General features: G+C 39.5%; 1 protein-coding gene across 7 annotated transcripts; it reads left to right on the top strand.

The window, feature by feature from the left end:
* Positions 1–69111: 69111 nt before the first annotated feature.
* On the top strand, positions 69112–139602 carry ACMSD (aminocarboxymuconate semialdehyde decarboxylase). Of its 7 annotated transcripts, none has more exons than XM_066280001.1 (10): positions 69166–69267; positions 89939–89983; positions 99438–99534; positions 102278–102327; positions 103669–103905; positions 109219–109312; positions 112236–112331; positions 114100–114272; positions 135056–135154; positions 138624–139602. In XM_066280001.1, the coding sequence occupies exons 3-10, from the start codon at positions 99450–99452 to the stop codon at positions 138684–138686; spliced, it is 897 nt and encodes a 298-aa protein (XP_066136098.1). In that variant the 5' UTR covers positions 69166–69267; positions 89939–89983; positions 99438–99449; the 3' UTR covers positions 138687–139602. The 7 variants fall into 7 exon arrangements, with proteins under 7 accessions (XP_066136097.1, XP_066136096.1, XP_066136098.1 ...); XM_066279996.1 differs by lacking the exon at positions 69166–69267 and adding an exon at positions 76921–77104; XM_066279997.1 differs by lacking the exon at positions 69166–69267 and adding an exon at positions 78520–78594.
* The last annotated feature ends 4577 nt before the right edge of the window (positions 139603–144179 follow it).

The following is a 144179-nucleotide window of genomic DNA, read 5'->3' as shown; positions in this document are numbered from 1 at the left end:
AATTACACTAAATGTAAATGGATTAAACTCACCAATAAAAAGGCACAGAGAAGCAGAATGGATTAAAAAAATCCAACTGTATGCTGCCTACAAGAAACTCATCTAAGCAACAAGGATAAAAACAAATTCAAAGTGAAAGGCTGGAAAACAATACTCCAAGCAAATAACAACAAAAAAAAGCAGGTGTAGCAATACTCATATCTGATAATGCTGACTACAAGATAGCAAAAGTACTCAGAGACAAAAATGGTCATTTCATAATGATTAAGGGGACGCTGAATCAAGAAGACATAACAATTCTTAATATATATGCACCAAACCAAGGAGCACCAAAATATATAAGACATCTACTTATGGACCTAAAAACAAAAACTGAAAAAATACAATCATACTTGGAGACCTCAATACACTGCTGACAGCTCTAGATTGATAATCCAAACAGAGAATCGATAAAGATATATTGGTCTTAAACAAAACACAAGAGCACCTGGATATGATAGACATCTACAGGACATTTCATCCCAAAGTGACAGAGTATACATTTTCTCCAGTGTACATAGATCATTCTCAAGAATTGACCATATGTTGGGCCACAAAAACAACATCAGCAAATTCAGAAAAATCAAAGTTGTACCAAGCATATTTTCTGATCATAAAGCCTTGAAACTAGAATTCAACTGCAAAAAAAGAGAAAAAAAAAAAAACCACAAAAATGTGGAAACTAAACAACATACTATTAAAAAATGAATGGGTCAAAAAAGAAATAAGCGCAGAGATCAAAAGATATATACAGGCAAATGAAAATGACAATACATATCAGAATCTCTGGGATGCAGCAAAAGCAGTGATAAGAGGGAAGTTCATATCACTTCAGGCATATATGAACAAACAAGAGAGAGCCCAAGTGAACCACTTAACTTCACACCTTAAGGAACTGGAAAAAAAAGAACAAAGACAACCCAAAACAAGCCAAAGAAAGGAGATAATAAAAATCAGAGCAGAAATAAATGAAATAGAGAACAGAAAAACTATAGAAAAAAATTAATAGAACAAGGAGATGGTTCTTTGAAAAGATCAACAAAATTGACAAACCTTTGGCAAGACTTACCAAGGAAAAAAGAGAAAGAACTCATGTAAACAAAATCCAAAATGAAAGAGGAGAAATCACCACAGATATTATAGATATACAAAGAATTATTGTAGAATACTATGAAAAACTTTATGCCACTAAATTCAACAATCTAGAAGAAATGGATAAATTCCTAGAACAATACAACCTTCCTAGACTGAGTCAAAAGAAGCAGAAAGCCTAAAAAGACCAAATAGTAGGGAAAAAATAGAAAAAACTATTAAAAACCTCCCCCAAAATAAAAGTCCAGGCCCAGATGGTTATACTAGCAAATTCTATCAAACATTCAAAGAAGACTTGGTTCCTATTCTACTCAAAGTCTTCCAAAAAATTGAAGAAAAAGGCAATACTTTCAAACATATTTTATGAGGCCAACATAACCCTCATACTGAAACCGGGAAAGGACAGCACAAAAAAAGAAACTACAGACCAATATCCTTAATAAATACAGATGCTAAAATACTAAACAAAATACTAGCAAATCGAATACAACAACATATTAAAAAAATGATACATCATGATCAACTGGGATTCATCCCAGAATCTCAAGGATGGTTCAGCATACGTAAAACGGTTAACGTAATACACCATATCAACAAAACAAAGAACAAAAATCACATGATCTTATCAATAGATGCAGAAAAGGCATTCAATAAAATACAACACAATTTTATGTTTAAGACTCTCAACAAAATGGGTATAGAAGAAAAATATCTCAACATGATAAAGGCCATATATGATAAACCATCAGCTAACATCATATTAAATGGCACAAAACTGAAGGTTTTCCCCCTTAAATCAGGAACAAGACAGGGTTGTCCACTCTCTCCACTCTTATTTAATGTGGTACTAGAGGTTCTAGCCAGAGCAATTGGACAAGACAAAGAAATAAAAGGCATCCATATTGGAAAAGAAGAAGTAAAGGTATCACTTTTTGAAGATGATATGATCCTATACATTGAAAACCCCAAAGAATCTACAAAATGACTACTAGAAACAATAAGCCAATACAGTAAGGTCGCAGGATACAAAATTAACATACAAAAGTCCATAGCCTTTCTATATGCCAACAATGAAACATTTGAGAATGAACTAAAAAAAATAATTCCCTTCACAATTGCAACAACAACAAAAAATACTTAGGAATAAACATAACAAAGAATGTAAAGGACTTATATAATGAAAACTACAAACCATTGTTAAGGGAAATTGAAAAAGATACAATGAGATGGAAGAAAATTTCTTGTTCTTGGATAGGAAGAATAAATATAATCAAGATGGCCATATTACCCAAAGCAATATACAAATTTAATGCAATTCCCATCAACATTCCAATGACATTTTTTAAAGAAATGGAACACAAAATTATCAGATTTATATGGAACTATAAAAACCCTGAATAGCCAAAGCAACCCTAAAGAAAAAGAATGAAGCTGGGGGCATTACAATACCTGACTTCAAACTCTATTATAGGGCCACGACAATCAAAACAGCATGGTATTGGCAGAAAAATAGACACTCAGACCAATGGAACAGAATAGAAAGTCCAGAAATAAAACCACATATATATGGTCAAATAATTTTCAATAAAGGGGCCAAAAACACACAATGGAGAAAAGAAAGCCTCTTCAATAAATGGTGCTGGGAAAACTGGAAAGCCACAGCAAAAGAATGAAACTCGATTACAGTTTGTCCCCTGTACTAAAATTAATTCAAAATGGATCAAAGACCTAAATATAAGACCTAAAACTATAAAGTACATAGAAGAAGACATAGGTTCTAAACTCACGGACCTTGGTTTTAAAGAGCATTTTATGAATTTGACTCCAAAGGCAAGGGAAGTGAAGGCAAAAATAAATGAATGGGACTACATCAGACTAAGTTTTTGCTTAGCAAAAGAAACTGACAACAAAATAAACAGACAGCCAACTAAATGGGAAATGATATTTTCAAACAACAGCTCAGATAAGGGCCTAATATCCAAAATATACAAAGAACTCATAAAACTCAACAACAAACAAACAAACAATCCAATAAAAAATGGGAAGAGGACATGAACAGACACTTCTCTCAGGAAGAAATACAAATGGCCAACAGATATATGAAAAGATGTTCATCTTCATTAGTTATTAGAGAAATGCAAATCAAAACTTCAATGAGATACCACCTCACACCTGTTCGATTAGCTATTATCAACAAGACAGGTAATAGCAAATGTTGGAGAGGCTGTGGAGAAAAAGGAACCCATATTCACTGTTGGTAGGAATGTAAAGTAGTACAACCATTATGGAAGAAAGTATGGTGGTTCCTCAAAAAACTGAAAATAAAACTACCTTACGACCCAGCAATCCCGCTACTGGGTATATACCCCAAAAACTCAGAGACATTGATACATAAAGACACATGCAGCCCCATGTTCATTGCAGCATTGTTCACAGTGGCCAAGACATGGAAAGAACCAAAAAGCCCTTCAAAAGAAGACTGAATAAAGAAGATGTGGCACATATACACTATGGTATACTATTCAGCCATAAGAAACAATGACATCGGATCACTTACAACAAAATGGTGGGATCTTGATAACATTATACGGAGTGAAATAAGTAAATCAGAAAAAAACAAGAACTGCATGATTCCATACATTGGTGGGACATAAAAACGAGACTAAGACACATGGACAAGAGTGTGGTGGTTAAGGGGGGGGGGAGGGAAAGGGGAAGGGGCGGGGGAGGGGCACAAAGAAAACTAGATAGAAGGTGACGGAGGACTATCTGACTTTGGGTGATGGGTATGCAACATAATTGATTGACAAGATAACCTGGACATGTTTTCTTTGAACATGTACCCTGATTTATTGATGTCACCCCAGTAAAATTAATTTTAAAAAATTTCCTCAGAAAAAAATAAAATAAAATAAAATATATGTATTTCATCACAATGGTGGTAGCATTGAACACAAGAGGAAGAATTTCTTATACCTGAATCCAGAAAATTAATCTGAAGTCTATCTAAAAATAGAGATATTTTCATTTTCTCTTACATCCTTTTCCCTATTTTTAATAGCTCACTACTTGTTCATTTGCCTTCCCCAGATGTTATCTGGGAAAGTAAAGTCTTTTTTTAAAGCCTAGCTAGAACTCACAGATATGCAAAAGTGTTGATAACACCAAAGGTGCAACTTACATCAAAATATCACAGAATTCAGAATTTTAAAGCTCTGCTGTTGCCACTTCATCTTCCATTATTAAATGCATAGAAATCACAAGGTGTGTGCCTGTGAGAATTTCATGAATTAACAAACATCCAAAATATAGAACTGATGCAGATGACATTTATAGGCTTTGAGGCAAAGCTAAATTCAGATTTTTAAAAGGTTGGTCAGCTGTTCCATGCAGATGTTTTTTATTGACTGCTATAATCATTTCAGCATAAAAGCATATTCTTGAAGAGATAGAAAATTTGAGGCATAGGATATTTTTAGGAGAGGTAGTTCCCATTGAGCCATATAATGCACATGTGAATTATACTCAGCTGGGTCCACTTCTATAAAAGCAGGGGTTCAAACTGGGTCATAACCTATTCTCAGGCCACAAAATCACCTTGGGTATCAAAACTGCATTTAAAACAATAGAAGAGGGGCAGCAAGATGGCAATGGAGTAGGCAGACATACCAACTTCCACCTCCCAGAACCAAAGTGGATTCAACTTAATTTTAAGAACCATCATCTGTAAAAACCAACTTTGGACTAAACTAACAGGACTCTTTAACCAAGGAAAACCAAAGAAGCCACACTGAGACTCGTAGGAAAAGCAGAAATGCAGAGAGGGCTGCCCAGCTCCCGGGAGCGAACAGCAGTCTGGAAAGACTCACATGGCGTGAACTGAGTTTAGCGAGAGGGGAGGGTCCTTGGTCCCAGGAACGAAGCTCCAGCCTGAAGCTCCAGAGCCTAGAAGAAGCATATGGACAGTATTTAGCTGTGAAACAAGTCAGGATACTGTTTGTGAGAAAGAGACAGATTTCTCAGACCCAGGATTCTTCTTAAAGGGGCCACACAGAAAACCTCTTTCACAACCACTCACCCAGGGTTCTGGGGGATGAGGAAAGCTGAGAGGACTGGAGTAGCAGGAGGAAAGTGTAATCTAGGAGGCACAGGGAGAAACACTTTGAGGGACAGCCACCCTAACCCGTGGACAGAGTCACTCCCCAAATCTGAAGTGACATTTCCCCTGGAACCAGTAATAACAGCAAAAAGAAACAGGACACCAGCCAAACAAGCTCTCCCACAGCACTCAGAGCAGAGTCACTTAGAAGGAGAGAGCCTTCAGGAATACTGTATTTAGTGCTAGGTTCTGAGCTGTAGCGCCTCCACCCACACTGCTGAGGGTTAACCAGAGGGCAGGTGATGGCGGGATGTGGAACCGCAATCCCATCAGAGGGGGCAGAAGCCAGGCCAGCCACAACTGAGGCCTGATGTGAGCTCAGTTTTGCCTATTGGGGGCAGAGGGGACACACAAAAGCGGTCCAGCCCAGGGGTGGGCCGGGCGAGCAAGAGCAGTCCTGCCTGCAATCCCACCTGCAGGGGAAAGACAAAAGCCTGCAACCTGCAGAGATCTGTGGCTATGCGCAGGCATGCAGACCCACCTGGCCCACAGAGCCGGGGCTTGCTCCCAACGTGCGAGCACAGCTCTGCCTGTGGGGGCGGGGCAAAAACCCAGAAACAGGCAGAGACTTGTGGCTGAGCATAGGTGCTCACCACTGCCCATGGTGACGAGGCTGCGGCCTCAGGTACAGTGCACAGCCCAACCTGTGGGGGTGGGGTGAAAGCCAATGTGGGCGAGGCTTATTGACCTGGGCACATGAACACAGCCCTTCCTGTGGAAGAAAGGCAGAAACCACAGCGACAGCCCCAGCAGGCAGGCACCAGCAACGCCCATACCCAAACACCCATGGCAGCGACAGAGGGGGTGGCAAGCCTGCAGACACACCACACCTAGGGAACACAGAGGCCACACCCATTGAACTCCAGTGGCCACACCCTTATTATACACAGACAGACAGAATGGAAAGGCAGAGAAATGCAACCCAAACGAATCAAGAGAAATCCTCAGAAAAGAACTTGAATGAGTCAGATATAATCAAATCACCAGATGCAGTGTTTAAAATAATGATTGTTAGGATGCTCAAAGATATTAGAACAACAATAGATGGTCATAACAAACAACTAAATAAAAAGATAACAACTATAAAAAAGGACATTGAAATAATAAAAAAGAATCAGTCAGAAATGACAAATACAATATCAGAAATGAAGACCATAGTGGAAGGAATTAAAAGCAGGATGGATTAAGCTAAGGATCATATCAGTTGAAGGACAAGATGAACGAAGACATGTAAGCAGAGCAGAAAAAAGAAAAGAGACTCAAAAAGTTTGAGAAAACTCTAAGAGAGCTCTCTGACAACATGAAGAGAAATAACATCAGCATCATATGGGTTCCTGAAGAAGAAGAAGAGAAAGAACAAGGAATAGAGAGTTTGTTCAATCAAAATATAGCTAAAAAATTCCCTAAATTGATGCAGGAAAAAGTCACACAAGTTCAAGAAGCACAGATAATTCCATTAAAGAGAAACCCAAAGAAATCTATACCAAGACACATCATAATTAAAATACCAAAGCTAAGTGGTAAAGAGAAAATATTAAAAGCTGCTAGAGAAAAAAAGGCTATCACCTACAAAGGAGCCCCCATAAGGATGACATCCAAATTCTCAACAGAAACACTTGAAGCCAGAAGTGAATGGCAAGAAATATTCAAAGTAATGTAGAACAAGAGCCTACAACCAAGACTACTTTATCCAACAAGATTATTGTTTAAAATTGAAAGAGAAATAAAAAGCTTCCCAGACAAAAAAAAAAAAAAAAAAAAACTCAAGAAACTCATTACAACCAAACCAATGCTGCAAGAAATGTTAAGGAGCCTGTTGTAAACAGATCATAGGGGGAAAAGAATATAGCAAAAGAGGAATACAGCTTTAAAGAATAAAATGGCAATAAACAACTACATATCAATAATAACCTTAAAAGTAAATGGATTAAATAATCCAATCAAGAGACATAGGGTAGCTGCGTGGATAACAAAACAGGACCCATACATATGCTGTCTACAAGAGACACAACTTAAAACAAAAGATGCACTTAGACTGAAGATAAAAGGATGAAAAAGAATATTTCATACAAATGGATATGAAAAAAAAAGCTGGGGTAGCAATACTTATATCAGACAAAATAGACTTTAAAACAAAGACTATAGTAAGTGATAAAGAAGGTCACTACATAATGATAAAGGGAGAAATCCAACAGGAAGATATAACCATTATAAACATCTATGCACCCAATATAGGAGCATCTAAATATATAAAGCAGATTTTGATAGATATAAACGGCGATATCAACAGCAATAGTATAATTGTAGGGGATTTCCTTTTTATACATTTTTATTAATTTTAATGGGGTGACATCAATAAATCAGGGTACATATGTTCAAAGAAAACATCTCCAGGTTATCTTGTCATTCAATTATGTTGCATACCCATCACCCAAAGTAAAATTGTCCTTTGTCACCTTCTACCTGGTTTTCTTTGTGCCCTTCCCCCTCCTCTTTCCCTCTCCATCCCTCTCCTCCCCAGCCCCAACCGGTAACCACCACACTCTTGTCCATGTCTCTTAGTCTCATTTTTATGTCCCACCAATGTATGGAACCATGCAGTTCTTAGTTTTTTCTGATTTACTTATTTCACTTCATATAATGTAATCAAGATCCAACCATTTTGTTGTAAATGATCTGATGTCATAATTTCTTAAGGCTGAGTAGTATTCCATAGTGTATATGTGCCACATCTTCTTTATCCAGTCATCTGTTGAAGGGCTTTTTGGTTGTTTCTATATCTTGGGCACTGTGAACAATGCTGCAATGAACATGGGGCTACATGTGTCTTTACATATCAATGTCTCTGAGTTTTGGGGGTATATACCCAGTAGAGGGATTGCTGAGTCATAAGGTAGTTTTATTTTCAGTTTTTTGAGCCACCATACTTTCTTCCATAATGGTTGTACTACTCTACATTCCCACCAACAGTGAATATGGGTTCCTTTTTCTCTACAGACTCTCCAACACTTGCTACTACCTGTCTTGTTGATAATAGCTAATCTAACAGGTGTGAGGTAATATCTCATTGTAGTTTTGATTTGCATTTCTCTAATAACTAATGAAGATGAACATCTTATCTTATATCTGTTAGCCATTTGTATTTCTTCCTGAGAGAAGTGTCTGTTCATGTCCTCTTCCCATTTTTTATTGGATTGTTTGTTTGTTTGTTTGTTGTTGAGTTTTATGAGTTCTTTGTATATTTTGGATATTAGGCCCTTATCTGAGCTGTTGTTTGAAAATATCATTTCCCATTTAGTTGGCTGTCTGTTTATTTTGTTGTCAGTTTCTCTTGCTGAGCAAAACTTCTTAGTCTGATGTAGTCACATTCATTTATCTGTGCCTTCATTTCTCTTGCCTTTGGAATCAAATTCATAAAGTGCTCTTTGTAACCAAAGTCCATGAGTTTAGTACCTATGTCTTCTTCTATGTACTTTATAGTTTTAGGTCTTATATTTAGGTCTTTGATCCATTTTGAATTAATTTTAGTACAAGGGGACAAACTGTGATCGAGTTTCATTCTTTTGCATGTGGCTTTCCAGTTTTCCCAGCACCATTTGTTGTAGAGGTTTTCTTTTCTCCATTGTGTGTTGTTGGCCCCTTTATTGAAAATTATTTCACCATATATATGTGGTTTTATTTCTGGACTTTCTATTCCGTTCCATTGGTCTGACTGTCTATCTTTCTGCCAATACCATGCTGTTTTGATTGTCGTGGCTCTATAATATAGTTTGAAGTCAGGTATTGTAATGCCCCCAGCTTCATTCTTTTTCCTTAGGATTGCTTTGGCTATTCAGGATTTTTATAGTTCCATATAAATCTGATAATCTTTTGTTAAATTTTTAAAAAAAATGTCATTGGAATGTTGATGGAAATTGCATAAAATTTGTATATTGCTTTGGGTAATATGACCATTTTGATTATATTTATTCTTCCTATCCAAGAACAAGGAATATTTTTCCATTTCATTGTATCTTTTTCGATTTCCCTTAACAATGCTTTGTAGTTTTTGTTATATAGGTCCTTTACATTCTTTGTTATGTTTATTCCTAGGTATTTTTTTTGTTGTTTTTGCAATCGTGAAGGGGATTTCTTTTTAGTTTGTTTTCTAATGTTTTGTTGTTGGCATATAGAAAGGCTATGGACTTTTGTATATTAATTTTGTATCCTGCAACCTTACTTTATTGGTTTATTGTTTCTAGTATTCTTTTAGTGGAGTCTTTCGGGTTTTCGATGTATAGGATCATATCATCTGCAAAAATGAAACCTTTACTTCTTCTTTTCCAATTTGGATGCCTTTTATTTCTTTATCTTGTCTGATTGCTTGGGCTAGAACTTCTAGCACCATGTTAAATAAGAGTGGAGAGTGGACAACCTTGTCTTGTTCCTGCTTTAAGGGGGAAAGTCCTCAGTTTTATGCAATTTAATATGATGTTAGCTGATTTTGTTGAGTATCTTAAACATAAAGTTGTATTGTATTTTATCAAATGCCTTCTCTGCATCTATTGATAAGATCATGTGGTTTTTGTACTTTGTTTTGTTGATATGGTGTATTACGTTAACCGTTTTACATATGTTGAATCATCCTTGAGATTCTGAGATGAATCTCACTTGATCATGATGTGTTATTTTTTTAATATGTTGTTGAATTCGATTTGCTAGTATTTTGTTTAGTATTTTAGAATCTGTATTTATTAAGGATATTGGTCTGTAATTTTCTTTTTTTGTGCCATCCTTGCCAGGTTTCAGTATGAGGGTTATGTTGGCCTTATAAAATGTGTTTGAAAGTATTGTTTCTTCTTCAATTTTTTGGAAGACTTTGAGTAGAATAGGAACCAAATCTTCTTTGAATGTTTGATAGAATTCACTAGTATAACCATCTCGGTCTGGGCTTTTATTTTATTTATTTATTTTTTTAATCTATTTATTTATTTATTTATTCATTTTTTTAGAGAGGAGAGGGAGAGACAGAGAGAGAGAAGGGGGGGGAGGAGCTGGAAGCATCAACTCCCATATGTGCCTTGACCAGGCAAGCCCAGGGTTTCGAACCGGCGACCTCAGCATTTCCAGGTCGATGCTTTATCCACTGCGCTACCACAGGTCAGGCTGGGCTTTTATTTTTTATTTTGGGGGAGGTTTTTAATAGTTTTTTCTATTTCCTCCCTGCTAATTGGTCTTTTTAGGCTTTTTGCTTCTTCTTGACTCAGTCTAGGAAGGTTGTATTGTTTTAGGAATATATCCATTTCTTCTAGATTGTTGAATTTTGTGGCATATAGTTTTTCATAATATTCTATGATAATTCTTTGTATATCTATGATGTCTGTGGTGATTTCTCCTCTTTCATTTTGGATTTTGTTTATATGAGTCCTTTCTCTTTTTTCCCTCATGAGTCTTGCTGGGTTTGTCAATTTTGTTGATCTTTTCAAAGAACTAGCTCATTGTTTTATTAATTTTTTTTATAGTTTTTCTGTTTTTTATTTTATTTATTTCTGCTCTGATTTTTATTATTTTCTTCGGCTGGTTTTGGGTTGTCTTTGTTCTTCTTTTTCTAGTTCCTTAAGGTGTGAAGTTAAGTGGTTTACTTGGGCTCTCTCTTGTTTATTCATATAGACCTGAAGTGATATGAATTTCCGTCTTATTACTGCTTTTGGTACATCCCAGAGATTCTGATATGTCGTATTGTCATTTTCATTTATCTGTATATATCTTTTGATCTCTGTGCTTATTTCTTCTTTGACCCATGCATTTTTTAATAGTATGTTGTTTAGTTTCCACGTTTTTGTGGGGGTTTTTTCCTCTTTTTTGCAGTTGAATTCTAGTTTCAAAGCTTTATGATCAGAAAATATACTTGGTACAATTTCAATTTTTTTGAATTTACTAATGTTATTTTTGTGGCCCAACATATGGTCAGGTCTTGAGAATGTTTCATGTACACTATAAAAAAATGTATACTCTGTCACTTTGGGATGAAATGTCCTGTAGATATCTATCATATTCAATCACTCTAGTGTTTCGTTTAAGGCCAATATATCTTTATTGTTTTTCTGTTTGGACGAATGATCCAGAGCCGTGAGCAGTGTACTGAGGTCTCCAAGTATGATTGTATTTTTGTCAGTTTTTGTTTTTAAGTCAATAAGTAGATGTCTTATATATTTTGGTGCTCCTTGGTTTGGTACATATATATTTGGTATATATTAAGAATTGTTATGTCTTCTTGATTCAGTGTCCCCTTAATCATTATGAAATGACCATTTTTACCTCTGATTACTTTTGCTGTCTTTTATTCAGCACTATTAGGTATGAGTATTGCTATATCTGCTTTTTTTTTTTTTTTTGGATGTTATTTGCTTGGAGTATTGTTTTCCAGCCTTTCACTTTGAATTTGTTTTTATCCTTGTTGCTTCAATGTGTTTCTTGTAGGCAGCATACAGTTGGATTTTCTTTTTTAATCCATTCTGCTACACTGTGTCTTTTTATTGGTGAGTTTAATCCATTTACATTTAGTGTAATTATTGACACTTGTGGGTTCCCTATTGCTATTTTATAAATTTCTTTCTGTTAGTTTTGTAATTTGTTTGATTCTTCTCTTTTGTTTTTCTATCATTTGTTTTTGTTTGTTTGTAATCCATACTTCTTTCCTCTGTTGCTACTTTTTTTTTTTGTATTTTTCTGAAGCTAGAAACAGAAGAGACAGTCAGACAGACTCCCGCATGTGCCGGACTAGGATCCACCCGGCATGCCAACCAGGGGGCGACGCTCTGTCCACCAGGGGGCGATGCTCTGACCCTCCGGGGCATCACTCTGCCGCAACCAGAGCCACTCTAGCACCTGGGGCAGAGGCCAAGGAGTCATCCCCAGCACCCGGGCCATCTTTGCTCCAATGGAGCCTCGCTGAGGGAGGGGAAGAGAGAGACAGAGAGGAAAGAGAGGGGAGGGGTGGAGAGGCAGATGGGTGCCTCTCCTGTGTGCCCTGGCCGGGAATTGAACCTGGGACCTCTGCACGCCAGGCCAATGCTCTACTACTGAGCCAACCGGCCAGGGCTGTTGTTACATTTTTTTTTTTAAATAATTTTATTTTTTTAATGGGGTGACATCAATAAATCAGGATACATATATTCAAAGATAACAAGTCCAGGGTATCTTGTCGTTCAATTATGATGCATACCCATCACCCAAAGTCAGATTGTCCTCTGTCACCTTCTATCTTGTTTTCTTTGTGCCCCTCCCCCTCCCCCTTTCCCTCCCCCATTCCCCCCTCCCCCCCGTAACCAGCACACTCTTATCAATGTCTCTTAGTTTCACATTTATGTCCCACCTATGTATGGAATAATGCAGTTCCTGGTTTTTTCTGATTTCCTTATTTCACTTCGTATCATGTTATCAAGATCCCACCATTTTGCTGTAAATGTTCCGATGTCATCATTTCTTATGGCTGAGTAGTATTCCATAGTGTATATGTGCCACATCTTCTTTATCCAGTCATCTATTGACGGGCTTTTTGGTTGTTTCCATGTCCTGGCCACTGTGAACAATGCTGCAATAAACATGGGGCTGCATGTGTCTTTACGTATCAATGTTTCTGAGTTTTGGGGGTATATACCCAGTAGAGGGATTGCTGGGTCATAAGGTAGTTCTATTTTCAGTTTTTTGAGGAACCACCATACTTTCTTCCATAATGGTTGTACTACTTTACATTCCCACCAACAGTGTATGAGGGTTCCTTTTTCTCCACAGCCTCTCCAACATTTGCTATTACCTGTCTTGCTAATAATAGCTAATCGAACAGGTGTGAGGTGGTATCTCATGGAAGTTTTGATTTGCATTTCTCTAATAGCTAAAGAAGATGAGCATCTTTTCATATATCTGTTGGCCATTTGTATTTCTTCCTGGGAGAAGTGTCTGTTCATATCCTCTTCCCATTTTTTTATGGGATTGTTTGTTTGTTTGTTGTTGAGTTTTATGAGTTCTTTGTATATTTTGGATATTAGGCCCTTATCTGAGCTGTTGTTTGAAAATATCATTTCCCATTTAGTTGGCTTTCTGTTTATTTTGTTATCAGTTTCTCTTGCTGAGCAAAAACTTCTTAGTCTGATGTAGTCCCATTCATTAATTTTTGCCTTCACTTCTCTTGCCATTGGAGTCAAATTCATAAAATGCTCTTTAAAACCCAGGTCCATGAGTTGAGTACCTATGTCTTCTTCTATGTACTTAATTGTTTCAGGTCTTATGTTTAGATCTTTGATCCATTTTGAGTTAATTTTTGTACAGGGGGAGAGACTGTAGTCCAGTTTCATTCTTTTGCATGTGGCTTTCCAGTTTTCCCAGCACCATTTATTGAAGAGGCTTTCTTTTCTCCATTGTGTGTTGTTGGCCCCTTTATCAAAAATTATTTGACTATATATATGTGGTTTTATTTCTGGACTTTCTATTCTGTTCCATTGGTCTGAGTGTCTATTTTTCTGCCAATACCATGCTGTTTTGATTGTCGTGGCCCTATAATAGAGTTTGAAGTCAGGTATTGTAATGCCCCCACCTTCATTCTTTTTCTTTAGGATTGCTTTGGCTATTCGGGGTTTTTTATAGTTCCATATAAATCTGATGATTTTTTGCTCTATTTCTTTAAAAAACGTCATTGGAAGTTTGATGGGAATTGCATTGAATTTGTATATTGCTTTGGGTAATATAGCCATCTTGATTATATTTATTCTTCCTAGCCAAGAACAAGGTATATTCTTCCATCTCATTATATCTTTTTCAATTTCCCTTAACAATGGTTTATAGTTTTCATTATATAAGTCCTTTACATTCTTTGTTATGTTTATTCCTAAGTATTTTATTTTTTTTGTTGCAATCGTGAAGGGGATTATTCTTTTGAGTTCCTTCTCAGTTGTTTCATTGTTGGCATATAGAAAGGCTATTGACTTCTGAATGTTAATTTTGTATCCTGCGACCTTACTGTATTGGCTTATTGTTTCTAGTAGTCTTTTTGTGGATTCTTTGGGGTTTTCGATGTATAGGATCATATCATCTGCAAAAAGTGATACCTTTACTTCTTCTTTTCCGATATGGATGCCTTTTATTTCTTTGTCTTGTCTGATTGCTGTGGCGAGAACCTCTAGTACCACATTAAATAAGAGTGGAGAGAGTGGACAACCCTGTCTTGTTCCTGATTTAAGGGGGAAAGCCTTCAGTTTAGTGCCATTTAACATGATGTTAGCTGATGGTTTATCATATATGGCCTTTATCATGTTGAGATATTTTCCTTCTATACCCATTTTGTTGAGAGTCTTAAACATAAAATTGTGTTGTATTTTATCGAAAGCCTTTTCTGCGTCTATTGATAAGATCATGTGGTTTTTGTTCTTTGTTTTGTTGATATGGTGTATTACGTTAACCGTTTTACGTATGTTGAACCATTCTTGAGATTCTGGGATGAATCCCACTTGATCATGATGTATTATTTTTTTAATATGTTGTTGTATTCGATTTGCTAGTATTTTGTTTAGTATTTTAGCATCTGTATTCATTAGAGATATTGGTCTGTAGTTTTCTTTTTTTGTGCCATCCTTGCCTGGTTTTGGTATGAGGGTTATGTTGGCCTCATAAAATGTGTTTGGAAGTATTGCTTCTTCTTCAATTTTTTGGAAGACTTTGAGTAGAATAGGAACCAAGTCTTCTTTGAATGTTTGATAAAATTCGCTGGTATAGCCGTCAGGGCCTGGACTTTTATTTTTGGGGAGGTTTTTAATGGTTTTTTCTATTTCTTCTCTACTGATAGGTCTGTTTAAGCTTTCTGCTTCTTCTTGACTCAGTCTAGGAAGGTTGTATTTTTCTAGGAATTTATCCATTTCTTCTAGGTTGTTGAATTTAGTGGTATAAAGTTTTTCATAGTATTCTACAATAATTCTTTGTATATCTACGGTGTCCGTGGTGATTTCTCCTCTTTCATTTTGGATTTTGATTATATGAGTTCTTTCTCTTTTTTCCTTGGTAAGTCTTGCCAAGGGTTTGTCAATTTTGTTGATCTTTTCAAAGAACCAGCTCCTTGTTCTATTAATTTTTTCTATAGTTTTTCTGTTCTCTAATTCATTTATTTCTGCTCTGATTTTTATTATCTCCTTTCTTCGGCTGGTTTTGGGTTGTCTTTGTTCTTCTTTTTCTAGTTCCTTAAGGTGGGAAGTTAAGTGGTTCACTTGGGCTCTCTCTTGTTTGTTCATATATGCCTGAAGTGATATGAACTTCCCTCTTATCACTGCTTTTGCTGCATCCCATAGATTCTGATATGTCGTATTGTCATTTTCATTAGTCTGTATAAATCTTTTGATCTCTGCACTTATTTCTTCTTTGACCCATTCATTTTTTAAAAGTATGTTGTTTAGTTTCCACATTTTTGTGGGATTTTTTTCCTCTTTTTTGCAGTTGAATTCTAGTTTCAAGGCTTTATGATCAGAAAATATGCTTGGTACAACTTCAATTTTTCTGAATTTGGTGATGTTGTTTTTGTGGCCCAACATATGGTCAATTCTTGAGAATGTTTCATGTACACTATAAAAAAATGTATACTCTGTCACTTTGGGATGAAATGTCCTGTAGATGTCTATCATATCCAGGTGTTCTAGTGTTTTGTTTAAGGCCACTATGTCTTTGTTGATTCTCTGTTTGGATGACCGATCTAGAGCCGTCAGCGGTGTATTGAGGTCTCCAAGTATGATTGTATTTTTGTCAGTTTTTGTTTTAAGGTCAATAAGTAACTGTCTTATATATTTTGGTGCTCCTTGGTTTGGTGCATATATATTAAGAATTGTTATGTCTTCTTGATTCAGTGTCCCCTTAGACATTATGAAATGGCCATTTTTATCTCTGAGTACTTTTCCTGTCTTGTAGTCAGCATTATCCGATATGAGTATTGCTACACCTGCTTTTTTTTGGATGTTATTTGCTTGGAGTATTGTTTTCCAGCCTTTCACTTTGAATTTGTTTTTATCCTTGTTACTTAGATAAGTTTCCTGTAGGCAGCATATAGTTGGATTTTCTTTTTTAATCCATTCTGCTACTCTGTGCCTTTTTATTGGTGAGTTTAATCCGTTTACATTTAGTGTAATTATTGATACTTGTGAGTTCCCTATTGCCATTTTATATCTTGCTTTCTGTTAGTTTTGTGTCTTGTTTGATCCTTCTCTTTCGTTTTTCTATCTTTTGTTTTTATTTGGTTGTATTCCATACATCTTTCCTCTGTTGCTATCTTTTTTATCTCATGTGCTTCTGTGGTGGTTTTTTCAATGGTGGTTACCTTTGAGTAATGAAAAGGGTCCCTACCCTGTTCATTGTAGCAAACTATTTTGTGAGTACTTTTGCACTCCATCGTCCTTTGCTACTGTTAATCTCCATCTTCTCCCCCTCTTTCTTTTTGTTGTTGTCACAGTTTAAATTTGGTTTTATTGTGTTCTTCTTGGAGCTTTTACTTGTGGCTCTGTTTTTTTTTTTGTTCTTTGTATCTGATTGGAGAACCCCCTTTAGTAATTCCTGGAGTGCGGGTTTTCTGATGATAAATTCCCTCATCTTTTCTGTATCTGTGAATGTTTTTATTTCTCCTTCATATTTGAAGGATAGCTTTGATGGGTATAGTATTCGTGGCTGAAAGTTTCTCTCTTTCAGGACTTTAAATACTGGGGTCCACTCTCTTCTAGCTTGTAGAGTTTCTGCTGAGAAATCTGATGATAATCTAATGGGCCTTCCTTTATATGTTGTGTTCTTCTTTTCCCTGGCTGACTTGAGAATTTTTTCTTTGCTGTTGGTTTGTGTCAATTTCATTATGATATGCCTTGGAGTAGGTTTGTTGGGGTTAAGAAAACTCGGTGTTCTGTTTGCTTCTTGAATTTGAGGCTTTAGTTCTTTCTACAGGCTTGGGAAGTTCTCATCTATTATTTGTTTGAGTATGTTCTCCATTCCATTTTCTCTCTCTTCTCCCTCTGATATACCTATTATTCTTATATTATTCTTTTTGATGGAGTCAGATAATTCTTGTAGAGCTATCTCATTTTTTTTAATTTGTGAGTCTCTTTCTTCTTCTCTCTGTTGTGCCTCAAGTTGCTTGTCTTCTATTTCACTAATTCTCTCTTCTATCTGACCTGTTCTATTAGCTAAGCTTGTTACTTCGTTTTTCAGCTCGTGAATTGAGTTTTTCATCTCTGTTTGATTTGTTTTTATAGTTTCAATTTCTTTGGACATATATTCTTTGTGTTCATTGAGTTGTTTTCTGAGCTCCCTAAATTGCCTTTCTGTGTTTTCTTGTATATCTCGGAGGATTTTTAGGATTTCTATCTTGAATTCTCTGTCATTTAGCTCCAAGGTTTCCAATATATTAAATTTTTTCTCCATAGATTTTTCCTCATCTAGCTGTGTTACCTCTCTTTCTTTTGTATCCATGATATTCGATTTTCTCTTCCTTAATGGCATCTGAGGGTGGTTTTGTTGATAGTATTAATGAGATTTAATAAAGAATAAAAAGTTAAAAAAAATAAAAAATCAAAAAGAGTTGTTTTTTTAAAAAAAATTAATAATGAAATAAAGAAAAATAAAATAATAATTTTTAAAAAAAGGAAATTATTCCCCCCCTCCTTTTTTCCTCTCCTCTCCCCTTTTTCTTGAGAAAATCTTGTGGTGAACTGTGAATTATAACAAATAATGCCTGTGATGGAGGTCCTGAATTGGGGAAAAGTAATAAAGGGGCAAAAAAAAAAAGAAAAAGAAAAAGGGGGGCGGTATGGACCCACAAAAAGCAAATAAGGAAAAAATTTGGGTCAAGAATAAAATGATTTGCTTTTAGGTGTTGGTTGTCTAAGAGTTATGATGAGAGGAATAAGAGGAGAACAGAAAAATGGGGGGACAAATTAAAAAAATACTATTGTATTTAGTGGAACAAGAACTAGATAAAATGGAGAGCCAGGGATGGGAGCACTGCTAGTGAGTTAAAAAGGTGAAGTAAAAACCCCCAAAATGCCACAAACATAAGTTTGAGTCCCAGATAAGATAATTTGTTTGTTATTGATGTTTGAATGAGAGGAGATGTAAAGGAGAAAGGAAGAAACTAATATAGAGGGAGAAAAGAAAGAGAGAGAGAGAAAAAAAGAGGGAACCAGTAAAAGAAGAAAAAAGAAAGGAGAGAGAGAGAGTTAAGGGTTTTGGAGTGCAACCCTCATAGAGAGAAAGGAAGAGGAGAGAAAAGATAATGGGAGATGTAACACTTATGGGTAGTGTAGTTCGAGGAGAGGAGAGAGTAAGACTGGCAGAGGGTTAATCGGCCAAATTGGAGGAGGAAAAAAAGTATCAAGAATGAAGATAAGAGAAACAAACGAACAAATATAATAAAATGGGATAGGTTATAAAGTCTGCAGATTATTCTTGATTTTGAGAGGTTATCTTCTTGTTTTTTCTTTTCTCTCCCTCTTCCTGGTCGGTGACTCTGTACCCCAGGTTCTGCCCCTTTGGCATGCTCAGGTAGAGGTTTGCAGTTGATAAGTCTCTATGGCAATGTCATGTATTGTGCTTTAGTCTCGTTGGGAGTCAAGGCTCATTAGCATTCATAGGCTCCGACAGTGAGAGAGTCCGTGTTCCTGGAGCCTTTCTCCTAGTCTTTCCTTCCTCAATTAGTAGCCTGATAATCCAGCTATGGGGTTGTTGCTGCCTCTGCCTGGATAGTAAGAGGTTCAGAGAGCTGGCAACTCCCCACTCTATTCCCACTCAGCACAGGGCTCTGGGTAAGGCTCAGTCAGTCAGAGCTGCTAGCATAATCAGGCAGGCTTTCCGCCCACTCAAAGACCTCTGGCTCTGCCACTCTATCCGGTAACACAGGCGGTCACCCACTTCCGGGGTGCTTGGAGGAAACTCTCATTCACTATCTGTGCGCGCAGACCAGGATATCCGGCCAGTAGTCTCACGCTCTGAGTGAAACGCCCAACCACATGGAAATTTGCAGCGCTGGAATTCGCTCTCGCTCCATCCCCGTGCGCGGCTTTTGCAAGGCGCTGGGGCGGCCCGAGATTCCGCTTTGGCCCACACAAAGGCCCTGACTCTGCCCCTCTGTGCGATAACACGGGCGCGCACTGCCAAGGCACTCAGAGGAATCGCTCACTACCTATCTGCGCGCGCACACCAGGATATGAGGCCGGCCGCATTTCCCTGAGTGAAACCCTCACCAGCACCGAAAATTTCCACCGTTGGAATTAGTTCTCGCTCCCTCCCGTGCGCGGCTTTCCCAGGGCGCTGGGGCTGCCCAGAGATTCTGCTTTCGGCCCACAGAAAGGCCTCTGACCCTGCCTCTCTGTGGGGCAACACAGACACCCACTTCTGGGGCTTAGGAAGAGATCTCTCGCCCACTAACTGCGCACCAACCAGGAGAACGGATAAAATGGCTGCCCCGCTTGTCTTTCTTTGTTTGGGTTTGGCGCGAGTGTTAGCTTGTATTGCCCGGCTTGCCACAGGAACAGTTTTTCCTCCGCTAGGATCTCCGTGCCACAGCCTGGTTCGGCCTTTTGTGCGCGGCCTGGATGTATTCACCCCCTTTGCCCGCCTCAGTTTCTATATTCACAGTTACCAGAGAAAGCCGCCCTGTTTAGGTTAGTGAGGAAGGCGGAGCATTTCTTACTCCCTATTTCCTTCAGGATTTGGTTATATATTTAGCCAATTTTTCACTCGACCATACCTTCGGGTGTATTGTGAAGCATCTGGAGGCTCCAAGTATAGGTTTTTCTGTTTCTGGTTGAAGATCTTGTTGAGTTTTGGGGGAGATTTATCGGTATCACTTCCTACTCCGCCATTACTCTGACGTCATCTCGTTGTTACCTTTTTTAAGACATGTGCTTCTGTGGTGGTTTTTTCAGGGGTGGTTACCACTAAGTAATGAAAAGGGTATTTACCATGTTTATTGTAGTATACTATCTTATGAGTGCTTCTGCACTCCATCGTCCTTTGCTACTATTAATCTTTGTTCTCTCCCTTTTTTTTTTTTTTTTTATTGGTACAGTTTAAATTTGGTTTTATTGTGTTCTTGGTGGAGCTTTTACTTGTGGTTTTTTTTTGTTTTGTTCTTTGTATCTGGTTGGAAAACCCCCTTTAGTATTTCCTGGAGTGTGGGTTTTCTGATGATAAATTCCCTCATCTTTTCTGTATCTGTGAATGTTTTTATTTCTCCTTTGTACTTGAAGGATAGCTTTGATGGGTATAGTATTCTTGGCTGAAAGTTCCTTTCTTTTAGAACTTTAATATTGGAGTCCACTCTCTTCTAGATTGTAGAGTTTCTGCTGAGAAATCCGATGATAATCTAATAGGCCTTCCTTTATATGTTGTATTCTTCTTTTCCCTGGCTGCTTTGAAATTTTTTTCTTTGTCATTGGTTTGTGCCAGTTTCATTATGATGTGCCTTGGAGTAGGTTTGTTAGGGTTAAGAAAACTTGTTGTGCCTGACCTATGGTGGCGCAGAGGATAAAGCGTCGGCCTGGAAATGCTGAGGTCACCGGTTCGAAACCCTGGGCTTGCCTGGTCAAGGCACATATGGGAGTTGATGCTTCTAGCTCCTCCCCCCCTTCTCTCTCTCTCTCTCTCTCTCCCCCCCCTCTGTCTCTCTCCCTCTCCTCTCTAAAAATGAATAAATAAAAAAAAAAATAAGTGCTTCATGGTATAAGGCAGGGGTCCCCAAACTTAAAAAAAAAAGAAGAAAACTTGTTGTTTTGTTTGCTTCTTGAATTTGAGGCTTTAGTTTTTTTCACAGGCTTGGGAAGTTCTCATCTATTATTTGTTTGAATATGTTCTCCATTTCATTTTCTCTCTCTTCTCCTTCTGATATACTTGTTATTCTTATGTTAGTCTTTTTGATGGAGTCAGACAATTCTTGTAGGGCTCTCTCATTTTTTTAAATTTTTGAGTCTCTCTCTTCTTTTCTCTATTGTGCCTCAAGTTGCTTGTTTTCTATGTCACTAATCCTACCTTCTATCTGGCCTGCTCTATTAGCTAAGCTTGTTACCTCATTTTTCAGTTCATGAATTGATTTTTTTTATCTCTGTTTGATTTGTTTTTATAGTTTCAATTTCCTTGGTAATATATTCTGTGTGTTCATTGTTTTTTGAGCTCTCTATATTACCTTTCTGTGTTTTCTTGTATATCTCTTAGTATTTTTAGGATTTCTATTTCTATAAATTCTCTGTCATTTAGTTCCAAGATTTCCAATATTTAAAATTTTTTTCTTCATAGATTTTTCCTCATCTATATGTGCTATATCTCTGTCTTTTGTATCCATGATATTCGATTTCTTTTTCCTTAATGGCATCTGAGGGTGGTTTTGTTAATAGCACTAATGAGAATTAATAAAGAATAAAAAGAAAAAATGGAAAATTTACTATTTTTTTTCTCTTTTCTCTTCCTCCTTGAGAGTATACCGTGATAAACTGTGAATTATATTGTGCTAAATGGAACAAAACTACCTATAACGGAGAGCCTGTGTTGGGGAGAAGTGATAAAGGGGCAAAAAAGGAGGTAGGGACCCACAAAATGCAAAAAAGGAAAAAATTTGGATCAAGAATAAAATGATTTGCTTGTAAGTGATGGTCAACTGAGAGATATAATGAGAGGGATAAGAGAGAAACAAGAAAAAGAAAAAATTACTATTGTATTAAGTGGAACAAAAACTAGGTAGAATGGAGAGCCGGGGTTGGGGAAAATGATAATGAGTTAAGAAGCAAAGTAAAAAGCACCTAAAATGCCACAAAGAAAATATTTGAGTCCCAAGTGAAATAATTTGTTTGTGATTGAGAATTGAATGAGAAAAAAGTAAAGGAGAAAAGAAGAAACTAATAGAAAGGGAGAAAAAAGAAAAGAAGAAAAATGAAAAATAGAGAGAGAGAGTTGAGAGTTTTGAAGAGTAACCCTCATAGAGAGAAAGAAAGAAGAAAAGAAAGAAAATGGGAAATGTAACACTTATGGGTAATGTAGTTTAAGAAGAGAAAAGAATAAGATGGGCAGAGAATAAAATGACCAAGGTGGAAGAAAAAATAATAATAATAAAGACAAGAAGATGAAAGAAAGAAAAAAAAGTGGAAAAAGTTATAAAGTCTGTGGATTTTTCTTGATTTTGAGAGGTTATCTTCTTCCTTTTTCTTTCCTCACCCTCTTCCTGGCTGATGGCTCTGTACCTCAGGCTCTGCCCCTATGGCACACTTAGGTAGAGTTTGCAGTTGATGAGTCTCTATTGCGATGTCATATATTAGGCTTCAGTCTCATTGGTAGTTGGAGCTTGTTAGCATTTGCAGGCTCCAACCATGAGTTTTCCCAGAGCCTCTCTCCTAGTCTCTCCTTCCTGAATTAGCAGCCTGATGATCCAGCTATGAGGATGCCGCTGCCGCTGCCTGGAGAGTAAGAGGCTCAAAGAGCTGGCAACTCCCCACTCTATCCCCACTCAGTGCAGGGCTCTGGGTAAGGCTCTGTCAGTCAGAGATGCCAGTGTAATCAGGCAGGGCTGGGAGCCAATTGCTCTCAAGGTGTCTTTTTATGAGCCTCCAGGCATGTCCAGTATGCCTCAGCACTGTGTGGAACCACTCTCCCCAGGCTTTTTTCACTTTGTAACCTGTTTTGGCTGGGAAGAAGATGTCCTAGTTGCTGCCTGCAGAACAGGTGGTCTTAAAAGCTGCCAAGTTCCTCTTTTTATTTATTTATTTATTTTCTTTCTTTTTTTCTTTTTTTTTTGTATTTTTCTGAAGCTGGAAATGGGGAGAGACAGTCAGACAGACTCCCACGTGTGCCCGACCGGGATCCACCTGGCACGCCCACCAAGGGCGACACTCTGCCCACCAGGGGGCGATGCTCTGCCCATCCTCGGCGTCGCTATGTTGCGACCAGAGCCACTCCAGCGCCTGAAGCAGAGGCCACAGAGCCATCCCCAGCGCCCGGGCCATCTTTGCTCCAATGGAGCCTTAGCTGTGGGAGGGGAAGAGAGAGACAGAGAGGAAGGAGAGGGGAGGAGTGTTGAAGCAGATGGGCGCCTCTCCTGTGTGCCCTGGCCGGGAATCGAACCTGGGACTTCTGCATGCCAGGCGACACTCTACCACTGAGCCAGCCAGCCAGGGCCAAGTCCCTCTTTTTAACATATAGCCCTGAGTATGAAAGCTCTGCCAATCAGAGCCACCAGCTTAATCAGGTAGGGGGATGTGTTAACTTCTGTTCAGTTCCCCAGGAATATCTAGTTAAATTTGCCTTAGCATTCTATGGTATTGCTTTCTGTGGGCTTCTTCCTTGTTAAAAAGCCTACAGCCTATCCTGTCTAACTTCTGCAGTATTCTCTGAGGTTTGTTCCATACTAGCAGGGGTCCCCAAACTTTTTACATAGGGGGCCAGTTCACTGTCCCTCAGACCATTGGAGGGCTCCCACATACAGTGCTCCTCTCACTGACCACCAATGAGAGAGTTGTCCCTTCTGGAAGTGCGGCGGGAGCTGGATAAATGGCCTTAGGGGGCCAAATTGCAGCCCGCAGGCCGTAGTTTGGGGACGCCTGCTCCATAGGAATGTGTTTTTCACCGTGTATCAGCTAACAGGAAGTTGCCCTCACCCCTACGTGCATAGTAAGAGGCACTAAAAAATATCATGTCTCTTGTCTTAGATCGCTGAGCTGAGAGAGATCTTGTCAGTTAGAGCCACGTAAGTCAGTTGGGAGGTGAGCAGACTGTGGGTTAAGCTGATTTCAGTGACTGGATCCGCAGATCTGCTCCAAAGACAGACTGCAAGCTGCTTGTGCACCCCTCCCCTTAGCGCTTCCATATTTTTTCTTTCCTGGGATGTTAGCTTAAATGGCTGGGTAAGGCACCCTGCCTGCCTGGAGAAGTCTGGGGGTAGGTGCCGCGGATCAGCGCAGCTTCCAAATAACGGTGCGGAATTAAGGAAACACACTTTGTCAGAACAAAACCAATGGGACCGGGAGGACTCCTCAATCTGCCTGGCAGCATCTGAGTGCCTCACAGCCCCAGTTCACTTTATTATATGGACCTATGCAAATCAAGGACCCTGATACAAAGTTGCAAATCAAAGGCTAAGACAGGAACTCTCCCAAGGCAAAAACAGTATACATTAGTGAATTTTACAAACATCTGAAAACAAAGAGTCAGAGGAAGGGCATGTATATTGCTTCCTGCAACCCAAGGAAGGAAGTGGAGTGGGTGCAAACACTCAGCATCAAAGCCAAATATGGAGATTGAAGGGGGAGAACTTAGCCCCCTGCCAAGCCTTGAATCTATAATGGCTTTTTGCCATTACCGGTCCACAACATATCCCCCTTTTCTTTTTAATTTGTGTGCTGAGATTTGCACTCATCTGATTTTCTAATTTGGAGGCAGACGGAAAAAATACAGAACAAACACAAAATTAGTATAGCCAATGCTAACAGATACCCAAAACAAGTATACTAATATATCACAGTGATTAAAGCCTTTAAGCAAACTCTTTAAGCTAATAATACAACAAGAATCTATAAAAGAGTAATATCCTTAAAGTGTTCACCAAGTCCAAGTTGGCATCAACACCATTTCAAATCTCTGCAAATGCAACCCAACCCCAGTTCAGTCCATCAAAAACTGTCACAGGAGCAGGAGTCCAGGAAAAGTCCACATTCAGGATAAGTCCACATGGCACTGGAATTGCCGTCACACTTCCACACTCTGCAGCTAGCATCAAAGTCCCAATGACCGCTGCTTCTAGCTGGCAATGACCCAGGTAGACTGGAAAAGCCATCTGCAGCACGCATGAAGACGGAGCTTCCGTTTTCTTTAAACTGGAAAGATGAACCCAGGGGTCCTATACTGGAGCTTTACAGCCATGGGGTGGTGAGGAGAACCTTGGGATAGACTAAGCTGGGTGGCAGAGGTAAATTTGTAAGTTGGCAAAAAAGGAAAAAAGGAGCTCTGAATTAGGAGTAGGTCCTAGCCTAAACTATGAGTGGGGCATTGAGGCAGGAGGAATAAAGGAAAGACTATATATTAATCAAAGCAGCAGAAAACAGGACTATCAATACCCACAACAGAGATCTTCGAGGGAAGAATAAAAAACCTGAATATTCAGGCAAGACCTAGTTAAATGGCCCTTGTGTAAATGAGATCAGTCTACCGGCTACTTGGAAGAAATACCCCAGGCTCATTCACAGTGTCGTAGAAGGAGCTGACGGCCCTGGGCACCTTTTAGCCTTCAGTGGCAAATCCCAGTATTCTGGGCAAGGTTAGGTCACAGGTGGCTGGAGCAGGGCTGGAAGAGACTGAGCCCTCCCTTAGAGGAGCGAGGGGGAAGCCTACCTTCCAGTGTCCCTTCTTCCTCACAGCAAAGGCATGTAAGCCTGGCAGGCTTTGGCTCAAATGACCATCCTTTCCACTATTGAAGCAGGGCCCTGATGAAGTTCCAGTTGGAGCGTTGGAGCCTCTGAGGGCGTATGCCAAGAGCTAGTATTTTACCTGATCTCCTTTGGGCTTTTTCGGCCTCTTGGTACCTTAAAAGCCATGCTCAGAAGGTCTCGCTGAGGGGCTTGAGAGTCCCTATCTGCCTATATATCTAGAGCTATTCAGAAAAGAACAAAACAGTGTTATTAGCTGGAATCAAATAAAAATTAAAAAAGGGTAGTAGTTTGCAGGACAAAAATTTGGGCATCTCTTGTACATCAGCATTCAAGATAAACTGTTTGAAGTAAAAAGCGTAACAGGGTAGACCTGCAGGAGCTCCAGGACATGACTCCCCCCCCCCCTTTCTTTTTATATTATTTACAATTGAATCACACTTTACAATATTTTGACTTCTATTGCAAGAAATTCTTGACTTTGTTAACTTTTAACAAAAATAGAGTAAAAGCACCTCCAAACAACATTCCCACACTTATCAAAACACCCCCTTAACATTAATTAACAGGCACTTTAGAGAGTACATATCAAAACTGAAAAATCCCATTGTGATCTTCATTATTCTTCCACAGCAAAAAAATCTTTACACCTTTATTATATAAATCTATGCTGCTTCAAGCCTTTCACTTGCGGCCTGGAGCAGCCTGGCCAAACCAGCAAGTCTTTTGGATCCAAAATGAGCGTGCTCTACTTATTCCAAACAAAATTATATTTATATAGGGAAATGAAATTATTCCTATTTTGTTTTCAATACTACAGCCGGCACTTCCAAAACTATTATCATCATTACTTTTCATGTAAGGACTTAATTCAGGCCTTATAAACAAAAACACTTAGACATTAAACAAAGACTTCACATACAATCACACAAATCAAGAGTGAAACCCGGGGTTTTAGAGATTAAACTATGGCCTGCTTGATCTTAAGTAGGGCTATCTTAATAGGAACGTAAAGACTATACTTTCAGGGATCATTTCTATAGTTTGTTTGTTAATAGGAACGTAATAAGGATATATACTAAACAGAGATCTCTCTCGAAAAATCTCAAGATGGCCGTATGAGATTTCTATTCAGCAATACCCAAATCAGGCCCCCCTTTCGCCCTCTTTTCAAGCAATGGATCAGGAAAATAAAATGATCTAAAACATTAAAAAATTCGATAATAATAATTGAGAAAGGGAAAAGAGCATAGTAACTCTTATGCAATTGCTCTTGTGAAGTGAGTCTCTCATCTAGAATCATGGTGTCTCACCAGTCGTTCAGGGATCCACCGAGGAGCTTCAGCAGACCTAGGAAAAACACACACATATCCTCGGCCCCATAAGAGAACAGGGTCTGGCCCTTGCCAGATTCCTGTGAGTGGGTCCCTCCATCGCACTTCAGGGAAGGCTTTCCTTGCAGGGTTCCAGAGTCTCTCTGCTGCTGAATGACCCTGTACATCAGTATTCAAAAAATTTAAAGTGAAAAGAGCATGACAAAGAAGATTTGCAGGAGTTTGAGGGTATAATTCCCCTTTTTTAATTTTTTCCAATTGGTTTTTAAGTGTTTGATGTGCACGCTCTACAATGCCTTGACCTTAGGGATTGTAAGGAATTCCCGTCCTTAGGTCAAGTCCAAAAGTCTGACAAAATGTAGTAAATGCTTTTCCTACATATGCAGGAGCGTTGTCAGTTTTAATCAGTTTAGAAAGTCCAATAATAGAAAATGCATACAAGCAATGAGCTATAACATGTTTAGCAGCCTCTCCTGTTCTGGCAGAGGCTACTATAAATCCAGAATAAGTATCTACTGTAACGTGGACAAAGGATTGTTTGCCAAATGAAGGTATATGAGTAACATCCATTTGCCAAAGTTGTCCCGGTAGGAGTCCTCGAGGGTTAATTCCAAACGAAGGGACAGATTGTAATATAGGGCACCTTGGACAAGATTTAACAATCTGCCGTGCTGCTTCCCGAGAAAGTTGAAACTGTTTACGCAGGGCTGCAGCGTTCTGGTGATGGATAGTATGAGACTGAATTGCTTGATCTGTCATGGTTGCTCCAATAATTTTCTTTTGGGTAGCTTGATCAACAAGGGCATTCCCTTGCGCTAAAGCTCCAGGGAGCATGGAGTGAGCTTGAATATGTCCTATAAAACATGGAGCTGTATATTGACGTACAAGTCTTTGAAGAAGGAGGAACTGCTGAAATAGTTCCTCATCAGCAGTTGTCCCTAAGATAGCAGTCTCTATAGTGGAAACAACCATAAGTAAATATCTGCTGTCTGTATATAAATTAAAGGAGGAGTATGGCAAATGCTGAAAAGCCATGATAATGGCATGTAATTCTACTCTTTGGGCTGATTTTAAGGTGACTGTTTCAGTATAAAGCTGTCCATTGATTATTAAGCCTGCTATTCCTGAGCTGGATCCGTCAGTAAAGATTGTAGGTGCTTCAGGAATGGGCTCATTAACAATTGTCTTAGGAAATATAAAGGTAGTAATTAATGAAAATTGAACTATTTTATCAGCTGGGTAGTGAGAATCAATTTGGCCTGTAAAATTTGCAAAAGCGATTTGCCATTTTGTGGAAGTTTCCCAGAGCCATTGTTGTTGATCCTTTGAAAAAGGAACAACAACAGTCTGTGGCTCAAAACCTATAAGCTGCAAGAGTCGCCTACGCCCCTTGATAATCAAGGAGGCAACAAGATCAAAATATGGAGATAAAACTTTCTTAGGAGTAACAGCTAAATGAATCCATTCAATAGGACCTGAAGCTTGCCACAATAGTCCTGTTGGAGTGTAACGTGAGGGACATATTAGTAGGGCAATTGATTCCTCAGGATTTATGCGTTTTAGTTGTGCTTGCTGCAAGGCCTTTTCTACAAGCTTTAAAGCTTGTTGTCCCGCAGGTGTAAGTAGCCGAGGAGAAGCTGGTTCAGCTGAGCCTCTAAGAATATCAAAAAGTGGCTTCAGTTCTCCAGCAGTTAATTTCAAGGAAGGTCTAAGCCAATTAATGTCTCCTAACAGTTTCTGGAAATCGTTTAAAGTTTGCAAATGATCTGTCCTGATTTCTATTTTCTGTGGGCGAATTTGTTGTCCCTCAATAATTTGTCCTAAATAAGAAAAAGGTAAAGATTGCTGTACCTTTTTAGGAGCTATATAAAGTCCTGATTTTTTCAGAGAATATTCTAGTTGTTGCAAAATGGTCAACACAGTGTCTTTATCTGGATGAGCAATAAGAATATCATCCATATAATGAATTATGTATGCCTTAGGGTGTTGCCTTCATACTGGAGAGATGGCTTGAGCAACATATTTTTGGCACAAGGTAGGATTATTAGCCATACCTTGAGGCAAAACTCTCCACTGGTATCGCTCCATGGGAGCCTGAAAATTAAGTGAAGGAACACTGAATGCAAAATGCTTGCAATCATGAGGGCTTAAAGGAATAGTAAAAAAGCAATCCTTCAAATCAACAACTATAAGGTGATAGTTCCATGGGATAGCAGTAGGAGAAGGAAGTCCTAGCTGGAGAGGACCCATAATTTCCATAGTCTTATTTATTGCTCTCAAATCTTGTAATAGCCTCCAGTTTCCTGATTTCTTTTTAATGACAAATATAGGCATATTCCATGGACTATTAGATGGTTCAATGTGCCCAAGCTGTAGCTGTTCCTGTACCAATTGAGCAGCTGCCCTAAGTTTCTCCTGAGAAAGGGGCCATTGGACTACCCATACAGGATTATCTGATTTCCAAGTAATTGGGTCTGCACAGTGCATTATTGGGGTAGCAGGAGCTACCAAGGCCCCTATGCAAAATTTTGATATCCTAATCCATGCCTTCTGGTATTGGGTGCCACTTCTATGGGGGTGAGAATTCCTCGCTGTTCTTTCCCTAGACCCTTAGTGGGCAAAAATCCCTGATCAAGCATTTGAGTGCTAACTAGACTATTAGGACTGACAAGCAATGCCCCCATATTTTTCAAAACATCTCTACCCCACAAATTAACTGGCAATCCAGGGAGCACATAAGGCTGAAAAAATCCAGAATGACCTTCTTTATCTTCCCATTGTAAAAAACTAGAACTTTGTTGAGGGGATTTACTCTGCCCTATACCTTGTAATTCTGTGGCTGCTGCATGAGTGGGCCAGGAAGGAGGCCAATGTAGCTTTGCAATAACAGATACATCAGCCCCAGTATCTAAAAGCCCTTTAAATTTACGCCCTTGTATTGTTAGTTCCATTTCAGGGCATTCCTGACCTATTTTTTGAATCCAATAGGCAGTATCAGTGGAACCAAATCTTTGATTCTCTCGGGGTCCCTTTAGTGGGGTTTGGCCTTGTCTTAAAAGAGGTAAAAGGATTAATTGAGCAATTTTCATATCAGGGGAGATAGTGACTATATTCCTCAAAGTGTGAGCCATTACTTTAATTTCCCCTGCATAATCAGAGTCTATCACTCCAGGAAGAACAAAGAATTCCCTCATAGTTAAACTACTTTTGCCTAACAAGATTCCTACTGTGTTACTGGGAAGTGGCCCAAAAATTCCAGTGGGTATGGCTTGAGGTCCCATCTCTGGAGTCAATACGAATTGGGAGGTGGGACTGAGGTCCAGTCCTGTACTGCCTGTTGTTGCCTGGGATAGTTGGGCAATGTTTGGCCTGCTGGAATCTGAATTTGCTGAGGAAACACTGACATTGCCCCTATTGTTTTATGGGGCCGGGGAGGGCCCCATTGTCCATTTCCCTGCCCTGCGGTAGTACATTTAGGCCTCCCCTTATTCTTCCAATGTTTCCCTTGTCTACAAAGTGGGCAGAGGTCCGGAGCCTTAAGGGCTGGCTGTCCTTGAGGGAGAGACCAAGACCAATATCCGGGGAAAGCAGGGCAATTTTTAGCAAAATGCCCCGAACCCCCGCATTGAAAACAGTTTCCATGGGCAAAAGTACTTCCCTGACCTTCCTTCCTTCACTTGTTCTGTCCTTTATCAAAGTTTTGTCCTGGAAATCTTGCCTTATTACCTGTGGTAAAGGCAAGACCTTGCATGTATGAAGGCCCAACATCGGCACATATTCTAATATAATCCTCTATATCTCCCTTCTTGCAGTGAGGCCGAAGTGCAGCCTGACAAGCAGAATTAGCATTTTCATAGGCTAGTTGTTTTATTAAAATCTTTCCCACATTTTTATCCCCTACTATTCTTTCAACTGCTTGAATTAGCCGTGAGACAAAGTCTTGAAATCGCTCGTCTGCACCCTGCCTAATTTTACCAAATTCTTCTGGTTTGGTCCCTGGAATAGGCAGGCATTTCCATGCCTGTGTGGCTAGCTGATTAATTATATCATAAATAGCTGGTCGATACTCTAATTGAGTTGCCGTATGGGCATACTGTCCTTCTCCAGTTAACATATCTACAGTAACAGCAACCTCCTCTTGCTGATTTTTCTCATCCAGCTCTATAGCCTTTTCGTGAAAGTTTGACTTCCACAACAAATAATCACCCCCAGAGAGACAAGCACAAGCAATCGCCTTCCAGTCATTTGGGGGAAGAGCCTTTGCACTAATGGTATCTAATAAACCAAGTGTAAAAGGGGCAGTAGGCCCATACTGAGCACAAGCAAGTTTAAGCTCTTTCAGAGTTTTAAAAGGTACAGGTTCATGTTCATGCACTAGTCTCCCTGTATCGTCCTGTCTTTCCACAATAGGAAAACAGGCAAAGCCATCTATTGTTTCCCCTATATTTCGAGCCTGGTCTATAGATTGTTGGAGAGGAGATTTCCCAGATTTTGAGCTATAGACTATGGAATCGGCCCGATAAGGGAACGGAGGAGCAGAGGGTTGAATGTAGGAAGGAGCTGAGGGCAGCGGAGGCCCCGCGGCTAAGGCAGCCATAGCCACGGATTTTTCATCCCCCCTGTCATCCTCAGACTTCAAGTTATCCTCATATTCACATTCCTCTGTTTCCGGCTTACCCTGATACTCTTCAGACAATGATTTGTCTTCATATGGAAACATTTTTACAAAAAGTTCCCTTATTTTTGACCCTATCTGTCCCATATTCTTTTACTCCCAACTACACTTTCCCCAAAAACTTTCTTTACTCACTGTGCGCACTTCACTTTGGGGAGTTCCGTCACCTTCCTTCAGTTTTAGTTTCCTCATACTCAAGTCGTCTGTTCGGGCGCCACTTGCCGCGGACCAGCGCAGCTTCCAAATAACGGTGCGGAATTAAGGAAACACACTTTGTCAGAACAAAACCAATGGGACCGGGAGGACTCCTCAATCTGCCTGGCAGCATCTGAGTGCCTCACAGCCCCAGTTCGCTTTATTATATGGACCTATGCAAATCAAGGACCCTGATACAAAGTTGCAAATCAAAGGCTAAGACAGGAACTCTCCCAAGGCAAAAACAGTATACATTAGTGAATTTTACAAACATCTGAAAACAAAGAGTCAGAGGAAGGGCATGTATATTGCAACCCAAGGAAGGAAGTGGAGTGGGTGCAAACACTCAGCATCAAAGCCAAATATGGAGATGGAAGGGGGAAAACTTAGCCCCCTGCCAAGCCTCAAATCTATAATGGCTTTTTGCCATTACCAGTCCACAACAGGTAGGGAAGTTCGCTTTCGTGCACTCCCTGGGCACACTGTTGGGGGAGCAGGGACCACACTGAGACTCTGGTCACAGCCCACACAGAGGCCTCTGACCTTGCCCCTCTGTCCTGGAATATGAGTGCCCAGTCCCGGGGTGCTAGGAGGAACCTCTCACACACTATCGCGCTCGCCAACCAGGATATCGGGGCTAATGGCGGCCACTGCTCGCCCACCTTTGCTGGGTCCAGCACGGGCGTTAGCTCACATGGGCAGAGTCTGCGGGCACACTCTTTCCTCAGCTTGGATGTCTGTGCCACAGCTTGGCTCCCTCCATACCCTCAGCCCTCACTCTATCTCAGTTCCAAGTGAAAGCAGCCTTTGCTCAGATTAGTGAGGAAGGCAGACTGTTCCTTTCTCCATCTTACTTCCTACAGGGTTGATTATATATATAGTCAATTTTTCGCTCGATCATACCTTCGTGTTTACTGTGTGGAACTTCCAGATGCTCCAAGGATAGATTTTTCTGTCACTGGTTGAAGAACTTGTTGAAATTTTGGGGAGAAGTATCAGGAGTATCAGGAGCACTCCTCACGGAGCCATTTCTCTGAACAATTGTAGGAAATTTCAATACCCCACTAACATCACTAGATAGATCCTCAAGAAAGAAAATTAACAAAGAAACAGCAGACTTAAAGGACACACTAGATCACCTCGATTTAATAGATATCTTCAGAACCTTTCACCCTAATGCAGCAGAATATACATTCTTTTCAAGTGGTCATGGTACATTCTCTAGGATAGACCACATGTTAGGACACAAAAGTGGTCTCAACAAATTTAAAAAGATTGAAATCATATCAAGCATTTTCTCTGATCACAATGGCATGAAACTAGAAATCAACCACAACAGAAAAACTCAAATATTCTCAAACACATGGAAACTAAATAGCAGATTGTTAAATAACAAATGGATTAACAATGAGATCAAAGAAGAAATTTTTAAAATCCTAGAAACAAATGATAATGAGCATAAAACAACTCAAAATTTATGGGACACAGCAGAAGCAATCCTGAGAGGGAAGTTCATAGCACTACAGGCATACTTTAAGAAACTAGAAAAAGCTCAAATAAACAACTTAACCCTGTATCTAAAAGAACTAGAAAAAGAACAGCAAGTAAAGACAAAGGTAGTAGAAGGAAGGAAATAATAAAGATCAGAGCAGAAATAAATGATATAGAGGCTAAAGAAACAATATAGAGAATCAATGAAACCAAGAGCTGGTTCTTTGAGGGTAAATAAGATCGATGAACCCTTAACTAGACTCACCAAGAAAAAAAGAGGACTCAAATAAATAAAATTAGAAATGAGAGTGGAGAAATAACAACTGACACAACAGAAATACAAAGGAAACTATATGCCAAAAAATTAGACAACGTAGATGAAATGGAAAAATTCCTTGAAACATATAATCTTTTAAAACTCAATCTGGAAGAATCAGAAAACCTAGAGAGATTACAACAAATGAGATTGAAACAGTTATCAAAAAACTCCCAACAAACAAAACCTCAGGGCCAGATGGCTTCACAAGTGAATTCTACCAAATATTCAAATAAGAACTAATTCCTATCCTTCTCAAGCTATTTCAAAAAATTCAAGAGGAAAGAAGACTTTCAAGCTCCTTTTATGAGGCAAGCACAATTCTAATTCCAAAACCAGGCAAAGACAACACGAAGAAAGAAAATTATAAGCCCATATACCTGATGAATTTAGATGCTAAAATCCTCAACAAAATATTAGCAAACCAGATCCAGCCATATATCAAAAAAATCGGCCCTGGCCGGTTGGCTCAGCAGTGGAGCGTCGGTCTGGCGTGTGGGGGCCCTGGGTTCGATTCCCAGCCAGGGCACATAGGAGAGGCGCCCATTTGCTTCTCCACCCCCCCTTCCTCTCTGTCTCTCTCTTCCTGTCCTGCAGCCAAGGCTCCATTGGAGCAGGGATGGCCCGGGCGCTGGGGATGGCCCGGGCGCTGGGGATGGCTCCTTGGCCTCTGCCCCAGGCGCTGGAGTGGCTCTGGTCGTGGCAGATTGACGCCCCGGAGGGACAGAGCATCACCTCCTGGTGGGCAGAGCATCGCCCCTGGTGGGCGTGCCAGGTGGATCCCGGTTGGGCGCATGCGGGAGTCTGTCTGACTGTCTCTCTCCGTTTCCAGCTTCAGAAAAAGTAAAAAAAAAAAAAAAAAAAAAAAAAAAAAATCATACACCATGATCAAGTGGGATTTATTCTGGGGAGGCAAGGCTAATACAATATTTGCAAATCAATCAATGTGATTCATCACATAAACAAAAGGAAGGAGAAAAACCACATGATAATTTCAATAGATGCAGAAAAAGCATTTGATAAAATCCAGCACCCATTCATGATCAAAACTCTCAACAAAGTGGGAATACAGGGAACATACCTCAATATGATAAAGGCCATCTATGACAAACCCACAGCCAACATCATACTCAATGAGCAAAAATTAAATGAAATCCCCTTAAGATCAGGAACAAGGCAGGGTGCCCCCTTTCACCACTCCTATTCAACATAGTTCTGGAAGTCCTAGCCACAGCAATCAGACAAGAAGAAGAAATAAAAGGCACCCAAATTAGAAAAAAAGAAGTAAAACTATCATTATTTGCAGATGATATGATATTGTATATAGAAAACCCCAAAGTGTCAGTCAAAAAACTACTGGACCTGATAAATGAACTCAGCAAGGTGGCAGGATGTAAAATTAATACTCAGAAATCATAGACATTTTTATACACCAACAATGAACTTTCAGAAAGAGAAATTAAGGAAAAAAATCCCCTTCACTATTGCAACCAAAAAAAATAAAGTACCTAGGAGTAAATTTAACCAAGGATATTAAAAACTTGTACTTGAAAAATTAAAAACATTGATAAAAGAAATCAAGGAAGATAAAAACAAGTGGAAGCATATACCGTGCTCATGCTTAGGAAGAATAAACATCATTAAAATGTCTATATTATCCAAAGCAATTTATAAATTCAATGTAATACCAATTAAAATACCAATGACATACTTCAAAGATATAGAACACATATTCCAAAAATCTAATGGAACCAAAAAAGAACACGAATAGCCTCAGCAATCTTGAAAAGAAAGAATAAAGTGAGAGGTATCACACTTCCAGATATCAAGTTATACTACAAGGCCATTGTACTCAAAACAGCTTGATACTGGCAAAAGAATAGGCATATAGATCAATGGAACAGAACAGAGAACCCAGAAATAAACTTACACCTTTATGGACAACTGATATTTGACAAAGCAGGTAAGAGCATACAATGGAGTAAAGACAGCCTCTTCAACAAATGGTGTTGGGAAAATTGGACAGCTACCTGCAAAAAAATGAAACTAGACTACCATCTTACACCATTCACAAAAATAAACTCAAGATGGATAAAAGACTTAAATGTAATTCGTGAAACCATAAGCATCTTAGAAGAAAACATAGGCAGTAAGCTCTCCGACATGTCTCTCAGCAATACATTTGCTGATTTATGTCCACAGGCAAGTGAAATACAAGACAAGATAAACAAATGGGACTATATCAAACTGAAAAGTTTTTACACAGCTAAAGACAATGAGAACAGAATAAAAAGACATACTACACAATGGGAAAACATATTTGATAATATGTCTGATAAGGGGTTAATAACCAAAATTTATAAAGAACTTATAAAACTGAACACCAGGAAGATAAACAATCCAATCAAAAAATGGGCAAAAGAAATGAATAGACACTTCTCCAAAGAGGACATACAGATGGCCAATAGGCATATGAAAAAATACTCAACATCACTAATCATTAGAGAAATGCAAATTAAAACCACAATGAGATATCATCTCACACCAGTCAGAATGGCACTCATCAACAAAACAACACAGAATAAGTGCTGGCGAGGATGTGGAGAAAAGGGAACCCTCCTGCACTGCTGGTGGGAATGCAGACCGGTGCAGCTACTGTGGAAAACAGTATGGAGATTTCTCAAAAAATTAAAAATCGAATTGCCTTTTGACCCAGCTATCCCACTTTTAGGAATATACCCCAAGAACACCATAGCACTGTTTCAAAAGGAGAAATGCACCCCATGTGTATGGCAGCATTGTTCACAATAGCTAAGATCTGGAAACAGCCCAAGTATCCATCAGTGGACGAGGGGATCAAAAAGCAGTGGTACATATATACAATGGAATACTATGGGGCCGTGAAAAAGAAGGAAATCTTACCTTTTGTGACAACATGGATGGACCTGGAAACTATTATGTTAAGTGAAATAAGCCAGACAGAGAAAGAATAATACCAGATGACCTCACTCATTTGAGGAATCCAATGAACAATGTGAATTGAGGAACGGAATTGAAACAGAGGAGGGATCAAAGGGACCAGAGGAAAAGAGGACAGAGGGAAAGGGGATGACAGGATGGGATAAACCTGACAGGAAGGGGGGAGGGCGCTTTAGGTAGGGGGGGCAAGAGAGATGTTGAGGGGAATATGGGGGAGGGGAATGCATTCGGGGCAACACTGGAATCTATGTAAACACAAATTAAAATCCTAATAAAAAAATTATGGAAAAAACAAACAATAGAACATAAGAGAAATATAACATCACAGTTGTGCATTGTATGTTGAAAGAGGCAGTGTTTTTCAGTGTGTGTGTGTGTATGTGTGTGTGTGCATTGGATCACAATACAAAATATGTTTTTTAGGTTGAGTCAATAAAATATATTTGAAAGTCACTAATCTAGATTACTATATGCAGATTTTGCACTCAATATAAACTGAATAAGAGAAGACATTAACGCAACTTAGTGGAAAATAAATTTCAATAAGTTTCATAGACCTTGAAATTATTCACAACCTCTAACCCAGTTATTTCATTCCTGAATATATATCTTGAGAAAATAATCCAAAATCCAGACAAAGATTTTTGTTTTACATAAAAATATTCACTACACTATTATTTATTGTACTGGAAACCCCAAACAGCTTAAATGCTTAATAACATAGGAAAATTAAGTCAATTTTAAATATGAAACTGGTTAAGCATTATATTATTATTAAAAGCATATTTTCAGAAGATTTATAATAATGTGGGTAATGCTTAACATATATCATATATTAAATTTAAAAGGCTTCAAAATTACCTGGATCCTACAATATTAAGAGTTGTGAAAACTTACTAGAATAAAAATGTTAAAATAGTGGTTGAGTTATAGATGATTTTTGTTCTCTGCTTTTTTATATTTTTCAAGTTTTCTACAGTGCCTGTGTGACATATCTATTGTCAGCATGGTGGGGCGGGGGTGTGTGTGTTGTTTTTTAAAAAAGTTCTCTCTCCCCAGGATAGTTAGTGTGTTTTCTTATCAGCTAGGTAACAATGTCACCATTTGCTTTTACAAGGATGCCATGTCAGTTGACTCCACCTGTTGGACTAGTGAGAGTAACATTTCCCTTCTTTTTAATGTATTTCATAACGTAATGACTTTCAAGACTGCACTTCACATTCTTCCTGGGCGATCAACAGCAAAGCAACAGCACCTGGGTCAGGTTTCTTGTCTCCCAAGCAGTATGCCTGTAGGTATTTTCCTTGTCTCAAGACCAGCATTTTAGTTTTCTATCCTGTAAAACAAATGACCTCAAACCTGGTGGCTTAAAACAACACAGTTCTGGAGGTCAGGAATCCAAGATGGGTCTCACTGAGCCAAAATCAAAGTGTTAACTGGCCTGAGATCTTTCTGGATGTTCTAGAGGAGAACCTGTCTCCTTGCCTTTTCCAGTTCTTCGAAGCTGCCTGCATTCATGGCCCCTCCAATGTCTCTTCAAAGCCAGAAGTCTTCAACTCCCTCTCTCTGCTTCTGTTTTCACAGTACCTTCTCCTGTCTATGACTCTCCTGCATGCATCTTAATAAGGATCCTTGTTATTACATTGAGCCCACACAGAGAAGCCAGGGTAATTTTCCATGTCTTTTTCTTTTTTAAAAAAAGTTTTACTTATTGCTTTTTAGAGAGGAAGGGAGAGAGAAACATCAATTTGTTGTTTCACTTATTCATGCCATCATTGATTGATTCTTCTATGTGTCCTGACCGAGGATCAAACCCATAACCTTGACATGTTGGAACGATGCTCTAACCAACTGAGCTACTTGACCTGGTTCAATCCAGGGTTATTCTCTGTCTGAATATTCATAACATAATGGCATCTGCCAAGTCCTTTTAGCCATATAAGCAACATATTCACAGGTTCTGGGGGTTAGGACATGGGCATCTTTGGGGGTGGGGACATCAGTACAGCTTGGATCTGGGAGTTCATTTCGTTTGCCTTACAGGTAGAGTGATCTGAAAATTGCAGTGCCCAATTTGCCCTCTCAAAGGCGTATGAACTCATGATATCCCACTAGAGGGCAACATTCATTAGTAATAATCTGTCACTCAGTCCTTGGCACTGGCTTAAAGTCCACCCAAGAAGAGACGATTTCCAGGTTTACTGTCACTCTTCAAGTCTACAGCACCACGAAATGCAGGCAAGTGCAGAAGCATACCTAAATAGAAGTTAGGGAACCAGCCTTTGCAATCACATTCCTTTCTATCCTAATCCCACAGGCTATTGTTATGTAGAAGGCAAATGAGCCAAAGAAGGGAGCTCATTAGCTCAAAAAATTCACAGGTTAACAACGTAATAAAAACATTCTTAAGGCCTGACCTGTGGTGGCGCAGTGGATAAAGTGTCAACCTGGAAATGCTGAGGTTGCCAGTTCAAAACCCTGGGCTTGCCTGGTCAAGGCACACATGGGAGTTGATGCTTTCTGCTCCTCCCCCCTTCTCTCTCTCTCTCTCTCTCTCTCTCTCTCTCTCTCTCTCTCTCCCTCTCTCTCTCTCTCCTATAATGAATAAATAAAATCTTAAAACAAAAAACCCCATCTTTACATACTCACAAGTTTGCTGTAAAAAAATAATTCAAAGGTTATCCTAACTTGCTTTAGTTTTTATTTTAGAACTTTTTAAGTACCTAAAGTAACTGAAAAATTGGAAACAGTTAAGCAATAATAAAATTTTTATTTTTATGTCACATTCAAAGCTGAATGTGAAACAACTAAGTGTCCATTTTCATTTTTAACACCTCTACTGAATTGTGGATTCAGGGAATTAAAATTCATTTAAATAACTAGATTAAACTTCAAAGCAGTAAGAACATTTGGTTATTAGTTTATCCATCTTCACACCTTCTGTGTTGGTTTTTTTGCTTAAAACTCAATAGTGTTCTAATTTTTAAACAACAATTTCCCTGAAATTAATTCATTTAGAGTCACAGTTGCCTCGGGTTTGGGAGAACCCCTCTGTTCCACACTTTTTTTTATAGCCACCAGCATATTCCCTGCTTTTCTGAAAAGCTGATGGATATATTAAAAAGCCAACATTCACATGCCAGTGAGCTTTGTCTTTTAATTTCTCATTGTGGACAATAAAGAAATTTGATTCCTTTCCTGGTGTATGGCCAGTAGCCATGGCCACCGTCAGAGCCACCTGGCCCATGCAGGTTCACATTTGATTCAGACAGATGATAATGAAACAACGGAGCCAAGAACTGGTGGGTCATTACCTTTAATCCTAGCTTGCATCTGGCAGGCAAATAAAAACACACACTGGGCACCAAAACACACTTATTCAGTGCTCACAAAGCTACTGAATTTTCCAAGTTTCCTAGAATCAAAGGTTTCTAGCTCACTAGCCTTATTCACCTCTGTTCCCCATTGAGGAGCCCTGTGTCACCTCACCCGCAGGTGTTGTGAAGTACCAAAAGCTACAGAATCGATATTAATATTATATTTTAAGAAGCTTAAAGAACATTTTATTAATTTGGGTTAAGGTGTGCAGAGAAATTTTGTGAATAATCTCTGTACTGTGTGATTGGCATAAAACCAGGATGGCCCTTGGCATTATATTGTAAATGCAAAGGGAAGGAAAACATGGATTCTCTAACATTCCACCACACCTGTGGGGAAAGGGGTGAATGCCTAGCCAGGTGCAGGAAGAGAAAAGCCAAAATAAACCTTTTCTTATAGTAATGAGCCATTTGTGGGCATTTGTCCCCGGAAACTACCTCTCCCATATGAATGCATACAGTTAATGTGTGTGACTCTGGACAGAGAGATGGTGGATAAACATTAGAAAATATAGGAATGCCTTTTAATATGTAAAGAGGCATCTTTCCATCATTGTGTTGACTTGTAAATTTTGTTTTCTCCAAAATGATGTATGGCTTGCAAATTGAACATGGCCCTATCATGTTAAAGGACATATGACTATAACCAATAGTGGTAAAGGACACCTAATTGCAATTTTTGCTTCTATACTTCCCGCTTGCAAAACTATAAAAACTAAGTAGAACAAAGGGCCGGCGTGCTCTCCCTCAGATTTCTGTAGGAGTTGTCGCCACTTGGCCAAGCTAGACAATAAAGCTTTGGTGTGTAATCGACGGATTTTGTCCGTGTCTTCAATGTTTTGAGTCCCTCCAGATTAGGCTTAACACCCATCTCCTTCTCTCTTCACAAACTCTGCACAAACTGGCTTCTCTTTCAGCACTCTGCCATCTTGGCTGCCTCTCCTCTCCTCCACGTAGCCTTTCTCTGCTCTCCTACAGCATGGGCTCCTCCTAGAACTTAATCACTCTTCTTTCGGAACAATGTGATCTCTTTTCCTTTTAAAACCTTTTGGCGTGAAAGCCCTCCCCCAGCACATATTAACATAATCATGCTCATCCCAAGCAATCACCTGGGCGACAGGCTTCCACATGGGCAGCGCCATCTTTAACAAAGTGAGCATAATATATTTTACCTGCCTAACACCTGGCTGTCTCTTCCTTTCCTTCAAGTGTCTAGTCCGGCTTCCTCCTGATTTGCTTAATGTCTGCCCATCCCCTCAAAGCTCAGCTTAAATATGGCTTCTTCCCTACACACAACCTTGGGGAACCACACAGGCCAAAGCTAATTTCTTTCTTCTCTGAGTTTCTCTAGAATTGATGAGCTGCCCCAAGTCTTACACTTAGTTACCAATGTGCTAACCAAATGTCTTCATATAGCCTGGTGTTATTTTCCTCATCTTTTACAGCTAAGAGGGCCTTATCTCAGAGAGGTTAGGCCACTGTCCCCAAGTCCCACAGGACACTCAGGCGCAGCGTGGGCACTCCGGCCCCGTCCCTGGACCTTTTTCCAGTGCCTGAGTCACAGCCTCATGCTGCCTCCCGTATCATCAGATTGCTCAGAGCAGGTCTTTCTATTTTATAATGGGATTAACCTTTCACACATTTGAATCTTTCCATCCTAGACACATTATAAACTGCTTGAAGATGAAAATCAGATTTCTTTGTGCAAAATACAGCAAAGGTATATTGAGCTCTTACTCTTGGCCCAGTACCATGACAAGTGCTGAAAATGTAAGATGACAAGACAATCTTTACCTTTAAAGTTCTTAGAATCTCGTGCAGAACAGAGAGTACACCAGCCATTACACCTCAGGGTGAAGTGTCCTAATGCAAGACAATGTAGGGCAGTGGTCCCCAACCCCCGGGCCGCGGACCGGTACCAGTCCGTGGGCCATTTGGTACCGGTCCGCAGAGAAACAATAAATAACTTACATTATTTCCATTTTATTTATATTTAAGTCTGAACGAGGTTTTATTTTTTAAAAATGACCAGATTCCCTCTGTTACATCCGTCTAAAACTCTCTCTTGACGCTTGTCTCGGTCACGTGATACATTTATCCATCCCACCCTAAAGGCCGATCCGTGAAAATATTTTCTGACATTAAACTGGACCGTGGCCCAAAAAAGGTTGGGGACCACTGCTGTAGGGCATGCTCAGACAGCCCAGGGCCAGGAAGGTCTTTCCAAGGGAAGAGTCCTCCAGCAGAGACAGAAAGGCAAGAAAGCAGAAGGAAGGGGATTCATATTTACTCAGCAGGCACTTTGTAGTCATCATGAACAAGATGTCACTCATATATCACCTCACTTAGTGCTCCCAGCAACCACAGCAAAGATGTGAGGAGACAGAGGACACCAGGTAGGTATGATTCACTTCCTGTGTTTCACCATTCGTTATTAATGCCAGCCAACTCCTAAGTGGCACTGCGTATGTGCCGGCACCATTCCAAATACTACACCTGAGTTACTCATTTGATGGTAACAACATTTCAAGATAAGTACTACAGTACCCTTACTTTATAAATCAGAAGAGTAGGAACAGAAAGGTTAAGTAACTTTTCCACAGTCGCACAGTAACTAGATTCAAAACCAGGCATCTTAGTTCCAAAGTCTGTGCTCATAACCACCTCACTATGCAACCTCTACCAGACTATTTTTCATCCCTTGAATATATTTATTGGCAAAAGTAATGCATATTCTTACTAAAGATGCCAACAATTTAAAATTGTGCAAAATGTAAGTCATTTTTTCACACTTCCCCTGATATAATTTCCAGTGTTTTTGGTGAGTTTTGAAGTTAAATATTACAATGCCCATTTTACATATGGGAAAAGTGAGTCTTAGAAATGTTAACTAACTTGCCTGGGGTCACAAGGTTGGTAGGTGAAATTCTGAAATTCAAAGCTAAATATTTCTAGCTATACCATATGCGTAGGAACTATCAAGCTCACATGGAGAAGAGCCCCAAGCTGATAACGAGCACATGCTCCATAGGCAAAATCAGGATGGGCTGCATATGCCATGCTGATAAAACTGGCCTCTTTTTTTTTTTTTTGGTGATGCACAAAGGGGAGGGGCATGATCCTGTTGAGATTGTCTTGTTGGTGAAGCACAAAGGAGGTAATGGATCCTATCAGCCTTTAGGGAAGGTCACTCTGGTGATAGTGTAGAGACTCGCAAGTCAGAAACCAGAATCCAGAACAAGGCAGTGGTAAGAATAGTAAGGACAGACAAATACTTGTCCTTGGTGGAAGAGAGTGATGAAACTTGATGTCAGTGCAGGGAGGCTCTTCAAAAGGAAAGCTTGGACTGAGATCTGGAATGTGAGGAAGGGCAAGCGTCCCCGTAAGAAGAGGGCTGGAATGTGAGGAAGGGCAAGCATCCCAGTAAGAAGAGATCTGGAATGTGAGGAAGGGGCAAGCATCCCAGTAAGAAGAGATCTGGAATGTGAGGAAGGGGCAAGCATCCCAGTAAGAAGAGGGCTGGGCCATCAGAAGGAAGGTAGCAAGATGCTCACAGAGAGCTAGCTGTTGCTAAGAATGTAAAATCAATAATCTTTTAAGAGGCAATTTGGCAGTTGGTATAAAAATTTTCAATGTGCAAACTCTCCCACCCTCTTATAGGTTTTTAATCATAGAAAATGTACTTGCATGTGGGCACAAAGTAGCATTAACCTGCTAAAGAGAGCACTGTTTGTCATAACAAAACTCTGGAAACAGTGTAAGTGCCCATGAACAAGGGAATGGTCAAATGAAGTCTAAAACATCATCTCTCAGAACACCAGAGAGCAATTAAAAGGAATGAAGTAGACATAGGTAGCTTGGAGATATCTAGAAAGACTTAGTGGTTAAGGAGAAAAAGAAGAATATTGGCCACTCTGTTTGAAAGTCTCCCAGATTCCATCACCCTCAGAGTTTGGTCCCTGAATGAGGGCATTGGCAAACTAGGGTTAATCCTTCCTTGACATAAGACGTGCTGCTTTCAGAAAACTAAAGTGAAAGACTGATTCATGAGCAACATTCTCACTGCTTTCGTGGCTAGTCAGGCTGAGGAAACAGTCCACTGAAGTATACGTTAGGGGCGCCTGCCGTTGTACTGATTTTCTATTAATAAATCTGGGCTTCTGTTGAGGTACCTGGGTAAACTTGATTAACGTTCTCTTTCAAATGATCCCCGAGTGATAGCTTTCTTGCCTGTAATTCAAAATCTAGTGTGGCTCCTTGTCAAATGGTTGCCAGGAGATATGGGAAGAGCCACCTCCCCATCTCCTCTGCCATGGCAACGTGCCGTTATTTCCTAATCCATCTTCCTTCTGCAGGAGCCTAGATTTCTGAGAGTAGCATGCAAGCCTTGATTATTTAGTTAATCTCGCAGAGAGAAAAGAATTCTTCTACCCTCCCTCTGCACAGAGACACCCTTGCCTGGTTGGTAATCTTGCATTGTAGCTGCCATTGTTTTTCATTCCTACAAGGCTTCAGTGAGGTACTTTTGGGAGCAGAAATAAACTCAAGCCTTTAAAATCAAATATCTCACTGAAATAGTGACTCTCAAGATCTTTGTAATATTTTCCTAACCGAAGAGCAGAAAGTGTGTTGAACACAGGGCTGATGGAAGTGGGGCTCACTCGGTGCCTCAGTCTCTCCGTCTGTCATGTAGTGAGTGACGTAGTCCTTTGTAGGCTACTACAAGGGTTACACGAGCGAGTATGTGTAAAGCTCTTGGAACAGTGCTCAATAAATGTTAACTGGTCTATTGTAAGATTTACTCCCATTTGTTTACCAGGAGCTTTAATCAAACTTACAAAAAAAAAAAAAGAGCTAAATATAAACTGTTAGCCAGGACTGTTTGGTGTGTAAGTGACAGTTGAGTTGGCCTATGTAAAAAGGACATTGTAATGGCTCCAAGTTTAGTCTCTTTCAGACAGAGCTGGCTCTGAGGGTTCAAAGAAAGGTGAACCCCCTCCCTGTTACTTGCATTTGTTTCCTTTGTTAGCTTTATTGTCTGACAGGTACTCTTGAAACTCCACACCAACTTCCTTACATCTAGCTGTTCTAGTAGAAAGAGGGTTTCTCTTTCTCAGTGTCCCACAAAGATTTCAGGCTGGGTATCACGGGACTAACATATATACCCATCTCTGAGCCAATCCCTGTGGCCATGGCAATCGGACACACAGATCAGCCAGAACTGGTTCTCAGCTCCACCCCGGAGCTGGTGGAAGAGAGGGGGTGGGTGGAGGGGGTTTGGGGATGTTGGGTCAGCCCAACCCAAACCACAGAGCTGAGGGTGGGGCAAAGGGGTCTCCAAAGGGAAAGCAGAGTGCTATTACTACAGGGGAAAGATACTCTGGTTTCCCTTCAGATCACATAAATCTTTCACCTGTTACTAAAGGGGAAGGGATGCTGGGCAGGCCAAAACAACAGTTACGATGCAACATCACTTATAGTTCATATCTCACAGATGTTAATGACTATATGAACATGTTACAGTTTTTAATCTAGTGAGTTTTAACAAGAGATAAACATCAAAATTATTCACAGTTTATTAAACATTCAGATGTGCAGGCTCCAACTATAAAAATTCTGATCCAGTACAGGGAGTCCTCGGGTTATGACAGTCTCAACATACAGCGTTTCACGTTTACGATGCTCACTCACCTAAAAACTTCCAAAAATTAGGCCCTGGCCGGTTGGCTCGGTGGTAGAGCGTCGGCCTGGCGTGCAGAAGTCCCGGGTTCAATTCCCCGCCAGGGCACACAGGAGAAGCGTCCATCTGCTTCTCCACTCCTCCCCCTCTCCTTCCTCTCTCTCTCTCTCTCTCTCTCTCTCTCTCTTGCTCTCTCGCTCTTCCCCTCCCGCAGCCGAGGCTCCATTGGAGCAAAGATGGTCCGGGCGCTGGGGATGGCTCCTTGGCCTCTGCCCCAGGCGCTAGAGTGGTTCTGGTCGCGGCAGACGACGCCCCAGAGGGGCAGAGCATCGCCCCCTGGTGGGCAGAGCTTCGCCCCTGGTGGGCGTGCCGGGTGGATCCCGGTGGGGCGCATGCGGGAGTCTGTCTGACTGTCTCCCCCGGTTTCCAGCTTCAGAAAAATACCAAAAAAAAAACCAAAAAAAAAAAAAACTTCCAAAAATTGGGACTTGAGTGTTTCGGCTTACACCCTAGCAGTGTACTTACGGACTACCTAGGTGAACTAGTTTGGTTGTACGCGGCAGAAGAATACGCAGTAACGCGGCATGTTTGTGTTTTTATATTTTAGATTATGATTTTGCAACTGTGTTAGGATAGGTAAATGACTTAGGCTAGGGTGTGTTTCGACTTACACCAAAATTCTGGTTGCATCACTATTGTAGGAACGGAATTGTGTTGTAACCCGAGAACCCCCTGTCCTATAGTGAGGATCAGGCATTCCATTTTTTGAAAACTTCCCAGGTAAGTCTAATGTAATGTGTAATGTGATAAATATATAAGTGCTCTTTGTAGTTTTTTTTCCAGTTTGACAAAGGAGGCATGCATGTTACATACACATCTAGAAATTTTAATCCCATGTCCATGAATCTAAAGAAAGATAAAATAACCATAAAGAAAGATGAAAAGAGCTCTTTCCTTGTGCTCTGACCGCATCTTCTAGTGTGATCAACCACAGCCCTATCACACCCATTCATCCACTCATTTATTCATTCACTTATTCCTCTCTTCCTCTTTGCTTGGTGTGAGGGGTACAGTGATCAAAGTCACCCTTCCAGTCCCTACAGGTGAGCCTCAAAGTCAAACGGAAACTCTGTGGCAACCCAGGTCACCTACAGCTCAGGGGCTTCGGCTGCTCAGAGGGCAAAACAGTGAGAGTTTTGCTTCAAGTGGAGGGAGTAGCTTCAGCTGGATACCAGAAAACAAATTACCCTCAACACCTAGCACTGTTTTTTTCTTTTTCTTTTTCTTTTTTTGTATTTTTCTGAAATGAGAAGCAGGGAGGCACAGAGACAGACTCCCACATGCACCCGACCAGGATCTACCAAGCATGCCTACCAGGGGGCAATGCTCTGCCCATCTGGAGCGTGCAACTGGAGCATTCTAGTGCCTGAGGCGGAAGCCATGAAGCCATCCTCAGAGCCCAGGCCAACTTTGCTCCAATGGAGTCTTGGCTGCAAGAAGGGAAGAGAGATAGAGAGAATGGAGAGGGGAAGGGTGGAGAAGAAAATGGGTGTTTCTCCTGTGTGCCCTGGCCAGGAATCGAACCTGGGACTTCCGCACACTGGGCCAACGCTCTACCATGGAGCCAACCAGCCAAGGCACCTAGCACTTTTAAAATGTACCAAAACAGGGAGCCAGCACAATGACTAGGACAGCCACCCTGAAACTCCAAACTTTCACCAGTAAGCAGAATATTAGCATACCAAGGCTACCAAGTTTCAGTTGTAAGTGATACATATCAACTTAAACTTGCTTAAGACAAAAGAGAAGTATATAGGCTCATATTACAAAGAAATCCAGGGACAGATCTTGCTTCTAATGCAGCTAGATTCAGGTGCTCAAAGGGTGTCACCAGGAATCAATCTTTCTGTCTCTCTCTGTTTTTCTCCCAGTCTCCCTCTTAGCTCTGTTTTCTTCAGGGTTGGGCTGCTTCTCAGTCAAGCTCTTTTCCCAAGTGGTAATAAAATGATCATGAATACCTCCAATTTTCTATACTACCAGTCATCATTCTTTGCCATAGCAACTGTGAAAGACCTGACACTGAATTTGGCCCCAGATTTGGGTCACATGTTCATACCTCTAACCAGTCATCTTGGCCACTGTCCAGTCTGGAACCCGGAGGTGAGGATAGCCCCACTGAAACCAAATGAACTGAGAGTGAGGGCCTGGGAAGTAGATGTTGTCACCTCCAGATGTTGTTAGGGAGGAAAGCACGACAAATATCCATCACGCCACGGCTGCAGAGGCACCAGACTGCATCTTAAGGCCTCTCTGACTTCAGTGTTCTAAGCAGCAAATGATATTGTGGGACCAGATCTCTGAGAGTCCTCTAAGATCTAAAACATATTGATGTCTGTGTATATTCAACAAATATTTTTAAATCTCTAGATCTCAGAGAACAAAGCAAAATCCACCACCAGAAGTCAGAAATGGAAACGTTTGTTCTCCAGCAACAGCAGATCAGCACCCTCAGGCGGCTACCCAATCACCCCTCCTGGGGGCTCATCAAGACAGCTTATGAGCAGACCAGCACTCCTCTGACACATGCTTATATTAGCAAAGCTACCAGAGGCATTTTCAACAAAGGCTGTGAGATAGACAAAACTGGACGTGAAAACAAATTCATGCAGGAAAAGGAAGCAGACCTTACAGAATACAAATGTGGCAATATGATTTGACTTTCATAGAGTGTCAGGAGTACTGATTGCATCTTGGTAATAGAAATTAAGAACTAGATTTGCCACAGTTTAAAACTGCTATTTGATATTATACTTCTTAACAAATACAAGAAAGACAAGTGATCAAATGAAGACTGCTTGCTCGCACACGGTAGTGTATAAACCTTGACATGATGTTGACTTTGATAGTGAGGTGTGCCATCCTTGCATCGTTGTCACTGGTTTTGAGGGCTGAGCTAGTGTAGTGGCCAGATGACCACTGACAAATCAAAGCTGAGAAGGAATACGTTTGCAATGGGTAGTTGCACACCAGGATCAGTGAGGGACCGAATTTGGAGTCATAGTCTGTGAAAAATACCAAGTTAGGTCCATCAGGCACCAATTGAATTCTGTTGGCTATTGGCTAAATAGTCATCAATTTCACTGCTTCATTTTCTACAGAAGTCAACAATTGCACTTTAATTGGAACAAACCCCACTCAGACCTGGAAGCCTGGTATGAAACCATTGCTGCCTGACCTGAAGTTAGAGTCTGGGCACAGATAGTGGAAGAGTTGCCTTTATTAAATTTCCAATTTGGTTTTTTCCAAGGGGGTGAGAAAATCAAGGAATGATCAGGACAAGAATATTTAGACAATTAGTTTCTAGTTAAATTGATTATCTGCTCAGTTACCAATGCAATCAACCACATATTATTTACATGTATTTATCTGTGAAATGTTGCCTCCAATCATAAAATAGACCTTTATTATAACCACTTTTCACTGCTCTAACTCTGCTCTGACTTTCTGGGTAAGAGCTCTATTACTTATCTTGCTTTATATAAGTGGTTCTCAAAATGTTTGGTCTCGGGACCTCTTTATACACATAAAAATTGTTGAGGCTCCTAAAGAGCTTTTGTTTATGTGGGTTAGATCAAGACATATTTACCAAGTTAGATATTAAAACTGAGAAGTTTTAAGACTATTTATTAACTCACATTAAAATAATAATAATTCCATTTCATGTTAACATAATATTAACAATATTTTCCAAAAGCAAAATAAAAAGAGAGCGAGAGATGTATGGCAGTGTTTTGAATTTTTCCAATGTCTTTCGTATGTGGCACCGGCGACCGCTGCTGGAGGCGTCTGTGGGACTGTGCACTCCATCTGTTTCGCTGTGTAGTTTTGGTTGAAGGATGTGAAGATTATCTGGGCTCACACGGATACACAGATGGAAAAGGAGACTATTGCAATAGACTTTTCAGATAATTTTGGGTCTTCTTTGATATTACACTAAAACTTTACAAGTGGCAGTTTGTTCAAGTAATTTACTGAGTGAAATCTGAAACCATGTTGAATTTTTTTGTGCTTTGATACATTAAAATTTATTGGTCAGTCTTGCATTTGAAATCATTTTACAATGTCATGCATTCCAATACCTGGAAAATATTAGTTCTCTAAATTATGCAGATTTCCCAAATGTTGACACAATCTATTATACAATGTTTAAAAAGTCACATTCATTAATATCATTACCAATCTCATCAGAGGTCTTTAAGTGGTGGGAAGGTATTGAATTCATAGCAATAGATGCAAGTTTTCCAAAATTCTAATTTTGGAAAGCTTGAAAGCTAGAATTTTATCATTGGCAAAAAAAAAAAAAAAAAAAAAAATATATATATATATATATATATATATATATATATATATATATATATAGTTGGTTTTCTTCTTTGAAGTAACAGATTCATTTTGTTAATTTTCCAGAAACTGTTGTATATCCAAGTCTCAAAAGCCATAGTTTTTTCTGCTAGTTGTTCTTTTTGAGGTAAAAATAGTATTTCATAAAAAAGATGGCTAGTTCAGCTCCCAATTCAAAAAATCACCCAAGTACTTTCCTCAAAATATGCATCCTTCAGTATGCAGAAGTTCTTTATTCAGACACCCCATTTTGCCACACAGAACATCAAAAAGATAATCAAGAATTGATATTTAACAAAATTAATCATTTTTACTGCTTCATCAAAGACATTCTTAAGCCAAATTGGCTTTTTAAAAAACTGCAAGTGTGTAATGGGTTCTGTGCCATTGCCTTGAATCCTGCAAAGAAATCAGAAGTTTTACCCATCATTGTTTTGACACTATCAATGCAAATGTCAACATAGTGAAAAAGGCAAATAATATTTTGGAATGATTATTTAAATAGTTTTAATGTGCACTGTTGTGTGATCTTTCTCCAGTTATTGTCAGCTGTTGGAGAGGCAAGTAGTTGGGGATAGCCAAGGCTGAGGTTGTGCCAGGCAGGTACAAGAGAGACAGAGAGGACCAGGGGAGCCAGTGTGTACTTGGAATCTCAGTTGGGGGCAGGGAAGGGAGGTGAGGACCAAGAAAGCACTGGATACAGAGAAAATGGTCTGGTCAATGGAAGAATGGTTTGGTCCAAGTGGGATGGCTGCCAGTGAGATGTCAGAGGTACTGTAGTTAATTGATTATTTCTCCCCCCCCCCGAAGCTGGAAATGGGGAGGCAGTCAGACAGACTCCCACATGCGCCCAACCGGGATCCACCCAACATGCCCACCAGGGGGCGATGTTCTGCCCCTCTGGGGTGTCGCTCTGTTGCATCCAGAGCCATTCTAGCGCCTGAGGCAGAGGCCACAGAGCCATCCCCAGCGCCCAGGCCATCTTTGCTCCAATGGAGCCTTGGCTGCGGGAGGGGAAGAGAGAGACAGAGAAGGAGAGGGGGAGGGGTGGAGAAGCAGATGGGCACCTCTCCTTTGTGCCCTGGCCGGGAATCAAACCCGGGACTCCTGCACTCCAGGCCAACACTCTATCGCTGAGCCAACCGGCCAGGGCAATTGATGATTTCAAGCCTCAGTTTTGACCCTTTGATATATACGAGTGACTGATAATAATAAGAACAATAATTGGCATTTACTGAGGCACTATGCCATCCGCATTACAAATGTTATATCATTTAATCTTTAAGTTCGTTCTGTGAGAGTAGTACTATCATTATCCACTCGATAATAATAATAATAATAATAATAATAATAATAATAGTAATAATGGTGAGTCTAGGGAGGTTAAATGCTTTACTTAAGATCATTTTTTATTGGAATTGGGTTTCAAGCCCAAGTCTGCAGACCTCAGAACTCATCTATTTTATCACTATCCAATAGTTTCCTATCCCCAGCAAAGTTAAGGTATTTAGAAGTCAGGCTTGGTCAGCCATTGTCTGTATAATGAAAGGACATTTATATTTGGGACGTGATGAGATGTAAGAAAACCCCATGGTGAAAACCTAGATAGGCAGATAAGAGGTAGGCACGTACGGCATTTTCCCCAGAGGTGCTGTTGCTTCCAATTTCTCCTGTAATAGTTGCTTCCATTCAAGTCATAGAAACAGAGTTCTTCTCTGCTGTGTATTCATAGCTTTATTCTGGTCTGTTCCTTAGTCCATGGACATATGACTCAGTGACATGAGCCTAGAAAAAGTGGGACAGACTATCTGCGTATTTCTTTGAAATTGAAAATCTTTTTTCTTTTTAATTAATTTTAATGGGGTGACATTGATAAATCAGGGTACATATGTTCAGAGAAAACATCTCCAGGTTATTTTTGCCATTTGATTATGTTGCATACCCCTCACCCAAAGTCAAATTGTTTTCTGTCACCTTCTAACTGGTTTTCTTTGTGCCCCTCCCCTCCCCCACCCCCTCCCTCTCCTTCCTCCTCCCCCCCCCCCCAGTAACCATCACACTCTTGTCCATGTCTCTGAGTCTCATTTTTATGTCCCACCTATGTATGGAATCATATAGTTCTTAGTTTTTTCTGATTTACTTATTTCACTCAGTATAATGTTATCTTTATTTTCTTTTAAGAAATGGGCAGATGCATTTTCTTCATTTAGAAATAAAACATGCCCACCTCCACCTGTCCCCACACCCCTTTCCCTCTGGCTATCACCAGACTGTTGTCTGTGTCTATGTGTTATATATATATGGGTTCTTTTGCATAATCTTTCACTTTCTATTATCCAGTCCCCCAACCCCCTCTCTTCACAGTCTGTTCTATGTATCCATATCACTATTTCTATTTTGTTTATCAGTATAATTTGTTCATTAGATTCCACATATGAGTGAGCTCATATGGTAGTTGTCTTTCTCTGACAGGCTTATTTCAATTAGCATAATCATCTCCAGGTCCATGCATGCTGTTGCAAAAGGTAAGATTTCCTTCTTTTTTAAGTCTGTGTAGTATTCCACTGTATAAATGTACCACAGCTTTTTATCAACTCATCTAATGATGGGCACTTGTTCATTGCAGCATTATGCAAATTTGTGCTATTTAAAACAAGTAAGTTTGTGGTAATGTATTATAGCAGCAATCATAAACTGATACAGTTGGGCATCATTATTGTCCCACTTAACTGATGTAAATGAATGAAAAGTCTACGTGACTTAAACCTCATATTCTGAAGGACATATAAATGGTGTAACCTCCATGGAGGACTTTAGCATTATCAAAATCACCAATGCATTTACTCCACTTACCCCAATCCTACAGATTTACCTACTTACATGAAATGACACACTGTTTCAAGTTTATTCACAGAAGCACTGTTCATTAGAGCAAAATATTGGAAACAATCCAACTGTTTATTCCTATGCGCATAATGAAATAAATTCCATGGTAGAATACTATGCAGCTATGAAAAAACATAAGGAAGTTCTCCACATACTAATATGAAATTATCTCTAAAATATATTAAGTGAACCAAAACACAGTCCACAAAAGTATATATAGCATGCTATCTTTTATGTATGAAAAGGAAAATATAAAAATATAATCATATTTGCTTATATTTAAATAAAGAAATACTGTGAGAATACACAAAAACTAACAAAAGTGGTTACCTATAGAATGAGGTTAATGGTGACAGGGATGGGAGAAAGATTTTCAATATATCTTTTCATATCTGATTTTTTACTACATGACTGTGCTACCCTGTTTTTCTTTCTTTCTTTCTTTCTTTCTTTCTTTCTTTCTTTCTTTCTTTCTTTCTTTCTTTCTTTCTTTCTTTCTTTCTTTTTATTCAGTGCAAAGAGAGGAGGCAGAGACAGACTCCTGCATGTACCCTGACTGGGATCCACCTGGCAAGCACACTGGGGGACAATGCTCTGTCTATCCAGGGTGTTGCTCCATTGCTTAGCAAACAAACTCTTTTTAGCACCGAGGCAAAGGCCGTGGAGCCATCCTCAGCACCTGGAGCCAACTCACTCCAATCAAACCATGGCTGTAGGAGAGAAAGACAGAGAGAGAGAGAGAGAGAGGCAAGAGGGAGAGGGGAAGAGAAGCAGATGGGAGCTTTTCCTGTGTACCCTGACCAGGAATCAAACCTGGGACATCCATGCTGAGATGACACTCTAGCACTGAACCAACCTGCCAGGGCCACTACTCAATTTTTCTAATTAATTTTAAAATGAGTTGAAGTAATTCACTGGTCTGAGGTAGCACAACAATTAATTATAATAGTAGCAATAAAAGTAAACTGCCATTATGGCATCAGCTACCCTAATTTAGCCCATATTATATGCTGGGCCCTTTCAGGACTTTCTTGTTAACCATCACAATCATGTAAGTTAAAGATCCTTATCCTATTTATAGATGAAGAAACTGAAGCTCAGAAAGGTTGAAACTTGCTTAAATTCACTATGCTTCTAAGCAGAAGAGCTGACCTCCTAGGTTGAATCTCTGACTCCAAAGCCTATGTTCATGAGCATCAAGTAATAGAGCCTAGAAATCATGTCTGCAATGTCTGTGCTTTTAATATCACAACACAGCATATCACATACTAGATGTTGACAGACAGTAGTAAGAGCCACGCTGGCTAAATGAAATAGGATCTTTTTGTTATTGTTGTTGTTGTTGTAATTTTGTATGTGCCCAATTGTTCCATGAGACTTGGGAGAACTTGATTTGGGGAATAGTTTTTTTTTAATTTAGGTGGTCAAACTAGTTTCATTAGTGTTTGTACCATGAAATTAGATTGACAGTTTCTTCCTTTTATTCCCAGGCCAAGATCTTTTTTTTTTTTTTTTTAATAAATTTTTATTAATGGTAATGGGATGACATTAATAAATCAGGGTACATATATTCAAAGAAAACATGTCTAGGTTATTTTGTCATTAAATTATGTTGCGTACCCCCCGCCCAAAGTCAGATTGTCCTCCGCCACCCTCTATCTAGTTCTCTGTGCCCCTCCCCCTCCCCCTAACTCTCTCCCTCCCTCCCTCCCATGTCCTCCCTCCCCCCACCCATGGTAACCACCACACTCTTGTCCATGTCTCTTAGTCTCATTTTTATGTTCCACCAATGTATGGAATCATGTAGTTCTTGTTTTTTTCTGATTTACTTATTTCACTCCTTGTAATGTTATCAAGATCCCACCATTTTGCTGTAAATGATCTGATGTCATCATTTCTTATGGCTGAGTAGTATTCCATAGTGTATATGTGCCACATCTTCTTTATCCAGTCTTCTATTGAAGGGCTTTTTGGTTGTTTCCATGTCTTGGCCACTGTGAACAGTGCTGCAATGAACATGGGGCTACATGTGTCTTCACGTATCAATGTTTCTGAGGTTTTGGGGTATATACCCAGTAGAGGGATTGCTGGGTCATAAGGTAGTTCTATTTTCAGTTTTTTGAGGAACCACCATACTTTCCTCCATAATGGTTGTACTACTTTACAGTCCCACCAACAGTGAATGAGGGTTCCTTTTTCTCCACAGCCTCTCCAACATTTGCTATTACCCGTCTTGTTGATAATAGCTAATCTAACAGGGGTGAGGTGGTATCTCATTGTAGTTTTGATTTGCATTTCTCTAATAACTAATGAAGCTGAGCATCTTTTCATATATCTGTTGGCCATTTGTATCTCTTCCTGGGAGAAGTGTCTGTTCATGTCCTCTTCCCATATTTTTATTGGATTGTTTGTTTGTTTGTTGTTGAGTTTTATGAGTTCTTTGTAAATTTTGGATATTAGGCCCTTATCTGAGCTGTTGTTTGAAAATATCATTTCCCATTTAGTTGGCTGTCTGTTTATTTTGATATCAGTTTCTCTTGCTGAGCAAAAACTTTTAATTCTGATGTAGTCCCATTCATTTATCTTTGCCTTCACTTCTCTTGCCATTGGAGTCAAGTTCATAAAATGTTCTTTAAAACCCAGGTCCATGATTTTAGTACCTATGTCTTCTTCTATGTACTTAATTGATTCAGGTCTTATGTTTAGGTCTTTGATCCATTTTGAATTAATTTTAGTACACGGGGACAGGCTGTAGTCGAGTTTCATTCTTTTGCATGTGGCTTTCCAGTTTTCCCAACACCATTTGTTGAAGAGGCTTTCTTTTCTCCAATGTGTGTTGTTGGCCCCTTTATCAAAGATTATTTGACCATATATATGTGGTTTTATTTCTGGGCTTTCTATTCTGTTCCATTGGTCTGAGTGTCTATTTTTCTGCCAATACCATGCTGTTTTGATTATCGTGGCCCTATAATATAGTTTAAAGTCAGGTATTGTAATGCCCCCAGCTTCATTCTTTTTCCTTAGGATTGTTTTGGCTATTTGGGGTTTTTTTTGTTTGTTTGTTTTTTTCACTTTTCTGAAGCTGGAACCAGGGAGAGACAGTCTGACAGACTCCCGCATGCGCCCGACCGGGATCCACCCGGCATGCCCACCAGGGGCGACGCTCTGCCCACCAGGGGGCGATGCTCTGCCCATCCTGGGCGTCGCCATGTCGCGACCAGAGCCACTCCAGCGCCTGAGGCAGAGGCCACAGAGCCATCCCCAGCGCCCGGGCCATCTTTGCTCCAATGGAGCCTTGGCTGTGGGAGGGGAAGAGAGAGACAGAGAGGAAAGCACAGCGGAGGGGTGGAGAAGCAAATGGGCGCCTCTCCTGTGTGCCCTGGCCGGGAATCGAACCCGGGTCCTCCGCACGCTAGGCCAACGCTCTACCGCTGAGCCAACCGGCCAGGGCCTATTCGGGGTTTTTTATAGTTCCATATAAATCTGATGATTTTTTGTTCCATTTCTTTAAAAAATCTCATAGGGATTTTGATGGGAATTGCATTAAATTTGTATATTGCTTTGGGTAATATGGCCATTTTGATTATATTTATTCTTCCTATCCAAGAACAAGGAATATTTTTCCATCTCATTGTATCTTTTTCGATTTCCCTTAACAATGCTTTGTAATTTTCATTATATAGGTCCTTTACATTCTTTGTTATGTTTATTCCTAGGTATTTTATTTTTTTTGTTGCAATCGTGAAGGGGATTATTTTTTTGAGTTCGTTTTCTAATATTTCATTGTTGGCATATAGAAAGGCTATGGACTTTTGTATGTTAATTTTGTATCCTGCGACCTTACTGTATTGGTTTATTGTTTCTAATAATCTTTTTGTGGAGTTCTTCGGGTTTTCGATGTATAGGATCATATCATCAGCAAAAAGTGATAGCTTTACTTCTTCTTTTCCGATATGGATGCCTTTTATTTCTTTGTCTTGTCTGATTGCTCTGGCCAGAACTTCTAGCACCACGTTGAATAAGAGTGGAGAGAGTGGACAACCCTGTCTTGTTCCTGATTTAAGGTAGAAAGTCCTCAGTTTTATGCCGTTTAATAGGATGTTGGCTGATGGTTTATCATATATGGCCTTTATCATGTTGAGATATTTTCCTTCTATACCCATTTTGTTGAGAGTCTTAAACATAAAATTGTGTTGTATTTTATCAAAAGCCTTTTCTGCGTCTATTGATAAGATCATGTGGTTTTTGTTCTTTGTTTTGTTGATATGGTGTATTACGTTAACCGTTTTGCGTATGTTGAACCATCCTTGAGATTCTGGGATGAATCCCACTTGATCATGATGTATTATTTTTTTAATATGTTGTTATATTCGGTTTGCCAGTATTTTGTTTAGTATTTTAGCATCTGTGTTCATTAGAGATATTGGTCTGTAGTTTTCTTTCTTTGTGCCATCCTTGCCAGGTTTTGGTATGAGGGTTATGTTGGCCTCATAAAATGTGTTTGGAAGTATTGCTTCTTCTTCAATTTTTTGGAAGACTTTGAGTAGAATAGAAACCAAGTCTTCTTTGAATGTTTGATAGAATTCACTAGTATAACCGTCTGGGCCTGGACTTTTATTTTTGGGGAGATTTTTAATAGTTTTTTCTATTTCCTCCCTGCTGATTGGTCTGTTTAGGCTTTCTGCTTCTTCATGACTCAGTCTAGGAAGGTTGTATTGTTCTAGGAATTTATCCATTTCTTCTAGATTGTTGTATTTGGTGGCATATAATTTTTCATAGTATTCTACAATAATTCTTTGTATATCTATGTCTCTCCTCTTTCATTTTGGATTTTATTTATTTGAGTCCTGTGCCTTTTTTCCTTGGTGAGTCTTGCCAAGGGTTTGTCAATTTTGTTGATCTTTTCAAAGAACCAGCTCCTTGTTTTATTGATTTTTTCTATAGTTTTTCTGTTCTCTATTTCATTTATTTCTGCTCTGATTTTTATTATGTCCTTTCTTCGGCTGGTTTTGGGTTGTCTTTGTTCTTTTTCTAGTTCCTTAAGGTGTGAAGTTAAGTGGTTTACTTGGGCTCTCTCTTGTTTGTTCATATAGGCCTGAAGTGATATGAACTTTCCTCTTATTACTGCTTTTGCTGCATCCCAGAGATTCTGATATGTCGTATTTTCATTTTCATTTGTCTGTATATATCTTTTGATCTCTGTGCTTATTTCTTCTTTGACCCATTCATTTTTTAGAAGTATGTTGTTTAGTTTGACATTTTAGTGGGTTTTTCCCCCTCTTTTTTGCAGTTGAATTCTAGTTTCAAGGCTTTATGATCAGAAAATATGCTTGGTACAATTTCAATTTTTCTAAATTTGCTGATATTGTCTTTGTGGCCCAACATATGGTCAATTCTTGAGAATGTTCCATGTACACTAGAGAAAAATGTATACTCTGTCGCTTTGGGATGAAGTGTCCTGTAGATGTCTATCATATCCAGGTGTTCTAGTATTTCGTTTAAGGCCACTATATCTTTATTGATTCTCTGTTTGGATGACCGATCTAGAGCCGTCAGCGGTGTATTGAGGTCTCCAAGTATGATTGTATTTTTGTTAGTTTTTGTTTTAAGGTCAATAAGTAGCTGTCTTATATATTTTGGTGCTCCTTGGTTTGGTGCATATATATTAAGGATTGTTATGTCTTCTTGATTCAACTTCCCCTTAATCATTATGAAATGACCATTTTTGTCTCTGAGTACTTTTTCTGTCTTGTAGTCAGCATTACTAGATATGAGTATTGCTACACCTGATTTTTTGGGGGTGTTGTTTGCTTGGAGTATTGTTTTCCAGCCTTTCACTTTGAATTTGTTTTTATCCTTGTTGCTTAGATGTGTTTCTTGTAGGCAGCATATAGTTGGATTTTCTTTTTTAATCCATTCTGCTACTCTGTGTCTTTTTATTGGTAAGTTTAATCCATTTACATTTAGTGTAATTATTGACACTTGTGGGTTCCCTACTGCCATTTTATAAATTGCTTTCTGTTAGTTTTGTATCTTGTTTGATTCTTCTCTTTTGGTTTTCTATCATTTGTTTTTGTTTGTTTGTGTTCCATACTTCTTTCCTCTGTTGCTACCTTTTTTAAGTCAAGTGTTTTTGTGGTGGTTTTTTTAAGGGTGGTTACCATTAAGTAATGAAAAGTGTACCTACCATATTCATGTAGTACCCTATTTTATAAGTATTTCTGCACTTCATCGTCCTTTGCTACTGTTAATCTCCATCCTCTCCCCCCTTTTTTTCCTTTGTTGTCACAGTTTAAGTTTGGTTTTATTGTGTTCTTGGTGGAGCTGTTACTTGTGGTGTTGTTTTCTTTTGTTCTTTGAATCTGGTTGGAAAACCCCCTTTAGTATTTCCTGGAGTGGGGGCTTTCTGTTGATAAATTCTCTCATCTTTTCTGTATTTGTGAATGTTTTTATATCTCCTTCATACTTGAAGGATAGCTTTGATGGGTATAGTATTCTTGGCTGAAAGTTCCTCTCTTTCAGGGCTTTAAATATTGTGGTCCACTCTCTTCTAGCTTGTAGAGTTTCTGCTGAGAAATCTGATGATAATCTAATAGGCCTTCCTTTATATGTTGTACTCTTCTTTTCCCTGGCTGCCTTGAGAATTTTTTCTTTGTCATTGGTTTGTGTCATCTTTATTATGATGTGCCTTGGAGTGAGTTTGTTGGGGTTAAGAAAACTTGGTGTTCTGTTTCCTTCTTGAATTTGAGACTTTAGTTCTTTCCACAGGCTTGGGAAGTTCTCGTCTATTATTTGTTTGAGTATATTCTCCATTCCATTTTCTTTCTCTTCTCCCTCTGATATACCTATTATTCTTACGTTATTCTTTCTGATGGAGTCAGACAATTCCTGTAGGGCTTTCTCGTTTTTTATTATTTTTGAGTCTCTTTCTTCTTCTCTCTGTTGTGCCTCAAGTTGTTTGTCTTCTATTTCACTAATCCTATCTTCAATCTGGGCTGTTCTGTTAGCTAAGCTTGTTACCTCGTTTTTCAGCTCGTGAATTGAGTTTTTCATTTCTGTTTGATTTGTTTTTATAGTTTCAATTTCCTTGGTAATATATTCTTTGTGTTCATTGAGTTGTTTTCTGATCTCCCTATATTGCCTTTCTGTGTTTTCTTGTATATCTCTGAGTATTTTTAAGATTTCTATTTTAAATTCTCTGTCATTTAGCTCCAAGGCTTCCAATATGTTGTCTTTTCTCCATAGATTTTTCCACATCTATTTGTGTTACCTTTCTTTCTTTTGTATCCATAATATTTGATTTCCTCTTTCTTATTGGCATCTGAGGGTGGTCTTGTTGATAGCACTAATTAGAATTAATAAAGAGTAAAAAGTAAAAAAGAAAAAAAAAAAAAGGTAAAACACCCCACAAAAAAAACCAGTAATAATTTATTATTTCCCCCTTTTTTTCTTTCTTCTCTTTCCCTCCTCTCCCCTCCTCAGGGAAATATTGTGCCTATAATGGAGGGCCTGATTTGGGGTGAAGAGGTCAAGGGGCAAAAAAAGGGAGTAGGGACCTACTAAATGCAAAAAAAAAAAAAAAAAGAAAGAAAATCTTAGACAAGCATAAGATGATTTGCTTGTAAGTGATGGTCAACTAAGAGATATAATGAGAGGGATAAGAGGGAACCAGAAAAAAGGACCAAAAAAAGAATAATAAAGAAGAAAAAAATAAAAATAATAAGTAAAAATCTGTTGTATTAAGTGGAGCGAAGACTAAATACAATGGAGACCTTAGGTTGGGAGGACCCAAAATGCCACAAAAATAAACAAACAAGAAAAAAACAAAAACAAAAGCAAAAAAGAAAAATAAAGCCAAAAAAAGCCTTGAGTCCCAAATTAACTAATTTGTTCGCGATTGAGGATTAAATGGGAGGAAAGTAAAACGAGAAAAGAAAAAATGAATAGAAAGGAAAACATAAGAAAAAGAGAAAAACGAAGGAAGTAATAAAAAAGGAAGAGAAAAAAACAAAATAAAGCAAAACAAAAAAAAAACAAAAGAGGAGAGAGTGAGAGTTAAGTGTTTTGGAGTATAACCTTAAAGGAGGGTGAGGATGAAGAAGAGAAATAAAATGTAACACTCATGGGTAGTGTAGTTCAAGAAAAGGGAAGCATAAGATGGGCAGAGAATAGAAGGACCGAGGTGGAGGAAATAAAGGCAATAAGATAGAAGAAACAAACAACAACAACAAAAAAATTAGTGGAACAAGTTGTAAAGTCTGTGGATTTTTCTTGATTTTGAGAGGTTAACTTCTTCCTTTTTCTTTTCTCTCCCTCTTCCTGGTCGGTGACTCTGTACCCCAGGCTCTGCCCCTGTGTCACACTTAGGTAGGGATTTGCAGTTGATGGGATTCTATGGCAATGTCATATAATTGGCTTTAGTCTTGCTGGTAGTCAAGGCTTGTTGGTGTTTGCAGGGTCCAACGATGAGAGAGTTTGCTTTCCTGGATTCTCTCTCCTAGTCCCCCCTTCCTGAATTAGCAGCCTGGTGATCCAGCTATAAGGCTGCAACTGCTTCTGCCTGGGGAGTAAGAGGCTCAAAGAGCTGGGAAATCCCCACTCTATCCCCACTCAGTGCAAGGCTTTGGGAAAGGCTCTGGCAGTCAGGGCCTCCAGTGTAATCAGGCGGGGGTGGGAGTCAATTGTTGTAAGGTGACTGTTCAGCGCCTAGCACTCAGTTGGACCTCTCAACCCAGGCTTTCCACACTTTGTAGCCTGTTTTGGCTGGGAAGAAGAGGCACTAGTCTCTGCTTGCGACTAGTGTAGTATAGATCTTATTATCTGCCAAGTCCTTCTTGTTAGCGTTTATCCCTGAATATGGAGGCTCTATCAATCAGAAGTTGCCCCCGCCCCTTTAGCGAGAGCAGGCCAAGATCTTTAATCCCCAGCCTCTTGACTTCTCTACCTTCCTGACAGGCCAGATCAGGGTTTGGGGCAAGGACATAAATAAGGGTCTATCTTCTATATTTATGACCATAAGTTGTAAGCCAAGCTAAGACACTGTCAAATAAAATATACTGCTCACAAAAATTAGGGGATATTTTAGAGCTTCATATTCAGTTTGAAATATCCCCTAAATACAAAATTAACATACAGAAGTCAATAGCCTTTCTATATGCCAACAATGAAACATTTGAGAACGAACTCAAAAGAATAATCCCCTTCACGATTGCAACAAAAAATAAAATAAAATACTTAGGGATAAACATAACAAAGAATGTAACGGACTTATATAATGAAAACTACAAACCATTGTTAAGGGAAATCGAAAAAGATATAATGAAATGGAAGAATATACCTTGTTCTTGGTTAGGAAGAATAAATATAATCAAGATGGCCATATTACCCAAAGCAATATACAAATTTAATGCAATTCCCATCAAAATTCCAATGACATTTTTTAAAGAAATGGAGCAAAAAATCATCAGATTTATATGGAACTGTAAAAAACCCCAAATAGCCAAAGCAATCCTAAAGAAAAAGAATGAAGCTGGGTGCATTACAATACCTGACTTCAAACTATATTATAGGGCCACGACAATCAAAACAGCATGGTATTGGCAGAAAAATAGACACTCAGACCAATGTAACAGAATAGAAAGAAAACCCAGAAATAAAACCACATATATATAGTCAAATAATTTTTGATAAAGGGGCCAAAAACACACAATGGAGAAAAAAAAAGCCTCTTCAATAAATGGTGCTGGGAAAACTGGAAAGCCACATGCAAAAGAATGAAATTGGACTACAGTCTATCCCCCTGTACTAAAATGAACTCAAAATGGATCAAAGATCTAAACATAAGACCTGAATCAATTAAGTACATAGAAGAAGACATAGGTACTAAACTCATGGACCTGGGTTTTAAAGAGTATTTTATGAATTTGACTCCAATGGCAAGAGAAATGAAGGCAAAAATTAATGAATGGGACTACATCAGACTAAGAAGCTTTTGCTCAGCAAGAGAAACTGATAACAAAATAAACAGACATCCAACTAAATGGGAAATGATATTTTCAAACAACAGCTCAGATAAGGGCCTAATATCCAAAATATACAAAGAACTCATAAAACTCAACAACAAACAAACAAACAATCCAATAAAAAAAATGGGAAGAGGACATGAACAGACACTTCTCCCAGGAAGAAATACAAATGGCCAACAGATATATGAAAAGATGCTCATCTTCGTTAGTTATTAGAGAAATGCAAATTAAAACTGCAATGAGATACCACCTCACACCTGTTAGATTAGCTATTATTAACAAGACAGGTAATAGCAAATGTTGGAGAGGCTGTGGAGAAAAAGGAACCCTCATCCACTGTTGGTGGGAATGTAAAGTAGTACAACCATTATGGAAGAAAGTATGGTGGTTCCTCAAAAAACTGAAAATACAATTACCTCATGACCCAGCAATCCCTCTACTGGGTATATCCCACAAACTCAGAAACATTGATACGTAAAGACACATGCAGCCCCATGTTCATTGCAGCATTGTTCACAGTGGCCAGGACATGGAAACAACCAAAAAGCCCATCAATAGATGACTGGATAAAGAAGATGTGGTACATATACACTAGCAGGGGTCCCCAAACTTTTTACACAGGGGGCCAGTTCACTGTCCCACAGACCATTGGAGGGCCACCACATACAGTGCTCCTCTCACTGACCAACAATGAAAGAGGTGCCCCTTCCAGAAGTGCAGCAGGGGGCCGGATAAATGGCCTCAGGGGGCCACATGCGGCCCGCGGGCGGGCCATAGTTTGGGGACACCTGGCAGCCATAAGAAATGATGACATTGGATCATTTACAGCAAAATGGTGGGATCTTGATAACATTATATGAAGTGAAATAAGTAAATCAGAAAAAATCAGGAACTGCATTATTCCATACGTAGGTGGGACATAAAAGTAAAACTAAGAGACATTGAAAAGAGTGTGGTGGTTACGGTGGGATGGGGGAGAGGGAGAGGGAAAGGGGAGGGGGAGGGGAGAGCTGTCAGATTTAGCAAGTAAAAATACAGGACACAAAGTTAATTTTGAATTTCAGAGAAATAATGGTTTTTAAGTGTATATACGTGTCATGCAATATTTGGGATATACTTATACTAAAAGTATTATTTGTTGTTTATGAATTCAAATTTAATTAAGCCTCCCTGGACAGGGGTAGTAGGGGCAGGGCCTGAGGGGGAGGACAGAGCAGTATTTTTAAATTTCCCCACGTGATTACTATTTGGAGTTTAAGAGTGAGAATAACTGGTCTTGCCCAACCCATCCTCAACCTCACAAGATAAATTATTATTATTTTCTATCATCAGAGTTCTGAATAAGTCTAGGGTAGAATTCATTCTTTCTTAAACACACTTCAGGTGATGGATTTCTGTTTCTCCTCTCCATAGCACTGTAAGAATGTGCAATGATTGATAACCCTAGCATGCCATTATGAGTGACTAGCACATACTGTAGTCCCCCATTATGAAAATTCCTACTACCTCATTTCTGAATTAGGCATTAATTATGGCAATAGTGAGTGAAGAGGCTTAATTAAAGAGGGAGCTGATCTCTGATTCAAATTATAGCAAAAAAAATATGAATAAAATTTAAGTGTACTAGCTTTTAGGCTGACATTCATAAATCTAATTTAGAATGAGCCAATCATCTTTCCCGAGTCCCAGTAGGCATAGCTCTTTCTACGAGTACAGAACCTTCTTAGGTTACTCTGCTCTGGCAAGTGCTAATGTAATCATGGAAAATCTTGGATTCAATCTTAATTCTTTAGTCCTGCAGTTAATTAAAAATCTATATTTCTACTGGAATCAAATGAGTGTTGCTGTGAGATGATTGACTTAATCATTGCAGCAAATAGGTAAGCTGTATTGTGTCAATCAGTGTGAGATGAAACATTAGATTAACCTATGATAAAGCTGCTTAGAGAAGACAAGCCATTGTGTTTCATGGTCAAAGATGGCATCAGTTATGGTGACTTTTGAAAACACTGACAATTTAACACATCACAAATTCTTTTTAAATATATATTTTTAAACCTTTCTAATTATCAGAGTATAATAACTTCATTATAAAATATTTTGAAAATACAAAGATAAAAATTCATTCAGAAGCTTGCTCCTCTATTAGAAACATAGTGTGCATTTTGGCACATTTTCTTCTTCTTTTTTTTTTTTTTTAATTTTTTTAGTGATAGGAGGGGAGGCAGAGACAGACTTCTAAATTCACCCAGCCAGGATCCACCCAGCAAGCTAACTAGGGGGCAATGCTCTGCCCATCTGGGCTGTTGCTTCATTGCAACCGGAGCCATTTTTTAGCACCTGAGGCAGAGACCACAAAGCCATCCTCAGCACCCAGGGCCAACTCAGTACCTGGGGCCAACTTGCTCTAATTGAGCCTTGGCTGCAGGCAGGGAGGAGAAGAGACAGGGGGAGGAGGAGTGGAGAAGCAGATGGGCGCTTCTCCTGTGTGTCCTGACTGGGAATCGAACCCAGTACATTCACACACTGGGCAGAAGTTCTACCACGGAGCCAACTGGCCAAGGCCTACATTTTATTCTGGACTAAAAAAATTCTTTTGTGTGTTTCAGGTGGTTGTCCATTAAACAATTTTTTTTAAAAATTACTTATTGATTCTAGAGAGAGAAGAAGGGAGGAGAGAGAGAAGCATTAATTTGTTGTTCCACATATTTAGGCGTTCATTGGTTTATTCTTGCATGTGTCTTGTCCAGGGATTGACGCCACAACCTTGGCATATTGGGACAATGCTATAGCCAACCAAGCTACCCGCCCAAGATCATTAAACATTTTTAAAATTTACTACACTGTAATCCTAATGTTGCTGTTCAACTCCTAGCAAACAACTCAAATGTCATTTTAAAGCTATTTCTTTCTTTCAAAATCTTTAACCCTGTCTCAGTAGATGACCTCACTTCCTACCTTAAAAAGACCAGAGATATTGCCTGACCAAAGCATCAAACTATGACACGGAGGATCCAGGTTTGAAACCATGAGGTCACTGGCTTGAGTTTGGGTTCATCGGCTTGAGCATAGGATCATAGACATTACCCCATGGTCGCTGGCTTGAAGCTCAAGGTCGCTGGCTTGAGCCCAAGGTAGTTGGCTTGAGTAAGGGGTCACTTGCTCTGCTATAGCCCCCGGTCAAGGCACATATGAGAAAGCAATCAATGAACAACTAAGGTGCTGCAACAAAGAATTGATGCTTCTCATCTCTCTCCTTTCCTGTCTGTCTGTCCCCATCTGTCCCTCTCTCTGACTCTCTGTCTCTCTAAAAGAAAAAAAAAAAGCCGCAAGATAATAGTAGCTCTTGATGGTTAATTGTCTTTTGTTTCACACATCACAGTCCCCTCCTACCCTTCCATCTTTCCCTTCACCCTTAAAATGAGAGAGGGTCCTCTTGTATAAAACTAACCTTCTAACTGTACTCCCACCTCCATCACTCCCTGCCCACTGAACAACTTTCCACCTGTTTCCTGGTCTCCATTCCTCCTGGGGAGCTAACCCCTCCAGCTATACTCTGGTCTTCATGCCTCCTCGGGTGGTTCACATCCATTGGTAATATACAGGGTGGGGTTATCAATCCCAACTTCTCCTCCCACCAAACCTGATGGCAACAGGGGACCACCTATTATATCTATATAATAATACCTGGAATTCTTAGTTGGGTTTGCAAAATTTCAGATGTATCCTTGTACAAATGTATGAAAAAATGTAAGTTTCTCTACTTTGCTATAATACCTCTCAATTACTAATACAAGTCCTTATGAAGAAGTGGGAAAACCACTTCTCAGGCAAACAAACAGCAGAAATGGCCTCTCACAGTGGTGGGCAGGCAATCCACAATCTGCCCTGAGGGCAAGCACCTGCAACCTTCCATGGACTACACACCTGTGGTGCTGCCACCTGCTCACACACTAATCAGGCAAAGTACAAGCAAGCAAGCCTAACAGCTGTTTTCCCAACACCATACTTTTTTTTTGACATTTTATCTAAATTCTGGTGGCCCTACATGACAATAATAATATGAAAAAGAATGACGAACACTTACATACCACTTACTCTGTTGTAAGCATTGTTTTCTATGCCTCCTATGTCTTAACATGAAAAAAGAGATAAAGGCAACTCTGGGTGTCAGAAAGCCAGAGGCCAGGGGAAAGGGACTCTGCTACCTTTGAAGATGAAGTTGAAATCGTTCACAGCTTGTCAAAGTCATCCCTTCTCACTCATGCCACCAACTTACTCTTCCAGAAGGGGGTGGTCCCTGTTTCCATCTGGTAATGGGTATAGTCAGGAGAGGCTTCACGGAGGAAGTAATGTTTAAGCTAAATGTTCGGTAATGGATAGATGTACACTTGGCAGAAAGAAAGGGAGAAAAAAGATCCTTCCAGTTATTAGAGGTCAAAGAGTCATAAATACAGATAAAAGAGAAATACATTACATTTGGGGAGACGCAAAGCATTCCCTGTGGTTGAGGCACAGGGCTCAGTGAAAACGCAGAGAGAGCAAAGAGGTGGACGAATACAAATGGGCCTTGTTTCCCATGCATGCTTGGACTTAGCAATGAGAACCCATGAAAAGCATAAGCTTGATAAATATGGGAGCATTTTGTGGTTTAGAAAGATTACACTGGCCAAGGGTCCTGGGACTTGATTACAATGGGACAAGAATGGAGTCAGAGACCATTCACCCAAGGCCGAGGGGGGAGAGAGAGAGAGAGAGAGAGAGAGAGAGAGAGAGAGAGAGAGAGAGAAGTTTAACTTGTCGTCTACTGAGAGAAAACACAAGAAGAGGAGTAGATGGGGCCCCTAGGATTGGTCCTTTCAACTGTCAAGCTGCCCATCTTCAAGTGGATCATACAGCCTGGCCAAGGAGAAACACAATCATGGTGGCTACCAGAGAGCAGGTCCCCACGCCATAGTCGTGGATCACAAAAACCAGGCTTCTTATATAATCCCAGAAAGAGGGAGAAGTTTCCTCAAACTGACTAATAGCAGATTTCCTGCCAGTCTTTGGATATGGTAGACGAAGAAATAATTAGATTATGTGTCATGGTCTAATTCATAGCTGATCGTTTTATATCACTCAGGTTAATACTTCAATAACTTGATGAGATCAGTCCTGTTATCATCCCTGTGCTACAGACAGACTACTTAACTTCCCCAAGGCCATCTAGCTAATAAGCAGTAGAGATAGGGTTTACCCTTCATATTTGAGCTGATTCCTAGCTATCAGATCAGGTCCAGGAAGGAGCTGTTCAGATTTAATCTAAACCATTTTTTACTTTTATACAATCCAACTATTGAATAATTTAAGGATATCTTGTCTTTTCCCACAAAGAAATGCCAGTATAAAGCTCATCTGATTTATAATTCATTTTTTATTTTAACTCATGTGGTGATGAACTCTTATACAAGATTCCTTTTTATTGTCACTTTCCCGAGTTCTGTGGTGGGAAACAAAAGTGTTATCTGTTTGCTCACGAGGACCCTGTAAACTCCTGCCCAGTTAGCCAAGAAGTTTGCCTTTGTTTATAAGCAAAAATAAAAGCATTGCTCTCTTCTTGGATGAGGCTGCATATGCAATATTTTAATCTTCCACTTTCCCCCAATACTGCTTGGGAAAGGTGGTCTTTCTCCTCCCTCTGTATGAAAACCCATGCAGTCTCCATTACATTTCAATTTATTTTTAGATAATAAAAATTTGTAAGTCTACTTTAAATTGCAAACCAGTCTCAGTCAAAAAGTAAAGATGGCCAACATAATATATTTAAAATCTCGTCAATCCTCATTGAAAGGTGTTAGATTCCCGGAGAGAATCGCATGAGGCCAAGAGAGGTAAAACAATGGACTTGATTAGCACATCGGGGTGCAGATGAGCTGAAGCCAGAAAAGGTGTCAAGCCCTATAGGAGGGAGTCTGGGATCTTTATAGAGTTGGAAAGTTTTTGCTGATGTGCCTGTTGCTAGGAAACTGGTAAAACTTTTTCTGCCCCTTGGAATTCACGTGACTCAGTCTGCTGTTAGTTGGTTCCAGGAACACCAGAAAAATGTTTACAGCCTTTGAGTCTTTCAACCATGTCCGTTCCTCTTGGATTAGACTGTGGTCACTGTGATCTGCAAAGTCCTAGTGAAAATGGGCATGAAGAGGGGCAAAATGGAGCTGCTTTTGTTCTATCTAAGAGAAGGTAAAGCCTTTCTCTCTCAAGGTGGGCACATAAATCTTTCTTCTCCTTTACCAACTGGCATTTCCCCTTCTCCCTGAGTTTGAGCTGCCTCCCTAGTGGGGTCAAAGCAGAAAGAGAGAGAAGAAATGTTAGGACTAGGAGACAGTTGTAGCTTGAATGACCCTGTGGTAAAATGGCGTAGAGTTCTGTGGGCAGGCTGGAGCTTGAGATGCTGCTCCCTTTCTCTTTCAGAATGTGTGTGACGTGCTCCCTAGTCCTCTGCAGCTCCCTGCGGGTAATTTTAATTTGATTGACCTTTCAGAAATTGAGAGAAATATGTTGAAAGATGTGTCAAATATATATTGTAACAGGTGTGTGTGTATTATATATTTTAAGGCAATTTGGTGAGCCAAATTTAGAATTATTAGGACTATGTTAGTTGAAGCTTTTATTATGATATAGTTAGTGGTCTTCTTTGCCCTAATAATGAATTTGTTTTGCAGTCTTTTATTTGGACTGCCCTGAAGTAGTTATGGTAGTCATAGCCGTCATGACTTACTTTGGGTTAAAATTAGCTTCTTTTGTTTTCTCTTACCCTTTCACTTTCACATTTCCTGTATCCTTATAGTTGAAATGTGTTTCTTATAAACAACATATAGCAGGGTTTTTTTTGTTTGTTTGTTTTTTACAGGGACAGAGAGAGAGTCAGAGTGAGGGATAGACAGGGACAGACAGACAGGAACAGAGAGATGAGAAGCATCAATCATTAGTTTTTCTTTGTGCATTGTGACATCTTAGTTGTTCATTGATTGCTTTCTCATATGTGCCTTGACCGTGGGCCTTCAGCAGACCGAATAACCCCTTGCTTGAGCCAGCGACCTTGGGTCCAAGCTGGCGAGCTTTTTGCTCAAGCCAGATGAACCCGCTCTCAAACTGGCAACCTCGGGGTCTCGAACCTGGGTCTTCCACACCCCAGTCCGACGCTCTATCCACTGCGCCACCGCCTGGTCAGGCGGGTTTGTTTGTTTTTTAATTTCTACCATGTGGTTTTGTGCCATTGGTCTATATTTTTATGTTTTTGTTTTTACTTTATTGACTTCTTTTAAAATTTACATTTTTTCTTATTCCATTTTTCACTTATCTAGATTGGAAGCTACACAACCTCTGTGTATTCTTTTGTAGTTGCTTTGGAAGTTTATTATGACTGTGGACTCAAAGATGTTTACATTCTAATCTCCAGACCTGTGAAAATGCTTTGAAAATATGATTAGGGGCATGCTGGTTGACTCAGTGATAGAGCATCGGTCCAGCATGTGGATGTCCTGGGTTTGATTCCCAGTCAGGACACACAGGAGAAGCGGCCATCTGCTTCTCCACTCCTCTCTCTCCTCCTTCTCTCTCTTTCTCTCCCCTCCCCCCTGCAGCCATGGCTTGATTAGAGCAAGTTAGCCCCGGGTGCTGAGGATGGCTCCATGGCCTCTGCCTCAGGTGCTAAGAAGAGCTCGGTTGCTGAGCAATGGAGCAAAGCCCCAGATGAGGAGAGCATCATACCTAATGGGCTTGCTGGGTGGATCCCAGTGAGGGCACATGCAGGATTCTGTCTCTCTGCCTCTCTTCCTTTCACTGATAAAAAACTATATGTATATGCTTATGATAAGAATCTTGAAATGGGGGAATTATCTTGAGTTATCTGGGTGGATCCATTTTCATTACCTGAGTCCTTATAAGAGAGAGATGGGGAGGTCAGGATCAAAAGAAGATGATAATATGATGACAGAAGCAGAGAGAAGGACTATAATACGCTACACTGCCGCCTTTGAACATGGAGGACAGGGTCTGAGCCAAGCATGTGCACAATCCTTAGAAGCTAGAAAAAGCAAAGAACAGAGTTTTTTCTAGAGCCTTTCTCAGGAATCCAGCCCTACTGATCCACTGTAGACTTCTTACTTCCAGAACTATAAGAAAATAAATTTGTGTCAGTTTAAACCACTAAGTCTATAGTAACTTGTTACAGCAGCATTTGAAAACTAATACAGATTTTGGTACTAGAAAGTGGCCTGCTGCAGTAATGAGTACATAAAAATGCAAAAGTGGCTTTGGAATTGGGCAGTGGGCAGAGGTTGGAAGAACTTTGAGGTACATGATAGAAAAAATCTTAGCTTGCCTGATCAGACTATTGGGAGACAGATGCATGTTAAAGAAACTGTTGATGAGGGCCCAGAAGGAAATGAGGAACATGAAAGGAAGTGAAAAAAAGAGATCTTTGTTATACAGTGTGTCTGTAAAGTCATGGTGCACTTTTGACTGGTCACAGGAAAGCAACAAAAGACAATAGAAATGTGAAGTCTGCACCAAATAAAAGGAAAACTCTCCCGGTTTCATACCTATTCAGTGCAGTTTGCTATGGGCTCACACATAGATTTTTTAGGGCTCCTTAGGTAGCTATCCTGTATAGCCTCTACAGACTCGTCACTGACTGATGGCCTACCAGAACAGGGTTTCTTCACCAAACTACCGGTTTCCTTCAACTGCTTATCCCACCCAGTAATGTTATTCCTATGTGGTGGTGCTTCATTATAAAAGCGCCAATATTTACGTAGCACTGTGGTCACGGATTTGAATTTAGTGAGCCACAGAACACACTGAACTTTCCTCTGTACCATCCACATCTCAACTGGCATGGCCGTGGGCTGCTCCGCTGTATACATGGTGTTACGTCATCATCTGCGCATGCACACATGCTGCCACATCATCCTACAGACACTGGGAGGATTTCCTTTTATTTGGTGCAGATTTCACATTTCTATTGTCTTTTGTTGCTTTCCTGTGACCAGTCAAAAGTGCACCATGACTTTATGGGCACACTGTATAGTGTCAGCAAACTTAGCTCAATACTGTGTCCCCCAGTTGTATGGAAATCAGAACGTGTAAGTGATGAAATATTTAGCTGAGGATATTTAGCTGAGGAGCTGTCCAAGCAAAGTGTTAAAGGTTCATCCCAGTTCCTTCTTGCTGCTTACAGTAAAGTGCAAGAGGAAAAAGATAGCTTGAAATCTCGGTAAGAATAAAAAACAGGACTTGGCGATTTAGGAAATTCTCAGCTTATCCAGATTGCAAAAGATGTTAAAATTATAAGATTCAGTGTCAGGTGAATATTCCTTACAGAGAAAAGCCAAGAGTATGGCTGGACAATCATTGGCTAGTAGTGCCTCAACTTCTTAAAATAGGTGTTATTATTACTGTTTTAAATATTTACTATTATTTAGATTTACTTATATGATTACCAGTTCCTTTGCTCCCCACTCTATCTTACTTTTCAGATCTTATTCCTGGGAGCATTTATCCTTCTTTCTGGAGTGCAGGCAGACCTCATTTTATTGGGCTTCACTCATTGTCCTTCACAGATACTGTTTTTTATACATTGAAGGCAAGACCCTCCACCAGCAAAAAGATTAAGACTCACTGAAAACTCAGATGGTAGTTAGCATGTTTTCGGCAATAATATATATTTGTTTCTTTTTTTTTCTTTTCCCTGAAGTGAGAAGAGAGACAGACTCCCTCATGCTCCCAGCTGAAATCCACCTGGCAAGCCTACTAGGGGGCGATGCTCTGCCCATCTGGAGTATTGCTCTGTTGCAACAGGAGCCATTCTAGCACCTGAGGCCAAGGCCATGGAGCCATCCTCAGCACCCAGGCCAACCTTGCTCCAGTGGAGCCTTGGCTGCAGGAGGGGAAGAGAGAGATAGAGAGAAAAGAGAGGGGAAGGGTGGAGAAGCAGATGGGCACTTCCCCTGTGTGCCCTGGCTGGGAATCAAACCCAGGACATCCATACACTGGGCCGACGCTGTACTGCTGAGCCAACTGGCCAAGGTCCGGCAATAAAATATTTTAAAATTAAGTTATGTACATTGTTTTTTTTTTAGACATAATGCTCTTGCACACTTAATAAACTACAATATAGTGTAAACATAACTTTATATGCACTGGGAAACCAAAATATTTATGTGGCTCACTTTATTTTGATTTTCACTTATTGCTGTGATCTGGAACAGAACTTACAATATCTTCAAAGTATGCCTGTACATTATTAGAAATTCCTTACATGAGGAGGGTCTTCTGGTAGCAAACTCAGTTTTTATTTCATAATATCTTTACTTCTCCCTCATTGTTAAAATAAAATTTTACAAGGTACATAATTCAAGTATAATCTGTGGCACAGTGAGGGGACTCAGTTGGAATAATTTCTTCCAGAAAGAATGTGCATTTTCTTTTTCTGGATATGGGTGGGGAGGAAGTAGTGAAGCATTATAATGTCTCTCAGCCTTTTGACAGTATTTTCTATTGTCCTAAGGCTCTCACCATTGCTGTAAGAAGATAGCTGTCAGTCTAATTACTGAGTTCTGAGGGCATTCTCTTTTTATCTCTAGCGGTTTATCAGATCTAATCTTTATTTTAGGTATTCTGTAGTTTTGTCATAAGGTTTCTAGCCATGGAGTTCTTTTGGTTAGTCTTTCCTGATCTAGGTTTTGAGTCTTGGATCTGTTGGCTCAGTTAATCAGGTCTGAAAAGTTCTCAGCTATAATCTGTTGGAATATCTCTCTCTTCTTTTTTTAGCGCTTCAGTTAGACTCCTTTTAGATTTTCTTATTTTATAGTTTGTACTTTGTGGCACTTTTACATATGCTCAATCTCAACTCTATTCCAGTTTATTAACTTCCTTTCAACCATTGTTTGACACATCCATTGAGTTTCTAATTTAAATTACTATGGCTTCATTTATTAAAGCTCTATTTTGTTTTTTTTTCAAGTTTGACCAGTCATTTGATAATATCTTGGTTAATTTTTAAATTTTTACTTTTAAAAACACTTCATATATAATACATTTATATTCCATATTTAATAACTTCAATGTACATGTCCTTAGAGGTTTAAATCTATTATTTCTCTGGACACTCACTCATGATGGCTTTTTTTCTCATGTACATAGAATTTTTTATTATAAGCCAATATTTTGTTGGCCTTAATCTGTGGCATACAAAGGGTACTTAGCTGAAATGATTTCCTTCAATAGGGATTTGCTTTTTTTTTTTCTGGGTATGGGTGAGGAGGGAGTAGTTGAACATTACCAACCTGGTACCTTAGCTAAAATTTTCAGTAGGTGTCTATGGACAGTACTTCTCAAAGAAAACTATTATTTCTTCTCTTCTTTTTCTTCTATTTTCTCACCATAGTGGAGAAGATTTCCTTACAGACTCCCTTTGTTGACCTGTGGATATTTTTCTAGTCTACTTTTCCAGTAGAGAGTTGACCCCTTCAAGAATTCTAGCTTAATGACGGAGTCTCAGCTTTGAACAAGTGCATGGTATGATCTTTCACTCTCCTGTGGAATATTAACCCTCAAAGCTCTAAGATTCTACATCCATACTGCCTGGGTTCAACTTCTGGCTCTACCACTTCTTGTGTGACCACAGGCGAGCTGCCTAACTTTTCTGTGCTTCAGTTCCTCTTCTACAAAATGAATGTTAGTAATAGTTGTTTAATGAACTGATATGAGTAAAATGTTAGAATAGTGCCTGGCCCTTAGGAAGTGCTCTAAAATTGCTCACTCTGGGGATTAGTATGTGCCTCCATGGCAGTTTAAAACTCACTCATTCAATTTTAGCTCATCAAACTTTTTTTTTTCATTATCTTGAAGATTTCATTTTCTTTCAAGCTAAGCAACATTTAAAAGTATGTTATACTTTATCCAGAATCTAGCTGGATACCTTAGTGGGAAGCCTTTTAAAAACTACTTTGTCCCTGTATTATAGAAACTGAGCTCAAGGGAACATCCCAAAGCAGGTTCAAGGTTTGCCAGGGGCCTGGGTCCTTTGAACGTTTTCAGCTTTCTGGGAATAGGAAAGGTTAAACATGGAACAGTGAAGGGCTGCTTTGTTCCAGGCTCTCTTTAGAGGTAAGAACATGAGCCCCACTTTATACTCCAGTGAAAGCCCTTCTCAAACTGCTCTGACAACCCTCTGTGAAAATGACTTCCTCTGTCTTTCCTCACACTTAGGGCTGTGTACAATTATCTATTTCAGTATGGTTATCATTGTATCTTATTCAACTTTATATTATCTGCACATAGTAGTTCTCAATAAATGTTTGTTAAATGTATGAATCAATGAGTAAAAGAAAAAGACAATGAGAGGTAAAACACATATGAAGAATGGACTCTTAAAAAAAAAGAATGGACTCTTTTGGCCCTGGCTGGTGCTGGTTGGCTCAGCGGTAGAGCGTTGGCCCAGTGTGTGGAAGTCCCCAGTTCGATTCCTGGCCCAGCCACACAGGAGAAGTGCCCATCTGCTTCTCCACCCTTCCCCTCTCCTTTTTCTCTATCTCTCTCTTCCCCTCCTGCAGCCAAGGCTCCATTGGAGCAATAAAATTGGCCTGGGTGCTGAGGATGGCTCCATGACCTCCGCCTCAGGCTCAGGTGCTAGAATGGCTCTGGCCGCAATGGAGCGATGCCCCAGATAGGCAGAGCATCGCCCCCTGGTGGGCATGCTGGGTGGATACGGGTCAGGCACATGCGGGAGTCTGTCGGACTGCCTCCCTGTTTCTAACTTCAGAAAAATCCCCCCAAAAAAGAATGAGCTCTTTCTATCATTTAAAAGTAAAGTTACAACTTCCCCCACAATTTTGCCACATGACAAATTTTCACAATGATAACTATTATGTAAAGGCATTCACCTATCTGAATGAAAGGGAAAAGTGTTGAAATTGGTTGCTTCTGGAGAATGAAACCAAGAGCGAGTCAGAAATCTATTATTTTTATTTAAAGACCCTCTGCACTGCTTGATTTTTAACCAGGTACAACTTCATTTTTTACTATATATATCTTGATAAAAATCGAAATATTTAAAGACAAAGATTAGTCAATTTTGAACATGCTATACTCCAAAGCAGCCCGTAATAATAATACATTTGACTTCATAAGGTTTATTTATTTTATTTTTTATATGTATTTTTATTGATTGGTTTTAAAGAGAGAGAAAACAGAGAAAGACAGAGAAAAACATTGATTTGTTGTTCCACTTATTTATGGATTCACTGGTTGATTCTTGTAAGTGCCTTGACACAGCATCAAACCTGTAACCTTGGGCCTGGCTGGTTGACTCAGTGGTAGAACACTGGCCCAGTGTATGGAAGTCCTGGGTTCAATTCCCAGTTAAGGCACACAGGAGAAGTGACCATCTGCTTCTTCTCTCCCCCCTTCTCTTTCTCTCTCTCCCTCTTCCCCTCTTGCAGCCATGGCTCAAGCACATTGGCTCCAGGCACTGAGGATGGCTCTATGGAGTCTGAGCCTCAGTCCCTAAAAATAGCTCGGTTGTGAGCAAAGCCCCAGATGGGCAGAGCACCAGCCTCAGCAGGGGGTCACTGGGTGGATCCCAGTTGGGGCGCATGCGGGAGTCTATCTCCCCTCCTCTCACTTAAAAAACTGTAACCTTGACATATCTGAACTATGCTATAACCAACTGAGCTACCTGGCTAGAGTCTGACCTCATAAGATTTAATACAGTCCTTTTTTAAAAAAACTTTTGTATCCCACATCCTGACTATCAAAGAATTGTTGACCCAAACCTAAGTTGACAAACAACTTTGAACTTTGGACCAATGGACCTAGACTCAGCTGAGCAGGCCTGCTAACCAGTGCCTAAAAGCAGCCACAAAGGGACAAAGTAAATCAAATAACTCCAGTTTTCATTGAGATCTCTTGATAGCAAAGCTTCTTTCTTTATACACTCTCCTCTGATCCTGTGAAGATGAAAATTGACATCCATTGTCACATTCTACCAAAAGAATGGCCAGATCTGAAAAAGGTAATGGTGATTCATTTGCTGAATTATATTTGGGACTTCTCCAAGGTTTCTCAATGCCTCTATTATAAACCTAGCTCTTCTTTGAATTAGATGTTAAGGTTTTCTGTTTTAGGAGTGTTTTAAAATTATTTGGTAGCTCTGATTTCCTAGTTTTTAAAAATAACATTTATATTAATTTTGAAAGAACATTGATCAAAAAATAAGTGCTTTCTCAAATTCCCTTTCTCCCCTTAACTAAAGCATCCTTTAAAATTTCTGGACAATTTCAGTCAGGCTGTTTAACTTCCATTTAAATCACATATTCAGCTGCTGGGAAGGGAAGATATATGCCAGCTACAGAATTTAAAGTTACAGTTTCAAGTAAGAGACTATTAAAAAGTGGAATGTGATAGGTTTCCAGGACTTCTATAACATATCTCCTTTCCAAAATGATTAAAATAAGGTTTAAAAAGTTTAGAAATGGGATTTTTTTGTAGTCTATTTTAGGATGCTGTCTGAAACCTTTCCTTTTTACTGTTCTTTAAGCTGTAAACCCTTGTTATGAACTACAGAGAAGGGACATCAAAAACAACCTAGTGTAGGTGACATGAAGCTTTTGCACAATGAGTGTCTCTAAAGTCTCTTTTCTGTGTTTCTTAAAAGATGGAAATTTCCTCTTGTCGTTCAGAACTTTTAAATGAATCACGGTAGCTCTGAATAAAATCATTAGGAAGGTGGGAGGTGTAAAAGAAACTTAAAATTGGCTTGAGTTTTATTCAGACTAAGTTTCAGGTTTTACCCAGTCTTAAGCCTTCTCTAGAACTTTCACAACCACTGATAATATTTCATTTTTTTATCCCAAGGGAGGAAAAATGAATTAACCTAAACTCTGCTTAAAATGGTGGTTCATTGTATAAGTAGCTAAGACTATTTTTTTTCTCACAGTTGTCTCCTGGAAAAATGTTAATCTTAAGTGGCTCTTCGTTCATTGATGTTTCAGATAAGATGAGTGGTAGACATTGTGGATTGAAAAATACAAATAATGCTGAATCATCTTTGAAAGGCTGTCCTATTGCAGCCAATGGTAAAATCTAACTCTGTCAAACTCACTCCTCCAAAAGGAGTCTGGAGTGCCTACATGGGAACTTGCAGTTCTTTTTTTTTTTTTTTTTTACTTTTTTAAAAAATTTAATTAATTGTGTTTACATAGATTCTAGGGTCACCCCGAATGCATCCCCCCGCCCACCTATTCTCCTCAACATCTCCCTTGCTCTCCTCCCCACAGCGCCCTCCAATCTTCCCTTCAGGTTTATCCGATCCTATCATCCCCTTTCCCTCTGTCCTCTTTTCCTCTGTTCCCTTTGATCTCTCCTCTGTCTCATTTCCGTTCCTCTGTTCTCACTGTTCCTTGGATTCCTCAAATTAGTGAGGTCATATGATATTTTCTTTCTCTGCCTGGCTTATTTCACTCAACATAATAGTTTCCAGGTCCATCCATGTTGTCGCAAAAGGTAAGATTTCCTTCTTTTCCATGGCCTCATAGTACTCCACAGTATATATGTACCACTGCTTTTTAATCCACTCGTCCACTGACGGACACTTGGGCTGTTTCCATATCTTCGCTATTGTGAACAATGCTGCCATAAACATGGGGTGCATTTCTTTTTTTCAGTCGGTGATATGGTGTTCTTGGGATATATTCCTAAAAGTAGGATGGCTGGGTCAAAAGGCAGATCCATTTTTAATTTTTTGAGGAATCTCCATACTATTTTCCACAGTGGCTGCACCAGTCTGCATTCCCACCAGCAGTGCAGGAGGGTTCCCTTTTCTCCACATCCTCGCCAGCACTTATTCTGTGTTGTTTTGTTGATGAGCGCCATTCTGACTTCTGTGAAGTGATATCTCATTGTGGTTTTAACTTGCATTTCTCTAATGATAAAGTGATGTTGAACATTCTTTTATCTATTGGCTATCTGTGTGTCTTCTTTGGAGAAGTGTCTATTCATTTCTTTTGCCTATTTTTGATTGGATTATTTGTCTTCCTCGTGTTGAGTTTTACAAGTTCTTTATAAATTTTGGTTATTAACCCCTTATCAGACATATTGTCGAATATGTTCTCTCATTGTGTAGTTTGTCTTTTTATTCTGTTCTTATGGTCTTTAGCTGTACAAAAGCTTTTCAGTTTGATATAGTCCCATTTGTTTATCCTGTCTTTTATTTCACTTACTTTGGAGATAAATCAGCAAATATATTGCTGCGAGAGATGTCAGTAAGCTTACTACCTATGTTTTCTTCTAAGATGTTTATGGTTTCACGAGTTACATTTTAAGTCTTTTATCCATTTTAAGTTTATTTTTGTGAATGGTGTAAGTTGGTGGTCTAGTTTCAGTTCTTTGCAGGTAGCTGTCCAATTTTACCAACACCATTTATTAAAAAGACTGTCTTTACTCCATTGTATGTTCTTACCTCCTTTGTCAAATATCAGTTGTCCATAAAGGTATGGGTTTATTACCAGGTTCTCTGTTCTGTTCCATTGATCTATATGCCTGTTCTTATGCCAGTACCAGGCTGTTCTGAGTACAATGGCCTTGTAGTATAACTTGATATCCGGAAGTGTGATACCTCCCACTTTATTCTTCTTTTTCAAGATTGCTGATGCTATTCGTGTTCTTTTTTGGTTCCATTAAATTTTGGAATATGTGTTCTATATCATTGAGGTATGTCATTGGTATTTTCATTGGTATTGCATTGAATTTATAAATTGATTTGGGTAATATAGACATTTTAATGATGTTTATTCTTCCTAACCACAAACATGGTATATGCTTCCACTTGTTTGTATCTTCCTTGATTTCTTTTATTAATCTTTTATAATTTTCTGAGTACAAGTCTTTAACCTCCCTGGTTAAGTTTACTCATAAGTACTTTATTTATTTATTTATTTATTTATAGCAATAGTGAAGGGGATCGTTTACTTAATTTCTCTTTCTGACAGTTCATTTTTGTTGTATAAAAATGCCTCTGATTTCTGAGTATTAATTTTATACCCTGCCACTTTGCTGAATTCATTTATCAGGTTGAGTAGTTTTTTGACTGAGACTTTAGGGTTTTCTATATACAGTATCATATCATGATAATAATGATAGCAAATAATGATAGTTTTACTTCTTCTTTTCCAATTTGGATGCCTTTTATTTCTTCTTTTTGTCTGATTGCTGTAGCTAGGACTTCCAGGACTATGTTGAATAAGAGTGGTGAAAAGGGGCACCCCTGTCTTGTTCTTGATCTTAAGGGGATTGCTTTTAATTTTTGCCCATTGATTAAGATGTTGGCAGTGGGTTTGTCATAGATGGCCTTTATTATGTTGAGGTATGTTTTCTGTATTCCCATTTTGCTGAGAGTTTTGATCATAAATGAGTACTGTATTTTATCAAATGCTTTTTCTGCATCTATTGAATTATCATATGGTTTTTCTCCTTCCTTTTGTTTATGTGATGAATCACATTGATTGATTTATGAATATTGTACCGTTCTTGCCTCCCCAGAATGAATCTCACTTGATCATGATGTATGATTTTTTTCATATATTGCTGGATCCAGTTTGCTAATATTTTATTGAGGATTTTAGCATCTAAGTTCACAGGGATATTGGCCTATAATTTTCTTTCTTTGTGTTGAATTTGCCTGGTCTTGGATTCAAAATTATGCTCACCTCATAAAAGGGGCTTGGAAGTCTTCCTTCCTCTTGAATTTTTTGAAATAGCTTGAGAAGGATAAGAGCTGGTTCTTCTTTGAACATTTGGTAGAATTCTCCTGTGAAGCCATTAGGCCCAGGACTTTTGTGTTTTGGGAGTTTTTTGATAACTATTTCAATCTCATTTGTTGTAATCGGTCTGTTTAGGTTCTTTCAGATTGAATTTTGAAGATTATATGTTTCAAGGAATTTGTCCATTTCACCTAGATTCTCTAATTTTTTGGCATACAGTTCTTCATAGTATTTTTTTACAATCCTTTGTATTTCTGTTGTGTCAGTTGTTATTTCTCCACTCTCATTTCTAATTTTATTTATTTGAGTCCTCTCTCTTTTTTTCTTGGTGAGTCTAGTTAAGGGTTCATCGATCCTGTTTAACCTCAAAGAACCAGCTCTTGATTTCATTGATCCTCTGTATTGTTTCTTTAGCCTCTATGTCATTCATTTCTGCTCTGATCTTCATTATTTCTTTCCTTCTACTACTTCTGGGCTTTACTTGCTGTTCTTTTTCTAGTTCTTTTAGACGCAGGGTTAAGTTGTTTATTTGAGCTTTTTCTAGCTTCTTAAAGTATGCCTGTAGTGCTATGAACTTCCCTTTCAGGACTGCTTTTGCTGTGTCCCATAAATTGAGTTGTTATATGCTCATTATCATTTGTTTCTAGAAATTGTTTTATTTCTTCTTTGATCTCATTGTTAGTCCATTCATTATTTAACAACCTGCAATTTAGTTTCCATGTGTTTGAGAATATTTGAGTTTTTCTGTTGTGGTTGATTTCTAGTTTCATGCCACTGTGATCAGAGAAAATGCTTGATATGATTTCAATCTTCTTAAATTTGTTGAGACCACTTTTGTGTCCTAACATGTGGTCTATCCTAGAGAATGTACCATGACCACTTGAAAAGAATGTATATTCTGCTGCATTAGGGTGAAAGGTTCTGAAGATATCTATTAAATCGAGGTGATCTAGTGTGTCCTTTAAGTCTGCTGTTTCTTTGTTAATTTTCTTTCTTGAGGATCTATCTAGTGATGTTAGTGGGGTATTTAAATCCCCTACTATTATAGTATTGCTGTTGATCTCACCCTTAAATCCATCAAAGTCTGCTTTATATACTTAGGTGCTCCTATATTAGGTGTGTAGATATTTATAATGGTTATATCTTCCTGTTGGATTGCTCTCTTTATCATTATGTAGTGATCTTCTTTATCTCTTACTATAGCCTTTGTTTTAAAGTCCATTTTGTCTGATATAAGTATTGCTACCCCAGCTTCTTTTTTCATTTCCATTTGCATGAAATATTTTTTTTTTCTATTCTTTTACCTTCAGTCTATGTGCATCTTTTGTTTTAAGGTGCGTCTCTTGTAGACAGCATATGTACAGGTCCTGTTTTCTTATCCATGCAGCTACCCTATGTCTTTTGATTGGGTCATTTAATCTATTTACATTTAAAGTTATTATTGACATGTATTTGTTTATTACCATTTTATTCTTTAAAGCTGTATTCCTCTTTTGCTATATTCTTTTCCAACTTTGATCTCTTTACAATAGGCCCCTTAACATTTCCTGCAGCTTTGGTTTGGTTGTAATGAATTCCTTGAGATTTTTTTTGTTTGGTAAGCTTTTTATTTCTCCTTCACTTTTAAATGAGAGCCTTGCTGGATAAAGTAGTCTTGATTGTAGGCTCTTGTTCTGCATTACTTTGAATATTTCTTGCCATTCCCTTCTGGCCTTAAGTGTCTCTTTTGAGAAGTTGGATGTCATCCTTATAAGGGCTTATTTGTAGGTGATAGCCTTTTTTCTCTAGCAGCTTTTAATATTTTCTCTTTATCACTTAGCTTTGGTATTTTAGTTATGATGTGTCTTGGTGTAGGTTTCTTTAGGTTTCTCTTTAATGCAGTTCTCTGTGCTTCTTGAACTTGTGAGACCCTTCCCTGCATCAATTTAGGAAAGTTTTCAGCTATGATTTGATTGAATAAAGTTTCTATCCCTTGTTCTTTCTCTTCTGCTTCAGGAACCCCTATGATGCGGATGTTATTTCTCTTCATGTTGTCACAGAGCTTTCTTAGAGTTTCCTCAGACTTTCTGAGTCTCTTTTCTTTTTTCTGCTCTGTTTCCATGCCTTCATTCATCTTGTCCTTCAACTGATACAATCCTCAGCTTCATCCATCCTGCTTTTAATTCCTTCCATTGTGATCTTCATTTCTGATATTGTGTTTGTCATCTCCGACTGATTATTTTTTAATATTTCAATGTCCTTTTTTATACTTGCTATCTCTTTATTTAGGTGTTTGTAATGACCATCCATTATTGTTCTAAGATCCCTAAGCATCCTAACAAACTTTATTTTAAACTCTGCATCTGGAAGTTTGGTTATTTCCATATCACTCAGTTCATTTCCTGGAGGTTTCTCTTGTGGTTTTATTTGGATTGCACTTCTCTGTCTTCTCATTATGTCTGCGTGTTTGGGTGTGTTGTTTGTAGAACTGGTTCAGTCTAGGTTTGGTATTGTCTGCCTCCAATTTTCAGTTGTGTTATTTCTAGGTCTTCTTGGGTTGGTATCAGCTGTTATTTGCAATCCACTGTTGGTTTTGGCTTTTCTGGTAGAGCCACTTTGAAGTCTTGATTTGTTTGTTTTCTTCTCTGTTTTCTTAACAGGGTAGTAGTCTTGTTTACTGATCTCAGCAGGGGGCTTACTTGAAACTGTATCCAGGAATGTGGTGGGTGTAACCTGAGACTCTGAAGGCTTGATCTGCCAGTTACTCTTTCTGGGGGCAGGGCGCTTTCTCTGCTTCAGTAGGGGGAGGTGTATCTCAGATCTCCATGGAGACCTGAGTTACTGCCCCTCCTCCCCATTTCTTGTTTTCAGCTGTGTCTTGTTGTGCTATTGGAGCTGGAGAGATGTCTGGAGATAGGTCATGTGGAACCACTTTAGTCTTGTATTGTGTGGAAGGATCAACCCCTCCCCCAGCTATGGCCGCCTCCAGTATTGGATGAGTCAGCTTCTCAGGTCATCCCATGCATTCCTCTGCCTGTCACTGTCTGTCTCTCTCTCCCCAGTTTCCTTTTGGAAGACAAGCCAGCCCTTTCAACACACCTAGTTCTCAGGTCCCCAGGCAAGTGGCTGTGAGTGATATTTTCTGCTCTTTTCCTTGGAATGAGAGCCCTTCTGGGCTCTCAGCCTCACCCTTCTTTCATTCCTGTAAGCAGGGGTGACTCACCGCTCCTTGGTGCTCCCTACCAGGCTCAGTGTGGCTTCTTTTTTGCTCCTTGGCTTTTGAGAGCTGTTCTTATAGTCCAGAGTTGATTTTTCATGCTGATTGTTCCTAAATTAACATGTAATCCAGTTTGGTGGTGTGAGCTGGGAGTTTCTGCATCTGCCTACTCCACTGCCATCTTCAGGTCCCCAAAAGACCATTCTTACCTGAAGCCATTTATCCGAGCTCTACACTTCCTGACCAATGAACAGTGGCCCCTGCCCAGCAGCACCGCACCTCATGTCCACCAACTTGCTGCCTTTTCCCCTTGGAACTTGCAGTTCTGAATGCTGTTGTCTTTGTCATGTTTTATTCAAGTGGAAATACTAATGCACAATGTTAGTGATGACGATCCAGAGCAGCCTAAAAAGGTGCCTCCTCTGCTAAGGGAAGAAGATTGTTTACCTAATATCTTGTGCCATAACCCCACATCCCATTACTTGTCTCCTACCCAGAAGTCTGCCTCTGGTTGGAGGAAAAAACTGGTCACCAAGAGCTAATCATTTCAGGGCCCTCTGAATGCAAATATGTAAATGGGTGCCCTGGAGACTAAGCAAGCACACATTCTGTTGTCTCCTTACCCTTCCTCCCATTCCTATCTTCTAACTTTTGCCTTAAAGAGGGGAGGGGCATTTTGTCCTGATATACCAGGCTTCTATCTAGCATCCATACAAGCAAGTAACTAATACACTTGATAATGATGATGATGATGGTGACAGTAGTAGTAATAATAATCATAATACTCTTATACTTCTTGAAAGCAATATTTAATTTGATCCACATAAGATCTTGTACATTGCAGAATTTATAGGATTTATATTATTAACCATGCTGGACAGATAAAGTATCATGTTTTCAGAAATGAGCCTAGAATCTCAGAACTACATGAAGTCATGGTGGCCTCTCCCCAGCGGTACCATCACACCAATGGAGAGAGCTGGCCCAAGAGAACATAACTGTTATAAGGGATCTCACTGCTTCTTTCTGCCCTCCAGTGCCTACCTCAACACCAGCCAACTCCTGAACTCCCCAAACAAAACCACCTAGAGTTTCATCGTGGGGGCATTGAAACCTGGCTTCCAACCTGTACATCAAATGATCAGTTATATGGTAGAGGGGATTTTTTGTTCTTTAATTTTTTATTTATTAATTTTAGCAAGAGAGTAAGGGAAAGAGAGAGAGAGAGGAACATTGATCTGTTCCTGTATGTGCCCTGACAGGGGATCTAACTGGCAACCTCTGCACTTCAAGATGACTCTCTAACCAACCAACCCATCTAGCCAGGGCTATGATAGAGGTTTTAAGCTGAGTGCAGTCAAGCCAATAATGAAATAACTAACAGAAACAGTTCCATGTTTTCATATTAGGAGGAGTGAGATAAATAAGCATACATGAAATCGTGCTGGTATCCTCTTCCCTCTCTCCCAATTTTCAGTCAATGTGGTTAGAGTAAAGTGAGTATTAAAGGGACAGTAGGCAATAACAGATTTTCTCTGGTGTTCTTATAGTTCAATAGTTACAACAGATTTTTCTTTGTCTTCTATTTGTTTCTTAGTGGGTAAAAATATTTCAAAACATCGGTTTCTGATCTTTTGTCACCATTTTTTTCCAAAATTTTCAATCAAAGAATGAAAAGAATAAGCCAGAACCAGTTTTATGTTAGATGATGAAGCCCATTTGGAAGAACTAATATCTATTTTAAAGCCTGCCTTTCTTTATTAAACATTAACAGATACACCTCAATGACCTTGACCTCCTTTATGCAATGAAGAAACAGAAGAGCGGGATCAACATGCCTGGCTTGATGATTAACTAATGATTACAAAAGACTGGGATTTGAGAAAGCTTTGCATTTTTACTTGCTAATAATGATTTTAGTCGGAGTTACAATTAAGATCTGTGAGGGAAAAGAGCAGATTCAGAGGGCACTTGATTAAATCATTTCTAATGAATGAGAACCCATACTCTCTGTTATCACAAATAGGAGGGTGGTGGCTAAGAAACCATGGTGAACCTGACCAGGCAGTGGCACAGCAGATAGAGCATCAGACTAGGATGCAGTGAACCCAGGTTTGAAACCCCAAGGTCGCCAGTTTGAGCATGGGCTCATCCAGCTTGTGCATGGGCTTGCCAGCTTGAGTGCGGGGTTGCTGGCTTGAGCGTGGGATCATACACATGACCCCATGGTCACTGGTTTGAGCCCAAAGGATGCTGGCTTGAAGCCCAAGGTCGCTGGCTTGAGCCCAAGGTCGCTGGCTTGAGCATGGGGTCACTTGCCCTGCTGTGGCCCCCCAGTCAAGGCACATATGAGAAAGCAATCAATGAACAACTAAAAAGACAAAAGATCCACAACGAAGAATTGATGCTTGTCATCTCTCTCCCTTCCTGTCTGTTCCTATCTGTCCCTCTCTGTCTCTGTCAATACAAAAAAAAAGAAAAGAAAAGAAACTATGGTGAAAGTTGTTTCAGGTTGATTGCATGAAATTACTCATAAAAACAATGATGATAATAAGGTTTCAGCCTTTTCCTTCAGCCAGGCTTTATTGACCACCTGTTATGTGCCCAGTAGTAGGGCTTGCAAAGATTCTTCTCATTTTAAGTGGAGTCAAAAAATTCTGGCCTTTAGTAAAAATTTATAAAGAGATGAGAAAAAGTGGGTGTACAGCTGTTCCTATGGAAAAATATATAATACAAGAAGAAGAATAACACAAGAATGAACTGTGTTTTGCATACTCACAAGCATAAACCTACAGTACATAAAGCCCACCCCCGTATATTTACATATTCTTTTATTAGCAATAATAACATTGTACTTGGTCACTTTAAGATTTTAGGAAACAAAGTCCCAGACATAACTTGACTTTTAAATATCCTCTTTGAGGAAATAGATATTTGGTTCCATCACCCAGGAGGTTCATTATTCACCATATGAAAGTGTGAAGTCCCCAAGACATTAAAAATGTCGTTCCAACCTGATTCTTATATACCCAATTCAGAAACATATCTCTTGTATTATCTCCCTTGAATTTTTAAATTTGTTTCTTATTTGTCATGCCCATAGATGCTTATTGGTCCTTATTAGCCAAACATCTTCATACTATAAATGCCTCCTAGTATACACTTTGACCAAAACTACTCCCAAGGTCATAAATTTAAGACCCCAGCCTTGGGGGAAAAGGTAGATCCCAGATTTGGAGCAGAATTAAGTTGACCCAAATAAGTTAGATCTTTGCAAGGGGCCTTGAAGAAACACAAAGTATTTGAATAGTGTGCTTTCCAAGAGTGAGAGAGGACTCCTTCCTCCACAGTACTCTGAAGTGTCTGACCCTAGGGCATGCCTTATTTTACCACCTAAGAATAAATAGGCTGTCCCCACCAAGCCACCCCCCCCGTCATCATTGCCAGCCACCACTACTGTTGCCATCATTGTTACCCCCACTGCCACCAAACTCACTACCACAGCTGTCACCACTACCGGCTCATAACCTCCACCATCGCCACTGTCATCAACACCACCCCTCCCAAAACCACCACCACCACCATCACCATCACCACTGTTGCCCCCACCACATCCATCTCCACCACCGCCCTTCCGACTGTCACCATCATCATCACTGTTAGCCATGATGAAAACCTTCCTATAAACCAGGCCTGGTGCCAATATTTTCTGTGAATTATCTCAGTTCATTCCCATAAAACCCTGTGTCACCACTGCTGCTGTTAGCCTCATTGTACCCGTAGAAACAGTAACTTCGAGAGGTTAAGTTATTCCAATGAAGTTAAGTGTCTTCTAGAAGATAAGATGATTATTTGGAGCTGTAGCTCAAGAACAGAACTTATGCTTAGGTAAAATAAAGCTGTTATAAAATTGACCCAAGTTTTAAGAAGTCTGCTGGGGCTGTCCCTGGTCACAGACACAGAGACACACAAACACCCTTGTGCTGCAAGCCCAGACCTCCCTTCTCAGTCTGGAGGGGAGAGAGGAGCTAGGAGGAGGGATCTGCCAAGACTTGACTTCTTCAAGACAACGCTCTGTCATGACATAAGAACCAACCACTGTTAGCAGGTCTCATCCAACTATAACACATAAGAAGTTGTACTGATCTTTAGCTTTCAGAGTAACTCATCTACCCATCATAGATGACCGGGGCTGCTGAGACGCCCTTCACATTGTTGTTCTGGCTGCCACGCCTTCCCCTCTTACATCACAATTTGAGAGCCATCACTCTGGAGCGTGGAAATACTGGCCGTTGGAACTTCCTCTCCAATCTGACCTCAGACTACCTTTTCAATCTTCCTTCCCTGATACCACCTGACCCAAGTTGTGGGTTCTAACCCACAGAGAATTTGTGCATCACTCGATCACAGCTTATCCCACACACAATCATGGTTTTTCAACTGCTTGGTCACCCCAGCCCCACCCTCTGGAGACTGCACTCCACAGACTGGAGCTGTTCTTCACTCTCGTTTTCTCTGCCCAGTAAGGCTGGTTATGGATGGGGTGCCATGAGAATTTGAGGGATAAATGAATGAAGAGTGAATGAATGAATGAACAAAATGAGATTTAAAAATCTATGGTTACCTGAGTCACATATACATACCTATATTCTTAGAAAGAGACTTTCAAATTTTTTATTCATAACTGCCAAGAAAAAATATATTTTATATTGTGAACCAGTACAAGCATCCATGTATATAATGGAAACAAGAGTTTCATGAAATGAATAATTACACATGGGAGGTATTCTAATAGATTTCATTCCATTCCATTCCATTCTTTTACTATCTTGGCTTAGGTTTTGAAAGAAGCAGACCCTGACATAAAGATTCAAATACAGAATGTGAGGGCGATCTGGCTGCGACATCTGTCACCCCATTGATCGCCAGGGTTGATTCGGCTGGTCTGGCTGGCTAGGCGGGTGTCCCCTTCCTCCCTCACGGCTCCATGTGCGTCCCTCCCGAAGCTGCGTGCTCGGTCGAAGAGAATGACCTTCCCTGATAGAGGAGAGGGACCGTTCTTTGGTCAAGGGCATACGAGTAGCTATGCTCCCCTGCTAGAACCTCCAAACAAGTCTCAAGATTCAAATGCAAGTGGTTTGGAGGTGATCTCAGAAAACAGCGTAGAGTGGAGAAGTGAGACAGGGAAAGCAAGGCAGCCAAAGAGAGCACAGAATGTGTGCCTCACTTCACTCAGACCTTGAACTAGTGTATGCAGAGTATTCTCAGTCATTGGTTGAGGACTGCTGAGGGGAGGTGGGACCCTAATTTCCTGATACTTCTGACCTGCTCCAGGGGCCTGACCAGAGTTGGTTTCAGTGGCAAAAGGCTAGTGTGCACAGAAGTGTTGGAGTGGGAATATGGGAGGAACACCAACACTACCTGCCACACATACTATTTAGTTTGTGTTTTTAGAACATCTGAGTCACTATCCACTAAATTAATTTCATGGATCACAACCCACAGTTTGAAGAGCAATGTTCTCAGATGGTATTTTCTAAAGAGTGGTCCTGACTGTCCATGTACTCTTGGTGGCCTGTGAAATAATTCAGGTGGTACATAAATAAACATTTTTAAACATAAATCCTCATTTTAAAAGTGCAGCCTGCATGAGGATAAAAGGTAAAACTCATTTCTATGATACAGGATTTCTTCCTGAATAAATGCCCTTAAAGAAAGAAAGTAAATTAATTTAAATATAAATATGGAATAAGTGATACAAAAATATGAGAAAAAAATGGAAAGGTGATGCCTGAAAAGATGGAGCTGAGGAGTCTTTGCCCCAGAAATGCCCCTTCGTTGTGGTCCTGTCTGCTTTGCTCTTCCAGTCTAACTGTGCCTCTCCCCCCTGCAGAGATTTGGCTATGGCGGCTGGGTGCAGCTCCAACACCACAGCAAGGTGAGTATCCCCCAAAGTGTAAGCAAGCCTTGGGCCAGGGACATCCTGAGCCCAGACCTTCCTGCTGGCCTCCAGGGAGCTCTCAACACTTCAGCCCTCCTATTGACTTTGTAGCAGGCAGAGGAGCAGCACTGAATATTATTAGAAAGAATGAGGGTAACTTCAAAAGCAGCATTCAGGAAGATAAAATTGGAATTTGAGAAGCCATTAAAAAAACCTTTCCTTTTTTTTTTTTTTTTTTTTTTTTTGCCCTTGAATGAATTGTACCATTTATTGTTCTGCCTTAAGGAAGTGACCTGGCCCTTTCCACAGGTCATTACAGTATATTAAAGCCAATCAAATCAATGGAATAGTTTAGGTTTGAGCACAAGCTAGAGAAATTAAACATTGTACAAAGGGGAGGAGAAGCCACGTTTGGTTGAGTTTGGTAAGAAGAAAAAGTGAGAGCAGGCCTGAGAATGAGCTCGAAGTCTAGGACTGCATAGAGGTCAGGTCTGACTTCATTTTCAGAGGGAATGTATGCCTGCATAGAGTTCAGAGGGAACATTCCGAGGCTTCCAGCTGGAACACAGGGTTATAAGGCAGGCCTGGAAGACTCGTGATCTGGGAAGACACAGTTACCCTGTGCAGGGGTGAAGCAACAGTGTGATAAGGCTAGGACTGCTTCTGCACCAGATGCTGGAGGACAAAGATTTGGGCACTAATATCAGTGAAGGCCTCCTGGAGGAAGTGATGCCCATTCTGAGTCTTGAAGAAGGGGTAAAGGCTTGCCCAAGGAATAAAGGAAACAAGTTTCTAGGAAGAAAAGAGACAGGGAACAAAGCCATGGAAATAGTAAATACTACAGAAGCCCAGAACTACAGAAGCACTTGGCTATGGCTGAGACCAGCAAGTTCAGCTTCACTTGAGAACTTGGAAGAAATACAAATTTGTGGGCCTTAACCTAGACTACCAAAATCAGGAATTCTGAGGATCTGGCTAGCAATCTATGTTTTGACAAGCCTCCATGTGATTCTCACTCAAGTTTGAAAGCCACTGGCTATATTCATTCATTCACTCACTGATTTTTATTAACACCAACTTTATGCCAGCCCCATGAGCCTACCCATGGGAAACATACTGGTGAACAAGGCAGATGTGCTCCCTGCCCTCATTGTACTCACATGGTATGGAGGGACAAACAAACCTGATCACTCTGGAGAATGGAATGAAAAATCATGCCATAATAGAAGATTAATTGGGGCTGGCTGCACGGGCAGCTAGTGAAGACTTGAAAGAAAGGAAGGAAAATGTGGAATAGTTTCCCTAGCTCGGGGAACAGAAGTTGCAAAGCTTACCATATAAGGAAGAACTGTGTTCAGAGAACAGAGAGGAGGGCATTGTGGCTGAGATGTAGTGAAAGGGGGAGGTGATAGGAAATTAGGCTAGTGAGGTAGACAGGAGCCAGATCAGGGAGAGTCATGCTAAGGAGTCTGGTTTTATTTCCAACCCAATGCAGATTCTTTGGAGGGTCGTCATGGCTTAAAAAGACCCCTTAAGCTGCAGAGAATTACTAGAGGCATGCAAGAGTTTGGGGAGCAAAGCAGTGGAAAGAAACTAAGGGAGGTAGGCAGAAGCCTCATCACACGGAGACTTGGAGGTTGGGTTTAAGCCTTTGCATTTGATCCTGAAGGCAGTGGGGAACCATACAGGGTTTTCAACAGCAGGATCTCTGGGGCCACTCAGTCTCACCTTCCTCACAGAGTGTGTACACTAGGTGCCGATTTAGACACTGAGCTGCACTTGTCATAAACAGCGCTGGTTTGAAGCCTGGGAGCTAGTGACCTGAGCTGGCCCCAAGTTTCCCCAAGGAACAGAACAATTTGTGTGGAGCTGATTACTAAGTAACCTTACTAAGGCTACTAGAAAGTTCCAAATGCAGGGATGAGCAGCCTGTGATTTCTTTTTCTTTTCTGGTTTAATTTTTTCCACTCCAAATCCCAGGCTGCAGTCTATGACCTGCAATCCATAATGAGTCATAATAACAAGTCAGTGGGTTAGGTAGGGCAGCTTTAACCTCGATGATGGATTTGAATGGCCTTCATTCTTTCATTTCATTTTGGTTTCATGTCAAGAGATAACATAAACTTAACAGCAAAAAAAAAAAAAAAGGAAAATATTTTCAGTAACATCTACTACCTGCATATTTCCAGCAACATTGGTGTAGTAGTAGTCCAACAGAACAAAACAGTGACACTCTCCTTCCTTCTCTCTCAAAAACACAACAAAGTAAAACAAAACAGAACCAAGTCTATTTTTCTTAATTCCAGTGACCAGGGATGACAGACACTGGAAAACAACATGCAAATGTACATAAATATTCAAATTAGGCCAACAGCAATGTGAAAATCTAGTATTTGGGGATTGAAATTTCTTTTTATTCTTCTACATTCTTTTGGTGAACAAATATTTTCTATCCCTTTGTCTGATTTATCTCAGAGATTCCTGTTCTCTGAAAAGTCTCTCTGAAACATTTTCCTGGTCTACCTTATTTGTTTCTTTTATTAAACTTTAGGGTTTTTTTTAATGCTTTTGGAATGAATGGAGGGGTATTTGTTTCCACGTTAAGGGCTTGTTCGGAATTGAAAATACCATTTGCCTTTGGTTGAATATAAAAGTATAAGTAGCAGCACAGTTTCTACAGCCTCTCTCAGGAGCTACACGGAGCAGGGATAGGATGAGCCCCGATGGCAAGGACGCTGAGCAGTGTTTCACAGGAAGACCAGGACTTAGTGGGGCAGCAGCATCTGCAACACCCACTGAGTGTTTCTCAGGCCTTTGGGACCACACACACACACACACACACACACACATACACACACTCACACACACACACACACTCACACACACACTCACACTCACACACTCACTCACACACTCACACTCACACACACACTCACACTCACACTCACACACTCACACACACTCACACACACACACACTCACACTCACACTCACACACTCACTCACACACTCAAGGGGTCACTGGCTCGGCTGGAGCCCTTCAGTTAAGACAAGTGTGAGAAGCACACAATGAACAACTAAGGTGCTGCAACTATGAATTGCTGCTTCTCATCTCTCTCCCTTCCTGTCTGTCCATTTCTCTCTCTCTCTCTCTAAAATAAAAATATATATACATTTTTAATGATACATGCAGTACTAGACATTTGAAATACCAGCCATATTGGAATGTAGTTGCAGATAGTATTAGAACTAGAGGTTAAGACGCAGAAGTGTCACAGGTTAGGTTCTCTGGGAATCAGGCCCTGAGACAGAGATGAGCATACAGGAGGTTTATCAGCAAATGCTTAGAATGGACAAGGTGGAAGAGAAGAAAAGGAAGCAAGATGGAGCCTAGGGCAAGGTTGAGCTGTGATGTAGTCTTAATAGAGGCCTCAGCTGACCCTAGGAGGATCTTGAAAGCCAGCCTTCAGAGTTCTCTCAAGTTGGGGTGGGGTAAGAGGTACAATGTAGAAGGGCCTCCATGTCAACCACTCATTGGAAGTGAAGAAGGGCTTTGAGGGCAGTGGCTTTCCCCAAGGGAGGCAATCCTCTTATCTCCCCATAAACCCTGATACCCAAGGCTGTCTGATGGCAATATTCCCACAAACTGGGAGAATACTTCCTTCACTTCTGAAGGGAAATCTAGTGACACATCACACCATCTTGAGAAGTACCTTAGATAGCACTTACTCTAATCTCTTATTTTACAGAGTTTGAGGTTCTGGGAGGGTAAGTGATTAACACATAGGAGCCAGGTCCCCTGACCCTGGCAGTATCATGATATCCCCTACACCATGCAATTCTAGCCTAAAATATGTTAGTGGTGTATTTGAAATGGGTTATTTAGGTGATAACAATTGCTTGAGGAATTATTTAATGAAAAAATAGAAACTTGATTTCCTTTTGAGAGATTAGGAGAAAAACAGAATTTGTTTCTGAGTTTAAAAAATTAAAGCAGCTTGCTTTAATTAATTGGTTATTAGTTTGGTTTAAGATGGTTGATATTAAGGTCAACATTAAAAACAGAACCTAAAAGATTCCCCTCAGTTCTCCCTTAGCAGCAAGTGCTGACCTCTGAGGCACATTTATAGCCCAGCAGGGATCCTGGGTTCCTGAATGTAAAGTGAGAGGGATCAGAAATTGATTCTCTGCAATGGCTATCAGGTCTCTAAATTCTGGCTAAAAGAACAATGAAAATTGGGAACCTATTATACAGGCACAGCTGCTCTTTGGTAATTTTCACTCAGAAGGAGTTTTCCTGACAGTTACTGTCAGTAATTTGTCTTTACCAGGGATCCAGCATGAAGGATATGGAAAGAGAATTAAAGTAAGTCTGATTTTTCTGCAACGTAATGAGAGAAATCCCCCTAAAAGATCAAACTCTTTAGGAAATTATAGTAACTAACCTATGCCTACTAGATAAACACCAATTACCAAATATCAGCCTATTAAAGTAGAAGATGGCTTCATAGGCCTTGCCTAGGTAGCTCAGTTGATTAGAGTGTTGTCTGATATGCCAAGGTTGAAGGTTCAATACCCAGTCAAGGTACACACAAGAATCAACCAATGAATTTCATAAATAAGTGTAACAACAAATTGATGTTTACCTCTTTCTCTCTCTCTCTCAAATCAATCAATAAAACATTTTTAAATGGCTTCATAAACCTGGATTCTTGTCCTAGCTCTATAACAACCAAGTGTATGACCTCGGACAAGTCACTCTACCTCATGAACTCATTGGTCATTTCAGAAGTTGAACTAAGTGAGCTATTTCTGCTTTAAATTACTCTGCTTTGCCTTAAATCCAATCTCACTCATGCACTTCCCAGAGAAGCCCGATTTCCTCCTTTATCCATAGTTTCAGCACCTGCCATTAACCACAGTCTGAAAATAAGTAGAAAAGTCGAGAATAAACAATTTGTGAGTTTAAAATTGTGTGACATTCTGTGTAGCATGAAGCCATCTCAAGCAGTTTCAGCCCATTCCACCCCGGACATGACTCATCCCTCAGTCCCGCGTCTCCACGCTCCAGGCTGCGCGTGCCCCTCCCGTTAGTCTCTGAGTAGCCCACTGAGTTATCAGACTGACCATCTCACTGTCGCAGTGCTTGTGTTCAAGTCATCTTGTTTTACTTAATAATAGCCCAAAGCACAAGAACAGTGATGTTAAAAATTTGGATATGCTACAAAGTGCTCCTTTTAAATGAAAAAGTGATAGTTCTCAATTTAATAAGGAAAGAAAAAACAATCAGATGCTGAGGTTGCTGATCTATGATAAGAATGAATCTTCTATCTGTAAAATAGTGGGAGGGGGAAGAAATCGGTGCTAGTTTTGCTGTCACACCTCAAACTGCAAAAGTTATGAACACAGCACATAATAAATGCTTAGTTAAATGAAAAAGGTATTAAATTTATGAGTGGGAGATATAAAACAGAGAGAGACTACATTCACATAACTTTCATTACAGTATCTTATTATAATCATTCTCTTTTATTATGCTATTGTTGTTACTCTCTTGCTGTGTCTAATTTATAAATTAAACTTTATCCTGGGTATGTTTATATGTATAGGAAAAAACACAGTATACATAGGGTTTTGTACAATCCTTCATCTCAGGATCTTGGAGGTCTTGAAATGTATCTCCCATGGATAAGAAGGAATTACAGTGTATAGTAAAATCTGACCATAATTGATTTAGCATTGTGTTAAGTTCTTTACAAGCATTCTGCTTTTGAATCTTCTGAATCATTCAGTGTTCTTAGTTACAAACAACCAAGTTCACTTCAGCTAGTTAAATTAGAAATGCAGCTCACAGACTTCCTAGGAGGGTCAGAGACCAAGCTCAGAGACAGTGCTGACATGCACAGCACCCAGTCACACCCGGTGGGCTGCTCTGGCAGGGCCACGAGGGCTGCCATTCCTGCTCACAGAGCTTATGCTCACACTGATGCTGCAGAGATGGAAGAGCAAAGCATTGCTGTTTCTGCTCCAGACATGTCCGACACCTCAACCACACTCTGACCAAAAGCTAGATTCTGCACAGTCCCTGCTTCCTCAAAGTGCTCATTTCCAGATCAGAGTCACATGGGGGGGCCTCCAACAGAGCCTAAAGCCCGTGCCAGTGCTCTCCCTATAAGGGAGGCTGGAAAAGTGAGCTCTGGATTCTCCCTCAGGGAGGGGGAATCAAAGTGTGAAAATTTCTTCTAGTATATGAATTGTTTCAAGAATGTTGGGTGGCCATAAACATAACAAATATAATGGCCCATATTTTACAAATAGAAAATGTGAGGCTTAAACTCAGAAGGCCCATAATTTAGCCAGTTATACTGCTGGTAAGTAATTTAATGAGATTTAAACCCAGGCCCATCAGAATGCAAAGATCATGCTCTTCAGCTATTATTCTGGGTATTTTATGGTGATTATGCTCCTATTAAGGAGCAAAAAATAAATAAAATCTTTAATTTGCCAAATGAAAATTTGTTTCCCAACTTTTCTTTCACCATCATCAACCCCTCTCCACCCCTTCTTCACCAAATGGAAGGATGTGTTCATATACTGCAGTCAGTATCATTCAGGACTCCCTGTTGCAAACAACAGAAACCAACAATTAATTTAAGCACAAAAGAATTTGTTGCAAACATTGTAAGACCCTCAAGAATCACAAAATGGGCCCTGGCCAGTTGGCTCAGCGGTAGAGCGTCGGCCTGGCGTGCGGGGGACCCGGGTTCGATTCCCGGCTAGGGCACATAGGAGAAGCACCCATTTGCTTCTCCACCCCTCCCTTCCTCTCTGTCTCTCTCTTCCCCTCCCGCAGCCAAGGCTCCATTGGAGCAAAGATGGCCCGGGCGCTGGGGATGGCTCCTTGGCCTCTGCCCCGGGCGCTAGAGTGGCTCTGGTCGCGGCAGAGCATTGTCCCCTGGTGGGCAGAGCGTCGCCCCTGGTGGGCGTGCCAGGTGGATCCCGGTCGGGCGCATGCGGGAGTCTGTCTGACTGTCTCTCTCCGTTTCCAGCTTCAGAAAAAATACAAAAAAAAAAAAAAAAAAAAAAAAGAATCCCAAAATGCTGAACCATACTCACAAAATATGTGAGCAACTGAAGCCACAGCAAGGCTACAGCACAGGAACAGCCTGGCTAAGAGCTGCTGCCACCGCGCTGGACACTGCCACCAGGACTCTTGCCACAGGACGCAGCACATGGCCACTGCTGCAATCTCTGGCAGAGGAAGTTCACTTTTTTGTAACATTTGCTCCTGGTTAAAAACCAAGCACTGTCTGGCCAAGCTAGGGGCAAGGAAAGCAAGTATTTGGGATTTGGGGCTTTATAAGAGGAAGGCTGGGCCCTGCCTCCCGTAAGACTCTCATAGGAGACTCCCCAACCCAGGAAAGGTGTCCAGATTCTGGCAGGGTCAGCAAAAGATAAGCACTGAGCAAATCAGTCCTGATGTCCTGATGCCAGAGACTTGGTTCTGCTTGAGTATAGACACCTATCGTGGTTACACAATTCACTTGCTCACTTGCTCACTGATATTTCCCCCAGTCCCTGAGAAATGAAAACGTAGATCTAAGGTCTTCCTCGTGCAAGCCAGATGTGAACGGGCTGCCATACCAGAAGGTGAAAAGTGGTTGGCTTTCTCCAAGTAGAAATAAAGGAAGGCTTTGTCCATGGGCTAGAAGGATGGAGAAGGAAAGCTATGGCCAGGCCTGCTTGCAACTCATAATCAAGCCAAGGGGAAGAGGAGAGGGACAGAAGACTCCACCAAACAGAGCTCCAGGTCTTTGATTACCATTTACCCACCTGGCCATCATGTAGGATCCAAGGGCAATTTTGAGGTCTGAAAGCACCACTAGAGGTGGTGTGCCCTCAAAGAAGGGGAACACCAGGAGGTAGCCTAGTCTCTAATTAGCCATATGTCATTAATAACTAGTACTTAGAATAACTAACACTTAACATGTGTCAGATACTCAACTAAGTGTTTTATAGGGATTATCCCATTTCATGCTCACAAGATCCCTTGAAGTTAAGTTATATTATTATCCCTATTTTAAAGATGAGCCAATTGGGGCTCAGAGATGTTGATTAGCTTGCTCAAGGCTGTATAGTAAATAGCAAAATGGAGACATGAAAACCTGAGCAGTCTGATTTCAGGGACCTTGATCAGAAATTTTCCTTTTTCTTTAGGGATCACAAATTGGAGGCCTGATTTAGAAGCCACTGCCATGTTTTTGTAGTTATTTACTTTGGCTCCCTGCACTGAGTGTTAAAAGATAGTGTACACAGGCAGGCATGATGCCTGGTGGGAGTCAGCAGATAAGCCCCAAATTTGTACAGACTGCTAGACTGATTCACTTCATTGCCCACCTCCTCCTGCAGGTGTTGCCCACCAGTGGGCCCTGCTCTGTAAAATAAACCATTTATTCTCACTACCCATTTGTTGCTTCTTTAGAAAACAAGAGGGCTGGACTAGATGGTTTATCTCAGAGGTCCTTTTCAATCCTAAAATGTTATGAGCTAGTTTTCCAGAAACTGGGGCCTTCCTCTTGGGGTTTTAGTCAGTGGTTCAGATAGACAAGGTGACCAACCATCTTCAGTCATGAAGCCCCAAAAGGCCATGACCATGACCTTGTTCCTCTCTGTGTCCAAATGCTGATAATCACAGAGCACACTTTTTTCTCTTTCTTTCTTTCTTTCTTTCTTTCTTTCTTTCTTTCTTTCTTTCTTTCTTTTTTTCCTTCCTTCCTTCCTTCCTTCCTTCCTTCCTTCCTTCCTTCCTTCCTTCCTTTCTTTCTTCTTTCCTTCCTTCCTTCCTTCCTTTCTTTTATTATTATTTTTTTTTATTTTTCTGAAGTGAGAAGCAAGGAGGCAGAGAGATAGACTCTCACATGTGCCCGACTGGTATCCACCCAGCATGCCCACTACGAGGAGATGCTCTGCCCAGCTGGGGCATTGCTCCATTACAACTGGAGCCATTCTAGCACCTGAGTCGGAGGCCATGGAGCCATCCTCAGCACCCAGGCCAACTTTGCTCCAATGGAGCATTGGCTGTGGGAGGGGAAGAGAGAGAGAGAGAGAGAGAGAGAGAGAGAGAGAGGAGAGGGGGAAGGGTGGCGAAGCAGATGGGTGCTTCTCCTGTGTAGCCTGGCCGGGAATCAAACCAGAGACATCCACATGCTGGGCCAATGCTCTACCACACTGAGCCAACCAGCCAGAGCCAGAGCACACTTCTACACTTCTTTAACTCCAGGCCAATATAAGGCATGAGGATAAAAAGCTGAGTTCTGTTAAATGAACAGATTTCAACTTCTTAGAGGATTAAATAAAATTTTAGGGGAGAACCACATTTCAAAGCATACAAGACAGGATTAATCTAAGTAAATTTAGGTTAACTTCTGCTGATGTGCATTTTTTACCCTAGGGACAAGCAAAGATGCTGAAAGATGGGAAGGTGTTCAGGGTGGTCCAGGAGAACTGCTGGGATCCAGAAGTTCGTATTAGAGAAATGGACCAAACAGGTACTTACCATGAGAAATGTTACCAATGAGTACATTAGTATAAAAGCCACGTCTCTCCCTAAGGTCTGCTGACTACAGAATTTATGTGATGGTAACTTTCAGCCGCCTTTTCTCCACTGGGCCAGACTCTCCAGTTTGCTGGGAGAGGGATGGAACCTTCTGCTGTAAAGTTTTTAGTGTGGATTAAAATGTTTTAAAATTAGGTACACCCTGTTTTAAAATAGAATGCTATATCATAAAAAATATAAAAGTTGCATTTTATTATTTTAAAGTTGTTTAAATTCAAGTGTGTAGTATTTACTTATAGAGTCAATTAAGACAGTAAAAATTAGAACCCACAGAGTAAGGATGCCAATTTCCTGCTTAATCTGATTTAGGATCCAGTTTCTGTCCATGGTTTGTCTGGGTGCACAGTTCACAGAAAGTCCCCATGGACATATAAGGGGTTGAAATGAGCGATGCTGAAAAGAAAGTTAACTGTGTGATCTCAGAATAGTCTACAATGAAACTAATTCAGTAATGTGAAAGAGACGGGAAATTCTTGTTTCAAAGCTGAATCACTCATGATTTCTAAGAACTGCTTTGCATTATATTTAAAAAGCAAACAAGTCTCCACAATTTAAAAGAATTTTAAAGACTATCTAAAATATGGTATGATGGCCATGTTATGCCTTCACTTGTTACTGCCTGGCCAATTGTTGCCCAAGGACCATGCTCCAGTAGGTGCACTGAGCCTTCTGGACATGCCTGGGCTGTGCTCCTGGGAGACTCGCCACTGTGATGGGGACTCACCAGTACAATACTCTCAGGACTCAATTTTTACACCAGTGGTCTAGATTCAAACCCACAAATGAAAGAGCAGCTTAGAACTACCACCACCTTCTTAATCAAAGATAAATGTATTAGAAGTTAAAATGTACACACTTTATTCCAAAGTGTGCATAAAATGAGTTAGCCTGTCAGCCCCAAATGAGGTGGTCATCTCTGGCATGTTAGAATTTGGTCCAGGATAATTTTGGCCAGGAATTGCTTTACAGTGTTTTTTGTTTGTTTGTTTTAAGTATATTACCTGACTAGTGGTGCACAGTGGATAGAACATTGACCTGAAACACTGAAGTCGCTGGTTTGAAACCCTGAGGTTGCCCAGCTTGAGCAGGGGCTCAACTTGAGCATGAGATTGCTGGCTTGAGCAGGGAATTGTCCACACAACCCCAAAGATCACCAGATGGAGCCCAAAGGTCATTGGCATGAAAAGCCCAGGGTCACTGTCTTGAGGTCAAAGTTCGCTGGCTTGAGCAAGGGGACGCTGGATGAGCTTGAGCCTGAAGTCTGATCTCCAGTCAAGGCAGTTAAGGCACATATGGGAAGCAATCAATGCACAACTAGAGTAAAAGTTGAAGCTTCTCACTCTCTCTCCCTCCCCTCTTTCTTCCATCTTCCTGTCTTCCTCTCTCTCTCAAAAAAATAATAATATTGATAATTAAAAGTATATTTAAATAGCATTCAAACTGAACTTTCCAGAAAGCCTGAAGCACCTCTGCAGACCATTGCACAGAACATAGTGTACATAACTCTATTCCAGCAGTATGTCGGGGCGGGAGGGGAGCTAGAGAGAGAACAAGCCAGTAGGACACCAGCTAAGAGGCTTCTGCAGGGGTCCATATAGGAGATGCTGGTGGTTTGAATTAGTAGTGGCAGGGGATGGGGATACATGTGCAGATGAGAGAACCTGGAGTAGAGCTAACAGGTCTCGCTGGTGGATCAGACATGGGTGTGCGGGAAAGAGGAGCCACCTTCAGCCTGGCAGCCTCTATCAGCCTGGAGCTGGATACCCCAGCTCCAACAGTTTGAAGACAAGAGAGTCTAGGCATCCTGGATGCTGAGTTCTGGAGCCAAATCCAGGGTCCTGTTCTGAACATTCCAGACAGTGGGACCCAGACCTGCTTAGGAACTGAATTAAAAGGGTGGGCAACGTGGCCAAGAAATACACTCTGTCATGCATGACCTAAAATGAAAAACCCTGAAAGAAATTCGTGGGGAAATTTTTTACCTAAATAGAATGTCATAAAAAGGAGGACAGAAATAACCCTTGATGAATGGGGTCAATTAGTGGGGTTTTTTGTATTTTTGTTTGTTTTTATTTAGAGAGAGAGATTGAAAGGGCGAGGGATGAGAAGCATCAACTTGTAGTTGTGGCACTTCAGTTGTTCATTGATTGCTTTCTCACATGTGCCTTGACCAAGGGGCTCCAGCTGAGCCAGTGACCCCTTGCTCAAGCCAGAGACCTTGGGCTATAGCCTGCAACCTGGGGCTTCAAGCCAGCGACCACAGGATCAGGTCAATAATCCCACAATCAAGCCGGCAACCCCACGTTCAGGCTGGTGAACCTGAAATGAAGCCAGATGAGCCCACACTCAAGCCAGGGACCTCAAGGTTTCGAACCTAGGACCTCAGCAGCCCAGGTAGATACTTTATCCACTGCACCACCAGGGGACAGGAAATTAGTTATTAAATGATTTCATTTTTGTCCAACCTTTACTCCTCCTCCTAGAGCCCAAGACTGAGGAATGAGGGAGTCCTGGGACAGAGAGCCTGAGAGAAGGTGGACAGGGGGAGCAGCCAGGGAGAGGAGAGTAGGAAGGTGGGGTGGAGAATCACTAGGCTCCTTTGCCCTAGGAAATACAAAAGAAGTGTTTGGGCTATTCTTCTCATCAGCTTTGCCTTTTTTTGTGTCTGTGTCTAGGAGTGACTGTGCAAGCCCTTTCCACAGTTCCTGTCATGTTTAGCTACTGGGTGAGTGTGAAATTTCAAACCATCTCCTTGGTCTGCAGATGATTCGAGTCTTGACATTGGCCCACCTCCTCTCCTGCCATTTAGAGATCAGTGGGTCCCTCACCTTCTCACATTGCAGTGTGCTCTCTCAGGCCTGTCTTCTTAGTCTTGTCCTTGCTCCAGACCCACATGGTCCAGTACAGTAGGCAGTAGTTGCAATTTGCTACGTGACTCGCACTATATTTCCAGTGGACAGTGCAGTTCTAGACCCAACTTTAATTTTCATCAGAACTTACCTGTCTGATGACTCATTCATTTCTGCAATGCCTTACTCAATTACAAGCCAATTTACTCTGAGATGACAATGATTTTGAGGTGGGAACGATAATAATGGCCTAATATGTTGCCACTCCCAGGAAAATGTACAATTCAAAGTGGGATTCCTGGAGTTGGATGCTTTTCCACAAGTGACTAAATCTCGAGTGCAAAAAGTTTCAGGCATGACTGCAAACCTGTGCAAGGATCTTTGTACATAGCTGGGGGTGCACTGCACATGTGCTCAAACAAGTAAATATTCATTTGTGTTATGATTTAAGGAGCAATGGAAATACCACCTGCTCATACACAGTTTCCCCTTCTGTGCTCATAATTGCAGTACTAGTCTTTATCAGTTCCTGTGATTAGATTCATGACTTAAAAATGCCCCTAAGATCACAATATGTCTGAATTTATCAGACTGGGTATCATTCTGGCTCGACAACTGGGATTGCAGAACACCAGATTTCCTGGCAGGGAAGTGAGATGTTGTTGAAAGGAAAGAAAACAATGAAGAAGAGTTGGGGAAATGGAAAGCAGCCTTCATCTGCAACTGCCTTTTGCTGGGGTGACTGTGATGTCACTGCCAACAGGAAGGACAGGGAGAAGGATAAACGGAGGGGAGAGACGTAGCACATCCTGACATCTCAAGCAGGTGCCCTGGTGGCCTCAGGTACTGGCCAGACAGGCCCAGCCTCCTGTGTGGGGGAGGGAGTTCCTGTGTGCAACCCCGCAGGCTCCTGTCCGCAGAGGGTGGAGCGGCCCATCCTCACTCCATCCACAGTGTAGGATGCCAGGCTCAGTAACTGTGCCCATACCTTCGGATCACAGCCTCAGTATTTATAATTATCAACAGTTTCCTTTGCATTTGCGATAACTGGCTTCTGGGTCTTCCCCAGTAGTACCTTTCTCGATCTGTGCCTCAGGTTTCCAAGGGGGAAAGCCACTAATAATGACAAGTGATTTATTCTAGGGGAGGCGTTCAGAGTAAATATCTAAAGAAGTAACTCTTGAATGATGTGGTTTTCCCTTACCTGTCTCCACCAGGCCAAACCTCAGGACACCTTAGACCTGTGCCAGTTTTTAAATAACGACTTAGCTGCCACAGTAGCGAGGCACCCCAGGAGGTTCGTGGGTCTGGGGACACTGCCCATGCAGGCCCCTGAGCTGGCCATCAAGGAGATGGAGCGCTGTGTGAAGGAACTGGGCTTCCCGGGGTTCCAGATCGGCTCCCACATCAATGAGTGGGACCTGAACACGCAGGAACTCTTCCCGGTCTACGCAGTGAGTGTGCGGCACTGCCGGGGAACACGCGGCGGGTGGGCACTGCGCTGGGTGCCGGGCGCCGGGAGGAGGGTAAAGGCGCCACTGCACCGGACGGAGAGACGGATGCCTGCTGACACGCTAAGATGTAGGAGGAAGTGTAGAAAGAGCTCCCCGAAGGAGTGGGCCATCCTGCTAGAAGAGGGACTTGTGGAAATGCTTCTTAGGCCAGTCCTGAGTTAGTTCAGTGAAATCTCTTTGCTTTCTATTCCCCGTGCTCTCCTTTTCATCTTTCATTTGGAAGCCAAAATGTTACCCTTATCACAGCCACTGTGCAAAAGAACCATGTTAAGAACATGCAAAAAAAAAAAGGTCTTATTTTTGCTTTGGGAAAAAAATACTTATTTTTCAAAATTATGAAATAATTTTGAAGAAATTTTGGGAAATACAGGAAAGTGTAAAAAGGAAAACATATTCCATAATCCAAAGTAACCAGTAACTCCACCACTCAAAGATAAATAACCAGTGCTGTAGTATATTTTATTTGTTTTTTCTTTGCAAATATCTTTTATTTGCATATATTTATATTCTATTACACATGAGATTTCGTGTCCTAATAGAGAATTTCCATCCTAAATGAAAAATCTTTTAATGCATGATTTTTAAATACCTGCATAATATTCTAATATATGCGTTTTGATTTATTTAATTATTCCTCAATTAAGATACTTTTTAAGCCATATATTTTGAAAATATATAATAAAAATACATAACAAAAATAATGCCATCAAAATGTTAACATTTGATGAAACTAGACAGTGAGTTTATAGATGTTTATTGTATCATTGTACTATTGTTAAATTTTCAGTATTTAAAATATTTCTTAGTTAAATATATTCTCAAGAAGTCAGTGCCATATATTTCTGAAGCATCCAACTAAAGTGTTCACAGTTCCATGGTCCTCTTCACCAGTCTTCCTTACTTCCTATTCTTTCTGCAACTAAGCCTGTTTTCTTTAGTACCAGGATTCAAGATGCATAATTCTGTATTTAACTGCATTTTTAAATTTTCACTTCCCTCCTAGAATCATGATAGTATTGTTTTCTATTTTCACTATAAATGCAAAATCTTCCATAATAAATTAACCAGATGCTGGTGGACCCTCCAAGCACTATAATCACTGATCATTTATTCCTTTATTAGCTTTTGAACTCTGACTACATGGGGAAAACTTCCCATATTTGTATCTATGGACACTGCCCACAAGTACGAGGGATGCTTGTTAAATTGCCTCCTAATGACCTGTAAGATTTAATGTTCCTCTAAATATTGAACTCCCTGAAGTTTATTGGCCACAGTGGTAGAGCTGATGCAGTGAATGTCTTCTAGAAACTTTAATAAGCTTTGAAAGAGGATTTATTTACAAATTCATCCAAGTTGTTTCAGCACAGCTTGAGAAAACCTTCAGTTGCAAGACATTTTATTATCCATTGGAATTGATTTATGAGTTACCAATGGGCTCAGAAAGCAACAGTAGCCAGTTGGGGTCCAAATGGATAGTATTTTTATTTGGGTGACTAGCTGGACACATCCATCATTCTAACCAAGCTGGTGGGGGGCTGGCAGTCTCTGAAGAGACTCAGGAGAGCATCCTAGCCCAGTTGACTTGTGATGTTGTAGGTTGACAGCACATTTGTTTGGTCAGCAAGACTTGCCAGCCTCACTACTTTGCAACTTGAGCTAATAACATGGGCTGACACAAATAGGAAGCATTTCCATGAACCAAGGTAGCTTTGTCTTTTCAAAGTCAGCCTGGAGCTCCAGAGCATCTAATTGTCCCCCTTAGTTCCTAGACCTCCCTTCCTAGTAAGTGAACAATACACATTCAGGTCAGTTTTCAGGCACAAAAAATGACTTTGTTCCAAGTATGAGGTAGACAAAATGGTAGTGGCAAACCATCTGCCTCTATCATTTCTCAGTCATAAGGCCTGATAAAGTAGTTCATCTCTATCTGCCTTAGCTCTCTTCTCTGTAAGATAGAAGTAATAATATAAGTGTTCATTGCATAAAAAATTAAACTAGTTAATAATTATAAAATTCTTATAATAGCTTTGGCATATGGTAAGTTCTCAGTTAATGTGAGTTACAGTTTGTAGAATATAAGTGACTTCTGTTTGTGTTCTCTACAATATTTCACACACAAAAGGTGACCAAAAGTATTTGTTAATTGGAATTGAATAGAAATGAACCACTATGGACCATAGAATCAACTTTTGTACTAATGAAAAATCTAATCCCACTGAAATATCATGATCATGTGTGTTTATCAAGCCCAAAGTATCCCAAGAAGCTAATTTCTTTCCAGCCTGCATCCATTTTCATATTATAACAAAAGGTTGATCATATTACCCCATGTATAAGACGCACCTTTTTCCAAAAAACTTGGGGTCTAAAAACTGGGTGCGTCTTATACTTGTGGTTGTAGTTTTTTAACTTTCATTTTCCGCTTTTTCACACTTGTTGTCTTTGCGCTCATTGTTTCGCACTTATTACTGGTATAATGGTAGGTTACGTTTTGCCATGTTCTGCCCAGAAATGGCTCAGGAAAGATTTTCATACAGTACTGAATTCTAGTTAAAAGTGATCCAGTTTGCAAAAGTGAATGAAAATCGTGCTGCTGAACGTAAGTTTGGTCCTCCTCCAACTGAGAAATCATACCAAGACTGCCTAAGAAACCTTACTGAAAACGCCACAGCTAAAGAAGGCCATGAGAGGCAAGTCAGCAAAATGACCTGATTTAGAGAGGGAATTGAAGATGTGGATTGAAGGGCAAAGGGCAACTGGAATTCCTGTGTCCACACAGATGGTTCAGCACGAGGCAAGAATAATTTCTGATGAAAAAGAAGTTACTGATTTCAAAGGAGGACACAACTGGTGCTTCAGGTTCAAGAAACAGAATGAAATAAGCATGCAAACATGCACCAGACTTGCCCAAAAGATGCCTGAAAGCTATGAGCAGAAGATCCTTAAATTTCATTGTTTTGTCATTCAATGTAGGAAGACACATCAGTTTGAGTTGAGACAGATTGCAAATATGGACAAAGTCCCCCTTCAATTTGATGTCCCAAGTAACAGAACTGTTGATAAGAGGGAGGTGAAAACTGTAACTGTGAAGACAAGTGGACGTGAAAAGAGCCATTATACAGTTGTTCTAGCTTGTTGTGTCCTCAGAACCAAGCTGCCTCCTATGCTGATTTTCAAATGCAAAACAATGCCAAAAGAAGACATTCCTCAAGGAGTGATTGTCCACGTTCATGACAAGGGTTGGATGGATCAGGATGGGATGAAGATCTGGTCTGAGAAAGTTTGAAGAAGGAGACCAGGTGGGCTCTTACACAAACCTGCCCTATTGGTGCTTGATCAGTTCAGGGCACACATAACAAAAAACACAAAGAAGATCGCTGCAGAGCAAAAAACAAAACTTGCTGTCATACCTGGAGGCTTGACATCCCAACTCCAACCACTTGATGTCAGCATTAACAAACCCTTCAAAGCTGCCATGAGAGATGAATGGAAGCAATGGATGAAGTCTTCTGGGGACAATTTGACACCAGCAGGAAGAGGGAAGAAACCAACTATAGGAGAAGTTTATACCTGGGTGAAAAGATCCTGGGATAATATCAAGATCGAGATCATTGTCAAGTCATTGAAGAAGTGTGGCATTTCAAATGCCATAGATGGAACTGAGGACGAGGCAATATATGAAGACAGTGATTGTCATCAGACACAGATGAGGACAAGCTAATGGATGGGAGTTTTGACAGTGATAAGGAGTTGTATGAATTTTATGATGAATCAAACTTGAGTTCAATAACTTTATGTAATACTTTTTTTTTTCAAATTTCAGGCCCCAGAATTAAGGTGTGTCTTATAATGGGGAAATACGGTATATCTCTTCTGTTCCTGAGGACCTATTGAATTAGAAGTTCTTTCTCCAATCTACCTTTTGCCTGCCACTTGCAGAATCCCTGTTGTCCCAGAATTGCTTCTCCATTTTAAAAATGCTTATGTATAGAAGTCACATTGTATCAAATGGGTTAGCCCACATACTTAACACATGAAAGGGTAGGATGAGGCACGCCAGCACCCCAATATATTTGGAAAAGAAATATGCTAAGAAAAATCTGTTTTGAACCCTGGCAAGCACTAATACTCAATGCCTGTTGAAAGAACTTTTTTAAATTAAACATTTTGTTGCAAAAAGTTCATTCCATCCAGGTGGTATTTCCATTTCCCAGAAGACCCTGGAACAGCTTTGCCCACGACCTTCATCTCAGTACAGGCCTGACTGAAGCACTGAATGCTCTTTTCTTTCTGAAGTAATTTCATTCACAGCAGACTACTCGGGGACTCAGCTGGGCTCCTGAAGTTTTGTGAAAGCCTGCAAACCCCAGAAATTCCCAACCAGTATCAGGCTCAGAGTGACCAAAGACTTGGAGCAGCCCTGTCCTAAACTCCTGACTCCAAGCACATCACTTCCTCACTATCCACATCTTCAGGTTTCCAAGTGAAGTTCTGATCAGTCCTTCCAAAAAAGTAGACCAAGAAAGAACCAGCAGGAAAAATTTACCAGGCATCTGAGGTTCAAGATCAGTCCTTATGCATTTTGCTCTCAGCCAAAACATTTGAAGGATGGATGTTTCCTGTGACTTGTTTTGCTGAACAATATATTAAATTCATCAACCTCAATGGTAAATCCGCAAACCCCTTGTTAAATCTAAGTGTCCTTTTTATTTTCCAAGCAGGAGCAGAATTTATCAATGACCCTTTGTGTGTGTGTGTGTGTGTGTGTGTGTGTGTGTGTGTGGTGTGACAGACAGAGAGAAGGACAGATAGGGACAGACAGACAGGAAGGGAGAGAGATGAGTAGCATCAATTCTTCACTGTGGCACCTAAGTTGTTCACTAACTGCTTTCTTGTATGGGCCTTAACCTGGGGGTCTACAGCATAGCAAGTGACCCCTTGCTCAAGCCAGCGAGCGACCTTGGGCTTCAAGCCAGCAACCATGGGCTCATGTCTATGATCCCACACTTAAGCCGGTGACCTTGGGGTTTTGAACCTGGGTTCACTGCATCCCAGTCCAACACTCTATCTACTGCACCACTGCCTCATCAGGCCAATGATTCTTTTGTAGAGATCAGGAAACAACTTAAAAAATATTTTGGTTTATGTATTCAGATCAATATAGCCCTAGAGAAAAACAATTTCCCTAAAGTAGTACCCTGTGTCTGCTGGCTCAGCCAAATAACTTTCTCTCTCATTCCTTCTTTGAAGGCAGCTGAAAAGCTGAACTGTTCCCTATTCGTACACCCCTGGGACATGCAGATGGATGGACGAATGGCCAAATACTGGCTCCCTTGGCTCGTAGGTTTGTGTAAGCTCGGAGGTCTAGAAAAGAGGATCTAATCTTTGGGGTTTTTCCAGTTATCTGTGGAACACTCTTATGTCAAAGACACAAGTATAAATTATTAACAGGATTGTGAGTTATTGAGCTGTTACTCAGATTAGTGCTATATATATTCCCTCATTTAATTTTAATCATATCCACACAAAACTCTACGAGGTTGACATTTTAATAACCATTTTATAGATAAACTGAATCTCAGAGTGATCAGGAAAATTGTCCAAGTCACACAGTCGATAAAAGTAAAAATGGAATTTACATAAACCAGTCTGACTCCAAAACCACCCCACAACACAGATTCCCAAAAGGGTTCCAAAAATAAGTAACCATGCCTGTCTAATAGATATTTTTAAAGCCAGTAACAGTATCAGCTCTTACAGTGAGAACCCTGGAGTTAGGAGTGGAAGGTCACCTTGCACCACCCAAGGATCTGAGGTCCTGCTTAATGGGTAACACAAGCTTTCCACTCCCTGTTATCTGCTCTTCCACTCTTTGCCTCCTGCTCTGTTCATGCATGGTTTCACATGAGGGAGAGGGAAAGAGGAGAGACCACCATTTGGTTTATCCAATCTCTCATTACTATCCCTGACAAAAAAAAAAAGAAGTGAAAACAGAGTTACAGTTCCGGGGCCACGGGGGAGAGTGCAGCTCCTCTACAACCCAGGGAGCCATGGTCACAAGTGGACAGCAGGAGATTTTCTTCACAATGCCACTGTCCATTCTCTTCTCACCCAGTTAATACAGGTAGTTATGAAGAAACCACCAGGAAGAATTAAGTGGAGCAATATATTGAAATTTAAAAAACTTAATTTCAGTTCCAGCTCATCTATTTTTCTGTATAACCTGCAGCAAGTTGGTTCACCGCCTTGCACTCTGGTTCATCTGTACAATGAGAGAGCTGGCTTGAGGTCTCCTTCTGCTCTTAGATTTTATGCATCTGACATTGCTTTTAGAGATCAGTGTATTAGAAAGGCAGCTTCCTACCCATTCCCCTCCAAATTTTTGAGCAGCAATTAGTAGAAAGAGATAGATAGCCCAAGAAGCCCTAATGCTTTACAGCAGGGGTCCCCAAACTATGGCCCACAGGCTGCATGCGGCCCCCTGAAGCCATTTATCCGGCACTTCCGGAAGGGGCACCTCTTTCATTGGTGGTCAGTGAGAGGAGCATAGTTCCCATTGAAATACTGGTCAGTTTGTTGATTTAAATTTACTTGTTCTTTATTTTAAATATTATATTTGTTCCCATTTTGTTTTTTTACTTTAAAATAAGATATGTGCAGTGTGCATAGGGATTTGTTCATAGTTTTTTTTATAGTCCGGCCCTCCAACAGTCTGAGGGACAGTGAACTGGCCTCCTGTGTAAAAAGTTTGGGGACCCCTGCTTTATAGCTTCAAAGAAAATCTCATCCTAATTCGCATGACACTTTTGACAAATCCTACAAACTTGTTTACATTGGAACTTCCCACATGAAAAGAGAGGAGAGTATTTGCATAACGGGTCATTACATCATTCATTTATGCACACACACACACAGATTGATCTCCTCCAGTATGTCAGGCCCTATACTAGGCACCAAGGATATAGAGACACAGACAAAACTTCTGCCTTCCTAAAGCCTATGTTCTGGTTAGAGGCAAAATACAATAAACACATATACAGATCATAAACAAACAAACAGGCTAATTTCAGAATTCTATTCTAGGTACAAAGATGGTCATTAGTATATTGGAGGATTCCCAGCAGGGGAGGGGAGGGTCATAATCCAATTTACACTGTAAATATTCTACTTTGGCTTCTATATGGAGAATGGATTGTGGGGTATGGTCCAAGTAATTAATGGAAAGCAGAATCACAGGATTAAAAAGAAGCGATGCTGTTCATCTCCTGCCTTCAGGAAGCTCTGCCCACTCCCAGATGGACATAAATCCATTATGCTTCCAGAATTCCCAAGAGGCCAGGGAGCCAGGGGCATCTCTGTCCATGGAGAAATGGGGCAGGATAAGCATCACCTAAATCTCCATTAGGCAGCCAGAGAATCAGGCTTCCTCAGAATGTGAAGGCTCAGCTGTGAAGCCCCCTGTGATACCCCCAGAGATTTCTTAATCACAGTCTGAAAAGCAGTCATCTGAAAATGTAATTCAGACTGACTGCATGGAAGTAAAGGCATCAGGCATGAAACAGTTGCTTCCACTAGCACAAAGTACTAGAAATAATTCATTTAAATCCAGTTATTTTTAAACTCAGCTCTACAAAGCAGCAAAAAAATTGGAGGGAATAATATTAGTCAATATTTACTGAACACTTACTAAGCCTCAGGAAAGTGCCATTATTATTCCCATTTACAGATGAGGAGATTGAGGCACAGGGAAGCAATTAATATTTGTTGAGCACCTTCAATGTGAAGCTCTGGCCAAGAACTTTTCCAGCATCATCATTTGCAAGGCTCCACAATAGCCTTGCAAGCTGGGCAATACTGTCTCCATCTCACAAGTGAAGAAGCTCATGCTCGGGGATTTAAATAACTTGTCAAAGGCCGGAAAGCAAAACATTGGAGGAGTTAGGGTTCAGTCCAGATTCACTGTACTCTCTTGCCCCACACCATCCAAAACTGAAGCTGGGGGCATCAGGACAAAAGCCACGTTCTCTGGCTCTTTGACTATTCTAGCCATTAGATGCCTCTACCTGCAAGTGGCAAGTAAGAAGCATCAGATGGTTCTGCTCGCCAAGGGAAGAGCCTATAGACAACCAAGCCACACTGGGGCACAGGAACCTCACGTTTCTCAGCACTGACCATCACAGCAAGCTGCTGTTCCCCAGCCATGAGCATCACTGAACTTCTTGCTGGAGGTGACAAGCCCTATACCTTGTGACTGTTTCTTCTTTCAGGAATGCCAGCAGAGACCACCACAGCCATTTGCTCTATGATCATGGGTGGAGTGTTCGAGAAGTTTCCTAAACTGAAAGTATGTTTTGCACATGGAGGTAAGACCCCATTTCTATTGTTCAGCTCAGCTGCCATAACAAAATGCCACAGACTAGGTGGCTTCAACAATAGAAATTAATGTTTTCACAGTCCTAGAATTCCAAGATCCAGGTGCTGTCAGGGTTGGTTTCTAGTGAGGCTTCTCTTCCTGGATTGTAGAAGGCCACCTTCTCACTTGGTTCTCACCAGGCCTTTAGTCTGTGCGTGCACAGAGAGGGAGAGGGGGAGAGAGAGATTTGTTGTATCTTCCTCCTTTTATGAGGACACCAATCCTATCAAATTAGGGTCCCACTTTATGATCTCATTTAACCTTAATTACCTTCTTAAACTCCCTATCTCCAAATACAGTCACATTGGAGGTTAGGGACTCAATGTACAAATTTTGGGGGAACACAATTCAGTTCATAACATCCTTCTCATAATCATTCTATTCATGAAGTATGGTTCAGGGACTGAATTCCATTTTGCAGACAAGTTTAGTTTGGTTGTCATAGTTTTTGCTTTGTTTGGTTTTTATTTAAATCCCTCTTGTCAAACTACAAGCTCTCTCTTTTGAATAATTTCTACTATTCACTATTGTTTACAAATAACCTATTTTATTTTATTTACATTTCCTGATGATCCCTGCAGGTAATTGAGTTTACAACTCTTGGACACTCACAGACACACACACAATCAAACTCTACATGTTTTTCCTTCTCATCAGTATATAGGGACATCTTTCCATGTCAGTAAGTACAGAGCTTCACCATTTTTGATGGCTGCATGTGTGGCAATACAGTTGATGGACATGCCATTATTATTTACATATTCCCCAACTGAGAGGTTGCTTCAGTACTTTGCTATTAAAACTATACTACATTTCCAAACTTTGACCACGTATCTTTACACACTTTTCTCTCTTTAGAATAAATTCCAAAAATCTGAATATGTAGATGAGTTAACATTGTTTCTTCTAGGTCATCTCTCAGCATTTAGAACATAGTAGACTATTTGCTACTGTTAATCATCTGGGCTATCATAACTTCTCTTTGCACACAAAGTGAGGATTTAAAAGGAACACTTTTCTTTTTTTTTTTTTAATTTTATTTTTAATGGGGCGACATCAATAAATCAGGATACATATATTCAAAGATAACAAGTCCAGGTTATCTTGTCTTTCAATTATGTTGCATACTCATCACCCAAAGTCAGATTGTCCTCTATCACCTTCTATCTAGTTTTCTTTGTGCCCCTCCCCCTCCCCCTTTCCCTCTCCCTTCCCCCCTCCCTCCGTAACCACCACACTCTTATCAATGTCTCTTAGTTTCACTTTTATGTCCCACCTACATATGGAATAATGCAGTTCCTGGTTTTTTCTGATTTACTTATTTCACTTCGTATAATGTTATCAAGATCCCATCATTTTGCTGTAAATGATCCGATGTCATCATTTCTTATGGCTGAGTAGTATTCCATAGTGTATATGTGCCACATCTTCTTTATCCAGTCATCTATTGACGGGCTTTTTGGTTGTTTCCATGTCCTGGCCACTGTGAACAATGCTGCAATGAACATGGGGCTGCATGTGTCTTTACGTATCAATGTTTCTGAATTTGGGGTATATACCCAGTAGAGGGATTGCTGGGTCATAAGGTAGTTCTATTTTCAGTTTTTTGAGGAACCACCATACTTTCTTCCATAATGGTTGTACTACTTTACATTCCCACCATAAAAGGAACCCTTTTCAATTGAAGCAAGCCTCTCAGTGATGAGTTTTACTTGCAGGTGGAGCCTTCCCTTTTACAATAGGAAGAATCTCCCATGGATTCAGCATGCGCCCAGATCTGTGTGCCCAGGACAATCCAATCAACCCAAAGAAATACCTTGGTTCCTTTTACACAGACTCCTTGGTTCATGATCCTCTGGCCCTCAAGCTGTTAACAGATGTCGTAGGAAAGGTAAGCTGGGTCTTCTATTTGGATGGCTTATTAGGGAGCAGAGTGCAGGATCAGCAACCAGTCACTGTCTTCAAAAAGAGGATGGAAGAAATGGCAGTTGAAGAAAGAATGGGACCAATGAGGCTTGGAATTAGGTTTGTTTGCACAGGGGTTCTTATGCAGAACATCCTTCACCATAGACCATGTATCACCAGGGAACCACTATCTATTACCAGGAAAATCACAGATACTCCACACGGCTGGAGAGTTCCCCAGATCAGCTCCTCTGCCTTGGGGTCATCTCTGTACCCATCCAGAATCATACACTGTGATACAGTAAGCAGACAAGAGACACCAGTTTGAAGTCAAATTGACCTGGGATAAAATCCTAGCTCTATCCCTTACTGATAGGGTAAATTGTGAACCCAATTGTCCTCATCCACGAAGTAAAGAAAATTGGAACATTAAAGAGCAGGGAAATTGGACCACCTGAAATTTCTTTCTGAAATAACATGGCCTTCATTTTGAAAATGGTTCTCTTATTTGGCAAAAGAAACCAGCATAGTAGTAAATCTGACAAGAAAAAAGATCTTTCCTCTCTTGTGGCCTGCTAGCTGACCTCTTTTGGTGACATCTTCACCCTAAGTGTCCTTTGAAAATGCTAACTCAGCAAGTCAAGACAATTTTAGAGTAAAGGGCAGTCTGAATAGTGAAAAGTCTGAAATGTTTGGTATTTCAATTCTGTTTTATCACAGACAGACATCTATAGCAGGTTCCCAGATTTTCCTAAGGGAAAAAATATATGAGATTTTCTTTTTTAAAAATATTTTATTTACTCATTGTATTTATTTATTTTTTATTGATTTTAATTTATTATGTTTACGTATATGATAGATTCTAGTGTTGCCCCGAATGCATCCTCCCTCCCCATATTCCTCTCAACATCTCCCTTGACTTCCTATCCATAGCGCCTTCCCCCCTTCCCTTCAGGTTTATCCCATCCTATCATCCCCTTTCTGTCCTCTTTTCCTCTGGTTCCTTTGATTTCTCCTCTGTCTCAATTCCATTCCTCAGTTCATATTGTTCATTAGATTCCTCAAATGAATGAGGTCATATGATATTTTTCTTTTTCTGCCTGGTTTATTTCACTTAACATAATAGTTTCCAGGTCCATCCACATTATTGGAATTGGTAAGATTTCCTTCTTTTTCATGGCCCCATAGTATTTTATTCTATATATGTACCACTGCTTTTTAATCCACTCGTCTACTGATGGACACTTGGGCTGTTTCCAGATCTTCACTGCCATAAACATGGAGGTGTATTTCCCTTTTGAAACAGTGCTATGGTGTTCTTGGGGTATATTCCAAAAAGTCGAATAGCTGGGTCAAAAGGCAATTCGACTTTTAATTTTTTTTTATATTTTATTTATTCATTTCAGAGAGGGGGAGAGAGAGAAGGAGGGAGGAAGCATCAACTCCTATAATATGTGCCTTGACAGGGCAAACCCCGGGTTTTGAACCAGTGACCTCAGCATTCCAGATCAACACTCCATCCACTGTGCCACCACAGGTCAGGCTCAACTTTTAATTTTTTGAGAAATCTCCATACTGTTTTCCACAGGGGTTGCATCAGTCTATATTCCCACCAGCAGTGCAGGAGGGTTCCCTTTTCTCCGCATCCTCTCCAGCACTGTTTGTGTTGTTTTCTTAATGAGCACCATTCTGACTAGTGTGAGGTGATATCTCATTGTGGTTTTAATTTGCATTTCTGTAATGATTAGTGATGTTGAGCATTTTTTAATCTGCCTGTTGGCCATCTGTATCTTTTCTTTGGAGAAGTGTCTATTCATTTCTTTTGCCCATTTTTTGATAGCATTGTTTATCTTCCTGGTGTGGAGTTTTACAAGTTTTTTTTATAAATTTTGGTTATTAACCCCTTATCAGATGTATTGTCGAATATGTTCTCCCATTGTGTGGTTTGTCTTTTTATTCTGTTCTTATTATCTTTAGCTGTGCAAAAACTTTTTATTTTTTTATTTTTATTTTTTATTAATTTTAATGGGGTGACATTGATAAATCAGGATACATATGTTTAGAGAAAACATCTCTAGGTTATTCTGACATTTGATTATGCTGCATTCCCATCACCCAAAGTCCAATTGTCTTCTGTCACCTTCTAACTGGTTTTCTTTGTGCCCCTCCTCTCCCCAACCCCCTCTCTCTCCTTCCCCTCCCCGTAACCACCACACTCTTGTCCAAGTCTCTGAGTCTCATTTTTATGTCCCACCTATGTATGGAATCATATAGTTCTTAGTTTTTTCTGATTTACTTATTTCGCTCAGTATAATGTTATCAAGGTCCATCCATGGTGTTGTAAATGATCCGGATGTCATCATTTCTTATGGCTGAGTAGTATTCCATAGTATATATGTACCAAAGCTGCAAAAGCTTTTTTGTTTGATATAGTCCCATTTCTTTACCCTGTCTTTTATTTCACTTGCCCATGGAGATAAATCAGCAAATATATTGCCGCGAGAGATGTCAGAGACGTTACTGCCTAAGATGTTTATAGTTTCTTCTAAGATGTTTATGGTTTCACAGCTTACATTTAAGTCTTTTATCCATTTTAAGTTTATTTTTGTGAATGGTGTAAGTTGGTGGTCTAGTTTCCTTTTTTTTGGAGGTAGCTGTTCAATTTTCCCAACATCATTTGTTAAAGAGGCTGTCTTTACTCCATTGTGTGCTCTTCCCTCCTTTGTCAAATATCAGTTGTCCATAAAGGTATGGGTTTATTTCTGGGTTCTTTATTCTGTTCCATAGATCTATACACCTGTTCTTATGCCAGTACAAAGCTGTTTTGAGTACAATGGCCTTGTAATATAACTTGATATCAGGAAGTGTGATACCTCCCACTTTTTTCTTCCTTTTCAAGATTGCTGAGGTTATTCATGTTCTCTTTTGGTTCCATATAAATTCTTGGAATATGTGTTCTATATCTTTGAAGTATGTCATTGGTATTTTAATTGGTATTGCATTGAATTTATAAATTGCTTTGGGTAATATAGACATTTTAATGATGTTTATTCTTCCTAAGCATGAGCACAGTATATGCTTCCACTTGTTTGTATCTTCCTTGATTTCTTTTATCAATGTTTTATAATTTTCCGAGTACAAGTCTTTAATCTCCTTGGTTAAATTTACTCCTAGGTACTTTATTTTTTTGGTTGCAATAGTAAAGGGGATTGTTTTCTTTATTTTTCTTTCTGAGTGTTCATTGTTGGTGTATAAAAATGCCTATGATTTCTGAGTATTATTTTTTTATCTTGCAACGTTGCTGAATTCATTTATCAGGTCCAGTAGTTTTTTGACTGACAATTTGGGGTTTTCTATATACAATATCATATCATCTGCAAATAATCATAGTTTTACTTCTTCTTTTCCAATTTGAATACCTTTTATTTCTTCTTCTTATCTGATTGCTGTGGCTAGGACTTCCAGAACTATGTTGAATAAGAGTAGTGAAAGGGGGCACCCCTGCCTTGTTCCTGACCTTAAGGGATTTCATTTAATTTTTGCCTATTGATTATGATGTTGGCTGTGGGTTTGTCATAGATGGCTTTTATCATGTTGAGGTATGTTCCCTGTATTCCCACTTTGCTGAGAGTTTTGATCATGAATGGGTGCTGGATTTTATCAAATACTTTTTCTGCATCTATTGAAATTATCATGTGGTTTTTCTCCTTCCTTTTGTTTATGTGATGAATCACATTGATTGATTTACGAATATTGTACCATTCTTGCCTCTCCAGAATAAATCCCACTTGATGATGGCGTATGATTTTTTTTTCATATATGGCTGGATCTGGTTTGCTAATATTTTGTTGAGGGTTTTAGCATCTAAGTTCATTAGGGATATTGGCCTATAACTTTCTTTCTTTGTGTTGTCTTTGCCTGGTTTTGGAATCAGAATTATGCTTCCCTCATAAAAGCAGCTTGGAAGTCTTTCTTCCTCTTGAATTTTTTGAAATAGCTTGAGAAGGATAGGAATTAGTTCTTCTTTAAATATTTAGTAGAATTCACTTGTGAAGCCATCAGGCCCAGGATTTTTGTTTTGGGGAGTATTTTGATAACTGTTTCAATCTCATTTGTTGTAATCAGTCTGTTTAGGTTTTCTGATTCTTCCAGATTGATTTTTAAAAGATTATATTTTACAAGGAATTTGTCCATTTTATCTAGGTTGTCTAATTTTTTTGGCATATAGTTTTCATAGTATTTTCTTAACAATCCTTTGTATTTCTGTTGTGACAGTTGTTATTTCTCCACTCTCATTCCTAATTTTATTTATTTAAGTCCTCTCCCTTTTTTTCTTCATGAGTATGATTAAAGGTTCATCGATCTTGTTTACTTATCAAAGGACCAGCTCCTGGTTTCATTGATCCTCTGTATTGTTTCTTTAGCCTCTATGTGATTTATTTCCGCTCTCATCTTTACTATTTCTTTCCTTCTACTACCTCTGGGCTTTACTTACTGTTCTTTTTCTAGTTCTTTTAATGCAGGGTTAAGTTGTTTATTTGAGCTTTTTCTAGCTTCTTAATGTATGCCAGTAATGCTATGAACGTCCCTCTCAGTACTGCTTTTGTTGTGTCCCATAAATTTTGAGTTGTTGTAGGCTCATTATCATTCATTTCTAGGATTTTTTTTATTTCTTCTTTGATCTCATTGTTAACTTATTTGTTATTTAATAACATGCTATTTAGTTTCTAAGTGTTTAAGTATTTTTCAGTTTTTCTGTGTGGTTGATTTCTAGTTTCATGCCATTATTATCAGAGAAAATGCTTGATATGATTTCAGTCTTCTTAAATTTGTTGAGACTGCTTTTGTGCCCTAACATGTGGTCTATCCTAGAAAATGTACAATGAGCACTTGAAAAGAATGTATATTCTGCTGCTTTAGAGTGAAAGGTTCTGGAGATATCTATTTAATCCAGTTGATCTAGTATGTCCTTTAAGTCTGCTGTTTCTTTGTTAATTTTCTTTCTAAAGCATCTATCTAGTGATGTTAGTGGGATACTGAAATCCCCTACAATTATAGTATTGCTGTTGATCTCACCCTTTATATCCATCAAAGTCTGCTTTATATATTTAGGTGCTCCTATATTAGGTGCGCAGATATTCATAATGCTTATATCTTCCTGTTGGATTGCTCCCTTTATTATTATATAGTGACCTTTTTTATCTCTTACTATAGCCTTTGTTTTAAAGTCCATTTTGTCTGATATAAGTATTGCTACCCCAGCTTTTTTTCCATTTCCATTTGCATGAAATGTTTTTTTCCATCCTTTTACCTTCAAGCTATGTGCATCTTTTGTTTTAAGGTGTGTCCCTTGTAGACAGTATATGTATGGGTCCTGTTTTATTACCCACACATCTACCTATGTTTTTTGATTGGATCATTTGATCCATTTACATTTAAGGTTATTATTGATATGTATTTGTTTATTGCCATTTTATTCTTTAAAGCTGTATTTCTCTTTTGCTATATTTTCCCCCCCTTTGATCTATTTACAACAGACCCTTTAACATTTCTTGCAGCATTGGTTTGGTTTTAATGAATTCCTTGAGGGTTTTTTTGTTTGGGAAGCTTTTTATTTCTCTTTCAATTTTAAATGATAGCCTTGCTGGATAAAAAAGTCTTGGTTGTAGGTTCTTGTTCTGCATTACTTCGAATATTTTTTGCCATTCCCTTCTGGCTTCAAGTGTTTCTGTTGAGAAGTCAGATGTCATCCTTATGGGGGCTCCTTTGTAGATGATAGCCCTTTTTTCTCTAGCAGCTTTTAATATTTTCTCTTTACCACTTAGCTTTGGTATTTTAATTATGATGTGTCTTGGTGTAGATTTCTTTGGGTTTCTCTTTAATGGAATTCTTTGTGCTTCTTGAACTTGTGTGACTTTTTCCTGAATCAATTTAGGGAAGTTTTCAGCAATGATTTGATTGAACAAAGTCTCTATCCCTTGTTCTTTCTTTTCTTCTTTAGGAACCCCTATGATGTGGATGTTAGTTCTCTTCATGTTGTCACAGAGCTTTCTTAGAGTGTCCTCAGACTTTTTGAGTTGCTTTTCTTTTTTTTTTTTTTTTTTTTTTTTTTGCTGCTTTGCTTTCGTGCCTTCATTTATCTTGTCCTCTAACTCGCTGATTTGATCCTCAGCTTCATCCATCCTGCTTTTAATTTTTTCCTTTGTGGTCTTCATTTCTGATATTGTATTTGTCATTTCTGACTGATTCTTTTTTATTATTTCAATGTCCTTTTTTATACTTGTTATCTCTTTATTTAGGTGTTCGTTATGTCCATCTATTGTTGTTCTAAGATCTTTGAGCATCTTAACAATCATTATTTTAAACTCTGCATCCAGTAATTTGGTTATACCTGACTCATTCAAGTTCTTTTCTGGGGATTTCTCTTGATTCATTTGGGTTGCATTTCTCTGCCTTCTCATTTTGTCTGTGTATAATAAGGGTGTGGTCGCTGGAGTTCAATGGGTGTGGCCTGTGTGTTCCCTAGGTGTGGTCTGTCTGCAGGCCTGCCATGACCTCTGCCGCTGCCTCCAGCGTTCAGGTATGGGTGTTGCCAGGGCTAGCCCGCTCTGGTTTCCTCCTCTCTTCCACGGGAGGGGCTAGGTTTGCATATCCAAGTCTACAAGCCTCAGCCAGCCTCGACCTTCACCCCACCCCCAGGGCTGCAAGCCTTGGCACCGCAGGCAGGGCTGCACCCCTATTCTCAGCCGTGGGTCGTCACTTGTTCCCGGGCTTTCGCTGTGCCCCCACGGGCAGAGCTGTGCTCACGTGTCTGGCTGCAAGCCCTGGCTTCCTGGCCCGGGCAGGGCTGCATACCCACGCTCAGCCACAGGTTTCTGCAGTTCCCTGGTTTTCACCTTTGCCCTGTGGGTGGGATTACAGGCAGGACTGCTCTTGCCCGCCTGGCTCTGCAGCTGTGCTGGACCATTTTTGTGCATCCCCTCCACCCCTGCCAGGCGGGACTCAGCTCACACCGGGCCTCAGTCATGGCTAGTCCAGCTTCCACCCCCACAGACAGAACCGCGCTTCCGCATCCTGCCACCACCCGCCCTCCTTTGAGCCCTCAGCAGTGTGGATGGGGGCACTGCAGCTCAGACCCTAGCACTCAATACTATATTCCTGAAAGCTCCCTCCTTCTAAGTAACTCTGCTCTGAGTGTCATGGGAGAGCTTGTTTGGCTGGTGCCTGCTTCCCTTTGCTGTTATTGCTGGTTCCAGGGGAATATTCACTTTAGATTTGGGGGGGTGACTCAGCCCAGGGGTTAGGGTGGCTGTCTCTCAAAATGTTTCTCCCTGTGCCTCCTAAATTACACTCTCTTCCTGCTACTTTGGTCCTCTCCTCTCTCTCCCTGTCCCCCAGAACCCCAGGTGAGTGGTTGTGAAAGAGGTTTTCTGTGTGGTCCCTTTAAGAAGAATCCTGGGTCTGAGAAATCTGTCTCTTTCTCACAACCAGTATCCTGTCTTGTTTCACAGCTAAATACTGTCCATACACTTCTTCTAGGCTCTGGGGCTGCAGGCTGGGACTTTTGTCCTGGGGCCCAGGACCCTCCCCTCTCTGCTAAACTCACTTCTCACCACGAGAGTCTCTCTGGGCTACATTCGCTCTGGGGAGCTGGGCAGCCCTCTCTGCATTTCCACTTTTCCTACCAGTCTTAGTGTGGCTTCTTCGGTGTTCCTTGGTTAAAGAGTCATCTTAGTTTAGTCCAAACTTGTTTTTTTCAGATGATGGTTCTTAAAATTAAGTTGTAATCCACTTTGGTTCTGGGAGGTAGAAGTTGGTACGTCTGCCTACTCCATTGCCATCTGGCCGCCTATTTATTCATTTTATAGAGAGAGACAGAGAGAGGTGGGGAGGAGCAGAAGGAATCAACTTCTATATGTGCCTTGCCAAGGAAGCCCAGGGTTTTGAACTGGCAACCTTTAGTTTTCCAGGTCAATGCTTAATCCCCTGTGCTACCACAGGTCAGGGATTTTCTTAAAGAACATAGACATACTTAGAGATTTGCAATATGGCACTTGGCTTGATGTTAGACTTAAGGGCACTTAAAATCTTGTTTAGTAGGAAAAGAGGTCCATCATTTGAAAGCTGCAAGTAGTGTCTGTCTCCAAAATGGAGACTTTATCTCACTTCAAAGCTGACTGCCTCTCTGACTGGAGAAACTCACTAGAATGTAAATGTTAAACATTCTGATTTGGTAATAAATTATGTGGCTGATTTGTGTCTCTGAGCCTTTGAGCTTTTGTGTTGTCCCTGACAAAATGGTTGCTTAGCATCTGGCTATGACTGCTGATTGTCTTAGGTTTTGATAGAGGGATTACAGACAGGTGTGTAAGCAGGAAACTACAAAGAAGAGAAGCTGAAAGAGATGGTGAGCACTGGACTTTGAGCAGTGGACAGAGGGGAGTAGGAAAGTGGTGTGAAATTTGGAAAAGGGTCTTTCTTATTACATCCCATCAGGCTTAGTACCCCTTGGATTTCTTGGAAATGGGAAAATCTGGGGGAAACACACTTGGAAAATATGTCTAACACTGACTTTATGAGGGATACCATCAACAGTGAGGGATACTATTTGCACGAGAGCTACTTCAAACAGCATTCAGGGCACTACATATTGGCCTGGTGTTTAGTAAAGTGCTATTACTGGGATGACTGGGTAGACTTACTTATCACGTACTCATTCTATATTAGGGACTTACAATTCAATAATAGAAAGACATATAACCCTATTAAATTGGGCAAAGGTAATAAATATTTATCCAGGAAAGATATATAAATGGTCAACAAAAACCAGAAAAGATGTTCAACATCAGTGCCAGTCAGGAAATGAAAATCATAACTACAACAAGATACCATTCATACTCATTAAATGAATTACTATAATAATAAAAAAAAAACTGGTGAACAAAGATGTGAAGAAGTAGAATACTTTTACATTGTTGGTTGAAGTATAAAATGGTGCAGCTATTGTAGAAAACAGTTTGGCAGGTCTACAAAAAGTTAACCATAGAATTAGCATATGTCCCTATAATGCCACTCCTAGGTATATTCTGTACCCAAAAGATTGAAAACAAGTATTCAGATGAATGCTTGTACACATTTATGATAGCATTATTTGCAATAGCCAAAAGGTAGAGACAACTCAAATGTTCATTAACAGATGAAATAGGCAAAATGTGGAATATCCATACAAATGGATATCACAATCACCCATAAAAAAATGAAATACTGATATAAGCTCCAAGTGAAAGGACCTTGAAAATATGCTAAGTGAAAGAAATCAGACATATAGCTCATATATTGTATGATGTTATTTATGTAAATGTCCAGTGTAGGTAAATCCACAGAGACAGAAAGTAGAATAGTGGTTTGCAAGGACTGGGTGTGGGGTAGGGGAAGTAGGAGAAGGGAATAAGGTGTATGAGGTCCTCTCTGGGTTGTGAAAATGTTTAAGAATTAAATAGAGGTGATGGTTGCACTTGAGAATGTACTAAATGCCACCAAAATGTACACTTTTAAAATGGTTAATTTTATGTTATATTAATTTCACCTCAATTTTTTAAAAAAGAGACCTCTCTTTGCAAATTGGACTTTCAAACCCTTCAACTAGTATATCTAGTCATATGTTCTTTCTATTAGGATGACACTGATTAATATAATTACACAAGTTTCAGGTGCCCAATTCTATAACACATCTCTGTACACCGTATTATGTATTCACCCCCAAGGCAAATTTTGCCCCAAACTATTTATTCACCCATACCCTCCTCTACCTCACCCCCTGACTATCATCACACTGTTGTCTGTGTCCATGAGTTTTTTTCTTTCTTCTGTTTTTTGCTCTAACCTTCCACTGCCCCTCACCCAGCACCCTCTGCCAAAAGCTGTCAGCCTGCTCTGTATGTATGAGTCTGTCTCTATTTTGCTTGTTAGTTCATTTTGTTCATTAGATTTCACATGAGTGAAAACATATGGCACTTGTCTTCTTTGACTGGCTTATTTCACTTAGCATAATGCTCTCCAGGTCCATCCATGCTATCACAAAAGATGATTTCCTTCTTTTTATGGCTGTATAGTATTCCATTGGGTAAATGTACCACAGCTTTTCTATCCATTCATCTACTGATGGGCACTTGGCCTGTTTCCAAATCTTGGCTATTGTAAATAACAATGCAGTGAATATAAGGTTGCATATATTCTTCTGAGTTAAGTTTTGAGTTTCTTCTGATAAATTCCCAGAGGTGGAATTACTGGGTCATCAGGCAGTTGAATTTTCAACTTTTTGAAGTGACTCCATACTGCTTTTCACAGTGGCTGTACCAATCTGCATTCTCACTAATAGTACCCAAGTGTTCCCTTTACTCCACACCCTCACCAACATTTGTTATTTGATGATGTATTAATCATAGCATTTCTGATAGGTGTGAGTTGATGATATCTCATTGTGGTTTTAATTAGCATTTCTCTGATGATTAGTGATATTGAGCATCTTCTCATATGTCTGTTGGCCATCTTATGTGCTTCTTAGAAAAGTATTTAGGTTATTTGCCCATTTTTTTTAATTGGATTGTTTGGGGGCATTGAGTTGTATAAGTTCTTTATAAATTTTGGATATTAATCCATTATCAGATGTATCAGAAAATATGTTTTCCCATTCAGTGGGTTGTTTTTTTTTTTATTTTGTTGATTGTTTCCTTTGCTGTGCAAAAGTCTTTTAGTTTGATGTAGTCCCATTTGTTTATTTTTCTTTTGTTTCCCTTGCCCAAGAAGATATATCAGAAAAATAATTGCTACAAGAAATGTCTGGCCCTGGCCAGTTGGTTCCACAGTAGGCCATTGGCCCGGTGTGTGGAAGGGTCCAACTCCCAGTCAGGGCAGACAGGAGAAGTGACCATCTACTTCGCCACCCTTCCCCCTTCTCTGTCTCTCTCTCTTCCCCTCCTGCAGCCATAGCTCAAATGGTTCAAGCAAGTTGGCCTCAGGTGCTGAGGATGGCTCCATAGCCTTGCCTCAGGTGCTGAACTAGCTTGGTTGCTGAGCAATGGAACAGTGGTCCCAGATGGACAGAGCATTGCCCTATAGGGGGCTTGCCGGGTGGATCCCAGTTGGGGAACATGCAAGAGTCTGTCTCTCCACTTCCCTGACTCTCACTTTAAAAAAAAAAAAAAAAAAAAAAAAAAAAAGGAATGTTCGAGATTTTACTGCCTATGTTTTTTTCTAAGATTGTATGGTTTCAAGTGTAATATTTAAATATTTAATACATTTTTAGTGTATTCTTGTTTGTGGTGTAAGAATGTGGTCCAGTTTCATATTTTGCATGTATCTGCCCAATTTTCCCAATACTACTTGTTGAATAGAGTGTGTTTACCCCATTGTATGTCCTTGCCTTCTTTGTCAAATATTAATTGACCATATAGGCATGGGTTGATTTCTGGGCTCTCTATTCTGTTCCATTGATTTTTCTGTTTTTTATGCCTGTACCATGCTGTTTTGATTACTATGGCCTTGTAGTATAGTTTGATATCAGGTAGTGTGAGTCCTCCAACTTTGTTCTTCTTTCTTAAGATCTCTGTAGCTATTCAGGGTCTTTTGTGATCCCATATAAATTTTTGGAATATTTGTTCTAGGTTTGTGAAATATACCATTGTTATCCTGATAGGAATTGCAGTGAATCTATAGACTGCTGTGTTGTAATATAGACATTTTAATAATATTAATTCTTCCTATCCATGAACATGGTATATGCTTCTACTTATTTGTTTCTTCTTCAATTTCTTTCTTCAGTGTCTTATAATTTTCCAAGTACAGGTTTTTTTTTACATCCTTGGTTAAATTTATTCCTAGGTATTTTATTCTTTTTGAAGCAATTGTGAATGAAATTGTGTTTTTTGTTTCCTTTCTGATGGATCATTATTGGTGTATAATAATGCAACTGATTTCTGGATATTTACTTTGTATCCTGCTAATTTACTGAATTCATTTATCAATTTTAGCAGTTTTTTGGTGGAATCTTTAGGGTTCTCTATAAACAGTATCAGGTCATCTGCAAATAATGACAGTTTTACTTCTTCCTTTCCAATTTGGATGCCTTTTATTTCTTCTTCTTGCCTGCTTGCTATGATTAGGACTTATAGTACTACTATGTTGGATCAGAGTGGTGAAAACAAGCATCTTGTTCCTGATCTTAAGGGAAATGTTTATAGTTTTTGCCCATTGAATGTGATGTTGGCTGTGGGTTTGTCATATATGGCCTTATTACACTGAGGTATGCTCCCCTCTATTCCCATTTTGCTGAGAGTTTTTATCATAAATGGGTACTGGATTTTATCAAATGTATTTTTTTGTATCTGTTGATATGATCCTATGTTATTTTTTTATTTTAAAAGAGAAACCAGATATTCCTGTTCTGCAAAATCTCACAGTAAAATAAATGGTTCACTTTTAGATGTAACAATGTAATTTTAGGCATTTTATACTTCAAATTTTTACAAAAGGCTTAAATATGATCTTATCTTGGGCATTTGATCTGTGGATTAAAAGTTGAACCTAAGCTGGAGATGAGTCAGGTCCAAAGGCCAAAGCTTCTTCACCCCTTTTTCATACCTTCTTTAACATTCAGGACTGCTCTATTCTGTGGGTCTAAAAGGTTAGGATGATCTGGAAGCAGTGAAAAAAATCTTTTATGATCAAAGAAAGATCTTACTATGTATTAGGCAGTGGAGCATATCATATGTATTAGGAATATTTTCATCTAATTTGAAATTTAAATGTATTTTGATACTTCTGTTTGTAACAACCTCTCTAACCTGTATTCTGGTTAAACAATGTTTTCCTGTGCACAACTGTCCTCAGTAAAGTGGAGCCCTTCTTGATGCCTGTAAGCTTCCTAAGAACAAGAATGTAAATTACTACCTTTTCAAGAAGCTGTGATAAATGAGAAAGAGATCAGGTCCTGGCTCTGCCACTTGTCAGCTTGGTCACCTTTAGTATTAAGTCATTTACCTTCTCAGCTTGTTTCCTCAATTGTAAAATGGAGATAATAACCAATGTTAGGAGCTATGTAATACTATGCCAAAGGACTGTACAAATGTCAGTGACATATTTTTCAGTGCTTTACAAATAGTAGGTGTTAATGTTTGTTTGAATTGTGTAATGATCTTGTGATATAAGACTAATTTTAGTTTGTATTGATTGAGTGAAATCCACTGTTACTCTAGGAAATTATGTCTCAAGGAACAAACTGAATCCTTGCTCTACTAGAATGTTTGTAGTAAACTATTTTATAACAGAGTTATGTTGTATTTACTGCAAATGCAACTGATGAAATATGCTAATGAGAAGATAATTAATTATTCCTTTTCCAGAAGATAAATAAATTCTCCTCCACTATTTGAATTTATTGAGTAAGCCACATCTTCCAGTGTTCACAGCATTCCGTGAAAATGTGAAAAAATAATGCACCCCAGCAGGTGAACAGTTTATTCCCGTTCCCTGGCAGGAATATTAATTACTATTGTTATCAGCTCAGTAAACCTTTGGCCTCATAGGGTATGTGTGCTGCTGGCTTTGCGATGGGAAATAAATGATGGGCAGACTGTTAATGCTGAGAAATCAATCAGGAGCATTCCCTGCTTTACTGCCTAATAAAGAAAGCCAGTGTCTGTCTAGAAGGTACAATTTTAGGATCCCAGAAGAGGCAGCCATGGTACCCAAAATGCCCACCATTAGTGTTATTTGGATTTAATAGTCTTTAGAAAGGTCCTACTAAAATGTAAATGTCAAGTGTTATGTTAGCACAGATATCCTTAAAAATTAGTTCATGATTAATCCCAAGGGAATAGATTCCTAAATCACAGACAAGAAGACAAAAGAAGTTCCAGCTTTTGGGAGGTCTGACTCAAGTATGTTACTACGAACCTGAGAAGTCACAAGAGTCTTAGGTATCCCGGGAGGTTGGATCAGTGGGAAATACACAATAGTCATCCAAGGCCATAACCTATGCCTTGTTAACCAGGATTCTGCATGTAATCCATTTAAAACACAATCAATTTGCAGTTATGAGATAACAGGTAATAGAAATAGCAATACAAAGAATTTTTAACTCAGAAAGTATTTATTAAACATCAGTCAAGTAGAAACTGATATCAAACAATAGAGCAGGGGTCCCCAAACTTTTTACACAGGGGGCCAGTTCACTGTCCCTCAGACCGTTGGAGGACCAGACTATAAAAAAACTATAAAATCCCTATGCACACTGCACATATCTTATTTTAAAGTAAAAAAACAAAATGGGAACAAATACAATATTTAAAATAAAGAACAAGTAAATTTAAATCAACAAACTGACCAGTACTGACCAGTATTTCAATGGGAACTATGGGCCTGCTTTTAGCTAATGAGATGGTTAATGTCCGGTTCCATATTTGTCACTGCTAGCCGTAAAAAGTAATATGACGCTCTTCCGGAGCCATGATGCGTGCATCCCGTGTCACCGGAAGTAGTACTGTATGTGAGCGACACCGCGCTTTGTGACACCGCCACATACAGTACTCCAGGAGCACAGGATGCATCTCTCACTGACCACCAATGAAAGAGGTGCCCCTTCTGGAAGTGCGGTGGGGCCAGATGGGGACCCCTGCAATAGAGTATACAAACTTTGTCCTACAGGACTGTACAGCTCCGGCCCACTTTTTTCGTTCTCCCCATGAAAGAGGAGAGCAATTAACAAGAACTTCATTTCTACTTCTTTTAAACCTACTTCCCTCTCCCTTACAAAATTACTAACAAGTTAAAAATGGTCAAAAGTTTACCAAAAGGTATCAATAAAAGGCATACAGTAAGATAATGGTATAAAAAATTTATAAGCCAAATTGTTACAAGAGGATAATTAACATCCTATAGAGAGGAGTTGTGAACGATAGCTACATATAAAAATTCAATGCTGCCAGGCCTGGCCTGTGGGGGCGCAGTGAATAAATTGTCAACCTGGAACGCTGAGGTTACCTGTTCAAAACCCTGGGTTTGCCTGGTCAAGGCACACACGGGAAGCAACTATAAGTTACTCCCTTGCCCTTTTCTCTCTCCCTTGCTCTCTAAAAGAAATTAATAAATAAAATCTTTTTAAAAAAATTAAATGCTGCCAAACTGTAAGTGTGGTGTTCTGCAACAGGCATCCAAATACAATTTGGGGCAGGGCAGGGACAGGGAAGTGTCTTAACCCAGGAAGGATGAATTAAAGGGTGAGGTGCTGAAGAGTGGTTTTCATTTCCACTTTAAAGCCATTTGCTTTCTCCACTTTAAAACAGAACAGACACCACCCCCTCCTTAAAATGTATTTATGTCCCTAGAAGCCCATAATACTGAATGGAAGAATTCTTGACTAGAGAAAAATGTTAATTTCTAGATTTCAATTTCATGTTAATGTAGTTGATAAATATAAAAGAATGGGACTTTTAAAAATTATGCTGTGTTTTGGAATTGTAAACAGCTTTAGCGAGAAAAGTAGAAATGTGAACAAAATGTACCTCCAGTGAATACCAAGGCAGCTCAGAATGAAATCAGTGGTTGGCGCAGATATGAGTAGACATTACTTGGGATCTTCAGGGCTTCTATCAGTAGGTGTAGTTGCTCAGTTTTATACAGTAGTGAAATCATCAGTTCTGAGAAGACAGGACTAGGTTTAATTCTTTACTTGGATTTTTAATTTTTTAATTTTTTAAGATTTTAGTGCATAATTCCATAGCACATCATCCATACACTATATCGTGTGTTCACCACCCCAAGTCAGTCTCCATCCATCACCGTTTGTCCTCCTTATACCCTCTTTTATCTCCCCCATCCCCTCCGTCTGGCAATGACCACACTGTTGTCCATGTCCAGAAGTTTTTTTTCCTCTTCTCTTTTTTGCTCAATCTTTCTACCCCCAACCCAACCTCCCAACATCCCCTCTCCCCAACAGCTGTCAGCCTGCTCTTATGAGTCTGTCTCTATTTGCTTGTTAGTTCGTTTTGTTCATTAGATTCCTCATATGAGTGAAATCATATGGTACTTGTCATTCAATGACTGGTTTATTCATAATTCTTTACTTTTAAATACCAGTTTTCAAAGTAAAAAGTTGGTTTAAAACCATCATAAATGATATCAAATACACATTTGCCTTTTTATGTAGACTCATTGATTTCCACAGATTACCCTGCAGTTATTACTTTTAAAATATTGAATTCTAGGTAGTAATTTTGTTTTTTGCAGTAGTATGTTTTAGCAATTCTGGAAAAAACTTTCTGTGCATTCTAATCTTGAGCAAAATGAGTAAATAAATTTAGTAAAATTCAGGTCTCCTTGTTGGAGAAGGTAGTTACAATGTAGATAAATAGAGAAATATAAGTATGCCTGTGTGTATACACACACATACAGAGAGTTCCATATCAACAAAAATTATCACATCTGGTACCCCAATCTTGATTCTAGATACCATTTCCCACTATTAGGGAGTGGAACTTCTTAAAGAAAAGGCGGGTTTCAGTATAGATAAAGTACAAAAGGAGCTTAGAATGACTTCTTATGCCTGAGAGTAAGAAAGTACTCAAAATAATGGTATACTTAATGGCAAAAATAAAAAAGGCAAGATTCTGCCCTCACCCCTTCTGTTCAAAATTTACTGGAAATTTTAGCCAGGGCAATTAGGCAAGAAAAATAAAAAACATACAGATTAGAAAGGAAGAAACAAAATTATTTGGAGATGGCATGACCTGGTATACAGAAAATCCCAAGAAATCCACAAATAAACTATCAAGGCTAATAAACATATTCAGCAAGGTTGTAGGATACAAACTAAATAGATAAAATTAACTGTATTTATATATAACAGCAATGAATAATCCATAAATAACATTGAGAAAACCATTTTATTTCCAAAAGTATCAAAAAAGAATAAAATACTGAGGAATAATTTAACTAAAGTACAAGACTTGGACACTAAACTATAAAACATGTTGAAGAAAATTAGGCCCTGGCCGGTTGGCTCAGCGGTAGAGCGTCGGCCTAGCGTGCGGAGGACCCGGGTTCGATTCCCGGCCAGGGCACATAGGAGAAGCGCCCATTTGCTTCTCCACCCCTCCGCCGCGCCTTCCTCTCTGTCTCTCTCTTCCCCTCCCGCAGCCAAGGCTCCATTGGAGCAAAGATGGCCCGGGCGCTGGGGATGGCTCTGTGGCCTCTGCCCCAGGCGCTAGAGTGGCTCTGGTCGCAACATGGCGACACCCAGGAGGGTCGCAACATGGCGACACCCAGGAGGGTCGCAACATGGCGACGCCCAGGATGGGCAGAGCATCGCCCCCTGGTGGGCAGAGCGTCGCCCCTGGTGGGCGTGCCGGGTGGATCCCGGTCGGGCGCATGCGGGAGTCTGTCTGACTGTCTCTCCCTGTTTCCAGCTTCAGAAAAATGCAAAAAAAAAAAAAAAAAAAAAAAAAGAAAATTAAAGAAGAGAGCCCTGGCTGTTTAGCTCAATGGCTAAAGCATCGACCTGGCACACCAGAGGTTACAGGTTTGACCCCCAGTCAGGGCATGTTCGAGAAGCAATCAATGAGTGCACAACTAAATGGAACAACTAAGTGAAAATTAAACAAGACCTAAATAAGTGAAAAGACATCCCATTGATTGGAAAATAATACAGGGTGAGGCAAAAGTAGGTTTATAGTTGTTTGTATGGATAATGCAATAATTAATAAATAATAATACAAGAATAAACTCTATTTCATGTCCACAACTATAAACTCATTTTTGTCCCACTCTGCATTTTAAAGGGCAGCACTCTGCACATTGATCTACAGATTCAATGCAATCCCCATCAAAAATGCAGGTGTGCTCTTTTTATCTTTTGCAGGAATTAACAAGCTGATCCTAAAATTCACATGGAAATGCAAGGGACCCAGAATAGCCAAAACAATCTTGAAAAAAAAAGAACAAAGTTAGAGAATTCAAACTTCCAATTCTAAAACTTTCTCCACAGATACAATAATTAAAATTGTATGGTACTGGCATAAGGACAGATAAAGATCAGCTGATTTTGAACAAAAGTGTCAGTACAATTCAATCAGAAAAGAATAGTCTTTTCAATATACTGTAGTTAGACAACTGGATATCTACATGCAGAAAAAATAAAGTTGGACCCCTTCATTATACCATACACAAAAATGAACTCAGTGTGGATCAAAGATCTAAGAGGAAAAGCTAAAACTACAAACAATTAGAAAACATAGTTGTGAATCTTTGTAGTAGGCAATAATTTCTAAAATATCACATCAAAACCATAAGCAGCCAAAGAAAAAAGTAGAAAAATTAGACTTCATCAAAGTTAAAATTTTTTGTGCTTCAAAAGATGCAAATAAATTGACAACCCATAGAATGAAGAATGTATTTATAAATCATATATTCCATAAGTCTCTAGTATTCAGAAAATATTAACTTTTACAACTAAACAAACAATACTCATGGGCTTAAACAGGCACAAGGGATCTGAATAGATATTTGTCCAAAGATATATAAATGATCAATAAGCACATGAACAGATGTTCAACTTAATTAGTCATTTGGGAAATGTAAATCAAAACTACAACAAGATATCACTTTACATTTATGATAGCTGTAATATAAAAGATGAAAAACAACAAGTGTTGGGTAGGTTTTGGAGAAATTAGAATCCTCATACTTTGCTGATGGGAATATAGAATGCTGCAGCCACTGTGAAAAAAAGTTTCTCAAATGTCAAACACGGACTCACCATGTGACCCTGCAATTCCATTGTTAGATACAATACCTAGGAGAAATAAACATATGTTCACACAAAAACTTGTACACAAATGTTTAGAGCAGCATTATCATAATAGCCAAAAAGTAGATAGAAACAACTCAAATGTCCATCATCTGATGAATGGGTTAACAAAATTTAGGATATCTATTCAGCCTATAAAGAACTGTCTTGGGCCACAATATGAATGAACACTGAAATAATTATACTAAATGAAGAAAGGTGACATTTTAATTTCATTTTTAGGGCTGGTCTGTGGTGGCACAGTTGATAAAGCGTCGACCTAGAATGCTGAGGTTGCCAGTTTGAAACCCTGGGCTTGTCTAGTCAAGGCACATATGGCAGTTGATGCTTCCTGGTTCTCCCTCCTCTCCTCTCTAAACTGAATAAATAAAAATTATTTAAAAAGAAAATTTTCATTTTTATGAAATTTCTATACTAGGCAATTCCATAGACACAGAGGGCAAATTAGAGTTTTCCAGAGGCTAGAGGGAGGAGGTAATGGGGAATCCTTGTTGATACAAATGGGTTTACTTCGGGGGTGATAAAAATGTTCTGAAATTAGATAGTGGGAATGATTACAAAAATTTATAAATATACTAATACCCACTGAACTGTACACTTTTAATAGGTGAATTTTATAGTATGTGAATTATATCTCAAGAAAAAAGAAGGGATCTCCTGCACCCCCAAATTCTAGTCTTCTTTCCTGGAGGCAACTAATGTTATTTGTTTGTTGGGTACCATTTCTGAAATAGACTGTATACATACATTTATTTGTGTATCTATAGGTCCCTAGTTAAAAACAGAAACATGAGAATAGCAGCTACATTGCCTTTTTTCTCTCTTACAATATAACTTCAAGAACATTCCTCTTTACAATATAATTTGGTGATTATTCCATTTCAGAATATGTAAGTATCCCTCATTCCTTTTGGCTTTGGATATGCTATAATTTAGTTTGCTAATATAATATTCTACTGCTACAGATAATTGTATATATTTCCATTACATGCACAAGAGTGGGATATGCTTCTAACACTTAAATTTCTGTTTGAAAATGTGTTGTTTGAAGATAGAAGGTGACAGAGGTCAATCTGACTTTGGGTGGTGGGTATGCAACGTAATTGAACGACAAGATAACCTGGACTTGTTATCTTTGAATATATGTATCCTAATTTATTGATGTCACCCCATTAAAAAAATAAAATTATTAAAAAAAAAAAAGAAAAAAGAAAAAAAAAAGAAAATGTGTTGTTTGTATTTTATTTTGATAAACTTTCATTATTGATTTAATGTCTTTTTTACTAAATTATGAATTCCTTGAGGACATGGGCCATTTCACTTTTGTTGACCAGGATAATCTAGATATCAAAACGTTGCCTCACACACTGCTTTATATCATATATTTGTATATGGTCAAACCTGTGTGTTTTGATGTGCAAACTGTCAAATGAAAATTTAAAGCTATATCATTAAAAAAAACAGACAATTATTCAGATTATAGAGATAGGAATTGTTTGTGGGCTTAGGGGTTTGTTTGCTTTTCATCCAATTTTTTTCCCTTTAAACTCTAGTATGTTTTCAAAAATTGTGGGATCAATTACAATATATCATTCTAAGAAATACAGAATCCTTCATTTTATGTAAAGACATCGGTATGTTTTATTAAATAAATGCCTGCTTCTTATATTTGAGTGTTCTTTCAGCTATTAAAGAAAAAGGAGGATGGAGTTGATTTTCAACTTTAAGAGACCTAATAGCGACTCCTGCTGGAGAACATATTTAGATTTTTAGATCCGTTTGCTTCTACTAATCAGGAAGAAATCTGGTATTTTATCCTAGGAGTGCTTATAAATGATATAATTAACCTTACAGGAGGTGCTTTGATATTCTAAAAATTATAAATAAATAGATTTCCTTTTTTTCAGGATAAAGTCATCTTGGGAACTGATTACCCCTTTCCACTAGGTGAGCTAGAACCTGGAAAACTGATAGAATCCATGGAAGAATTTGATGCAGAAACAAAGGTATGTGCCTTTTACTTCATGGGCTTCTTCCTGTCTTCCTGCTCTAATTGTATTTGGTGTCAGAGCACTTTGACATGTGATAACAAAGAAAAGGGAATAGTTACACTTAGTATTCCTAGAATCGTTACTAAATTACCAGAAATAGCTGAGCTATTGAAGAGCAAAAAAAGAGTTTAAAAAGCTGAAAGTCAACCTCGTACAACTAAATTCATGAAGGCAAGGAAGAAAACTGCAAAGAAACATATTTATTTTTTCACATTTAGATGAATAATAAGAAAATGTCTAAATTTTTCACTTAATATTTGTTAGAAATATACCAATCTGAAAATTATAATGATTCTAGTAATATGAATATTGAAACTAAAGTCTTGATTAACAAGAAACCAGGGACCAGAACCCTCAAGTAACTGGCTTGTTTTCTTCAGGCATTTGACTTTTAGGGTGGGTAAATATGCCATCATACTGCTACTGTTATTCTTCTCCTTAGGCTCCTAATCGGAGAAGAGTTCAAATGAGATGTGTGGTCTTCAGATTCCCTCTCCCTTGTCATACCTTTCTCAACAACACCCACTTCCAAACAAGAAAATTCTTCCTGAGGGCTTCACTGCCAATCACTACCAGGGGTCAGGGCTGGCCAAAAATAAAAACATGTAGATATATAAACTCATAACAAATCTTATAAACTCTGAGTCATAATCCTTTTATATAATTCTTGGCTTTCTTCTCAACTGAAATCCTAAAGTTCTCTTGGTCTCTAATTCTCTTCTCTACTCGTTAAGGAGTTAGCTCATCAAAACTTTTCGGTTGGCTTGAAGCACATTAACACATGCCAAGAAGAATACATTCTGATATTTACTGGTTACAAGTTGATAACTGGGAAATCTCAGACTGCTTGATACAGGAAGTTTCCCCTTTGGCACTTACTCACATTAAGGCACTTAAAGTCTTGAGTTGTTAAATATTTTCTTATTAAAGTAGGAAGCTGTTGGTCAAATAAGTTTGTAAAATGTGATTTTCATGTTTGCTTGCTTATAGTTTGCATTGGGGGCTGGGCAACATGAGGTATATGTGGTTTGTGAAATTGCAAATTACCTTCCTGCTTGGGAAGGGCCATTGTTTTGCTAATATTTGCTGGAGGAGAGGGTTTTGGGCCAGAAAGTTTTGAAGAGAGAGAGAAGGAGAAGGGGAGAGAAGCCATGTTTGCAGAGTGAGAGCGGAGAATGCAGGGTGCTGAGGAAGAAGCCATGTTAGCAGGGAAAGAGGTGTGCAAATGGGGAACCAGAGCTGAGGGGCTTTGGAGCCCTACTGAGGCTTGAGGGCCTTTGATTCTAGGAGGAACCAGAGAAGATCCTCCTGGTTGTGGAACTGGATAATGTGTCAGGGCTTTGTGAGCTCTGAATGAAGAGGGAAGTGTTTTCCCTGTGTGTTTGCTCATTGGCTGGTGTGAGACTTCAATAAAAGGATGGCCCACCATTTTTTTTTTTTTTTTTTTTTTTTTTTGTGGGCCAAAAGATAGGGCTTTATTCAAGAGCCTCTACCTCAGCCGAGCACCTTCCGCTCTACCCACTGGCCCACCATTTTTTGCTCCACTGTTTCTTTACCATCTGCTCGAATCCAATGAGAATCTGCATGTGCACCGCCACGACGGTGGTGACCTCTGGCCAAACAGAAGCCGTAATAAAATTTTTTTTTATTTTTACTTTTTCTTTTTACAACAGAAGTTGAAAATAAAAAACTTTCTATAAAATTAATAAAAGTTAAATTGAAACCAGATTACTCCACAGATCCTGATTAAGAGTTTAATAGAATAATAATTATTTTTATCTTTTATTTAATTTTATGTGCTTATCACTTTCAATTTTTAAAATATCTTGTATAAAAATTTTACACTGTCACAAATTTAAAATAATATTTGTACAAGGTTACTCATTGCAACATTATAATAAAAGACTGAAAACAATCTATAGAATAGTTACATAAAAAATAATATAGCTATACAATGGAATCTGTACAGCAATTTAAAAAAAACACTAAAGATCAATTTCCAAGATACATTAAATTAAAAGAGCAAGGTGCCAAACAATATGTATAGTATAATTTCATTTGTATATAGTTTACTACCCATTTGTGAAAAAATATTTCTACATACCTGACTATAAGTATATGCTTAAATGTGCATAAAATATCTCCAGAATAACAAACAAGAAACTGATGGCTACAGCACTATGTGAATATGCTAAAAATCATTATATACTTTAATGGATAATTATGTGGTAGGAGAACTGTATCTCAATAAAGCTGTTGCAAAGTAAATAAATTAAAATAGATCCCATTACCAAAATAAAGGTAGCTATCTCTGGAAAGATAGCGTCCATTTTATAATTTTGAATTTTGTGTTCTGAAGTGATCATGATATACAGATATACATTAATGGTTGGGATGTCATACAACCCCATACATGTTTTACATGTTTTCTTCCACCCTCAATAAATGCTTGACCTTTGCAAATGAGAAATATATCAACTAGGGCAGGGGTCCCCAAACTTTTTACACAGGGGGCCAGTTCACTGTCCCTCAGACCGTTGGAGGGCCGAACTATTAAAAAACTATGAACAAATCCCTATGCACACTGCACATATCTTATTTTAAAGTAAAAAAAAAAAAACAAAACGGGAATACAATATTTAAAATAAAGAACAAGTAAATTTAAATCAACAAACTGACCAGTATTTCAATGGGAACTATGCTCCTCTCACTGACCACCAATGAAAGAGGTGCCCTTCCGGAAGTGCAGCAGGGGCCGGATAAATGGTCTCAGGGGGCTGTATGCAGCCCACGGGCCGTAGTTTGGGGACCCCTGAACTAGGGTATCACAAAGTTACCTCTCAAATCACAGGACTTCTTTCTGTGGAGCTGATCTAGTTTATGGCTTGGGAGAAGGTGAAGAAAATTTGGCAGTCCTTTCCTCATGTGAAATTGGCAAATGTTCATATTTGTACAATATTCTGAGTCTTCATCTGAACTTATCTTTATTTGGCACCATGCAGAAGGACAATACATATGTCTAGAAGTGGGGGGATGGCTATCTGACATCTGAGTATTGTATCCAGCTCTCTTGTCCCACAGTCCTAAACTGTACCTTTTCTCTGTTTTGCCTCCAAATAGTCCTTAAAAATCCGCTGGAGAGTCCTATAAAAGTTTCCAAAGAGCATTTTCTTAAGAGGCCTCTCACCCTTATAATTTCCTCCTCTCCTCTTATAACTAAGTTTCAAACTCAGATTTCAAATAGTGGGGCAAAAAATAGTTCAAGAGGATTTTGTTAAGAGATTCATTTTTTAACCTGCTAATATTTTTCTCTCACACTGGGCAGCTTGGTTTTGTAAAACACCTGGTAAAGACACTCAATAAAGTACTTATAAACAAGCATTAATTAATGCTTTAAAATACAACCTTTTCTTTTCTCTTTCAGGATAAACTCAAAGCTGGCAATGCCCTGGCGTTTCTGGGTCTTGAGAGAAAACAATTTGAATGACTGAATTTACTACAAAAGCAATCATTCCAGGAGATGTTTTATTTTTGTTTTTAAATATGTATCACACATGTATACTAAAATCCTATTTTGAACTACTGTATCCAGAAATAGAATATCCCTAAGTCTCCTAAATGATTCATAACAAAAATGAGTCACATGTGTTTTCACTCTGAAAACAGTACATTATTTCGCATGCAAACCAAAAATGGCTTTCCTGGCACTTTAAAAATTAATGGCAGAAATAAAAAGCAAAATAGTATTATTACTTTTTATGGAGAAAGACCCAATCCAAATGTATAATAGAGGACGCAAGTAGGTTCTCCACTTTGAGCAAATGTATGTGCCTAGGGCCCAGATAATCTATTTTTATTCACCTTCAACACCTTCCATTGGGCCAGAACCGGGCTGGGAATGATTCAGATTCCACAAAATAAATGATGGACATATTTCATGAGGCAAGTCACATGTTCATGCAATAATTATTAACCAATGCAATGAAACTATCACAAAAGTTTCAGTAAAATTCATCTGGACTCAAAACTTTTGGGAAAATCTTCATAGAAGTTGGAACTTGGGCTGAGTCTGGAAGGATGGATAAGGCTTGAGAGTTGGATGGTAAATAGGTAGGAAGGAAGAACTATGGGGACATAGGTTTCCGACTGAATAAGAATTTATTCTGGAGAAAAGCTCCAATCTATACTAGAAGTTATTTTAATTTAAAGTACTGAGCAGCATGGGTAAAACTAGCTGTGGAGAATGAGAGCCGGCCAATATCAGGGTAGCCTTTTCCCATTCACTTCATTTATGGTCCTGCCCAGGCTGCTGAAAATGAACATGGACCTGGGAGGGGTGATGACATGTGTTATTCGTTTACCTCTGACTGAATTTCAAAATTAAATATAATTTTTCAAAATTACCTCTTGTTTTGATTTATTATTACTTATCTCTCCTATTCACCCAGAAAATCGAGAATTGAATATTGGTGTGTAATTTGTGCTAATATAATTTTGCTAAATTATGTCCATCCCATTATTTTCATTTTATTTAAATTTAGTCCTTTATTCCATCTTTCTTGCTCCTCCTATTGCTTTCTAGAACTTTACCCACCCACCACTCTAGTTGTTACTCCAATCATTGAACAAAATAGCAACATGAAGCATATGTTACTTTTTTCTTCCTCCTTATTTGGGGAAAATATCCATTCCTTTTCAAACAGTCTATATTTGAGTACTTTAACATAGTGTTTAGTTACTGTTTCATTATGAAAAGTAACCTGATCACTTTAGTCAATATCATAGGTAGATGACAGGTAGATAGATAATGGATAAATTCATATTCAGACTGTTTATGTGATGGTCCAGAGTAGCACTGGTCCAAGCACTGGGGATGTCGAAGTAAATAAAAAGGCTAAGAAATCTTCTCTGATGAAGCATACAGTCTGGACAGTAAGAAACATAAATAAAGGGTAGAGAGAGGAAAGAGGAAGGAGGAATGAGGGAGGGGAAGGAAGAGGGAATTAAGGCTGGAAATTTTATTTATATTGATAAACACACAGAATTGATTAAAACAGGGAAATGTATAGAGAGTGACTAGGGAAGGATGGGGAATAAGACGTGAAATTGTGGGACTGGAGAAATTCTCTTTAGAAAAGACTGACAGCCTGACTAGGTGGTCGATCAGTGGATAGAGTATCGGACTGGGATGCAGAGGACTCTGGTTCAAGACCCTGTCTGGTCTTAGCAAGGTTCACCAGCTTGAGCCCAAGGTCACTAGCTTGAGCAAGGGGTCACTGGCTTGGCTGGAGCCCCCGGGTCAAGGCACATATGAGAAAGCAGTCAATGAACAACTAAGGTGCCGCAAAGAAGAATTGATGCTTCTCATCTCTCTCCCTTCCTTCCTGTCTATACCTGTCTCTCTCTCTCTCTCTCTCTATTTCTCTCTCTCTCTCTCACACACACACACAAAAGACTTTGATATAAGATTTTAATGATAGAACAATAATAGTTAGAAAGACTTCTCTATACCCAGATTAAAAAGGAATTTACTCTTTTCTTCTAGTGCCTCCATAATTTTGTTGTCTTATAGTTAAATCTTTGATCCAATCGATGTTGAAGTTATCCTATGTATCATTTGGGAAATGAATCTAATTTTATTGCAGCATTATTTGTTATTACAAAATACTGCAAATTAAATATATAGCCCAAATGTAGGAGACAGAACATAATATAGCACAAACACATGCACAGATAGATACCTAGGACTCAACCTGATTTTTCTCTTTCCTGTCCTTCCTCTTCCTTACATTCAATCCATCATTAAGTGTTCCTGGCTCTGCCTGTGACATCTCACATCCCCATTCACTACTCTTGCCCAAGTCACCATCATTTCTTGCCTAGTCTCCTTACTACCATTATTGATCCCTTAAATAATTTTCTACAAATTGCTAATGAGGTTTTTTTTAAAATATATCACAGATTCCATCTGGAAGTGTGGGGATGCAAACACGTGGGGGAAAACTTCTTAGGAAAAGGGAAACCTGACACATTCATAGGTAGAGTAGGCAGGAACTGTGAATGGGAAAAGGTTAAAGACAATGGGGAAAGTATCAATAATGGCACAAGAGACCTGAAGATGGCAGCGGAGCAGGCAGACACACAGACTCCCAGCTCACACCACCAAACTGGATTATAAACTAATTTATGAACAATCGGTGTGAAAAACCAAATGTGGGCTACAAGAACAGCTTTCAAAAACCAAGGAGCAAAGAAGAAGCCACAACAAACCTGGTAGGGAGTGCCTGAATCTCCCCTGCTTACAGGAAGGGGGGGTGAGGCTGGGCTCTCACTCCAAGGAAAAGAGCAGTAAATACTGCTTACAGCCACTTGCCTCGCGACCAGGGAACAAGGTGTGTTGAAAGGGCCCGCTTGTCTTCCAAAAAGGAGAGACAGAGAGACGGATGGTGAGGGGGAGAGGAATATAGGTGATGACATAAAAAGCTAACTCATTCAATGCTGGAGGCGGCCATAACTGGGGGAGGGGCTGATCCTTCCACAAAGCAAAATACAAAAGTACTTCCAGGTCACAGAGATACAGACATCTCTCCAGCTCCAATCAGTGCAACAAGACACAGCTGAAAACAAGAAGTGGGGAGGAGGGGCAGTAACTCAGGTCTCCATGGAGATCTGAGATACACCTCCCCCTACTGAAGCTGAGAAAGCAACCCGCCCCCAGAGAGATTAACTGGCAGAAGAGGACTTCAGAGCCTCAGGTCACACCCACCGCATTCCTGGAAACAGTTTCAAATAAGCCCCCTGCCAAGATCAGCAAACAAGACAATCACCTGTTAAGAAAACAAATCAAGACTTCAAAGTGGCCCAAATCCTAAAGTGGATTACAAATAATAGCTGATGCCAACCCAAGAAGACCTAGAAACAACACAAGTAAAAACTGAAGGCATACAACACCAAGCCTAGACTAAACCAGCTCTACAAAGAAAACACTCAGACACCCCGACACAATGAGAAGACAAAAAAGTGCAATCCAAATGAAACCACAAGAGAGACCTTCAGGAGATGAACTGAGTGATATGGAAATAATCAAACTTCCGGATGCGGAGTTTAAAATAATGATTGTAAGGATGCTTAGGGATCTTAGAACAACAATGGATGGTCATCACGAACACCTAAATAAAGAAATAGCAAGTTTAAAAAGGATATTGAAATATTAAAAAAGAATCAGTCAGAAATGACAAATACAATATCAGAAATGAAGACCACAATGGAAGGAATTAAAAACAGGATGGATACAGCTGAGGATCGAATCATCGAGTTGGAGGACAACTGGAATGAAGGCATGAAAGCAGAGAAGAAAAAAGAAAAGAGACTCAGAAAGTCTGAAGAAACTCTTAGAGAGCTCTGTGACAACATAAAGAGAAATAACATCCGTATCATAGGGGTTCCTGAAGAAGAAGAGAAAGAACAAGGGATAGAGGCTTTATTCAATCATATCATAGCTGAAAACTTCCCTAAATTAATGCAGGAGAAACTCTCACAATTTCAAGAAGCACAGAGAACTCCACTAAAAAGAAACCCAAAGAAACCTACACCAAGACACATCATAATTAAAATACCAAAGCTAAGTGATAAAGAGAAAATATTAAAAGCTGTGAGAGAAAAAAAGACTATCACCTACAAAGGAGCCCCCATCAGAATGACATCAGACTTCTCAACAGAAACACTTGAAGCCAGAAGGGAATGGCAAGAAATATTCAAAGTAATGCAGAACAAGAACCTACAACCAAGACTTTTTTATCCAGCAAGGCTATCATTTAAAATTGAAGGAGAAATAAAAAGTTTCCCAGACAAAAAAAAAAACTCAAGGAATTCATTACAACCAAACCAATGCTGCAAGAAATGTTAAGGGGCATGGTGTAAACAGATCAAAGTGGGAAAAGAATATAGCAAAAGAGGATTACAGCTTTAAACAATAAAATGGTAATAAACAACTACATATTAATAATAACCTTAAATGTAAATGGATTAAATGATCCAATCAAAAGACATAGGGTAGCTGCATGGATAAGAAAACAGGATCCATACATATGCTGTCTACAAGAGACACACCTTAAAACAAAAGATGCACATAGGTTGAAGGTAAAAGGATGGAAAAAAACATTTCATGCAAATGGAAATGAAAAAAAAGATGGGGTAGCAATACTTATATCAGACAAAATGGACTTTAAAATAAAGAATACAGTAAGAGATAAAGAAGGCCACTACATAATGATAAAAGGAGCAATCCAACAGGAAGATATAACTATTATAAATATCTACACACCTAATATAGGAGCACCTAAATATATAAAGCAGACTTTGATGGATATAAAGAGCAAGATCAACAGCAATACTATAATAGTAGGGGATTTTAATACCCCACTAACATCACTAGATAGATGCTTTAGAAAAAAAATTAACAAAGAAACAGCAGACTTAAAGGACACACTAGATCAACTCGATTTAATAGATATCTACAGAACTTTTCACCCTAAAAGAGCAGAATATACATTCTTTTCAAGTGCTCATGGTACATACTCTAGGACAGACCACATGTTAGGGCACAAAAGTGGTCTCAACAAATTTAAGAAGATTAAAATCATATCAAATACTTTCTCTGATCACAATGGCATGAAACTAGAAATCAACCACAACAGAAAAGCTCAAAAATTCTCAAACACATGGAAACTAAATAGCAGGTTGTTAAATAACGAATGAATTAAGAATGAGATCAAAGAAGAAATAAAAAAATTCCTAGAAACGAATGATAATGAGCATACAACAACTCAAAATTTATGGGACACAGCAAAAGCAGTACTAAGAGGGAAGTTCATAGCACTACGGGCACACTTTAAAAAACTAGAAAAAGCTCAATAAACAACTTAACTCTGCATCTAAAAGAACTAGAAAAAGAACAGCAAGTAAAGCCTAAATGTAGTAG

The sequence above is a fragment of the Saccopteryx bilineata genome, chromosome 5 (genome assembly GCF_036850765.1).
Source record: "Saccopteryx bilineata isolate mSacBil1 chromosome 5, mSacBil1_pri_phased_curated, whole genome shotgun sequence".
NCBI classification, from domain to species: Eukaryota; Metazoa; Chordata; class Mammalia; order Chiroptera; family Emballonuridae; genus Saccopteryx; species Saccopteryx bilineata.
This window is presented reverse-complemented; position numbering and strand designations above follow the sequence as displayed.

Coding starts and splice junctions, on each gene's coding strand:
- ACMSD (XM_066279996.1), top strand. CDS start 77,048: ATGAAAATTGACATCCATTGTCACATTCTACCAAAAGAATGGCCAGAT. Junction 89,984..99,437: donor AGCTCCAACACCACAGCAAG/GTGAGTATCCCC, acceptor TTTTTACCCTAG/GGACAAGCAAAGATGCTGAA. Junction 109,313..112,235: donor CTGGCTCCCTTGGCTCGTAG/GTTTGTGTAAGC, acceptor TTCTTCTTTCAG/GAATGCCAGCAGAGACCACC.